The sequence below is a fragment of the Rhinichthys klamathensis genome, unplaced genomic scaffold (genome assembly GCF_029890125.1).
Source record: "Rhinichthys klamathensis goyatoka isolate OS25496 unplaced genomic scaffold, OSU_Roscu_1.1 h1tg000359l_1, whole genome shotgun sequence".
Classification (NCBI taxonomy): domain Eukaryota; kingdom Metazoa; phylum Chordata; class Actinopteri; order Cypriniformes; family Leuciscidae; genus Rhinichthys; species Rhinichthys klamathensis.
Window position 1 is genome coordinate 584261 of NW_026606868.1, and position 144179 is coordinate 728439.

General features: G+C 40.3%; 7 protein-coding genes across 14 annotated transcripts in view; 2 read left to right on the top strand and 5 right to left on the bottom strand.

Annotated features, from left to right (window-relative positions):
* The first annotated feature begins 44499 nt into the window (after positions 1-44499).
* hapln2 (hyaluronan and proteoglycan link protein 2) lies at positions 44500-51394 on the top strand. Of its 2 annotated transcripts, XM_056233100.1 has the most exons (7): positions 44500-44590; positions 44670-44767; positions 44901-45260; positions 46480-46596; positions 47207-47389; positions 47980-48253; positions 50865-51394. In XM_056233100.1, the coding sequence occupies exons 2-7, from the start codon at positions 44674-44676 to the stop codon at positions 50875-50877; spliced, it is 1041 nt and encodes a 346-aa protein (XP_056089075.1). In that variant the 5' UTR covers positions 44500-44590; positions 44670-44673; the 3' UTR covers positions 50878-51394. The 2 variants fall into 2 exon arrangements, with proteins under 2 accessions (XP_056089075.1, XP_056089076.1); XM_056233101.1 differs by lacking the exon at positions 50865-51394 and having other exon boundaries at positions 47980-48782.
* bcan (brevican) lies at positions 49607-71430 on the bottom strand. 6 transcript variants are annotated; one of them, XM_056233070.1, is made up of 15 exons: positions 71267-71430; positions 68643-68731; positions 61702-61784; positions 59527-59904; positions 58682-58856; positions 57796-57923; positions 57331-57624; positions 55369-56370; positions 53238-54227; positions 52177-52284; positions 51879-52037; positions 50884-50966; positions 50561-50705; positions 50300-50485; positions 49607-50113 (listed from the first exon to the last, which is right to left on the bottom strand). In XM_056233070.1, the coding sequence occupies exons 2-15, from the start codon at positions 68645-68647 to the stop codon at positions 49989-49991; spliced, it is 3861 nt and encodes a 1286-aa protein (XP_056089045.1). In that variant the 5' UTR covers positions 68648-68731; positions 71267-71430; the 3' UTR covers positions 49607-49988. The 6 variants fall into 6 exon arrangements, with proteins under 6 accessions (XP_056089045.1, XP_056089044.1, XP_056089046.1 ...); XM_056233069.1 differs by lacking the exon at positions 71267-71430 and having other exon boundaries at positions 68643-68968; XM_056233071.1 differs by lacking the exon at positions 71267-71430 and having other exon boundaries at positions 50300-50482; positions 68643-68967.
* A 3568-nt stretch (positions 71431-74998) lies between these two features.
* On the bottom strand, positions 74999-77883 carry isg20l2 (interferon stimulated exonuclease gene 20-like 2). Its single transcript, XM_056233106.1, has 4 exons — positions 77790-77883; positions 76376-77041; positions 75422-75622; positions 74999-75191 (listed from the first exon to the last, which is right to left on the bottom strand). The coding sequence occupies exons 2-4, from the start codon at positions 76985-76987 to the stop codon at positions 75048-75050; spliced, it is 957 nt and encodes a 318-aa protein (XP_056089081.1). The 5' UTR covers positions 76988-77041; positions 77790-77883; the 3' UTR covers positions 74999-75047.
* Positions 77884-78531: 648 nt separating this feature from the next.
* On the top strand, positions 78532-82612 carry mettl25b (methyltransferase like 25B). Its single transcript, XM_056233078.1, has 8 exons — positions 78532-78788; positions 79005-79123; positions 79900-80113; positions 80253-80315; positions 80414-80548; positions 80800-81617; positions 81835-82019; positions 82227-82612. The coding sequence occupies exons 1-8, from the start codon at positions 78687-78689 to the stop codon at positions 82328-82330; spliced, it is 1740 nt and encodes a 579-aa protein (XP_056089053.1). The 5' UTR covers positions 78532-78686; the 3' UTR covers positions 82331-82612.
* Positions 82613-83470: 858 nt separating this feature from the next.
* tlr18 (toll-like receptor 18) lies at positions 83471-92590 on the bottom strand. The gene is made up of 6 exons (XM_056233117.1): positions 92529-92590; positions 89479-90449; positions 87729-88905; positions 86538-86978; positions 83802-83951; positions 83471-83697 (listed from the first exon to the last, which is right to left on the bottom strand). Exons 2-6 carry the CDS (start codon positions 90426-90428, stop codon positions 83548-83550), a joined length of 2868 nt encoding a protein of 955 aa, XP_056089092.1. The 5' UTR covers positions 90429-90449; positions 92529-92590; the 3' UTR covers positions 83471-83547.
* Positions 92591-105869: 13279 nt separating this feature from the next.
* si:ch211-113g11.6 (uncharacterized protein LOC559008 homolog) lies at positions 105870-131032 on the bottom strand. The gene is made up of 14 exons (XM_056233075.1): positions 130801-131032; positions 128640-128779; positions 128236-128292; positions 127510-127605; positions 126312-126408; positions 125675-125782; positions 118730-118869; positions 118469-118644; positions 116746-116854; positions 116366-116567; positions 114830-114945; positions 114432-114604; positions 108985-109040; positions 105870-106741 (listed from the first exon to the last, which is right to left on the bottom strand). Exons 1-14 carry the CDS (start codon positions 130877-130879, stop codon positions 106395-106397), a joined length of 1896 nt encoding a protein of 631 aa, XP_056089050.1. The 5' UTR covers positions 130880-131032; the 3' UTR covers positions 105870-106394.
* A 4951-nt stretch (positions 131033-135983) lies between these two features.
* lingo4b (leucine rich repeat and Ig domain containing 4b) overlaps positions 135984-144179 on the bottom strand; it is a 13012-nt gene continuing 4816 nt past the window's right edge. Inside the window, exons 1-3 of one of the 2 annotated variants that reach the window (XM_056233076.1) lie at positions 141612-141821; positions 139801-139924; positions 135984-139070 (exon numbers count right to left, since the gene is read on the bottom strand). In XM_056233076.1, coding sequence (XP_056089051.1) covers positions 137244-139058 — 1815 coding nt within the window. In that variant the 5' untranslated portion in view covers positions 139059-139070; positions 139801-139924; positions 141612-141821 and the 3' untranslated portion in view covers positions 135984-137243. Of the gene's footprint in view, positions 139071-139800; positions 139925-141611; positions 141822-144179 lie in introns of those variants that run through there. The other variant, XM_056233077.1, reaches the window with a different exon arrangement.

Here is a 144179-nt window from a genome sequence, read left to right on the forward strand (position 1 = left end):
GTTCCAGGGCCGGAGCCAGTGTCTGCTGTTCCAGAGCCGGAGCCAGTGTCTGCTGTTCCAGAGCCGGGGCCAGTGTCTGCTGTTCCAGAGCCGGAGCCAGTGTCTGCTGTTCCAGAGCCGGAGCCAGTGTCTGCTGTTCCAGGGCCGGAGCCAGTGTCTGCTGTTCCAGGGCCGGAGCCAGTGTCTGCTGTTCCAGGGCCGGAGCCAGTGTCTGCTGTTCCAGGGCCGGAGCCAGTGTCTGCTGTTCCAGGGCCGGAGCCAGTGTCTGCTGTTCCAGGGCCGGAGCCAGTGTCTGGTGTTCCAAGGCCGGAGCCAGTGTCTGCTGTTCCAGGGCCGGAGCCAGTGTCTGCTGTTCCAGGGCCGGAGCCAGTGTCTGCTGTTCCAGGGCCGGAGCCAGTGTCTGGTGTTCCAAGGCCGGAGCCAGTGTCTGCTGTTCCAGGGCCGGAGCCAGTGTCTGCTGTTCCAGGGCCGGAGCCAGTGTCTGCTGTTCCAGGGCCGGAGCCAGTGTCTGCTGTTCCAGGGCCGGAGCCAGTGTCTGCTGTTCCAGGGCCGGAGCCAGTGTCTGCTGTTCCAGGGCCGGAGCCAGTGTCTGCTGTTCCAGGGCCGGAGCCAGTGTCTGCTGTTCCAGGGCCGGAGCCAGTGTCTGCTGTTCCAGGGCCGGAGCCAGTGTCTGCTGTTCCAGGGCCGGAGCCAGTGTCTGCTGTTCCAGGGCCGGAGCCAGTGTCTGCTGTTCCAGTGCCCGTTCCTGAGCCGGAGGCAGAGCCAGTGCCCGTTCCTGAGCCGGAGGCAGAGCCAGTGCCCGTTCCTGAGCCGGAGGCAGAGCCAGTGCCTGTTTCAGCACCAGAGCCAGTGTTTGTTTCTGTTTTTGTGTCTGTTCTTGTAACAGTTTCAGTTCTTGTGGCTGTACCTGAGCCGGTGTCCGCTGTTCCTGAGCCGGTGTCCGCTGTTCCTGAGCCGGTGTCCGCTGTTCCTGAGCCGGTGTCCGCTGTTCCTGAGCCGGTGTCCGCTGTTCCTGAGCCGGTGTCCGCTGTTCCTGAGCCGGTGTCACCACCATGGCCGCCCGAAGGGTTCTCACCGCCCTGGCCGCCCGAGGGGTCTTCACCGCCCTGGCCGCCCGATGAACTTTGTTTCGCCCTGGCCGCCCGATGAACTCTGTTTTTCCCTGGTCTGTCCCTCCTGTTTCCCCCTTGGTCTGTCCCTCCCGTTTCCCCCTTGGTCTGTCCCTCCCGTTTCCCCCTTGGTCTGTCCCTCCCATCCCGCCCTGATGTTTCCTTACTGTCCCGCCTTGGCCTGATGGAGCGTCTGGTAGCCGCTCCGTAGGGAGGGGGTTTTGTCACATGTCTGTCCGGTCTTGTGTTGCACATGGGTGTTGTTATGTTGAGCCATGTGCTCTCGTCATTGTTTGACCCCTCCCTCTTGTTATCTGATTATTGGTTTATTTGCTCCACCTGTCTCTCTCGTTATCCTCCTTGTTTGCCTCCCTATTTAGTCTTCCTGTGTTTGCTGTCCTGTGCTCGTTCGTTGTATTTGTTATGTTGTGTTTGTGCCGTGCTTGCCTTGCCTTGCCTTGCCTTGTTGGATGTAGTTTTTGGTTTGTTTGTTTTTATGTTTTGTCTTTATTAAACACTTTCTCACTCTGCACCTGAATCCACGGAATTATTTCCACACGCACCGTGACATTCAGAGGTGAAAAGTACTTTTTTTTTACTAAAGATTATGAAACCAAACAAATTTTGTTTCTATGAATTAACCTGCACAGATTCATTGTTCACCACAAGACTATGTAAATATGTCCAATTGTGATATTATGCAGACTTTAACATGCTGACAAAATGTTAAAACAACTTTTAGGACTAACCTTAAAGCTAAACCCACCAAGTGTCAAATTGACTAATCTGGTCAACAATGCTTGACCTTTGATCTTTTTCACCTCTGCTTTATGAGGTGCTGAAGAGTGCTGGGCTTACAAACATCTGTGCATGCGTGTACAAGTCCTTTCTCAAATCTCAATTTTTTTCTTTCAGCCTTAGGTAGTGGGTTGGATAGAAAGTATGAAAAAGGTGATGGATATATTTTTAGGACATAATACTGGGATAAGTGCGCACTCTCCTATCTAAAGTGCTTTTGAAAGAAAGTGAGAAAAATATACCATGACAATGGCAATCAAAAGAAGCAGCATAGCTCTTATGAACAGCAGTTTTAGCAAAACAACTGCTCTCTGTGTGAACCAGCACAATGTACACCAGAGGGAAATTCATGGTGCAGAAAAAATCAAGTCAAACCTGTGCTCCCACTAAAGTCTGTCACTGCTTTGAATTATTCTTGAGGGTTTCAAGGTAAACTTGATAAAAAGCCTGTAGGTAGATCTGCATGAGATAATGCTACTTCCAAGACTTCGCCATCAACAAAGCTACTGCCCAGTGGGGTCTGTTGAAAGATCTCGAGATTATAAATTCCAGAATACCTTTACATGCAGCTACAGGTCCTCGCACACACATTCATCATCTGATATTGAACAGGAGGGGAAACACTTAACTTAAACTATAAGCAGTGAACCACTAACTGTTTTTCAGGCACTGCATGCCACGTACCCTTTTATGTTACTGGCATTAAGGAATGCCAAGTCTTTTCTTTCTGACAAAGGGAACTGTAAGAAAACACAGTTTTACATTGTTTATCAAATGATGAAGAATTGCAGTAACCATTCAGAATAAAAAAGAAAGCAAACATTATAAATTATTGTGTTGTGTCATTGCAGGACAATAGTCAAAATCCTGTTAATAGTCAAATTATTTTACTGACAGAAAGATCTACCGGTATATTATATTTTTAATATATTAAATCATATATATATATAACAATATATACAATATTCTGAACCCATTATTCAGAGTGTAATAACTGTAAGTGACCTCATAAAAATATTTAGAAACATCAACAAATATCATATATTGACAGTAAACAAACAAAGGCCTAAGTGCCCCTCTTTGTGTCAGAGAGCAGCCTGAGGGTGAGGACAGGAGGACTGTTACCAGGGCATGACAAGTCATTACACCTTTTCTCTTTTAACTCAGTCTTTAATAGATCAAATGTTTGCACACTCATTTTATGCTAATGAGGTCTATAATATTTGAGATCAAGTTAAACATACAAATACATTACAGTGTCTATTGTATCTCTATTCACACAATATACTAAATGCTACAGTAAATGATGATGTAAATTACTATCTACCAGTATGAAAATCAATTTTTTACAGATGGCTATTCAGCTCATCATGTTAACAATATACCAGGCATTTATCATTCAAATAATCAATATTTAAACTTTGTGATTCTGACCAGCCATGAAAACAAAACATATGTGGAAGTTGTCTCTAATTGGTCAGGTAGGATGGGTCTGACTCTGCATAAAGATTTTCATGTTTTAAATTTTTGCTGCAAATTTTTGTGGACATTAAAATTTCAGACTGGCATTATTTAAATGCAATTTTTTTTTTTTTTTTTTTTTTTTTTTATCATAGTTTTTATCATTTACTGTTCACACCAAGGATGATATGTCACAGTGTCTGGTTGTGTTCCCTTGTTTGTCACTAGAGGTCCTCGTTATCACGGTGTCCTTCACTATTGACTTCATTTCCCAGCATTCTGTCTGTCACTGTCACTCATCAGTTCATTGCACTCAGCTGTTCCCCGTCATCATTGTTCCCAGCTGTTCATTGTTAGTCTTGTTAGATCTGTGTATATATGCCCTGTCTGTGTTAGTATGTGTACGGATTCGTTGTTATTTGTCACTACACTTCTGGTCTGTGTTCTAGCCTGTTTCTTGTTTTGTTTATTGTGTTTGGATTGCTAAAATGGACTTTGAACCCTGCCTGGATGACTATGAATTGGATTGCCCTTATAATAAATATGCTGCATTTGGATCTTCCTGTTTTCCCGTGTGTTCCCGTGACATGATAATGATAATTATAACTATAAAGGTTTTAATAATCATTGTAATTTTATTAGAATAGCAAGGTCTACACCATAAATATAACAATAACACACAGAGGAGCAATATAGTTGGAATCACTTTGAGAATTTTTTTCCAGCTGATGAAAGATAAAAGCATTTACAACCAATCAGAATACACCTGACTTTAAAGTCAGTATGAAGCGAAAGCTGCTATAGTATTGTGTTCCCTATTGTGACGTATATCCAAGTGAAACGGTGTCTTGAACAAGACAAAATGTAGGGTGGGACTTGATTTTGTCCATGGGGAATTGATTGGATTGTTGGATCATTTATTAAAGATTATGAGGGCAAATAAATAAATAAAACAATGATGTGTATGGATAAATAATTTAGAATGAATACTGCAATATTCCACAAAACAATAAGAATTGTGAATCGAATTTCATGATGATTATTAAAGAGCTTGAGCATTTAGAGCGGCAGATGACATAACAGCAGCACACGCTTGTAAAATACAGAGCGGTATTGACTGATTATGTATGTACTGTAATATAGTTATAATATAGTTATCTTCTTTCTTGGTGTGAACGGGCCTTCAGAGTGAACATAAAATGCAGTGTCACGTGATACCTGTTATGTTTCTGTGTGCTGAGAATCTCACTTTTTCTCATTAATCATTTTATAGAAATTGCTAGGCCACATAAATGATAAATTAATGAATGCACATTTTATACAAATATGTCCTTTAAGCAAGCCTAGCTTAAAATCTGCAGAAACACAATAGTAGGGTTTTGAAAGTAAAAATCCCTCACCTTTGTCTTTTTTCAGATATATATTATTCGTTTTATTCAAATAAAGTTTGTAATGTTAACTTACATCTCAGAGCGGGTTGTTGAGGTTCATAGCTTTGTAGTCTTTATTGAAGTATTTTTGGCATCCCTATGTATGGAGAAAATGAATGGAAAAAATTATTCCTGAATCAAGGCAGCTGAAAAAGTAAAAACCACCACAACGTTTCGAAAACAGAATAATTCATAGCAAACCAAGATGTTAACTGTACACATGTGTACAAAATCTGCTTAAAATAAATATATAAAAGGACTAGACTCATCCTGGTACAATAATATAGGCTACTAATTAGATTGGATAAATAAATTATCGTTACAGTGAGGGAGATTTTCAACTTTAAAACTCGGCGTTCATAAACCAGAATGCTAAATGAAATGTACGATATAAGGTTTACTTATAATTTACACACTATTATATTTATTTTATATCAGTGGGTTTACAGTTTACTTGCCTGACTGGAAAGGTAGAAATCGTTAGCTTTCTCCAGGAAGGTTCGTGTCGTGAGTACAAGAGAGTCAATGGGGGAGGGGCGCGCGCGATTGGCGCTATACCCGCGAAAGACAGTAGGCTAATCTAACGTAAATCTAATTAAAAAAAATCTAAGCATTTTCCCTCAGCATAAATGTGTTCATTTTTATTTCTCATTCTCTGATGGACACTTCTTGCTTATAGGTGCTTAAATGTGCAGTGAGTAATTGCTTTAAATTCACCATGAAATCGAAATTCTTGGTGTTTTTTTTAATGCTATATTGCAGTATTCATTTTAAATAATTTATCCGCGTACACATCATTGTTATTTTTTAATTAATCTGCCCTTGTAATCTTTAATCCATATATCGTCCTCTCCCACTGGCATGGGTGATGGAATTTTTTAGTGCAAGCTGCAAGGGTGCAGCTAGCCAACCTGTCCCTAACATGAGATCACAGAGTGCTGCCTGCAGGGAGGGCATATTTTGGCATATTCTTCTAATCTACAACATAAAATACATCAGTAATACCCCCTTGTGATTTTTTAAAACGCTTTTGCTAAGAAGTGGCTAAATGGGACAGAGGTTGTCGGGGACATTAAACGTCATCACGAACAGGTAAACTCATCTACTCACTAGTTCACTTATACTAGTCTAGCACCCTTGCAAACTCTTCACCACCACGTCGGAAGCGTGGTGGTGACATTGAAGTCGTGCGACCCTGGATTAGGTTGTTTATCCTATGTTTAGCTTTTTACTTTTAAAGGTGCAGTAAGGGATTTAAAAAAAAAACGCTGTTGAAAGTGGATCGGACTGAGCACCAAAACACACTTGTTGCCAATCAGCAGTAAGGCGTATAGCCTACACTCATGATGGGGGAGGAGAGAGATCTCAGTGCACAAGTCTGACATTACAACTATGGAAAGAGAGATGGCAGAGAAAATACAAAAGAGTAAAAGGCCATGGAAATATAACTTTAAAAAGAATGGGTTAAGATCAGGGGCCGGTTTCACAAAGATAGACTTTGACTGTGGTTTAGATATAGTAGATAGTCAGACTTCAGATAGACATGTAAATCAGACCGTTGCACAAAGCACTTAAAGATGAACTGAACTGAAAAAAATCGACGTTGATAACGTGTTGTTTATGACAATTAAAAGTAAACTACACTAAAAATTTTAATTAAAAATATCAATATAGCTTTCTTTAAGCAACACAAAAATTGCGCTTGTTACGCTGGCAGTTTCGATGACGTCACTGGCATGGTAGGACACGCAAAGGTGCATAGGCAACAGCTGCAGGTCCTAATACACAGACGAAAATTAGCACTTTTAACGGCATGGGTTACGCATTTGAACCTGTGAGGGACAGTCCAGTAGTTTCTGACTACCACCACCACATGGAGGATCAGTTTCAGGCTCCACATAGCCTACAGCACAGGATCGTTTGGGGCGAAGTGACTGGTGTGGGTGTGTGAGCTGCCGGAGCATGGACACTGCACCCGAGTCAATCTGTTGCAGAGAACAGTCTCTGTTACAAAAAATGCACTTGATTAAATACCAAAAAGGCAGTCTATCTTAAATGATTTCTTGAACGCAATGGCCACTCCGAAGCAACACATATAACTGTGATTGGCTACATCACTCAACGCGTTGTTATAGCGTTGTTATGAATAGAATGTTATGAATAGAAACTCTGGCCTGTAAATCGTTTCTATTTTGTTTTAGTTGTTCTTGATGCTTTTCTGCAACAGATGAATAAAAATCTATTAGTTTTTATGTTTTATTCATATATATTTTTAGTTCGCGGGAGTCCCGCGAATCGTTTTATTTATAACCCGCGCACACAGAGTGAGTGCATTACCGCCCGCGCCCGCGCTCGCACTCGGTGTCTCGGCCATCAGATCTAGTGCCGCGCATCACTCTATTGCGTTGGGAGTGCACGTCTCAAGGATAGTGTCGGGAAATATCGCTCGGGCAGAATAAGCTCTAGTTCACTCTTCCTACGCTAAGGAACCGAGAGTTGCCATCCAGTCTCTTTGGTAGAGAGAGAGAGACGAGGAAAACAAACACGCATGCAAATGGAAATTATCGCGGCCGGAAAAATGATCGAGCTAATTTTTTTTGTCGTGCGATTAATTTATTTATTGACTATCGCGACAGGCCTACTAAATAGTCTGTCACTAAAAAAATGCTCACTACAGACTCGAAATCCAGGGGCTGTCGGAGGGCTAGACAGTTTTAAGGCAGCTAGCCATGACTTGAGGGCTGGTTTCCTTGTTAAAGGTAACGTTAGCCTGTGAAAATGTATCGTAACCCCAGCTGCCTTAGCCCTATACAATTCATTACCCCCCTTTTTTCAAATTTCAGTTCAGTTCATCTTTAAGACTCTTAAGATCTTAAGTAGGACTACACTGCAATGCATTCTGGGTACAATAAGACCCTTTGCAAAACAAAAAACATGGCGGATCGAGTAAGCACATTCAACCGCTCAGTGCAGTTTACCCCAGCGGAAAATATGTGTTTGTTGGAGGAGTATAACATTTACAAGGACATTTTACTTGGGAAATTTAGCGGAGAATGTATTAACAAGAAGAAAGGTTTAATTTGGAAAAAGATTGCTACGACAGTTAACAGCGTTAATCCGACCGTTGAGCGGAGCGTTAAAGACGTACAGAAAAGATACAAAAACATGGTACAAGATGCCAAAAAATAAATATTCCATCCATCCATCCATCTTCTTCCGCTTATCCGGGGCCGGGTCGCGGGGGCAGCAGTCTAAGCAGAGATGCCCAGACTTCCCTTTCCCTAGACACTTCCTCCAGCTCTTCCGGGGGGACACCAAGGCGTTCCCAGGCCAGCCGGGAGACATAGTCCCTCCAGCGTGTCCTAGGTCTTCCCCGGGGTCTCCTCCCGGGAAGGCATCCAGGAGGCATCCAGAACAGATGCCCGAGCCACCTCAGCTGACCCCTCTTTATGTGGAGGAGCAGCGGCTCTACACTGAACTCCTGAGTGACCGAGCTTCTCACCCTATCTCTAAGGGATCGCCCAGCCACCCTGCGGAGAAAGCTCATTTCGGCCGCCTGTATCCGGGATCTTGTCCTTTCGGTCATGACCCAAAAAAATAAATATTTAAGAGGAAATATCCAAAAACGGGAGGAGGACCCCAAGAGAAACTTAAGGACACCACTGAAATGATGATTAATATATATGATGGACGGTCGCCTATATTCTGGGGGATAAGCGGAGGACAGGAAAGTGGATTGTGGTGTCAACATTGATGTTACCGACGGAGTTCCCTCAGCCACTGACAGCATCACTTCGCCTTGTCAAGAGGAAGAGCCAGACAGTCAAGAGGAGAATACAGGTAACAGCGGTGATTGTTTTAAAGAAATCAGTTTGTTTTTTACTTTTGCTTCATTGCCATCAATTTGATGCTAATAAAGTCAAGTTGATGTATGCTAATGTGAACCGGTAAGCTTGCTAGCCAGGAAAATAAACGTGAACAACGTAATGACTCAGCCTATAATACAAGGAACCTATGTTCTAGGTCTGCAATATAATGTAGGAATCAGATTCATGAAGCAAGTAAGGTAATGTTATGTCTGTACTTATTTTTAGTGACCCCGTCTTTGGACCGAAGCGAGGCAGTAGAGGAGGAGCCGGGTGAGAAACGGGAGGGAACGGGAGATGAAGAGTCTGAGTCAGTGTCAGGATCAGCATCAGCTACAGCCGCTAGTCCCATGGTTTGCCCATCGGTGTCGAGAGGAACAACTATGTCAATGGTGCTAGACAAACAATACAGAAATCTTGAGCTGGAAGAGAGGAAACTGCTGCTCGAGATTGAAGTTTTACAGCTTCAGAGAGATAAATTAAAATTAGAGCTGCACAAACAGTCACTGGAGTTGTGAATATCTTGAGTATACTTCCAATAAGGCAATGAGGTATTTTAGGCTAATTATTTTCTTTGTTTTTTAAAGCAGTTTCAAAAGTTAATTTGTTGAGTAGGCCTACTTCTAATATGCCTAAAATACCTCACTGCCTTATTAGTTTTACATTGGTGTACAGTTTGTATAGTAAATATGTTGTATACTTTTAATAACCTTGAGGATTTTGACATGAATGAAATGAGACTCAAGTGCTGTATAATTACTTTATTGAATGAACAGTATGTTACTTGAGAAAACTTAAAAAAATAAATTTATATATTTATTAAGTTGGTTGTTACTCATTTAAGCCTAATAGGTAAAGACAGGCAACATGGTGACCCACTTTAATGTGATTTTTGTTGTTGTTTCAGACATTGAAAATCCTATCAACATACATCTGACGCACATATCGACCGGTTCCATTCTGCTCCTCTAAATCTTCTCTGTCCTCCAGTTCATTATGATTGTCATCTCTGATATCCTCTCCTTCAGGGTCAGGTAGCCGGAGATCCCTAATGATTAAGAAGTAAACAATTTTGATTATAGTTGTAGCATGTGGTAAATAGTAATTCAATTAGGCCTATTGAAATGGCTAGCAATTTAAATTGTTTGTTTTCAGGTAGGCCTACCTCGCTATGTTATGCAGCACAACAGTCGCACAGATGATGTTACACACTCTGTCAGGTGCCATTCGCAATTCCCCATGAAGACAATGGAAACGCCTCTTCAGTACACCAAATGCCCACTCTACAGTGTTACGAGTTGAACAGTGTGCTGCGTTGTAGTTTCTCTGTGCAGGTGTAGTAGGATTCAGGAAGGGAGTAAGGAGCCAAGGTTTTAGAGAGTATAGCCAGAGTCCCCCAACAGGACCCCATCGATAATGCCTTGCTCAAATGCAAGGCAAAGTTGAGAATTTTGAAGAATTCGAGAGTCATGAATTGATCCAGGCCAGCGGGCCACACAGTTGAGGAACCGGAGATCAGAATCACAAACAGCCTGAATATTTAGGCTGTGATATCCTTTTCTATTCATTAACAAATTTTCATGAGCTGTTGGAGCCTGGATTCAGACATGTGTCCCATCAATTGCTCCAACAACATTGGGAAATCTTGCTATGCTGAAGAACCCTCTTTTGACTTTTTGAGCTTCTGTACGAAAGCCTGTCCTAGTAATCAAAGTTGTTTGCCACACGGACCGATTATAGTGGAACACACAGGAAGACTGTCTTGGGGAATGTTCACCTCTTCACGCTTATTTATGTTTGTTTAATGCGTTTATGCCTTGATGTAAGTACATCTGCATATGTATGTTTATTGAATGTATGTGTTTGATGTCCCGCGATCGTTCTACGGTCGTTTTATCGGAGCGTTTGGAGCGTATTAGCATTGGATAATAATTAGCATAATCAGTATTAGCATTGGAAGTATTCTCAACTGTGTAACCAATGTGTTTTATATTAGTAACATACCATGTGTGTAACATCATCTGCAAGTTATCCAATCGTAGTATACCTCTTCTGAGTATTGGACAAGTTAAGGTTAGACTTCGCAAAGTGAAGGCAGCAAAGGCTGCTGGTCCTGACGGCATCCCTCCTTGGATGTTAAAGACCTTTCATGAGGAGCTGGCACCGGTACTATGTGATATCTTTAACATGTGCTTGCAAAATAATATTTTTCCAAAACAATGGAAGGAGGCTATGGTCAAGGCTGTTCCCAAAAAAACAAAGCCCAGTTTTCCAACAGATTATAGGCAGATTTCACTACTCAGCTGTGTTGGAAAAGTGTATGAAGGAATCCTCAGAGATGCCATTCTGGAGGATACAGTTGCTAAAATTCAACCATCACAACATGGCTTCATGGCAAACAGATCCACTGACACTGCACTGATTCATATTCTGCAACACTGGCATGAAGCACTCAATAGCAATCCTAAATTGGACATTCATGCTGTTTTTGTTGATTTTACTCGAGCTTTTGACACAGTTGATCATTGTCAACTGCTTTATGCTTTAGCTGAGATGAATGTCAGACGTCCACTTTGGCTCAGCGTAAGGAGCTATCTGAGTAACAGAGAGCAAAAGGTGAAGTGGGGCTCCTGTGTGTCTAACTCCTACCCAATTTCAGCTGGTGTTCCCCAGGGGGGACTTCTATCCCCTCTGCTTTTTGTAATCTCCATAAACAGCTTGGATTCCCGCCTGCCTCCTTCAGTAATTCCGGTGAAATATGCCGATGATTTAACAATCACTGAATTTTTAATGGGATCCTTACCAGGGTTAACACAGAAGGCTTTGGATTCAGTGGCGGAATGGGGACATGAATTTTCATTGGCAATGAATGGAGGTAAGACAGTGGACATGGTCATTAGCGCCAGGAAAGACAAAAACATTCCCTGCCCTTCCTCTCCTGTAATATCAGGACATCTAATTAGCAGAGTTTCCACCTTTAAACTACTTGGAGTTCAAATTTCTTCTGATCTGTCGTGGGGCGCACACATTAATTACATGATTTCGAAGGTGCGTCCTAGAATCCACTATCTCTGTGTTGCTAAAAACGAGGGTCTCCCATGTGATGTTTTAATGAAAATATATTTGACATTTATACGGCCAGTTCTTGAGTACGCTAGTCCAGTATGGGGTGGACTACCAAAAGGTCTCTCTGATGAGTTAGAAAGGGTCCAAAAACGTTGCTGTCGGATAATAGGTGTTCCAACTTCTTCTCTCCCATCACTGAGTGAGAGGCGTGACGAGGCCACTATACGTAGTTTTACAAAACTACTCAAGGACAGTTCATCACCACTGCATTGTTTCCTGTCTGTGGCTCCAACACCTACTTACCTACTACGGCAGCGTAGAGAACTTATTGTGCCCAGGAGTAAATCAAAAAGACATGAACTTTTTTATTCCACGTGCTCTTAAACTGTTTTATAAATAACTTGCAGGTTCTGCTTGTATGAAGCCTGATGTATTTCAGGTTTTTGTATGCATCTGTTTTACCCCTCCTGTTTGTTTCTTCTATTTTTTTTACTTTTTAATTAGGTATATATGGTTGTCTTGAGTATGTGTTCTGTTTGATACATTCCAGGGTTTTGTCCTTCAATATCCTGCCTTGTCAAACTCTTAAATAAACTAAACAATACCATGGTACAGTGTATTTGTCACGGATTTTCAGGAACGAACCCAATTGCAGACAGTTTGCTGACACACAAGGTTTATTGATAACAAAAAGGGAAAACAAAACCCCACGAGGGGGGAAAAATAGCACAGGCAAAGCAAAAGACTAACAACAATAGACTAAGACTTAAACATAAAACTTCACAGGAACAAAATAACTATAACAAGAAAACTTCTTTGTTTAGACAGAACTCAAGACAAGGTACTCACAAGTATTACCGTGTGTGGATACACACACAATCAATCACAATGAACCAGCACAAGACGGCAAACACAAGGGGATAATATAGGGAGAACAGATAACGACAGCAGGTGACACTGATCAGGCAATGAAGACAAGATGAGGATAACAAGGGGGCGGGAAAAGAGACCGAGACAACACAAGCACACAACCCAAAATCAAGGCCATGTGCCTGCACACAAAACATGGGTCTGTCATGATCCTGCCTCAAGACTAGAGAAATGAAATGACAAGAGGGCAGAATCATGACAGAACCCCCACCTTAAGGAGCGGCTACCAGACGCTCCAAAAGAGGACATCAAACACGAGACATGACAGACTGGGAAACAGACACAAACCAACAAAACATGACAAATAAAAGCAACGGCATACAAGAATATACAATTATGGGGTTGGGATGCATCAATAAAAATAACAAACAAGGGAGGGGGGGCGGGGGAACAAGAAAGTTCATAGGTGGTTGACCAGGGAGGGTGGGAGGACTGGGGGTCTTGGGTTTACGGGTCGAGGGTTGAGGACGAGGAATCCGGGCTGACTTGGACGGGGAGACACGTGGAGAAGCCTTGGGGGAATCAGACTGGGACAGGGTGACATGTGGAGAAGTGCTAGGAGAACTAGACTGGGAAGGAGACGGTACATGACAAAAGACAGGGCGAGATGTAGGCGACTGTGGGGCGGAGATGGGCAACACTGTGGCTGGCTGAAGAGCAGGAAAGGGGTCAGTGTACTCAGTAGCAGAACCAGAAACAGCGCTCATCATATCGGATTCAAAAAAGGCGCTACTCATGTCAGACTCTGAACCTGCGATGTCTGCAGCTGACACTGGAACCGAGTTGACGGGAACAGATCCTAGAACAGTGTTGTCTGAAACCGGCTCGGGAACAGCGCTGGCAGAGACTGGCTCGGGAACCGCGCTGGCAGAAGCATTGCCCTCAGCAGCTGGTCCAGAAACCATCGCAGGCTCAGGGGAAGGAAGAGACGGGGAACGGGAAGCCCCCTTCCTCCTCCTCTTTCTCCTAGGGCGGGAAGCAGAGACCATAGCCGGATCTGTGACCGGTTGGGGAAGCGCAGCAGGAACTGTGTCGGGCGGAAGAGGAGCTTTCTCTGGGTGGGTTGACTCCGTCGCTGAGGACTCTGAAGGGGACTCCCACGAGGTCCGCCTCCCTCGTTTTCCACGAAGACCGAAGGAAGCAGATGGAATCTCAGGAGTCGTGGAGGAGCTAACCTGGTTCCCAAACGTCGCGACGCCTAACAAACGACCCTCAGGAATAACAGGCAGAAGGTGAAGACCTCGTGGAGGAGCCCTGCAGCTCCTCCTAACACAAACGGTCCACCACTTCCCAAAACGGACGGCGAATCAGCCCCTCCCGTTCAGTCAAAGGAGGAGGACCATTGAGACCTGCGATGAAGTATGAGTTGAGGAGGATCTCAGGCAAGAACCTCCTCCTCTCTTCCACGGCCTGGGCATACTCTCTCAACGACCTCTCTCCCTGGGGGGGAAAACGGTGCCTTGCCACTCTTCATGTCGGAGGTAGTCGACAGCCACCATTGTTCAAGGGGATCAGATTGTCGCTTGGCAGAAAAAGACAAACTGTCTGCTGGGTTCTTCTTTGGCTGGTTCATTCTGTCACGGATTTTCAGGAACGAACCCAATTGCAGACAGTTTGCTGACACACAAGGTTTATTGATAACAAAAAGGGAAAACAAAACCCCACGAGGGGGGAAAAACAGCACAGGCAAAGCAAAAGACTAACAACAATAGACTAAGACTTAAACATAAAACTTCACAGGAACAAAATAACTATAACAAGAAAACTTCTTTGTTTAGACAGAACTCAAGACAAGGTACTCACAAGTATTACCGTGTGTGGATACACACACAATCAATCACAATGAACCAGCACAAGACGGCAAACACAAGGGGATAATATAGGGAGAACAGATAACGACAGCAGGTGACACTGATCAGGCAATGAAGACAAGATGAGGATAACAAGGGGGCGGGGAAAGAGACCGAGACAACACAAGCACACAACCCAAAATCAAGGCCATGTGCCTGCACACAAAACATGGGTCTGTCATGATCCTGCCTCAAGACTAGAGAAATGAAATGACAAGAGGGCAGAATCATGACAGTATTATGTTTATCGTATTTATTTTATTACCATGCCAGTGTGTAAATTATTTTCAGAATACAATCTTAATTATATTTCTTTGTTGTTCCTTTAGACCATTAATACAGACATCATTGCCAATGAATAACTAATCCAGATAACCACCCAAAGACTGTACAATAAAACATCTCTGTGAAGAATCTTCTCTCCGCTCCCTGATTCTCTGACCGGAATCCAGTCCATATTTGGCCGCCTCAATCAGCGTATTATTATAGTAGTAGCACGCCTCAACTACATAAGTGGTCCTTCGAGCCGGATTGAGAGCAAACCGAACCAATATGGACAAAGCAGAAAGTGACCTATCTGAGGCAACGTCCAGACCTCGACGCAAGATTAATCTGCCTACACATCTGGATGATTATGATGTTGGATACCACCCTGCTGGGGACCTTCCTCCAAAGGCTTCCTCTCACTGTCCTACTCAGGCCCGAAGCAGCTCGAGGAAAACGTCTCGCAGTGGTGTCAGCACTCAATCCAGGACCAGTAGGCGTTCCATTACGTCCGCTGGCGTTTACGTCCCACCAGAGCTCTCTAGCGTCCAAACTGCTATGTTGGAGGAGAAGATCAAACAGAGACAGTATGACAGTCTAAAGCAGCAAGTAGTAGAGGACTCGCTGATTGATCTGGAATACCAAAGACTGCAGGTACAAGCTAAAGAAGCTCAGCGCATGCAAGAGGAAGCGCTAGCCGCAAAGGAGGCTCTGTTGAAACAACTAGAACGACAGCGCAAGCTTCAAGTGGCTTCAACTATCCAGTGGCTGCGCTCCAACGAGCTTATCGTCGTCTGAGAGATCTTCCTCTTCCCCCTGTTGACAGAGTCAAACCACTACTCTTTATTGGTTCTGACATGCCGCGCCTCTTAATGCCGATAGCCTGCATGCAGAGGACCAGACGGATGGTCACCAGGTCCAAGCAGGACAAAGACGCTCTCGCTATGCTCCAGAACGCCACAACCAGTGTGAACGTAGATGGCATTCAACGTTATGCCACACCATTGCTCCGACGCATGCCCATGACCATATTCCTACAGACAATAGTGCTGTTCTTCCTAGTCTTCGAAGTACCGAGCGCAGACTGGCACGAGATCCTGAATTAGCAAAAGCCTACTGCACTGAAATCCACAAGTTGGAATCTGCTGGATATGTAGCCAAGATAACTGCAGAAGAAGCACACAATACCTCGGAGTCCTGGTTCATTCCACACCATATCGTACAACACAATGGAAAGAACAGGATCGTCTTTAACTGTTCATTCCAACATCAGGGCCAGTCCTTGAACAGTCAGCTGCTTCCTGGTCCGATGCTGGGATCCTCTTTGTTAGGTGTGCTTCTGAGGTTCCGACAACACACAGTAGCCATGAGTGGGGACATAAAAGCTATGTTCCATCAGGTACGCTTGTTGCCCAAGGACAAGCCAGTGTTGCGGTTTCTTTGGAGGGACATGTGCAGAGACCAGGAGCCTGAGATATATGAATGGCAAGTGCTTCCGTTCGGAACTACATGCAGCCCGTGTTGCGCCATTTACGCCCTCCAGCGCAGTGCCCAAGACCACCAGAACGACCAGGTCAGTCTGGTAACATAGTTGAGAATTCCTTCTATGTTGATAACTGCTTGCACAGCACTTCGAACTCTGGTGAAGCTAAGGAGGTAGTTGATGGACTTCGTCAATTACTGTCTGAGGGAGGCTTCGACCTCAGACAGTGGGTCTGCAATGTACCCTCTGTAATCGGACATCTTCCTGCAGAAGCCCGGTCTGCTAACAGTGAACTGTGGTTGACAAAAGCCAGTACAGACCTACAAGAACCCACTCTGGGCCTACGGTGGGACTGTCTCAGTGACACCCTAGGCTATAAGTTGCGATCAACCGAGTGTAGCAATGTTCAGGGAAGAAGGAGGCGGGAACCGGCGGACAATCAAATTAAAACTTTATTTTAAATGAAATAAACACAATACCTGCCAGCAGTCCCTCACGGAACTGCTGGCTACCCAAAATAAAATATAACTACCTGCCAGCAGCCCCTCACGGACGACTGCTGGAAAATAAAATAAAACAAAACACAAACAAAAGCAGGCCTGTTCCTCTCTCGATCATCCACTCCGTCGCTCCTCCTTTATGCTTCCGCTCCTCCGTGAGAGATGCGAGACCGGTGTGCTTCCCAGGTGCTGCTCATTAGCAATCGCACCACCGGCCTCGCGACGTTCTCTCACGTCCCTCGGCCGTCCTGCTCACCACACCGAGCATCTAGAGCCTACCATGAGAAACGTGTACAAGACCTTGGCCAGTCAGTATGACCCGCTGGGGTATATCGTTCACTACCCGGGCCAAAGTTCTCATCCAAGACCTCTGGAAGCAGAATTTGGGCTGGGACGATCCAATAACACCTTTACAGCTAAGAGAGAAGTGGCTAAATTGGATGCGAGAGATTCCTAATCTCCTTCAGCTGCAATTTCCCCGACCTTATGCCCCAGCCTGTGCTGATTACCCTTGTGCCACCCGGGAACTCCACATATTCTGCGACGCATCAGAAAGAGCATACGGCTCAGTGGCCTATTTGCGTACTACTGATGATCAAGGCCACATCCATGTTGCCTTTGTTCCGGCCAGATCCAGAGTGGCTCCCAGAAAATGCCTCTCCATGCCTCGTTTGGAACTGAGTGCAGCCCTGACTGGCGCCCAGTTAGCGACAGTGATCCAGACTGAGTTGCCTCATAAATTCCAGACAGTCACCCTCTGGTCTGACTCAACAACTGTGCTGAACTGGCTAACCTTACAGACACGGCTGAATGGAGATATGTTGATTCAGCTCAAAATCCTGCTGACCACATCACAAGAGGCCTGACACTGACCCAGATAGCAGGACCTCACCCGTGGAGTTCAGGACCCGACTTCCACCTTCTACCTTCTGATCAGTGGCCATCTACACCCGTCACTAAGGTAGAATCTGAGATCAGCGAGTTGAGGAAAACTGCATTCATCGGCACTGTCAAAGTTACCAATCAGTTACTTGTAGACCCCGATCAATTTCGCACATGGCTAGAGCTTATTGAGGCCACTGTCAGGTCCCTACACGGGGCGGCTGCTGCAAACAGTGACTCTTCACTGCAAGCTGATGACCATGTTGAAGCAGAGAAGCTTATTCTGGCCCAAGCTCAACAGGACTTATTCCCACTAGAAGTTCAAGCTTTGAAGACTGGACAGCTGATTCCAGCTACCAGCCGTTTGGCATCCCTTGCACCAGAGTATGATAAAGACACAGGTCTTATCAGAGTAGGGGGACGGTTACGTAGAGCTATTGAACTTGACCTTGATGCTATTCACCCTATACTGTTAGACCCTGGTCATTCTACAACGAAGCTGTTAATTAAAGAAATGGACAGCCGACTTCTGCATCCTGGTTCTGAAAGGGTGCTAGCGGAATTGCGTCGCCAATATTGGATACTTCGGGGTCGGGAAGCCGTCCGTAAGCATCAACGCAAATGCCCAGATTGTCAGTTCTGGCGAGCCAAGCCTGAAGTTCCCCAAATGGCCGATCTTCCATCCTGCAGGCTGCAACTTCACCAACCACCATTCTATTTTACTGGAGGGGATTGTTTCGGCCCCCTTTCAGTCAAGATTGGTCGTCGCCATGAAAAAAGATGGGGTATCCTTTATAAGTGCATGACAACCCGATGTGTGCACCTAGATCTGTTGGAGCACCTTGACACTGATGCATTCCTGCTCTCTTTGCGTCGCTTTATAGGAAGACGAGGTAAGCCCATGGAATTGTTATGTGACAATGGCACCAACTTTGTAGGAGGAGACCTGCGTGACACTTTTGATGCCATGGCACCCAAGCTTCAGGAGCTGCTTGCTCCACAGAAGATCAGATTCCGCCACATTCCACCTAATGCTCCTCATTTCGGAGGAACCTGGGAGCGTGAAGTTAAATCTGTAAAGAATGCACTACGGGTTATTCTGCGAGAGCAAACGGTGCCAGAGCCAGTGCTGCGGACGTTGTTTGCGGAGGTTGAGGGTATTCTAAATGCCAAGCCTCTCGGCTATGTATCCTCCGATGTAGCAGACGTTGACCCAGTGACGCCAAACCTGCTCCTTATGGGGCGTCGTGATGCCTCCCTACCTCAAGTCTTTTTCGACTCTACCAACCTGCTTGGAAGACGCAGATGGAGACATAGCCAGGTGTTGGCGGATCGTTTCTGGACGACCTTTATCAGAGATTACCTCCCAAGTTTACAGGAGCGGCAGAAGTGGAGAAAGGATGGCAAAGAGCTAACTGTGGGCGAAGTCGTTCTCATTGTTGATCCCCAACTTCCTCGTGCCTTGTGGCCTGTGGGCACGGTGTCTGAGACATTGGCTGGACCTGATGGGAAAGTTTGCGCTGCTCGTGTCAGTATTAATGGGAAATCCTACACTCGTCCAGTTGTTAGGTTGATTCTACTTCCGCCTTTCGAGGAGGATCAATAGATACTGTAGACAGACTTTCTGTGTTTTCAATTCTCGAGTCAGATAATTGGGGGCGGCTGTGTACGAAAGCCTGTCCTAGGAATCAAAGTTGTTTGCCACACGGACCGATTATAGTGGAACACACAGGAAGACTGTCTTGGGGAATGTTCACCTCTTCACGCTTATTTATGTTTGTTTAATGCGTTTATGCCTTGATGTAAGTACATCTGCATATGTATGTTTATTGAATGTATGTGTTTGATGTCCCGCGATCGTTCTACGGTTGTTATCGGCGCGTTTGGAGCGCCGTAGCGGCCGTAATTTGCCGCGAGATTAATCCGCTAATCAGTATTAGCATTGGAAGTATTCACCTTATTCCGCCCCGCCCACTTTTAATACTTCGCGCTTCCGCATTTTGTCATCCGACTTCCGCTAAACTGGCACGGCACATCCGGTAGCTAGTTCAATCGATAGAAGATTGCTTTTTAGTTAGACAAAACTTTAGCAAAATGTCAAATAACGTTAATACCGTAAATGTTTTAAATTGGGAGCACGGAAAAAAAAAAGTAGGACGATCAGTTGGTCTCACATTGTCTCATCCATCGTCATTGTTAACGTGGCCAGTTCTAACTAGAATACTTAATTCATTTAAGTTTTAAAGGGAATCTACAGAGCTCACATAGGTTTAATAATAAATGACTGACAGGTAAAATCTGGACACATTGTAAAGGTTTATAAAAATAACTTCATAACAGGTAAAATCTGGTCACATTGTAAAGGTTTGTAAAAAATAACTTCATAACAGGTCAAATCTGGTCACATTGTAAAGGTTTATAAAAATAACTTCATAACTGGTCACATTGTAAAGGTTTGTAAAAAATAACTTCATAACAGGTCAAATCTGGTCACATTGTAAAGGTTTATTAAAATAACTTCATAACTGGGCACATTGTAAAGGTTTGTAAAAAATAACTTCATAACAGGTCAAATCTGGTCACATTGTAAAGGTTTATAAAAATAACTTCATAACTGGGCACATTGTAAAGGTTTGTAAAAGTAACTTCATAACAGGTCAAATCTGGTCACATTGTAAAGGTTTATAAAAATAACTTCATAACTGGGCACATTGTAAAGGTTTGTAAAAAATAACTTCATAACAGGTCAAATCTGGTCACATTGTAAAGGTTTATAAAAATAACTTCATAACTGGTCACATTGTAAAGGTTTGTAAAAATAACTTCATAACAGGTCAAATCTGGTCACATTGTAAAGGTTTATAAAAATAACTTCATAACTGGTCACATTGTAAAGGTTTGTAAAAAATAACTTCATAACAGGTAAAATCTGGTCACATTGTAAAGGTTTGTAAAAATAACTTCATAACAGGTCAAATCTGGTCACATTGTAAAGGTTTATAAAAATTATTCTGGCCTTGGTTATATTATAGTTTACTTTGTTTATACTGACACCTTGTGGTCACTTTAAGTAGTACGTCGCCTTTAATAATATATCAGCCATTTTGGATTCTAGAGCTCATGGTGCAGAGTGTAGAGATGCATCCACGTCCATCCTTCTTGTTTCGCTCTTGAAAAAGGCACAATCTGTAAGTTTAACCCTTTGATGCGCAAGCTATGGATACCCCCTCTAATGCACAACATGGGTCTAAAAAGACCCGTATTCATTTCCTATGTTATTTCATGCATGGCTTGGCATTTTTTTTTGTTTCACCTTTTGAAATCACTTTATTTGAGCATTTCATATTTCATGATCTATAAATTTCATGATTTATGAATATTCTAAATATATTCTTTTCAATTATCCCAAAATTATATTTTAATATTTCCTAGGTTTTGTGTTAATACATCAAGTTTACACACATGGGTCTAAAATGACCCATCTATGCAAGCGTGATAAAACAAAAGAATAAAGAAAGCTTTTTGTTAAAATAACCAATGTCACAGTTGTTTAGATCAACACATTTACTGTAACACTTGAAATATGTTTATTGGCCACTTTGTCACACATAACACACATATAACCGATAACACTGAAATTGAACTGTAGTGTAGTGCAACTGTAGGGGGTAGTGCAACAGCATCCACCCGGATGATGCGACAGCAGCCATAGTGCACCAGAATGCCCACCACACGACGGCTTATGTGACCGATAGCATTGATTTATGACCACAAATAAAAATGAATATGGAGGTACAAGGTTTCTGCCCAACAGCGACAATATATACTTGTATATATAACTTTCTATTGCAACTTTTATTTTGTTGACCTAGCTATTAGATCAAATAGAATATGTCGACCGCAAGCTAGCTAATAGTATTGGACATTTTTTTCTTTTGCACTAGTAATGGATTTCAAGGTCAAGGTAACCTTAGTCTAAACATTCAAATTTTAGGCTATTTCTAGATGTCTTTCACAAAATATCAAATATTTTCTCTGTGACAAAAAATTTATTAAATAAAACTTACATGCATGAAATATACAAAAGCAGCCCTGTTGAATTGTGAAATGTGTGGCAGATGAATAGTTTTCTGCAGTAAATATATTTATACTATTTATAAATTTCAAAGGTTCCTATATGGGTCATTTTTTACCCATGTGTGTAAAATTGATGTAGAAATACAAAAAACGTGTTTGTTTATAAAGTAAGAAAGGAAAAATAAACATAATGATTTGTGGAAATCAAAAACAAGATATTTAATGAATACCTGGATTAATAAATGATAAAATACATTTCTTTCAAATATTCAGCAAAGAAACATGAATACGGGTCTTTTTAGACCCATGTTGCGCATTAGAAGGGTAGTGATACAAAAACGATTTTTATTCGAAAAGTAAGAAAGGAAAAATTTAAATAAGGATTTGTAATGATCTAAAACAAGTTAATTGAGGAATACCTGGAATACTGAATGATGAAATGAATTTTTTGCAAAGATATAGAAAATGAAAACTCAGTCGGGTCTATTTAGACCCATGTTGTGCATCAAAGGGTTAAAGACTAATCTAAGTGGTAAAATATGATTACATGTATTCTGATAGGTTATAGACATGTTTGAGACCGATTTACATGTGATATGTTAAATGTAACCCATGGCACATAATTGTGATGCTTGATTGTTTATCCTTCTTAGTACAGCTATCTTCTAAGTTATGTAAAGGCGATTTATGTGCATCTTAAATGTTGTTTTGATCTATGTGAACTGAATGTAATATTGTAAGATATACTTTTTTGATATCATTGTTCATTTGTGTTACAGTTTCACAAATTGGGCTTCAGTAAAGAAAGTTTGACCCTGACAACTGTCTACGACTTTTACTAAGCCTTTGTTTAACTCGCTGCAAAAGCAAACACAAGCTGAGGGCAGAAGAGTGAAAAGATTGACTTCACATTGAGAGCTTAATACTGGACTACATGCGCTCTATCTGCTGAAAGAACCAGAATGTCCCACTCGTCGAAACACAGCCAAGCTTCCAAGCTTGAAACCAGGTCAGAGGCTAAATCTTCAGCCAGCAACACTTCATCCTCACGTCGCTCTCATAAATCTAATGCAAGCCAAGCTGCAGCTAAGGCAGAGGCCGCACGCACAAGAGCTGAGTTTGCTAAGCGCCAGATAGATATGGAGATCGAAAAGGCTAGGATTGAAGCAACGCTGAATGCTCTGAAAGAGGAGGGAGAAGCTGAAGCAGCCCTCGCAGCAGCAAGGGTGTTGGAATCTGCCGCAATCTGTTCAAACGACGAAACTGAAAGGGGTAGTTCTTTAGCTGCTGAACGCACAGAAGAATACATTAGGACACACTTTTCTCAGAACAAGAGTATGAAGAAAGAGGATGATCAAGCAAGTGCAGATCACAAAGACATTCCTGGAATCAGCCAGTCTACTCCTAACGTTGTAAATGCAGCAAGCAGACATGACCAAATGGGGTATCAGCATACAAGGCAGCCAAATTGCTTTCCCTCTCATGTGAGAAACACCTGCTCGCCAAGTGCTCCAGTACCTCGATCCAGCGAGGTGTCTGATCTTGCAGTGTTTCTTGCACGCCGTGATATTCTCACTTGCAGCTTCAAAGTATTTGACAACAAGCCAGAGAATTACATACCCTGGAAAACAGCGTTTCTGAATGCCATTAATGGTCTAAATCTAAAAGGCAATGAAGAGATCGATTTGCTTACTAAGTGGCTTGAAGGTGAATCCCTCCGGCATGCTCTGAGAATAAGAGCGGCCCATGCACATGATCCTGAAGCTGGCCTTAGACATTTATGGCAACGTTTAGACAGAAAATACGGTTCCCCAGAGGTAATCGAAGCATCTTTATTCAAACGTTTAGAGAGTTTCGCTAAGATTTCTCACAAAGACTTCAATCAGCTGCAAGCACTCGCAGATCTGCTCCTGGAAGTGCAAGCAGTAAAAGAGGAAGGCAATCTACCTGGTCTTGGATTCCTTGACACATCAAAGGGAATAAACTCTATCGTCGAAAAATTGCCTCACAATCTTCAGGAAGCATGGGTAGTTAAGGGAACAAAGTACAAAAAACAATATCTTCTTCATTATCCACCTTTTTCATACTTTGTTGAGTTCGTCAATGAAAATGCTGAAATGAGAACAGATCCCAGCTTCTCTTTTCAATCTTCTAACACATTGCCTCTTAAATCTGAAACAATCCAAATGAAGCAGTCAAGATTCAGACCTTCTATCTTTTCCAGTAAAACAGAGGTTGAATCAAACTTGTCTCTAAGTTCCAGCACCAGTTCAGCTGACCTGACAAGACACTGTCCCCTCCATAAAAGGAACCATTCACTATTGAAATGCAGAGGTTTCAGAATGAAGTCTTTAGCTGAAAGTAAGAGGTTTATTAAAGAGAACTCTATCTGCTACAAGTGCTGTGTTTCTTCAGACCACAGGGCCAAAGACTGCAGGGTGACTATCCATTGTTCAGAATGCAATAGCCATGACCATGTCTCTGCTCTTCATGATGGTCCAGCTCCATGGCTCCAAAAGGGACCCGCCACACCAACAGAGGCTCAAGGCGGGGAGCAAGAGGAACCAAGCTCCACAGTGACCACGTCCATCTGCACAGAAATATGTGGAGCAGGGTTACAAGGTAAGTCATGCTCAAAAATTTGCCTAGTCAATGTTTACCCTGACGGTTATTCTGAAGAAAAGAAGCGTATGTACATAATGTTGGATGATCAGAGTAACCTCTCTTTAGCGAGGCCAGCCTTCTTTCGTACATTCAATGTTCAAGGTGAAGTCTTCCCTTACACAATGAGAACATGCTCAGGCACAGTTGATACTAGTGGGAGGAGAGCAAAAGACTTTGTGGTTGAATCCTTGGATGGGAAAGTATCAACACTCAAAGAGTGTAATTCGATCCCTGATAACAGAATGGAGATTCCCACTCCTGAAGCCGCTGCTTACCATCCTCATCTTCAAGCCATTGCCGCTCAGATACCTCCACTGGATCCCGCAGCTGACATTCTCATTCTTTTAGGGAGAGATCTTATCCGTGCGCACAAGGTCCGGAAACAGCGCAATGGTCCTCACAATGCTCCATATGCCCAATTCCTCGACTTGGGATGGGTGATTGTAGGAGATGTGTGCCTCGGTGGAGCTCACAAACCCACGGTGAGCACTTTCAAAACTAGTGTGCTTGAGAACGGCAGGCCCAGCTTTCTCACACCTTGCAAAAACAGCATCTGTTCTAAAGAAAGGTTTATAGGTGAAGAACACAGACTCATAAGGAGCACAAAACGAGCTCATGACATTGGGAAGCATATCTTCAAACAGACCAAAGAAGACAACATGCTCGCACTATCTGGAGAAGATGAGGCTTTCCTGGATATTATGGACAACGAATTTACCAAAGACAAAGCAAACAGTTGGGTGGCTCCACTCCCATTCCGCTGTCCCAGAGAGCGTTTGCTTAATAACCGAGACCAGGCTGTCAGTCGTCTATTATCACTTCGTCGTTCTCTGAAAAAGAAGACGGACATGAAAGACCATTATGTGGAATTCTTGGAGACAATGTTAAAAAAAAGACATGCTGAGATTGCTCCCCCTCTTGAAGACAACAAGGAATGTTGGTATCTACCAAGTTTTGGCATTTATCACCCACAAAAGCCAGGCAAGATCAGGATAGTGTTTGATTCAAGTGCTCAATACAACAACATATCCTTAAATCAAGTTCTCCTTAAAGGCCCAGACCTGAACAACAGCCTGATAGGTGTGGTCATCCGCTTCAGATCTGACTCCTATGCTGTGATGGCAGACATCGAGCAAATGTTTCACAGCTTTCTGGTCAAAGAGGAACATCGAGATTACCTGCGCTTCTTGTGGTTTAAGGATCACAACCTTGATGGAGATATCGTGGAGTACCGCATGAGGGTCCACGTTTTTGGCAATTGCCCCTCCCCATCAGTAGCTGTATACGGGCTCAAGAGAACAGCTGTAGAGGGAGAGTTGGAGTATGGAAGTGATGCAAGGCTCTTCATCGAGCGCCATTTTTATGTGGACGATGGGCTAAAATCATTCAGTTCCGAAGCTGAGGCCATTGATGTACTGCGCAGAGCTCAACAGATGCTAGCACGATCCAACCTCCGCCTACACAAGATCTCATCCAACAGCCCCGTCATCATGAGAGCTTTCCCGAACGAGGATCTGGCAACTACGCTGCAGGGCCTCAAACTTGGTGTAAACTCACCATCCACCCAACGAAGCTTAGGATTGTGCTGGGACTTGTCAACAGATACATTTGTATTTCAAGTATCCATCAGTGACAAACCTTACACTAAGCGAGGAGTGCTTTCTACCATCAACAGCGTGTATGATCCTCTAGGATTTGTAGTACCTGTAAGCATTGAGGGTCGCTCCATCCTGAGAGACATCTCTGGAGATGCAGATGATTGGGATGTTATTCTGCCCAAAGAGAAACAAGAGCGATGGCAAAAATGGAAAGACTCCCTCAAATATCTGCAAGGACTAAAAATCTCAAGAATGTATACCTCCACCTCATTGTCTAGAGCACTCAAGAAAGAGATCATCGTGTTTTGTGATGCTTCCACTAAAGCTGTAGGTACAGTAGCTTACCTGAAAGTTACTAACCCAGATGGTCTCAGTGAAGTTGGTTTCCTCTTTGGGAGAGCAAAACTTGCTCCAAAGCCGGATGTCACAATCCCTCGACTTGAGTTATGTGCGGCAGTACTAGCAGTGGAAGTAGCAGAGATGCTTCAAGAACAGCTGGACACAACACTGGATGATGTGAGATTCTACACTGACTCTAAAGTAGTGCTAGGATACATCTTCAATGAGACCAGGCGTTTTCACGTCTATGTCCACAATCGAGTACAACGCATTAAACACTCTACGGGACCGCATCAGTGGAACTTTGTGCCCACTCATCTTAATCCAGCCGATGCTGCTAGCAGAGGATTCCCCTCAGAGCAACTGACTTCATCATATTGGCTTACGGGGCCTCCATTCCTCCTACACACAAGACAAAATGAACTTGAAAAAAGGTCCTACACCCTCGTCAGTCCTGAAACAGATGTAGAGCTTCGTCCTGAGTGCATTACCTGTGTGACTAGCCTGTCACAAAGAAACCTTGGGAGTGAAAGGTTCCAACGATTCTCCAGATGGAGCTCCCTGTTAAAGGCTATAGGACGATTGCAACACATAGCCAAGTGTGTCAAGTCTGGGTCAGGAGATGTCTGTCGCGGATGGCACATTTGTAACAAGCATAAGGAGGAAGAGCAGCTGAAGCAAGCAAAAGCTACAATTATTCAAACTGTTCAGAGAGAAGTCTACAGAGATGACTTTAAACGCCTAGAACAAGGTCAGTCTGTCCAAAAGTCAAGTCCTCTCAGCAAACTCTGTCCATTCATTGACTCAGAAGGGTTTCTCAGAGTAGGAGGTCGGTTGGGGAGAGCTCAACTACCATCTGAAGAACTGTATCCAGCTCTCATACCTGGTAAACATCATGTTACTCAGCTTTTGATTCGACACTTTCATGAGAAGGTATGTCACCAAGGCCGACATCTCACAGAAGGTGCCATCAGGGCAGGTGGTTACTGGATTGTTGGAGGTAAGAGATCAGTCAGCAGCTCCATCTACAACTGTGTCACCTGTCGCAAATTGAGAGGCAAACAAGAGGAACAGATCATGGCAGATTTACCAGCCGACAGATTACACATAGACCCGCCATTCACATTCGTGGGGCTGGATGTTTTCGGTCCATGGCCAGTCGCGGTCAGGAAAACACGAGGATGTACGGCAGAAGCCAAAAGATGGGTGGTAATATTTACTTGTATGACTACACGGGCGATTCACCTAGAAGTGATTGAGTCTATGAGTGCATCATGTTTTATCAATTCCCTGCGGCGTTTCTTTGCAATCAGAGGCCCCGCTAAGATCTTGAGGTCTGATTGTGGAACCAACTTTGTGAGAGCCTGCAAAGAGCTACAAATTGACAAGCAAGGTTGCCACAACACAAACATCCAAGCTTACCTATCTGATAATCAATGCTGCTGGCAGTTCAATCCTCCACACGCTTCACATATGGCAGGATCCTGGGAGCGTATGATTGGAGTTGCCCGACGTATCCTCGATGCCATGCTACTTCAACACAGCCCTGCAAGACTTACACATGAAGTTTTAATAACGTTCATGGCAGAAGTGAGTGCAATTGTGAATGCTCGTCCCTTAACTACAGTCTCTACTGATCCAGAACAACCAATGATACTAACACCAGCAATGCTGCTCACGCAGAAAGTAGGAGCCCCACCAGTACCACCTGGCCAATTTGAAAACCACGATTTATGCAGAGCTCAGTGGCGTCGCGTTCAGTATTTAGCCAATGTCTTCTGGGGAAGATGGAAGAATGAATACTTGAGTGGACTTCAAGGACGTCGCAAGTGGCGCACAGCTAAGCCAAACCTACAGAATGGAGATGTTGTGCTTCTAAAAGATGCCCAGGAGAAAAGAAATGACTGGCCAGTTGGGATCATAACTAAAACTTACCCAAGTGAGGATGGCAAAGTCAGAAAGATTGAAGTAAAAATCATAAAGAAAGGTGAACAAAGATTCTTCCTGAGACCAGTCACTGAGGTTGTTCTTCTGGTTTCAAAGGACACAAATTAAGGTGACTTAACGATCTGAATGTTGACGACTTTGTTACTGTTCCACAAGCCTGATGTGACATCTGTTGATGTCAGGCGGGGAGTATTCTGGCCTTGGTTATATTATAGTTTACTTTGTTTATACTGACACCTTGTGGTCACTTTAAGTAGTACGTCGCCTTTAATAATATATCAGCCATTTTGGATTCTAGAGCTCATGGTGCAGAGTGTAGAGATGCATCCACGTCCATCCTTCTTGTTTCGCTCTTGAAAAAGGCACAATCTGTAAGTTTAAAGACTAATCTAAGTGGTAAAATATGATTACATGTATTCTGATAGGTTATAGACATGTTTGAGACCGATTTACATGTGATATGTTAAATGTAACCCATGGCACATAATTGTGATGCTTGATTGTTTATCCTTCTTAGTACAGCTATCTTCTAAGTTATGTAAAGGCGATTTATGTGCATCTTAAATGTTGTTTTGATCTATGTGAACTGAATGTAATATTGTAAGATATACTTTTTTGATATCATTGTTCATTTGTGTTACAGTTTCACAAATTGGGCTTCAGTAAAGAAAGTTTGACCCTGACAACTGTCTACGACTTTTACTAAGCCTTTGTTTAACTCGCTGCAAAAGCAAACACAAGCTGAGGGCAGAAGAAACTTCATAACTGGGCACATTGTAAAGGTTTGTAAAAATAACTTCATAACAGGTCAAATCTGGTCACATTGTAAAGGTTTATAAAAATAACTTCATAACTGGTCACATTGTAAAGGTTTGTAAAAAATAACTTCATAACAGGTCAAATCTGGTCACATTGTAAAGGTTTGTAAAAATAACTTCATAACAGGTCAAATCTGGGCACATTGTACAGGTTTACAAGAAGGACAAGTTTCACCTTCCTTTCATAGAGGAGATTAGTAATGGTGAAGCCTCTGTCTGCCATTACTTCATCGCCTGGACGAAGTTATTAAGTGCACGATATTGAAGAAAAATGCGATATGTGATAACTCATTAAACAATGCGATATTCGATATGCGACACGATTATGCTTAAAATGTATAAAAGTTAACTTAAATTAGATTTACAATTATATAACCTACATACGTTCTTCACTTTATTTTTTTTGTGACAAGAAAACATCCCTACAACTTGTGAAAGTGAAGACCAGTGTTTTACTGTAGCAAAAGAAGTGTTATTTTAACATCAGTGTAAACCACGGGGTTAAGGGGTTCAGGTTATCTTACATTAGGTCTATTTAACAACAGAAACTGAATAATCAAATGTAAAAATAAAACACTGCTTAGTTTTCACTGTATGAATTAAATATATATATAGGCTATATATATATATATATATATATATATATATATATATATATATATATATATATATATATATACACACACACTGATTCTTATTAAAGCTAAAAAAGTGATGCATATTGCGATATATTCATTTGTTATATTTTGATATATTGTGCAGCCCTACATGTTGTGTTTGGAAACACTTCTCCTCCATGATGTCAAGCCAACGCGAAATCACCTTGCTTACAATGGACTGAGAAACACCAAACCTTACAGCAAGATCACCCTGCAATAAATTAAGACGCAGCTTCATCAGAGTCATTAGGAGCTGATCTCAAGTGTGTAGCTGAAAGCTGTTGGTGTATGAACTGGTAAGGTGCTCGGCAACTGAATGGAATGCATCTAATGTCGACCCGCTGACAAAGGTGGTCGTTTCTCAGCAGAGTTCTCTTACGAGAGTATCTCTCGTACTGCGTAATAGCTTACGCTAGGGGAAAAACTCTTTTCCACGAGATATTGAAGCCAAAAATTATCCTTAATATTTTTATTAATGTAAAACGCTTTGCAGCAGCAAGCAGACATAGGCGAAACAGCTCGCGCGCCTATTGGTTGCTCTGCAGCAAATGCAGCAGCCTATCGAGAGAGACTCTGCGTGACGTAATGACCAATGGGGGCAATTCGCGCCCATATCGTCACGTCCCGCCAGAAGGGGCGTGGTCTCACCCTATAAATATGCTCGTTAGGCTGGTACAAGCTGATTTTTATCTCTTCAGCGACGCACACGCATCGCTGGATCCGGAGTGAGAAGCCGCGCCGTCGAAGCAAGCCTTTCAGCGGGACGAGCTCTGGAGTCGCTGGCCTCGCCGCCTTCAACTGCCGTACCTGCTGCGCTTTCCGGCGTTCTATATCCTTTTATACTCTGTGTGTATTTACTCTGTTGAGGGTGTTTGCTCGCTTACTTGACGCGACTCACACTTCTCTCACAAAAGAGCTGCGTCTTTTTAAAGATGCCTTCCTGTGGCTCGTGCCGCGCCCCGCTCAGCGATGGAGACCGGCACGTTATCTGTGTTTCCTGCCTGGGTGAGGATCACGCAGCTCTCGCGCTCGCTGACGGCGGATGCCCTCATTGCGAGCTTTTGCCTATGGTGACTCTGAGGACTCGCCTGGCATCATTCTCCGAGCCTTCACCACAGCCCGCCGTGGTGCCGCGCCGCAAGTAGCGCCGCGCCCAGCGCGCTCCCGAGCTTTCTCCAGCCCGCCAAAGCTCGCCGGTTCGCCCGCCAGCTTCGCCGGCTTCGCTCGAGTCGCTCACTGACGGACAACGGCCGCCGCCTGCCGCCGCGTCCGTCCACGAGTTCGACGAACCCACCGAGGCGTGTTCTCTTCTGGCATCCGATAGCGAGGATTGGGCGAGCTCCGTGGACCTCCCCTCCGCTAGCGTTTCCCGCCAGACCACTGGTAAGAGAACCGGCATTGAGACTGAGCTGATGCGTCTGCTCTCTCAGGCCGTGGGAAGCATCGGCCTCGATTGGGAGGCGCCCGCGCAACCGCCGCGCAACAGGCGAGCTCTGTGGACCTCCGCCTTCTGTCCGCGAGTCGTCAAGGAAACGGGCCAGCATCAAGACCGCGAGCCCTAAAAACCGCGGCTAGCTTTCTTTACGTTATAAGAAATCTACCCCGCCCCCCATGGGCGTGCGTCACCGGCAAATGAGAAAAGAGTGTGTTTTAGTCCCCGCGAGGCCGGACTAATCTCCATTTCTCAAACATTTCTCAGCTCCTAGTTTGAGCGGCTGAAAATGTCATTATTGCAGCAATGAGCCTGTTGTATAACACGCACACCTGCATACAAACGCCGACACACACACAACTGTGATGACACTCTCTTATCTGCTTGCGCTAGTGTAGTTCTCCCTGTGGCCCAGTGGCGGAACCTGAAGCTTTCATGCGAGAGACCCGTGTTCGATCCCGGCTCTCGCAACAGATAAAGATTTAGTCTCGCCGCGGCCAGACTTCCACCGAAACTTTTCGCTCGTTCAGTTCCAGAAAATGCGACTGTTCCAGTGTATTTTGCAGTAAACAAGCTGGTACCACGGCCCGCTTGCCTGCACATAAAGGCCGTTTCCATGGCGACCCAGAAAAATCATGTAATCATTGTATTTCTGGTTTTCCGGCCACAGCCGATGGTGTTATAAGTGTAATAAAATGCTCACAGCCCAGTGTTCATTTCTACACACAAACACAGCCCGCCACGGTACAGGGCTCGCACAAATGAAATCGACGTATGTCAATTGTGCATTAAATGTAGTGAATGTGCCCACAACCCAGTGCCCACAAACACTACCACGGTTTCTGTAAAACGAAACCAACACAAGTCTTCCTAGCCTCCTAGGAAATCGACGGTGTTTCAGTCTCGCCGTGGCCAGACTTCCACAGAAATTTTTCGCTCGTTCAGTTCCAGAAAATGTGACTGTTCCAGTGTATTTTGCAGTAAGCAAGCCAGTAACATGCCCGCTTGCCTGCACACAAATGCTGTTCCCACGGCGACCCAGATAAATCACATAAATGGTGTATTTTCTGGTATTCCGGCCACAGCCGATGGTGTTATGAGTGTATTGAAAATGCCTACAACCCAGGGCTCATTTCTACACACAAACACAGCCCGCAAAAATGCAGGGCTCGCACAAACAATCCGGCCACGGCCGATGGTGTTATGAGTGTTGTAAGAATGCCCACCCAGTGCCCATTCCCACACCCAGACACAGCCCGCCACGGTGCAGGGCTAGCACAAATAAAATCGACTCAGGTCGATTGTGCAAACAATGTAGTAAACGCGCCCATGTCACCATGCCCGCTCACACTACATGCTGCGTGTCCCTTGGTTTCTGTAAAAACGAAACCAACACACATTCAGTCAGCCATGACCGACAATGTTTTCAGTGTAATAAATGTGCCCGCAGCCACGCGCCCACATTTTCTCACAGACACGCCGATTCCTACGGGATCTCCCCCGCTCGCTTTTTCTGCACAATCTGCCATAAAAAAGCTGAGCGCGGCCAGGCCGCCCGCTGTGATCAGCGCGCCCCCCGCCTCGAACGCTGTAAACACGGTGTTGTGTTCCCAGTATGCCCGGGCTCTCGAGCTGCCGTTTTGTCGCGGCCGGAGCCCGGATTTCATTCTGCCTCTAGCTATTCACGCAGATGCGTGGTCAAAGCTTCCCGGGGTATCAGAATGGGTGCTGAACACTATAAAGAGAGGCTATTCGCTACAATTCGCTCGACGCCCGCGCCGTTATACGGCGCGTGTCGAAACTACGGTGAAAAACGAAGTGTCTCATCTACTTCGTGCCGAGATAGCGAAACTACTGAGCAAAGGGGCTATAGAACCTTTATCTCAGGCTCAGAGCGAAGGGGGCCTATACAGCAGATATTTTCTGGTACCGAAAAAGGATGGGGGTCTCAGACCCATTTTAGATCTACGACAGCTGAACAGAGTGCTTGTGAAACGCCAGTTCAGAATGCTTACGACCAGGAAAATCCTCGCGCAAGTGCGCCACGGGGACTGGTTTATGTCGATAGATCTGAAAGACGCCTATTTCCAAATACAAATAGCGTCCCATCACAGGCGATTCTTGAGATTCGCCTTCGAGGGCCAGGCATATCAATACACAGTCCTGCCGTTCGGCCTGTCCCTAGCACCTCGTACATTTACGAAGTGCATGGACGCGGCGCTCGCACCCCTGAGACTTCAGGGCATGCGAGTCCTGAACTACTTGGACGATTGGCTGATTCTAGCTCGATCACGATCGGAGCTCATGGAACACAGGGCCGCATTACTCAAGCACCTCGAGGAGCTGGGCCTCACAGTCAGTTGGGCGAAGAGCTCACTGTCTCCCAGTCAGAAAATTTCCTTTCTGGGAACCGTGTTGGACTCGCTGTCCATGACAGCACGCCTGTCACCAGAGCGCGGGCTAAATATTCAGCGCGGCGCGAAATCCTTCCGCCACGGCGCGATAGTTCCGCTCAAAAGGTTTCAGAAAATGCTGGGGCTGATGGCCTCAGCAGCCTCTGTACTCCAGTTGGGCTTGCTCCGCATGCGCCCACTGCAGATGTGGCTGAAAGCGCGGGTTCTACCCAGGGCTTCGACAGCGGGTCTGTTTAGCCTCAGGGTCGACCTTCAGTGTGTTTCAGCTCTGGAACCTTGGAAAATAACCGACTGGTATCAGTCAGGTGTGAGTCTGGGGACCGCTTCGAGTGTGAAGGTGGTGTCTACGGACGCCTCCACCTCGGGGTGGGGAGCGCTGCTCGAGGGCAGACCGCTAGCTGGCCTGTGGTCAGAACGGGAAAAGCTCCTTCACATAAACTGCTTGGAGATGATAGCAGTCGACAAAGCGCTACGGCGTTTTTGTCCCCAGGTAACAGGCCACCACGTCTTGGTCCGGTCGGACAACATGTCAGTGGTGGCATACATAAATCGCCAGGGCGGCGTCAGGTCACGAAACCTTCACAGGCTGACGGAACGCCTCCTGGTCTGGGCTCAGCACAACGTGCTCTCACTGAGAGCAGCGCACGTGCCTGGTCACCTGAATGTGGGACCAGACAGACTGTCCAGGAACAATGTTCCAGCAGGGGAATGGTCGCTGCACCCGCAGACGGTCCAGCTGCTGTGGAAAATGTTCGGCAGAGCACAGGTGGGGCCTGGAGCTCTGCGTATTCTGCGCCTAGAGCTCCGTCTACCAGGCGGCTCTACTCCTCGAAATGGTCTGTTTTCTCTGCATGGTGTCAAGCCCAGAGCTTTTCACCTGTGGAATGCGGGGTTTCGGAAGTGCTTTCCTTCCTTCAAGAGCTACTGGATAAGGGCAGGACCCCATCCACGCTCAAAGTATATGTGGCGGCCATAGCAACGTTTGCAAAACCGGTGTCTGGCCAGTCGCTGGGGAAAAACGACTTAGTCGTGCGTTTCCTTAGGGGAGCTCGGAGGCTGAACCCTCCCAGGCCCCCTTCAGTCCCGACGTGGGACCTTTCCACGGTCCTGGAGGCCATGAAAGGCGCCCCGTTCGAGCCAATCCAGCTGGTGGACATGAAACACCTGTCGTTCAAAACAGTGTTTCTCATGGCTCTCGCTTCAGTGAAGCGCATAGGGGACTTACAGGCGCTTTCAGTAAGCGCGTCGTGTATGGAGTTTGGGCCTAATGACTCGAAGGTCATTCTCAAACCAAAGCACGGGTATGTCCCGAAATCCCTCAATACACCGTTCAGGGCCCAGGTAATTTCCCTGTCCGCCCTTCCGGTTCTCAGTGAGGAGGAGGATGCGAGTCTCCTTTGCCCCGTCAAGGCATTGAGAGCTTATGTGTCACGCTGGTCTGTTTTCAGACAGACGGAGCAGCTTTTTGTTTTGTTTGGCGGGCGTTCCAAGGGACTCGCCGCCTCAAAACAGAGCCTATCCAGATGGATAGTGGATGCCATTGCGCTCGCTTACTCTGTGAAGGGCCTACAGTGCCCCTTGGGTGTCAGAGCGCACTCCACGAGAGGCGTGGCCTCTTCGTGGGCGTGGTCGAGCGGGGTTTCCCTGCAAGATATCTGTACGGCCGCGGGCTGGGCCTCGCCGTCTACATTTATAAAATACTATAACCTGGAGGTACCCGCCTTACAAGCTAAGCTTTTGGCGGTCTAAAATTCAGTGCTATCTGCCCAGCTGTGCGGCCCAGATGCTGAGTTTACTGCAGCCCCATGAGTGTTGACACACGTATGGCCACCCAGATCAGGCTGAAAGCTTTCACCCTGGCTGCGCGTTTTATTGTCATATGATAGCCCCGCTGGGTGCTTTTTTATAGGGAATGACGCTTCCAGCCTCTCTTCCTCCACTCTATGTGAGTTTATGGTGATTATGCACTACATGAGCCCTGGGCTTCGGCCCCCGGGACTTTGGTGTTGGATCCCTGTACGCACGGCGTGTTGCATTGTGTTCCCCTAGCGTAAGCTATTACGCAGTACGAGAGATACTCTCGTAAGAGAACGTACTCGGTTACTAACGTAACCTCGGTTCTCTCTAGAGAGGGAACGAGTACTGCGTATCTTGCCGTGCTTGGAATACGCTCTGGTTCGCTTCAGCGATAAAAACCAGCTTGTACCAGCCTAACGAGCATATTTATAGGGTGAGACCACGCCCCTTCTGGCGGGACGTGACGATATGGGCGCGAATTGCCCCCATTGGTCATTACGTCACGCAGAGTCTCTCTCGATAGGCTGCTGCTATTGCTGCAGAGCAACCAATAGGCGCGCGAGCTGTTTCGCCTATGTCTGCTTGCTGCTGCAAAGCGTTTTACATTAATAAAAAAATTAAGGATAATTTTTGGCTTCAATATCTCGTGGAAAAGAGTTTTTCCCCTAGCGTAAGCTATTACGCAGTACTCGTTCCCTCTCTAGAGAGAACCGAGGTTACGTTAGTAACCGAGTACGTTATGTACTATAGCACTGGCTCAACGCATTGTGTTCCCATTTCAGATGTAGGTGGCTTCAGGTTGAGTTGAGATATTGAAGCGTAGTTGTGGTCAGAGACAGATGGATCCTCCCATTGTGTTTCTGCATCACAGGTCTGGGGCATGTGGCTGTGATCCTCCTCACAGTTGTCCACTGCAACACTGACGCTCATTGATGATCTAAGGAAATATTATAACCATAAACATTTTTACATTAGTAACAGTTACTTAAAATAGATAATGAGAATTAATTTATGATGGCATTCATACTTAGAACAGTGTGAAAAAGAGAGATGCATTAAAAACGAGACAGTATACACACAATCTCCTAACTCGCCGTAGGTCAATATCAATATCTGAATGAGAGATGTAGCTAGCTGGCCTCCTTACAGGAATAATGTGAGCTATAAGACTGTAATATATATATATTATATTGTAGTTTTATTATATAGTACCATAATATATTGTACTACTATCGTGAATATTCATTCATTCTTTATTTCAGACCTTTAGGTCCATAACAATCGTTGTATTTTGTTAACGGCTCGTTACTAATCTTAAATGTATTCATAGATCGGACTTCACGAATCTAAGGCTAACATAAACAAGCACATAGATAGGTAACGTTAAGTTAGGTAACAACAGTTATGCAAGTTAGCTTACCTCAATCTGACAACCTGTTCAGCACCCGGCGATGATCTTTACCAGAACATCGTAGCCGAGCCTTTACTCGGGGTAAGGGTGTTCGTCAGTCGGCTTCCCGTCCATAAAATGGTACGAACACGGGCACTTCAAGCTTATCGCCTTCCGCCATGGCCTCAGGTGCTCCTCGTCTTTAGGTGGTGTGGGTGTAAATCGTGAAGTACACCACAACATTCCGATAGCTTTACATTGTGTTTGTAACACCGTTTGTTAAATTTTTCTATCCTCTTAATTCAATTGTTAAAAAAATTACATATTTTGCCATTTCAACTATAGAATTACATCTATAAACTAGCCCAGTTCCTTTCAGCCGGAAGTTGAAGTCCCTCTCAGCCGGAAATAAGATGACAAAACGAACGTAATGGCGTCACCCTTGTTGTCGTGGAAAATAAGGTGAATTCTCAACTGTGTAAGTGTAACCAATGTGTTTTATATTAGTAACATACCATGGTACAGTGTATTATGTTTATCATATTTGTTTTATTACCATGCCAGTGTGTAAATTATTTTCAGAATACAATCTTAATTATATTTCTTTATTGTTCCTTTAGACCATTAATACAGACATCATTGCCAATGAATAACTAATCCAGATAACCACCCAAAGACTGTACAATAAAACATCTCTGTGAAGAATCTTCTCTCCGCTCCCTGATTCTCTGACCGGAATCCAGTCCATATTTGGCCGCCTCAATCAGCGTATTAGTAGTAGCACGCCTCAACGACAGCTTCCTTGGGCAAACGAAACCGTCTGATGAAGTCCTCATTATTATATATTTCCAGTAGGTTACTGCAGCCCCTAAAAACCCTTTCCCGTCTCATAGCTCTCTCCATAACGTCTTCAGCAAACCACAAATTATGAGACATTTTCCCTTTTCTTTTGGCTGTTTGTAATGTAACTGATTGTTACTGCTGGTTGCCAAGGTACCATAGAGTCTTAGACCTAAGTTAGCCTCTGTGTCTAACCTAAATTAGGTGTCTAATTTTTTTTGGTCTAAATTAAGTCAGTCTTTATTTTTGTGAAACAGTCTAACTTGCATTAGACTATGAGCAAATTTTAGACTTGTCTAACACTATAGACCGGTCTAAAATAGCTTTGTGAAACCGGCCCCAGAGGTAGGACCCATATCGGAGAAGCTTTCCAGCGCTGGAGAGACCAGCCTGAAGGCCTGAATACGGACACGGAGGTTGCTTTATTTCTTCTCGATACGTGAGTAAATTTTTTTTGTTGCGTTTCATAGAACTAAGATATGCTGTCTTTTGCTTGAATATACTCTTGTGTTATTTTTTGCTTGTTTTTTCATTTGCATTATTATTAGTAACCCTAGAACGTCTAAACATCCACCACCTGTTTCAAGCATCGGCTCCCAAAATGTGTCCGAAAAGTGAAATATCATACTCCTAATATCTGTTTTTTTCCATTTGGTTCCCCTTTTAGTGATTGCTATAACCTCTTAATCTTGTCACATTTGTAATAGACCTATATTAGTTACTTTGACTATTGTGTTGGGTAGGGAGCTGTTCATGTTTGTTTTTTGGGTTGGAAGGGATGCCTTTGTCATTTGTATTGAAGGAGTAGATAACAATTAGACATTTGACCTGAATTATCAAATTGATTTCACTTATGGATGACATCATACCCTCGGGCAGCAGGCACCTCAGATTCCGCCATAGTCGTTGCCTGTCTTGTGTCGCATACGTGGATGTGGGGGCGGAGGCATCAAGATAGGGGAGTGATCCTTTTGGGTATAGGGGCTTGTTTGTTTTGGTGATTTCAAATATCAACAGCGTTTACCAGAAATCGCTACTGCACCTTTAAATTTCATAAAAATTGTGTTGATTTGTGAAGATTATCATGATGTACAAAACATGTCAGAATTAGAATATTTTGTTAGTCACAGAGCTTATTTTCTACAATAATGTAAAAGCCAATTGAAAATCCAGTAGTTGTTTATTTTTTTTTTTTTTTTATGTCATAATAGACTATCAAAACACACTATCACTATTGAAAGACTATCAAAATTTTATTTTTGTTTCATGCCGACTTTAAAACAACTATTAAAGAAAGTGTTTAAAGTGAATATTTGAAAGAATTGAAATATCCTAAAAAAATCTGTTTTATTTTACTTGTAGCGAGTCACCTCATTGCATGAAATTTTCACTTGTGGAAAAAAATCAATCAGTTCTATAGTATTTCTATGATATTGTAACAATTTTGCATGATCTGTGATCAGTTGTGTGTCCCATGCAGGTAAATACCCTGTCATTCCAAAACCACAGTGAAGCTTTAAAACGTGATGATCACAGACTTCTTAAAATCCTGACCTCTTTACTGACTATACATATCTCACAAATTTATTTAAGTAAATTATTTCAGTTCTTTTCTCCAAATGGGAGATTTCCACTCTATAGCACAGGGATGGGCAACTTTAGTCCTGGAGGGCCATTGTCCTACAGAGTTTATCTTCAACCCTAATCAAACACACCTGAACAAGCTAATCAAGGTCTTCAGGATTACTAGAAAGTTACAGGCAGGGTTGGAGCTAAACTCTGTAGGACAGTGGCCCTCCAGGACCAACGTTGCCCATCCGTGCTATAGCACAATGAGGAATATTCAAGCATTGCATAAGACCCCCTTCCCCTGCCCTGTCCCAAAAAACAAATTCCTGCCAAAACTGCTACAAGCATGCCATGTATGCAGTATGCTGTGAAGTGTGAGTGTGTGTCACCTGATCTTTCCACTTCATCTTTGTGAGATAACAAAATCAAATGATAAGTGAGTATAGAGGGGGGGGGGGGGGGTTATCTATGGGAACATATAGGTAACAGGAACAGCTTCATGAGACGCCAGCCAAGATCCCACAAGATAAGAACATGACAAGACCTGCCTGTTACATAACAGATACATACATAGCTTCTAGTTGAAATAAACAGCGGGATATACAGCAAAAAGGGAGAAGGAGAGTTCAATTATTATATGTTAAATTATAAATAATCTAAGACTTTCCCCTCTGTTCTCTTTTTCAAAGTTGTGCAATCCTCCACTCGTCATGTGCATTCTGCTGGCACTCTGAATGAAAATTGCTTCAAGGAGCTATAAGTGAGCGTTTAAGTGAATTCCATTCATGTGTGAGCGAGAGAGAAAGAGATGTCTATCTAGATGTGTGACTGTCACATGGAAATGCACGGCCAAAAATTTTTCCGCAAAAATGTCAGCCATCAGCAAGTTTACAATCAGAGGTTTGACATCAGGACAGAGAAGATAGGCTACTAAAAGAATTTACACCATTATAACTATGATAATTGCAAAACTGGAATCATAATTAAAATGTATGAAATGATGCTACTTATTTTCATTTGTGTGGCAGAATCATTAGATGTAGATGTGGGCCAAAGCAAAGCAGGTGCTGTTTTAGTGCTGGGGAGAAACTTCAAACTGTGATATATAGTCCCAGTGCTGCCTACACTCTTTCAAAAATAAAAGTTCCAAAAGGTGGTTTTTGCAGCAATGACATAGAAGAACCAGTTGTGGTTCCCCAAAAAACCTTGTGAACAGTTCTTAAAGAACAATTTTTTTTCCTAAGTGAGAAGAACATTTTTCCATTAGAACATGCTGTGCGATGGAAATATTCCATGGATGTTAAAGGTTCCTCATAGAACCAGATGCCAATGAAGAACCCTTTATTTTTAAATAAAGTCTAAACTTTAGAGTCTAAACTTTCATGAAATGTCAACAAAACAAAGAAAAGAAAACAATAATAAAATGTTGAAAATAAAATCATCAGAATAAACTTAAAAAAAGAAAAGTAAAAATATTCAAATAAAAATACTCAAAACCATGCAACCGATTTTTAAAAAGATAATGAATGATCATCACTTACATGGATTTTATAGATTAAAGTTGAATTTAATTATATTGCAATATTTTTTTCCATGAAATTGGTTTCATTGCAATGTTTCTTTTTTACTTAATTCCAATTTTAAATGTTTTAATTTAAATATTTTTTTGACTTCATTATTTTATTATTTCTTTTTGATTTCTTTTGGTTATTATTTAATGTGCTTGTAGATGAGCACATGCAGAAAAAACTCCAATTCGTTCAGGGTGTTCAGAGCAATATAAATCAGTGATGCAGAACGTTTGGTGCTGTAAAACCTGAGCAGGTGTGTTTTTAAACTGCAGACTTTGCATGTGAGTGAATGACACAGTCACTCTCCAGAACTTTATCTGATCAGAAGTCAGTGCCAATCTGCTATGAGAATCTCAAACTAGCGGCAGACAATGAACATATGACCAAACAGAGAATGAAATGGCTATTCATAGAGGAATGTGTAAAGATAGCCAGTCTTATCAGTCAGCGCATCAGCAGGGACTGCAGACTCGATTGCAAAGAATAGAATTCCTACTGATAAAAGGGGTGTAAAACTGCCCAGAGATGCTCCTGTCAGGAGTTGTCAACGGCTGTAACTCAAACAAAGTTCTGTTATTTCTATTATTCAAGTTATTAACTATGTACACAAAACACACACATACACATGAAAAGGGAACAAAACGTGCAATGAAAAGAGAATTCTTTCTCTCTCATCAAAATTTCTGACACATTCAAAAGGTGAGTAAATACAGTAAAATAGTAGTTTACTTTAATAAAGAGGCATAAAAAAGGCCAAACTCTTGCAGAGTTCTCTGAATTTTCACATTGCTTTGGACACCTGAAAAGCTCTTCTATCATCTTATTGAATCATAGTGTTTGACTTTAGTCTGACTCCAGATAAAGTGAACCTGGTCTGCGCTGTGTCACATGTACACAATTGTCACGCTTCATGTTGGTTAAAGCTCGATTAACCTGCTACTGTCCATACAGAGAGAGTGAAGTAACGTGTTTGGTTATACACATAACTGATCTGCCTTGGTGTTGATGATAACACCTAGACGACACACCTCTCAGTCTACAATTACACTCATTCATCTATATAGAGCTGTCTAAACTTATCATCATTAGTTTGTCTAAATTTAAAAAAATTAAATCATTATTAGCCTCATGTCAATTTTTTTTCATGGAACACACAAAAACACCATAAAAGTAGTCCATACTATAACTCTACTGTTCAAAAATGTAAGGGGCGGTAAGATTTAAAAAAAAAATCTCATATGCTTTTTATTTAAAAAAAACATTTATTTAAAAAAAAATCTGGTTAAAGTAGTATCAGTGTGGAAAATTGATACACAGTATGAAATGTTTTCTATTTTAATATATTTTACAAATGTAATGTTAAAATTTAATTTATTCCTGTAATGGAAAAGCTTAATTTTCAGATGCCATTACTCTTCAGTGTCACATAATATTTCAGAAATCTTTGTGATATGTTGATTTGGTGCTGATAATAAGAAACATTTCTTATCAACGTTGAAAACAGGTGTGCTGCTTAAATTATTTGTACAGACCGTGACACGTTTTTCGTTTCAGGATTCTTTAAATGAAAGTTCAAAAGAACAGCATTAACTTGAAATAGAACGCTTTTTGTAACAATTTAAAAGTCTTAACTGTCACTTTTGATCAGTTAAATGCATCCTTGCTCAATAAAAGAATTAATTTCAAAACATCATACCAACCCCAAACTTTTGAACAGTATACACGCAACCTACTCTTTCGAATAATCAGATTTCCATGAACACAGTCATATAATGCTGCTAGAACTTGTTTGGTGGTTCAAAAGATATGGGAGCCAAAGCAAAACGATATATGAAGGGGGAAGTGGGGGTGCTGAGTCACAATATATCAAGCCTGGGCTTGACATCAGAGTTAGGCAAGACGGTTATTCTCTGGGGCGAGTCTATAATTTGTCAACCACTGTCTCTTGCAACTGAGAGCGTATGCATCATTGGAACTGCACAACCTTGACTCAAACCCTACTTTCCCAGGGGCTGGGTTAACATTAGGTTAAAGGGTGAGCCTGGGTGTCAGTTCGTGCAGTTTGGGGGTGAGAGAGGGGTGAGAATTGTTTTATCAAGACAGGTGTATATCTGCATGCATGCATGGTAGATTTAAATAAATAACAATAAATGAAATGGAAGTTGCGATAGTTTAGTCACTATTGTGACGTGCATATCCGAGTGAAACGGCTTTCTCGAACAAGACAAAATGTAGGGCTGGACTTGATTATGCCCATAAGAAATTGATGTGATTTGCCACGTGATTTCATGTAAGGGATTGGTTGCCCTGCTCTTGTGCCAGTAAACACGTCATCAGAGAAGAGAAGAGATGCCGCTGCAAGAGGAGGGGGACGTTTTTTTTGTATAAGATTACGAAGGTACATGAATATTTTTTTTAAGTAATGATGTGTACATATAAAATTGCAATGTTCCAATAAAAACAAAAATAAGAATTGTCTTGATTTCACGGTGACTTTAAGAGTGTTTGAAATTAGAACTAATTTAGAAGACTGCAGTGAGTGAATGAGATTATAGTCAGAGTGAGACAAAGGTCACCTAGACATGCTTTTGTGAACACACAGTTGTGGATGACAGAAAGCCATTGATGGAGCAGCACAATGCAAAGCACACTGACAAATGCTTGAATTCCATTATAGCGCTTCTCCTCCAACTGCTTGTTTCCTTTTCGTGTTTGCATGCTCACTGCTGCCCGTGGGTCAGTGCTGGGGGAGTTTAGTGACAAAGCTGTCATTGTGCACCCAGGTTAGAGAGAGAGAGAAAGATAGCACAAACTATGGCTCATTCCACTTCCTCTTTCTGTTCCGGCCATGCAAACTGGTCAGCTTAGTTTATAAGGCTAAAACTGACTGGTCATACCAATGCAAACATTTATGACTGACAGTACAACCTAAATAGTCTAGTCAGATTTAAATAACCATGTAGTGTAACAGGGTTATTATAATGAACTAAAACCATTTAAAAAGTACCTGAAATAAGATTAAAATATACAAAAACTTATTTTATTTCACCCATTTGCCAAATAAATATTTCACATTTTTAATTAGTTTGACTCATAACTAAAACTTAATACATATTAAAAGACAAAAAACTCAACAAAATTACTAAAACTGTTAGTAAGATTAAAAGATAAAAAATAAAGATAAAAACTAATTAAAAGCATTAATAAAAATGGTATCTTAATACTAATACATATAAATTGAGACAAAAAAGTATTTTTCAGTTTCTGGTTATCAAACATTAGTGGATCATGTTCATTGATGTAAATGTAATAAAATACACACGATGGTTGAGAAAAGAGCTCTGTCATCATACAGTATGTTTGCAGGTGCCACTTGGTTTGAAAGGCTATTTTCTATCTAGTGCAATGAAATATAAACTTTTTCGAGTCTACATATCACATCCATTGACTGGTTCCTGGGAGACATCAAATGAGCATCTTAATTCTTCTGCTTCATCAACAAAAACACACTGTGTGGGTTGGAAAATTATGTTTTTTCACCTGAAGGCCACACAAAAATGTGAAGTTGCCTCCATCATCTGAGGTTTACTGGTTTCAGGCATTCCTGGTCTGTCTTTCAGAGAAAGGAACAATGAGAGTCTGTGTGATACTCATTAACATCTGGAGCAGAGGAGAGAAAAAGCCTGCGTACACATCCAACACTTGTCAGATGACCCTGATCTGTGTGTTTCTCCACTGCAGCCAGAGCATCTGTGACTCTAGATGAGAAGAAGATTAATGTTATGGACTTTCTCTGGATGTCCTTTTTAAATTAAGTATGAAGGCTGAAGACTAAGGTGAGACTTGTCTTTTCCTCGAAAGCTTTCAGTTTGAATCAAATATCAATTCAACTTTAACCATCATTATGTTGTTTAGGGAAATGATGGAATCCACAATGAACTATTTTGCTCTGCTAGTGATTTCAGCCTGTTTCATCTTGTGTACCTCTGCAAAATACCACCATCATAATCAAGGTATTGCAGTTGATATTAGAGACTTTGTGATTACAATGTAAACATGATTTGAAAGCTATTACAAGACAAAAAAAAAAAATATATATCTTTACACATTTTAACAATATTAAATTACACAATGTTTTTTTTCTAGACAAGGGCAAAGAGCTAAAATACCTCATGGAACCTCTGGTACATGCTGAGGTCACTGCTCGTCGTGGACACACAGTTGTTTTGCCCTGCATGATGAGGATCAAACCACTGCAGTACAGAGTAAAGTGGACAAAAATCGACCCCCCTAGTCAAGGAGTGGAAAACATAGTGCTTATAACAAATGGACATGCAGATAAGCAGTATGGCTCACTGGGGCCTCGAGCGTCTCTCCTGCGTGCACATGACCGGGATGTTTCCCTCCGTTTGACCGATCTGGAGCTTGAAGATGATGGCAGCTACCGCTGTGAACTGATCAACGGCATTGAGGATGAAAGTGTTACTATTACGCTGAGGATTGAAGGTAGGACAGGGCGACAATCGGTAATAATCTTGATTTTTATAACAACAGTAAATAATAATAATAACATAAGTTATAAAAACAAGACTACTACTCCTACTACTACTACTATACTAATTTATGATTATAATTATTAGTAGTAGTAGAAGTAGTCTTGCTGTCGTTATTCCTGTTATAATTAGGCTTTTATTAGGATAATAATAATTAATAATAATAAAAAATATATTTTAGATAATTTATAATGCTTAAAGCTGCAGTCCGCAGTTTTTCCTCTTTGTCACCATCTCTGTTCGAAATCTGCAATTGCAGTTATTCGCAGAATTATCAACTTTACGTGAGTTGTACTTCGACACGGCACAGAATGAACACAATGTTTGAGGAGAGTGTGCAGCTGTCAGTCACCGTGCCGGTGTGGATACTGGCATTCAGAATCACAGATTATTCTTTTTGGAAGTATGACCAACATAATAATTTTCACCGGAAAATGTCATCTGAACAAGTAAGAAACATCCACTTTTGTTCTGGTTCTGACTTTGCAGTAAATCGCGCTGATTAAATCTAAAAATCGCTTATCATATCATGCAAAACCGTGCAAATTATACTTTGTTCTCAAATTGTTAATGTTAACAACGTCAGCATTGCGTGACTACATGTAATGTCCTTCCGATATTTATCATTGTTTTCGCATGGGCCGGTTGCTTTTTCTGTAGCCACTCCGAAGTCCGAACGAAGTCTTTTGCATTTTACAGCGGGTGAATCTCTAGTTGTCACTGGTGATTGTCGTTTGAACCTTTCTGGATCCGCCATCAAATTGATAAGTTTAATTATATCAAGTGCTGTGAGAAAAGGCTATAAATCTCCACCTCCAACATCCTCACACGCAATATAGCCTACTAGCCGAGACTCCTCCTTTATGTGTACAGATGTGACGTAATGACGCAAAGACATGCTCGAATCTCCCGCGGAAATCCACCAGTACCACTAGAAATAAAAACATTATTACAAGCTTACCGTTTTGAATCGAGCTAAGGCAAGCAGATAGTTTTGAACACGGGCTGGTTATGTATTTTCTCAAATATGTATTTTGGATAGTTTTTTAACCCAAAAAAAGCTACGGACTGCAGCTTTAACCATAAATATTTTTTTTTACATAATAATATAAATGAATATATTATAATATATATATATTATGGTGTAATTAATAATTTACCATGTATTTCAGGGGTTGTATTTCCTTATCAGAGTCACCATGGTCGGTACACATTCACTTTCTTTGAAGCTCAAAAGGCCTGTGCTGAACAGGATGCAACACTTGCCACCTACAAGCAGCTTTACCGGGGTAATAATAATATTTAGACATTTTGATTGTTTACTTTTATGTGCAATTGTACACTTTTGAGCAATATTGTCCAAAGATTCATTAAAAAGATAGTTCAGCCAAAAATTCTGTCATCATTTAATTTTTTTTTCATACTATGGAAGTCAATCGGGGACCAGCAACTGTTTGGTTGCTAACATTCTTCAAAATATCTTCTTTTGTTTTCAACAGAACAAAGAAACTCATACAAGTTTAGAACAACTTGAGGGTGAGTAAATGATGACAGAATTTTCAGTAACACTTTAGTTTAGGGTCCTATTCTCATTATTAGCTAGTTTCTTATTGGCATGCATATTACTAGGATATTGGCTATTTATTAGTATTTATAAAGCACATATTAATGCCTTATTCTGCATGACCCTATAATCCTACCCAATACCTAAACTTAACAACTACCTTACTAATTATTAACAAGCAGTAATTAGGAGATTGAGGCAAAAGCTATGGGCAAAAGTCACAGTTATAGTAAGAATTGGACCCTTAACTAAAGTGTGCCTAACTCCATTTAAGTTGACTGGTATGTGTTTGGTGCTTATACCTGTATGTATCCATGTATGATCCTACTTTTCAGCCTGGACTGAAGGGTTGGACTGGTGCAATGCTGGATGGCTGAGCGATGGAACTGTCAATTACCCAGTCCTGCACCCACGGCCGGCTTGTGGAGGGGATCTTCTATCAGGCATCCGAAGTTATGGACCTCGTCACAAAACACGGGACCACTATGATGCTTTCTGTTTCACCTCTACCACTAAGGGTCAGTGAATAGGGAATCTGCTGTAATTGGAATTAGAATGGGATTCAGATGATGAGAAAACATATTTATTACCAACCCCAAAACTTTAAACAGTAGTGTATATCAATTTTTTCCAACATCTGTGTGTCTAGATCTGTGATCCTTTCCTGAAACAATAATTGTTACAGTATTCAGGTAAATTGAATCAGCTTGAAGACGTCTTTTATGGGAGAGATCTGAAAATGTTTCTGTTTAAAATAAATGGCCATTATAAACAGTTGCCGTTTGTTTCCCCAATAGACAAGAAAAGAGACACACCCGATCAGATCTCTTGTTTTTGTCTTTAGGAAAGACTAAGAGTCTGTTACTCTGTAGAAAGACATTTGAGCTTTCACTATGTTCACATGAGACTGTTGAATATGGCACTGGAGACTTGAATGTCAATGACAGATATAGGAATTGCACCTAGAAAACAGTTCAGTTTGCTGTGCAGATCACAGTTGTTCACTAAACTTGTACATGGGGTTATTATTTCTATTTTCATCTTATAAATGTGAAAATGTAAAAATAAAAGATAAATAAAAAAAAAACTCACTTTTTTGCTTTCCCAGGCTCTGTTTTCTTCATTCCAGGGCAGTTGAATTTTGTCGAGGCTGAACATGCCTGCAGACGGGAGGGTGCCGGTCTAGCGAGGACTGGTCAGATCTTCTCATCTTGGAAGTTTCAGCAGCTGGACCGCTGTGATGGAGGCTGGCTGCAGGATGGTAGTGTACGATTCCCCATCATCAACCCGAGGGAGCGTTGTGGAGGGATTGCAGAACCAGGGGTTCGGAGCTTTGGGTATCCAAGCAAAAGTTTGCATCTTTATGGGGCTTATTGCTACAGGTAACTGCTCCAGATTTTGCTGCCAGGAAAATTTTTGCTACAGGCTGTCTGCATTTACGGCACACACTAGCCTAAATGTGAAGTCCCTAAAAGGTGCAGAACGTATCCTTCATTTGTACGTATGGGCACCACTAGAGGCTCTCTGGAGTGTAGAGCTGCAGGAAAGGAAATGTATGAGCTATTCATAGCTTAGCATACTGGGTTACAGCTAGCACTGGGTTATAGAACAGCTCATTTAATAAGCTTGTTTTAAAGCAGGAAATATTAGATCCTTCTGTGAAAACTTCACTTTCAAATTAAGAGTGGAATGACACAGAAAGTCTTTAGCCTATGCTCGAATAGCTGCTAGTTTGAAATGTTAACTCTTTAGCTCCGACTAAGGCTGTGCAGCATATTTCAGTGGCAACATGTATTAAATATATATAGCACCTAAATGTTAGATTGTGTAGCACCATATACTGGATGGAACCTGATGGTTGGATTTTCATTTATTTATTTATTTTAACAGTCAATGAGCAAAATAGTAAGATTGCAAAAAATAAAATTACCAAAAAAATATGAAATCTGTATCTGCTAGATTTGGGTTTTGTTGTAACAGTCCTAATGTGTCATTTATAAATTACATGCACATGCACAGTGTTTTATTTTCTTCACAAATTTCAACTAGTGATGCTAACCAAATATTAACCAAAGAGTTTTTAATTCTTAATCAATAATAATCAAGAAAATTCATAAACACATTTCTTATTGTAATAACTTTTTTATTGTGATTGCTCTGTTTGCTTGGAATGTAATTCATTCATTCATTCAGTTTCTAGATGAAATATGCCCTGGTATCAGGCTATCAAAAACTAAAATATGATTTTGTTAGTGATGCATCTTCTGAAACAAAACGAGTAGTCTACTAAAAATGGCCATCCTCCAGAGTAGCCTACAATACAGACCTGAATAACCGAGCACCAAGTTTAATGTTTTCCCATAATTAGACTCAACGTAGGTCTTGAGATCACAAACATTTGTGGATTGCATATCTACCCTGCTTTATAAAGCTATGCTGACCCAATGACTTTTTTTTTTTTTTTTTTTTTTTTTGTAGAAAAAGTTGACATTTTTATGTATTTCACTATTCTATATATATTCTAAAACCAACGTCACGAATCAGAATATTCCTGTTTATTAAGTTAGGTCACTGTTAGTCTGAGTTGTTCAACTCAAGTTGAATCTTGGTTGGCAAGGAAAATCGAGGGAAAACACAGGAAACTGTGAATGTTTAAGAATGGATAAGTAATGCTAAAGGGCAACAACATAAAACAAAGTAATTCAGACCAGCTGATGTTAGACAGCATGTGTTCATAGGTTTATCTTATAATTTATTAAAAAAACAAAAACAAAAAGAAATGGGAGCCTGGTCCAACAGTTACGAGCTTTGTTTGGATGTTGCTTTTTATCAAGTGTGGTTTGATCTTAGAATTACAAAATGTAATTCAGTGTCATGGTCTACACAGAAAAAAAAAGTTAATGAGTCTTAAGTCGTCGGTTACAGATGTTTGCCGTACTTAAACTGTTATCCGATTTTACCCTTAAAGAAAAAAAAGTTAAGTGGGACAGATTTCTATATATAACATTGAACTTTGTAGAGTTGATCGATGAACGCCTTAAAGGAGGATAAAAGAAGGAACAACATAATAAACAGGAGAATGAAAGAAATAATGAAATGCTATGCAGTGTGCTTGTTTCAAAAGTTCCATTTTATATCCTTATATTCAGGTGTTGTTTTTGTTGCGGTGTCTTCTACGACTATTTCCTTGTTCTGACCTGTGGGCCATGTTACCAGTTCTCCATTTAAGTATGCTGGTCCTACTGTGAACAAAAGACATGAAATTAACACGGCACGAAAAACTGTTGGGATTCAATGGCTCAATCCTTTAGTTTTGCAACACCATTGATGCTTAGGATAATATAATATAATATAATATAATATAATATAATATAATATAATATAATATAATATAATATAATATAATATAATACAATACAAATTTTCACCTGGTGTACAAGTGATCTTAGGTTCCTCCCACTGTCCGTTGCTCTGACATGTGATGACAGGATTCTGTCTCTGGAAGAAGCCGGGCTCACAGTAGTAGCGTAGCTGTGAATTCGCCCTGTACTTTAGTTGACGACGTCCAAACATTTTAGCGTGCAGCACAAGAGGGGGCTGACCACAGAACGCTGCTAAAGAGAAACAAACAATGATGATCTTTTGCTCTTTCTGGGCCAACGCGTCCCTGCAGAAGGTGATGTACTCACCAATGCCCTTCTTGCAGGTGTAGGAAAGGTGGTAGTTGCAAGGGATATCACTCCAACGGCCATCATCATACCACACCATGACAACACAATCCTCCCCTGACAGGAAGTAGCTGTCTGGTTGTCCACGATACCAGTTCTCAAACAGCTGACAGAGAGAGAAAACAGGGGAACAAAAATAAATAAATTGAATTAAATATTGGAACTTGCAGTTGCAGTCTAGAAAACCCTGCTGTAGTGCATGTAATATTCAACTAGTAAGATACACTTGGTTTTGTCTTCTTTTTTTTTCTTCTTTTTTTTACAGAAAGCCAAAGTAGGCTCACCAGAGGGCTCCCATCTGACCAACGGAAATCTCCCTCGATGGTCTTGTCATTGAGACCAGTCCACTGATATTCCCTGTATTTATCTAAGGAAAGAGAAAAGCAAAGAAATGCCAAATAACCAGCATACACTGTCAGTAAGACACAACACAGACCAGTTTAACACCCGGATGCATCATATATGACAAAGAAGCATGGGCTGTTTTAACACAACCCTCATTCACTGACATGAATAAGGTGACATGTTCAAAGCCCTTCAACGTTTTGATGATTGTATAGAAATGCAGAGGAAAATGCTGGGCCCCTCAATGTTATGTCAACAAACTTGGTCCTTTATGAATTCCTTTATGTACTGTAAGCTAAACCGCTTCAGCAGCTTGACACACCTCTTTTTGACTCTTTATTTAAGCAATATCACTCAGGCAAGAGTGCTGCTTTTCTGATTCAGTCATATGGTTGCGGAATATATTGCTTTTATGTAACAGTTCAGTAAACAAGAAGTTAGTATAGGCTAATTTACTTACATTTTAGAGGCAATATTGGCATTAGCTTAGTCCATTTTTGCTCTTTACCAATGAAAATAGCTCCAAACAAGCCAAAGCAGATTTATCCATGAAGTGCACGTATCCAAAGAAAGATACTTTTTTTTTTTTTTTTTACAAATTGGCTGAGTAAAAAATTCAATGACTTATAATAGAGACTTCGCTTTGTTTATTGCTGATTGAATCAGTGTTTTTGAACAAATTGGTCAAACGAATGATGATTCACTCATCCCTCACTATTGCGCCACCTACTGGCAGAAAGAGTTACTGAAAAATCAACACCACTTGTGAAGACTGACAACATCTACAACCTGAAAATGACACCTGCTTAAACACATTCATTGGGTTCAAATCAGGTCACATCAAGATTAAATTTTTAACATCATATGATGTTAAAGTCAAACTGATAGGATCAACAGGAAGGGGCCACCTCTACGAACAGCTGTTCAGACATACCATTGATAAACTCCTGTTCCTCAGGTGACATAACAGAGACCAGGTGACCTCCGCACATGCGACAGTGCTGCTCTGCTACCTCCCATTTCTGCCGTTTGGTGAAATGTTTGTAACAAAACCCTTGGAACTTTTCCCATCCTGGTTCACAGTGCTCTAGATCTTTTTTGGAAGAGAGAGGACAACATTAAGTGCATTAAATGGTCTAATTTAAGGCAGTTGTGGTAAAAAAAAAAAAAAATCCTACAATTGCTAAATTTTTTACAATGTAAAATTATAATGAGGCATGCAGGTAACTCACCTGTCTCACAGAAGTCTCCTCCATAAGTGGGTAGACAGAGACATCTACGACCTGCTCCACTGTCCACACAAGTCCCTCCATTTTTACATGGGTTCTCCAAACATGCATCTAAAAGGCCATTCACGTTTTTATAGCTGACTAATAAAATATTGCACATAAGTGAAGGATGTAAAATCATGTATGATTATAACCACAAGGTGGCGTTACTATGCAGTAAAAGCCATGTTGAGACCATTTATACACAACTTGTGGACCACAACTCAAAGAACATGCTAAAACTAAATTCCTGATTGGCTCTGTTAATCTCATTCTATCTAAAACATGCCATAGCAGAACCGAATCCATTGCCTTTTCTTTCTGATTGTTCTGTAACTTATCAGTTTCCAGTCATCATGGCCCCACTAAACTCCTCCTTCATGCACCACTGAAACTATTTGTTGTGATGGGGGTTACACACTTCTGATAAATTCTCTCTATCTGTCTGCACTGTAGTCTTTGATAGACGTGCTAATCAGTTGTTACAGATTAGTGCATGTCAGTTATCAAGTTTCTAGGTATTTTAAAGAGATGTACTGTATCTGCCAAGGTTTGGAAGATAAACAGCGCCACCTTTGGAGATCTTATGTGTTGCTGAAGTGATTTAAACAACCAATAAAAGGTGTAATCACTCCCAGCTGGTTTATTTGTTATTTAGTAAAAATTTAAACTATATTAAAAATTATTATTTGAATCCTTAATTGAAATAAAGCCGAAAAATGTTGCTATAACAAATTAAATAAGATGAAGTACTAAAATGATCAAATGAAATAAAATAAAACTGAATATTATTTTTTAAATAAAAATGTTACTTGCATTTTTTTTAAATGGCAAAAGCACATAACAAAATTACTAAAGCTGAAACTAAATATAAAAATAAATGATCATTCAAAATATTAATAAACACTATAATAGTATATAATGACACTGGTTTAAGGGGCCTAGTTTAATATTTTATCATTAAATAACACTAAAATACTTTTAGGCAAGTTTTTTTCTCTCTTCAAATAGACCTTGACATTTACCTGAAATGTAGCCTGTCCTATCCAACACTTTCTGTGTAGGGCTGGCAGGTAGAGTGGCAGACTCAGGTGTGGTTTTAACATGAGTCTCATCTTCCGTATTGTCTGTGTTTGCTTTAGTCATGAGATCATAATCATTATCACCATCATCATCTTCATTGTCAGTTGTCGTAGTGGATGGTTTCTGGGTTTGCTCCATGTGCTCATTGATGGGAGCATTGGTGGAGTCAGATTCACTTAAGGCTTTGATGTCTGTGGTAAGTGCAGCTTCTCCACTGAATTCAACATCTGCTCTGAACTCTCCTGGGTTTGTGGAAGAGGCCACAGATGGCCAGATAGGACTTTGGGTCCCATGAGGAAGAAATGTTACCTCCAGACTTGTTGTGGGTCCCACAGTGCTGTCCTGATTATCTTCATTATCACTATTGGTTTCATTATGCTCCTGCATATCTGTCAGGTTAGAGGGAGTGATGGTGGCCACTTTTGAGTATGGAAGCTTAGTAACTGAAGACCAGTTTCCTGGAGGTTCTCCTTCTCCAGAGGACTCATCCTCATCGCTGTCTTCAACATTGAAAGTTATAGTAGAATTATTAAGCTCAGTGGATGTGGTGATTAGGTGATTAGGTGCTCCTCCAAGCTCTTCCTGCTCCACCTTCTCAAGTTCTTCTTCCACAATTTCAAGGCCAGATGGAGTGGTGCTTTCAGGGAGGACTCCTTCCATTTCCTGTGGAGAACTGATTTCTACTTGTGCAGGCCCATGTGTGGTTGATGTGCCAAACAGATAAGGCATAGGGGTGGTCAGCAGTGTGACTGGCAGGACATCATCATGATCGCCAGAACCTTCAGACGACTCGGTTTCCTTCAGTGTTGTGCTCACAGTCGAATAATCACTGACATCATCATCATCATCTGCACCAAGAGACACAGGAACAGCTGAGGTCTCCTCAGTATTGTGATGGTCTGCAGAACTGTTTTCATGAATGGGTTTAAAAGCTGACAGTGAACAAAATCAAAGAATTTTAATGTCATTTATAACCATGATCAATACATGGAAATCAATCAATCAATCAATCATCCATCCTGTTTAACATCCTTCCCTCGAGAATAAAAAAAAAAAAAAGTATAAATTGAGTGTTCACCGGGAACGCTTATTGTCGTTGAGGGGTTGTCCAAGACCCCAGGACTATTGTCGCGCCTGAACCACGAATACAGATTTTTTTTTTAATGGATTCAAGGAGTTTTGAGGTTGAAATTTAAAAAAGTAACAAATCCTTCCCTCGCGGGTCAATTTGACCCCTATAGGAATTAATGGAATGCGAGGAATGCTTCAGTACACATAGAAAAACCTTAAAATGCTCAAAATTCAAACTAAAATTGCTACCTTGCTAAAAAATGATATTATAATGTCTACATGTGTATCTAAATGCATACTGAAGCAAAACTGACTTTAGGACCCAGCGGAACAGCTCATTTGCTCCAAATAGTGCTATAAGGCCATCTAGTGGCCAGAGTCATGAAAGATCATGTTATATTATTTTTTTTCCACAAGAGGTCGGCAAAGACAACCAATGTAAGATATTTTGAGCTGAATTAAAAGGTTTATGCATGACATTGTGAGTTATTTTGAATTTAAGTTGAAAGAATTTGATGGAATGTGCTTAAATTACTAAATTACTATTTATTTATTTTTATTGATCAAATCTAGTCATTTAAAGGTAAATAAAATAAAAAATAATATATCCCCAAAAAATTGCATTAAATAAAAAAAATATTCAAAATGAAATAAAATAAGCTTTCTGGACAAAAACAAATTAAGTATAATTTTAGGGCTTCGGGTCATTTTGACCCGCGAGGGAAGAATTTGTTACAGGATGCAAGGGAAGTTTTGTCCATAAGACCTATAAACCGTTAGAGTTTAAGGCTTTTTCCAAAAACTTTCCAAACATGATTTAAAGAATGAATGAATAAATAAATAAATAATTCAATTCATTTTAACTGAACAATTAAAAGTGAAACAATTTTAAAGGCATTTTCAATTCAGTTCTGAATGGCACACAACCCTGATTTTGGTATATTTTTGGACACAAAAATATTATTTGCTGATACACTGTGTGAATATTTAGTTTTTACTTACTTGTGCTAACAGTGTTCAGATGTGTTAATGAGAAGCTCTCTGTCTCAGTCTCAGTTGTCGATGCTCCATATGCCTCTGATATATGTGGGGTGACCAAATGTTCTACCTTTTCTGTGGATAACAAGGACAAATCCTCACCGGAACCATCCAACCAATCTTCAGTGCTGGATGTTCTTACTGAGGTGGACTGAGTTGTATGTGTAAAAAGACCTCGGTCTTCATCTGACCCTGGAGCTTCTGTGATATTTCCTGCATTTTCCTCAACTGTAGCACCTTCAGGAAGATATGTTGAGGGACCCGACTGGACTGGAGCATTGTACGTTGTGGTGTCATTGCTCGAGTCATATTTCATCGTAGTACCCTCAGTAGTCGTAGAGATCTCGCTAGTCACATGATCTTCATCCTCATTCTCTAGGCTGGTGTCAGGCATGGGCTGGAAGTGTTTGGACCCATCTATCTCCTTCGGTTGAGAGGACGGTACCTCTGTCGTCTCAGGCTGAGCCTCTGTAAGTGGGACATAGTCAATGGGCTCTCCTGGCTCAAAGTTGGTATCTGGCATTGGTTGGTAGTGTCTATGATTGCTGCTCTTAACACCATCAATTGCTGAAGCTTTTATATCTGGTTCTCCTTCTTGCATGAAATTATTGTGTTTTGGATGCATGTAAATCACTGGAACAGACTCAACTTTTTGCCAGGTGACCTCAGTGGACTCAAGATATCTGTCTGTGCTGGCTGGGGTGGCGATGTCTTTTTTGGTGCTAGCAGTGACATCTTCCTGAGAGCTTGGGGTATGGTTGGGTTTCTCAGGTTCTGAAGTAGTCTGTGTACTGTAGACGGAGAAAGACTCAACAGCCCCCTGAGCTTCATTTTCGGACTGTTGAGTGACCTGATCCATGCTGTACTCCTCTTGGGGATCTGTTAAAGTCACAATATGCTGCTCTGTGTCCTCTGGCTCTGTTGCCATATAATCTATAGGTGGGACTGTCTGAGAGTTGCTGTTAGCTGCAGAGGAAGAGTAGAAGAGATACATTTATCCAAGCATTATGATTGTATGGTGATTGATTATGATTACTAGTTTAGGTCAGGGGTTTCCAACTTTTTGATACCAAGTACCCCCAAACATTATGATATCAGTGGGAGGGGACTCCCTTCCTAAAATATAAAAGCAGTTGTATATTTTCATGTATTAAAAAAATCCATTCATACTGTGTGAGAAAAATATATTTAAGAACACACAGCATATTAGTGCTCTCATATATCACAGCTTTTGAACTGTTAAAAATGTGACAACAACATTAAATAATTGTTTATAAATGTTAAATGGCTAGCTTTTACATGGTCATTGTACTAGTAAATTGTTCAAATATTATCAAGAAAACATTTACTTTTTATTCTTTTTTTCACAAATGAAGACTTCAGATGCAAAAGCCTCTAAGTCCATTTAAAGTTTTTGTTTAATATTAACATTTTTATCAGGCTCCTATGTATAGGTTTCTACCCAAGTACCAGCATTTCGGAATGGGCTGAGGCTGGGATTTTGTGTGTTTGAAGTGAAAGTATTTGATGAGCATATACTATGTGCGGAGAGCATTCACTCAATATTATTATCTCATTTTTGACAGAGAGGTCTTCAAATAGTTTTATTTTAGAATTTTAATTTTAATGTCATACAAAAAAATGTCACAGTTACACAAATCAAACAATGATTTGTCCCAAAAGAATGATTACCGCTCAAATTAGAGTTTGTTATACGTATGGTCTCTAGACTCTAGCGTATGCCTGCATATACGGTACAAGCTGAGTTCCGTATTGCTTTCATATGTAACGCTTATTTGATGCCTTAAATACGGGATGATTCTGTATCAAACAGAACAGTGGCAGACTGGCAACCCTATGTGCAACCCTAAAAATGCATTTATTTCCCTCAAATTTTGACCCAGATTCAAAGCCATCTGTCAATACCTCTGAAGCAGTAGGCATCATGGGGAGTATGTGGTTCCGGGAATCCTGTTTGATTGCTAAATCGATAGACTGTCTTGACACCAGGTTCAGAGCCCCCACACCGTTCACGAGGGGTCACAATAGGGTAGCGAACGCTTCCATCAGCAAGCCAGCCAGGACTGCAGTGATTCAGACCATCATTCCATGCGGCATACAGCTGGCCAGTGGTGGCTAACTGAGCTCCCTGCTGTTCACAGTATGTCTTAGCTTCTGACAAGCTGAAACGCTGTGGGGTCGACCCATGAAAAACCTCCCCTAAAAACAGTTACATCAATGAATGAACAAACAATTTTTGCTTTCAAAAGTCATTGTAAACAGGGTGCATTCTTTGAATTGGGACTTCTTGCCAATATCAAGGGCTAATTTGGAGCATAGTTAGCATTATTTGTAAAAGTGAATATTAGCAATGTTTTGGGATTGGTTTACCATGAATGTTCTCCACATAGCAATACACGTCAAAGAGTTCATCATTATCCATCATGCCATAGTTTCGAACGCCTGGTAATCCATCCATGTCTCCAAAACAGCCTTCACGGGGCATTTGGATTGGGTATCTAAGAAGGCATTGCATTAAAACATTTTAATGGACTTTAAAGATACATGTATTTTTGTCATTAGTCAAAACCATCTAAGCTTAGTCTTGTTGTAAACACAGTGGCAGGACAATGTTGAACTGGTTAGTGTCTGCCCACTTTTTCAGCAGCCTTGGCTCCAGTTTTTTCCCAATAATCTTTCCTATAGGATTTAAAAAAAATTGTTTTTAAAGTCTTCATGTAAGCCATGAGGCAAAACAATCAGCTATGAGGTGAATAACAACATTACAAACTTTGATTTGAAGAAAAAAAAATTCACAGTGCTTCATGGGAGTGGGCAGACCTAAAGAATTCCCTTGCTGCGACTTGCTTGTCATGAATCATTGAGATTTCTTTGCAGAATTATTATGGGTAATATATAGTTTTTCACAAGGACTTCTGCTGTTAAACATGATTATTTAATAAATAAGTTAAAATACTATGAGTTGATTGTTTTAACAAAAGCATATACCTCTGATTAACAACAGCGTTGCTTGCAGTAGGTCTGTCTTGAAAGTTTTTTTATGTTGTTGTTTACAATCAATTTCCTTATGAAGAAAATGACTTTTGTTGCACACTATTTGTTCAGAAATCTATTCCAAATATTAAATATATATATATCTTTTTTGCTTTACGTGTGACAAATTGCTAGTCCCTGGAAACTTGTCTGCATTACATCTAGTGCAAGCATACACCTCACAGGATGGCATAATTGGTTATTTGATGTGTCTGTCACTCACCTAACAGAGCGATCTGAAACCCAACCAGCGTCACACTGCTCATAGCCACTGTGGTACGCAGCCACCAGCTGCTCTGGAGAAGCAATCTGAGCTCCAATGTCCTCACATGCATCTTTGGCCTCATCAAAAGTGAAAGCATAGCGACTCGAGGTATGGCGGTAGTGGAAAACAACACCTAAGAACACAGCATATTAGTGCTCTCATTTATCACAGCTTTTGAACTGTTATAAAGTATAGTATTAGTAGCCATTTTCTAGTGTGGAAAATATGTCTTATTAAAACACTGCATTTGAAGAAAACAGTCACCGTATTTTATTATCAGCTGTAGCAATATTGCGCAGCACAAGTGTTTTCAACATTGATAATAATAAAGATTTTTTTCTTAAGCATCAAATCAGCATATAAGAATGATTTCTGAAGGATCATGTGACACTGAAGACTGGAGTAATGGCTGCTGAAAATTCAGTTTTGCTTTCACAGGAATAAATTACATTACAAGTTATTTTAATTTGTAAAATAAAATATATATAACATTTTTTACTGTATTTTTGATAATTTTTTTATTTTAAACTATATATACGTATCTTTAAAATAAAATATACTACAGAAGTCTCTTATGTCGACCAAGGCAGCATTTATTTGATTATATATATATATATATATATATATATATATATATATACATATAATGAAATGTTTTTTTATATGTATTTGTATGTATTTTATTATTTAATGCAATTAAGCAGGAATTTCTATCACAATCTTATGAACTACTTCAAAACACTACTGATTGTCATTAAAATCTAAAGTTTTGTCACAGACAGAGACTTTAAAATAATAATCACCTTTTACTTTGACTTGGGCCTGGTCGTGGGCATCCTCCAAGCCATGCTGGACTTCACAGCGGTAGAAGCCTGTATCATTTTGCATCAGCCCATCCAGTCTGAGGGTAAGATCAGCTGAAGAGGCAGCATAATTCAGCAGTGAAGCCCTGCCTTTATACAACTCACTCACCTTTACCCGCTCACCACGGGCCACTAGGATCTCTGTCTCTCTGTTTGATGAAAGAAAGCTCCATTTGACTCGTGACTGGGTCAGTACGGCATGCCGACCCAAAGACAAGGACCGGGAGAGACTCACCAGGCAGGGCAGAGTCAGGGAGCCCCCCAAAATGGCAGAAACTGGGCTATCAGGAATGGCCACTTGTAAGAATGTGTTCTCATCTGAGGAAAAGACATGAATGATTGAGGTACTAAAGAATTGACAGTTTAAAACTGAACTGAATTGGATTTCCAGATTAAATATTTAAAGCTTAGGTCCTATTGCAAGCCGTTTTGACTTTTATTAATTCGCAGGATATGAATTGTTGATATCAACAATTCAGTTTTCACTAGTTAAAATGCTAATTCTTGATATCAATAATGACGTCATCACTCGCAGAAATACGAATTCTTGATATCAACAATTCAATTTCAGCTAGTAAAAATATAATTCTTGATATCTGTAATTGTATTTTTACTAGTTAAATGTAACCATATTCAAATTCAATAGTTGATATCAAGAAACTATTTCTTACTAGTTCAGAAATACAATTCTTACTAGTAAAAACCTAATTGTTGATATCAATAATTACTTTGTAACTAAAAATGTGAATTCCTGATATCAAAAATTAAATTGTCACTAGTTGAAATGTTAATTCTTGATATCTGTAAATGTATTTCAACATGTTACATTTGTTATTTCTGTTATCTGAATATTTATTTCTGATATCAATATAATTTCAGTTATCTAAAATGGCTTTCTTAAAAGTAACAATCACATTCATATCAGAAATTAACCATGTGTTGTCAACTAGTGACAATCGAATTACTGATGAACTAGTAGATGTTTTTACTAAATGTAATTGTTGACATCAAGAATGATGATTTTTGCTAGTAAAAATTATATTTATGATAATGTGAAATTGGAATTTCAACTAGTAAGAAATCAATTATTGATACCAACAATTGAATTTGAATGGCAGCCTATGGTGACATTGCACTGGTGAAAATATAATTACAGATATCAAGAATAAAACATTTTAATGGTTGAAATTTAATTATTGATATCAAGAATTAAGATTTTTACTAGTGGAAATGTAATTCCTGATATGAAAAATATCCATTGTTATTAGTAGAAATGTAATTCCTGATATCAAGAATTAGGATTTTAACTAGTGAAAATTGAATTGTTGATATCAAATATTCATATCCTGCGAATGAATAAAAGTCAAAACGGCTTGCCATATAGGTCCCACTTTACATTAAGTGTCTTTAACTACTATTTAAATGTATCATTTGACAATGCAACAATGCACTTATTATGTTTAGACGTTTTTACATAGTTAAATTAAAAAAAAATACCTGCATGTAATTACAGCTGTAATTCATTTAGGTAATTACAATTACCAGATCACAAAACCTGTTCCTTTAACTTTACCCATATCCCACCTCAAAAGCAGCAAAAGATTTTTGGGTTGCACTTTATTTTACAGTGTCCTTGTTACAGTGTAATTATACATTGTGTGTGTATACATACAAGTACTGAGTATTATTAAATAAACAATATGTACTCACTATAGGGTATAGGGTTAGGAATATGATTTGGTTTAGGGTTAGCTGCATGTAACTATGAATTAATTACTGTTATTACTACAGTAAATAATATGTAACATGTAACAAGGACACTGTAAAATAAAGTGTTACCAAGTTTTGCAATACAACATGAACACAATAAGTATATTGTACCAGACATTTTTTATGTAAGTACATAGTAGTTACACTAATATATATAACTAAAGCTTATAATTAAATTTTACTGTGCATTTACAGGCTTTGCATTTCTGGAAAGCAATAAAAGTGCAATAACACTCTCTATAACTGGTATCATAGTGTGAATGCTTAACTCCAAGAGCTGTCTGTGACCTGTACTGTTGTTTATCATTGATCATATCCTGTGTCTTGAACAGAGGTGAGACAAACCTGCTGCAGGACGTTGGATGGCCGAAGATGACAAGACAAAGAGGCAGATGGTACGCAGCAGTATATGCAGGAACATCGCTGATCTGAGACCGAACACAGAGAGAGAGAGAGAGAGAGAGAGAGAGAGAGAGAGAGAGAGAGAGAGAGAGAGAGAGAGAGAGAGAGAGAGAGAGAGAGAGAGAGAGAGAGAGAGAGAGAGAGAGAGAGAGAGAGAGAGAGAGAGAGAGAGAGAGAGAGAGCGCGTAAATAGAAACAAAGTCAAAGAACAGAATTATAAAAGTCAAACTGGAACTGTGACATACCACAACATAAAGTCTTTGAGTTGAAATGAAAGAAGCAAACATTTATTTCCAGTACAGCAATTTAGCTAATTTATGTCATTGAATTTAACTGCATTCTGTTCCAGTGTAAGTTCATGGATATTCATATGGGAAAATGACACACTGTCTTGTGTGAGAAAGTGAGAAAATGAGAAAGAAGGAGAGAAAGTTCTTTGTGCCTCTGCTGTTGCCAGATTGTGTGAATTAACATACTAAATATTTTAATCTTTCAAAATCAGACTGTTTGACTGCAACATTTCAATAGCCATTATAAAAGCATTAAGTGACTAATTTAAGTGATTTTTAATATGTTCAATTAAGGAAATAAAAAAGAGGTTTTCAAACTTTTTAGGACAGGGGATCACCACCTAGTCACTCAGCAAACCCAGGGACCACCAAAAACAATAATAATAAAAAATAATAATACAAAAAAATATAAATATATAATAATAAAAACTATCATCAAGACCATTAACATTATTACATTATATAATCCATAATGTAAAAAAAAAATCACATTTATATATATATTTAAGAATAATATTAATATGCTCCCTGAACTACTTACAAATTACTACCATATGTGGTATAAAAAAATAGCCACAAGATTAAAGTTCAAACTGGCGTTTTCATAAACAATAGTAAATAAACATATATTGATATTGCACAGTATTATCCACATAAAATATGAATTTTCCCATAAGAATATAAGGTAATATTATATGTAAACCAATTAACAAATACTTAACATGTTTAAAGAAAATGTTATATTTTTTAATAATCTTCTCCACAGATCCCCCTTTGATGCCCTCTGGTTTTAAAAGCATGAGCCTGAATAGAACAAAACAGAAAGGCTTGCCAACATTTTCGCTGCAGACCCACAGCATAGTCTTTAGAGGGTGTGTTTATTCTTTACACAAGGAGACGTTGCAAACTTATAATTTGTTCTGAATAACATTTTTTATTTGTTTTATTTGGCTTTACAAATTTTTTACAAGCCTTTCTGAATCAGAGGTTAGTCGAGAGCTTGCTGGACAGAGGATTTGGCAACCCTGTGCTATGTCCAGCTGGCATGATTCAGATCTGGAGTCTTTGGAAGCTCTTGTATGTGCTTTGAATTCTGACGAGTCATCGAACAGACTAACTATCCTTTTCTAGACATGAGCATCTCTTTACCAGTACATCCATCACCGCTAATGTCATCTTTATGCACCTGTCTCTGTGCAGCCCTTAAACTACACACAGAGCACAATATAGACTGTGTTTAGTTTAAACGGCCCAGTGAAAGGGAATGTTTTTAGCAGCTAGATGGTTTCTATGTGAGACAGGCCGAAATAAATAAATAAAAGACCACCTGCTAGATCCACTGAAATACTGTTTGTAAAGACTGAATGAATTGAATAGTGTCATGCCTCAAAGAGTGAGCCAGAAAAGCAAGTAGACATAACAGTGGTCCCGTTTATTCGAACAAATTTTTAAATATCTCAGTGATTTTTTTAAAAACCCAAATGCAAATATTCAAATAAGTTTTAGCAACACTTAGCAATTTTCAAGTAGGTCTCCAGGCACAGTTTAAATGAAGTGGAAGGTAATGAGTTGATTACATCAGTTTTACATGATAACATATCATTGACTTTAAGTTATTTTAACAACAGGATGTTTACGTTGATGTCTGTGCAAAATAAGAGGTCATTTAAGTATCTAATTGTTACTCTTCTCTGTTTACATGGAATCTTTTACAACCAACCAGATGTGAAATTACAGACTACATCCCTAAAGAAAGACCATCATCATCTCTGATGTGTAATGTTACCTAATAGAGCGCACGCTAGGAAATTTACAGATGCAATGTGAGTTTTAATCAATGAGACAGACATGGAAATGCAATGGAAGAGGAGTTTTTGTCTTCTGAACAATTCATCTCTGATTTACTCTGATTTTGGACAGCAAATTCAGCAAACGTTCCTTATGGACTTCTTTTTAAACAAAATATATAAAACAAACCTTTCAGCTGTGCTGCCATTCTGGATCGCAAAAAATAGGATGAAGGAGAGGTTCAACACTTACTTCAGAAAATAAAAATCAAAGAAAAATAAACAAATGTGATGTTTAAGTCAATATTGTTTATTAGTATGGTTGAATTGGATCATCAAAGGTCAGCAGCAAAGACACTGGTTAATAAAATGAGATTAAATACATTAAGTATATTTGTGATAAAAAAAGCGATAAAAAGAACTAGTTTTTTCTTTTTACAGAATCCACATTTTAACATAAAAAATAAACAGTAGGATTTGCATCTTCTTGAAAGAGCAACAATTCCACAGCACACTTCCTTGATATAACCTTTTTCTCCTGTTTTCAATTTAAAAGTTTACCAAAGATATGGCCCATTAAGCTCGCTGATCCAGAGGTTCAACAGAAGTGGTTTACTGTAAGTATAAGACAGGAACTACAAAGCCCAGAAAAAGCTGAATTCTGGGCACAAAAGCCTCAGACGCACCAGAGCAGGAAGTTCTGACGCTATGGTGCATTTTTTTGAGATGTAGAGTAATGGGTACATGGAAACGGTACGCCTGAGAGGAAAAGAGAGAGAGAGAGATGGATGGAAACTGGCATGAACTGGTTGACCAGTAGTTGGATACACGAATGTGTGTCACCGCCATAGAGGAGGAGTGTTTTTGCAAATTCACTGTACCTTCTCTAAAAGGAAAGGAAACGCCAAGGACTGAACAAAGCTGCATTGCTGTTTGAGCAAGTATCTGCAAGTATTTGATCTGTGTCTCTGCTTATCTTGTAACCTGTTGTTCTTGAGAACATTATCAACAGACGCAGCAACATTTCCATAGGCCAAAAGTAAATCCAGATGGCTGCAAGGGCAAACATGGAGGACAGGGCCCAGCAACCTCAAGAGTGCTTAGGCAAGCATCTGCTGTCTGGAATACAGAATGACTTCATTTATTTCTCTGATTGTACAGAACGTATAAGAAGCTCACAATTCCCTGCTGAATACTTGGTTTTAGTCTTGGACTAGTTTGCCATATTATGCCCATGCTGGATCTTTTGGATCAACTCTCAGACAAGGGATGGTAAAACAAAGCAGACATACTTTCCCTCACACATCGTTCTCTGTGGAATGCTGCTTTTTTTTTTTTTGCTTTTTACCAATCTTTTCCTTTACTTTTCCATGTGTTGTCTGTCAGCTTGGTCATGGGCACTATAGCCTTGCTCTTTCTTCTCTCTCAGTGACACACCCACCCTCAAACTCAAGCCATTTCTAACCTCGCATGACTCTCTGTGACTTCGTCCATCACCCGGGGCAACAGCACTGTCCCCAGAAACACAGACCGACCGGAACTCACACAGAGAGAGACAGAGAGAATAATTCTCCCAGGCTGCAGAGGTCTGAGGTGTTTTTAGCCAAGCAGGCAGTGGTAGATCTGGCTAGCCAAGCATACAGCCATTCTCTGAGCTCTGCAAGAATCTACAAGAACGGATCTGAATAGTGGACTGAGCCTCACAACTAAACCAGAAAAAAACAACATAAAAATAAAGAATACAAAACGTATTCATCACCTTATGTAGCAAGGCGGAAGCAAGCCATTTTTTCTGTGATTGTGTGCTGATTCATTAGCCACTATATATAACTGGAAGAATAATAAAATAATAAAATACAAAATACAAAAATACAGTAATATTGTGAATTATTATTACAATTAAAAATAACTGCATTCATGTGATGGCAAAGCTGAACTTTCAGCAGCTATTACTCCAGTGTCACTTAATCATTCAGAAATTGATCTAATATGATTTGGTGCTAAAAGGATTCTTTGATGAAAAGAACAGTCTTTATTTTAAATCCTTTGTAACACTATAACATACTGTCACTTTTGATTAATTTAATGCATCCTTCCTGAAGAAGGATAAGTAAAGATAAGGATTGCTGAATAAGGAAGTTTTCATTTCTTTAAAAAAGGCTTTTGAACAGTACTGTATTGCCATTAACCTCCTAAATTAATAAATGTGTTACTTTTTAAAAGAAACTATAATATAATATAACATAATATAATACAATACAATACAATATATAAAATAATAGTTAAATAAATGCTAATACTTAAATAAATACTAATAAATAAAACTTAATAATGGATAAACTAAACCTTATTGCAAAGAGTAACTATTTATAGAAAGACAGGCCGATTTTATTTTTACCAGCTGCAAAAGCTAAATTTGCTTTACATTAAGATGCATGTTTAAAATAATTTAAATAATCTACTCAGATCTGAACATAGTAACATAATATTTATATAAAAAAATATATTTAAGGGGAAACCGTGACATTAATGTATGAATCAAATGAGGAATCTGCTGCTTTACTTTCTCAGTGGTTTATCACAAGTGACCCTTTACTCTTCACATTGGGGTGATCAGGACGGGACATGAGTGCTGTACAGTTAAATTAGGTCAGATGTGTCCTGCAGGGGTTCAGGCGAGTATTTTGGCTATGGTGACTGAAAGAGAGAACACCTAAATAATTTGAGAGGAAATGTTATTTTTATTCCAAAAGAGATACTAAATATAAGTGAAGGCATAAATGTATATATTTGTTCACAACGTCTTTAAAGAAAAGCAGCATTGGATAAGAAGATGCCTGATGCCTCACAGCAGGACTCAAACAGTTTAACAATCTGACAGATGGTATTCATCCGTTTGAAAAACACTCACACATCGACTGACTTGAGCGCTGTTACACCTATTTGAGCGATGGGTTAAGAAACAAGCCGAGCCACTGTGTGAAGATTAAAGGCTGAATATAGTGCTGTAATTTTACATCTGAAAACACACTGCAGACATTCCCACTCACTGTCTCAATAGAATAAAGTTCAATCGTGTAAGCACTGGAATAACTGCAAATGTAGACCAAACAGTTATTCATGAATCATGTCTCTCATGCTACATTTGGCACCTGGATTTCTGCTTAGTTTGCTCCACAAAGCAAAATCATCCAGCAGGTGTGCTGCAGATATCTCTTCCCCACTTGTACAACCACCTCTAATATTTGTGTTTACAAAGCCTTTAGTCTCAAGCACAATATTAAGATCTACTTAAATTTGCTAGTCACTAAAATCAGCACAATGTTAAAATGGCATTTGACAAGACTCAATTCAACCTTATATCCACATCCAATAATATAATAGTGCTGGGTAGATTACTTACAAATTATAGTTCTTTACTGAATCGTACGTACTCGTTCAAATTAATAAAAAAATTTAGTTAGTAGGCCTAATGTAATCCATTACATTGCACATTTTAGGTAATATAATCTGACTACGTTTTGATTACTTTTGATTTAACTTGTTTATGACATTGAATAGAATAGGATAAGTGTTGTACCCTTTTGATATAAAAACACAGAGTAATTTTACCATGTAATTATAACCACCTAGTGTCTGGTTTTTGTACTTTGTAAATGTACATAAGCAATATGTTTTTTTCAGAAAGGAAGATTTAAAACATGAAAAAGAAGAATTAGGGAGAATCTATATATTATGAATTATTTACTGCCATTGTGTAATTTTTGGAATCTGAGTAATCCAGATTACATGTAATCTGTTACTATCCAGCACTGTTTATATAGATTTAGATGTATATATTTATGTCCCAACATAACATTTAATATGTGATCTGATACACAAGAACAAATTTTGTTCATGATTACATTAGCAGTTCTTCTCAAAAATATTATCTGCAGAGTTAAATAACTGACTATTTTTGTGCAGTAATTGTATAGTTAGGTAATGGATTTTTTTTTTTTTTTACAGGTTGATCGTTTACTACGGTTGCTGCAAATTCATTTATCACGACTGCAGGCTCGGTTTCTGCTTGACACTCATTCACTTAGAAATGTCAAGAGCAGGTGTCGTCTCTTTGAAGGCTCAGTCTGTGAAGAACACTTATGCACCTTCCAACACTGACAAGCTTTCAAACACATTCTAAAATTAATTCTCACTACAAGCACTCCAGGAATAGATACATGCTCAAAATTACGGATCCAAATAAAAAGGGCTTTACAGCCTGATGCCATTTAAGAGCCTTTTTAGTTTCCCTCAACACACACACAAAACTGTACTCTATGGTGCTTTAAAAATCCAGATGCAAATAAACTGATCTCAATAACCTATAATGAAACATCAAGAACTTTAAATCTCAAAGACCCATTTGCAGCCAAAAAAATATTCATAAAAAGAAAAAAAAGTTCTTATGAAGAACAAGAAAGTATTCTAAGACACATTTTATCAATTAACACCTATTTAACAAAGTTAGTCTATATTATAACAATATTCTGAATAGATACCGCTCTGCATAATAGTCTGTACCAGACTAATGTCTAATTCACATGGGATGATGCAACATGCATATTCAGCAAAGTAATGTCCACCATAGAATCTTCTGCTGTGTGCTCAAACTTGAAAACATGCAGGGCAGAAAATATTCTGCATAAGCAGAATTCACTTACTAATCCTAAAAATGATCCTCAAAAGTCAAAATCCAATAGCCATGAATCCAGTTTTCTAAATTGCAACTGATTACAGAATCATAGTCAATTTAAAAGCCACATACCTCATTCCAAAGGATTCCTCTTGAAAAGCCCCCGTTTAGATGGAGGATTGTATAGTCTCATAGAGTGCAGAGACTGGAGATGATGGATGCTGTGAGCTCGACCAGAAGAGGAGAAGAAAGACAGAGAGAGAGAGAGGATGTCAGAGAGAGGAGGAATAAAGGCGCAGGGGGATCTCCGATCAACCCACTCTCTTTAAGCAACAGGGTTCATTTTCCCATTTGTCTCTTGGCCCGATGAAGAAAGTGGGAAGGGACGGAGAAAAAAGTTAAAATGTCCTACATTAGAATGAGCTACGAGAGAGAGAGAGAGAGAGAGAGAGAGAGAGAGAGAGAGAGAGAGAGAGAGAGAGAGAGAGAGAGAGAGAGAGAGAGAGAGAGAGAGAGCGAGCTCGTCTCCTAGAGAAAATTAGAAGAGATGCGTGCCATTGTTTAACGCACAAAAACGAAAGAAAAGAAAAGAAAAGAAAAGGATTCTTTCTGTTGGTTTAGAGTTTAGCTCCAGGTGTCAGTTGTTGAGTTCATAATTGTGAAACTGTTCTCTTGGCCGACATTTAGCCTGATTCTGTCAAAGCACAGCCTAAAGCAAAATTAAAACCTGTCGAGGTGAAGACAACTTCAATTTCTCAATGGTAAAACAAAGCCAATTTTTGTTTCAGTATCTAATTAATTATATAAGTGATTAAATATATTTGAAAGTGTAAAAGACTAGGCTATATAGCCCTATGAATCATAAACATAATTATGTGAGATAACACGTTCACGCCATGTTGTAATTACCGTATAAGAGACGACAACACGTGAAGCTGTAGCAAGGGAGCTTTTCACGTCCTCGGATTAGGATTTATACGTTTCTCTTCCATTATTAAATCCAAAATAAATCCGCAGTAGTCGCGTGGTACACAAGCTCTCAGAAAATGACGAGTCTAATTTGTAATTACGAGTTTTACGATCACGTGCGTTTTACAAATCAGAATATTTTACAGTAATTATGAGATGGCGTGAACGCACCTTAAGATTGAGTGGTGTTAGTTTCGTCTAAAATAAACATTTTCATAATCAATATTTAAGCAGCAGGGGAGCGCGGGGCACAACGTAACGCGGGGCTAGTAACACACTTGTTTAAAATACTTCCACACATGCCAGCATGACGAAACTTGGTGTATTTACTAGTTGCCATTTCAACATATAGAGAAAAAATTGCGCAAAAATCCAGAAATCTTTGTAAGATACCATTGAACATTTATTTAACCATAGCAAAAGTACATTACTTAAGTTAATTTTTCATCTCTATTTTTTTGTGTTTATTTAAAATTAGACAAATCTGATATTATTTTAATCTCCAATCTGTTGTTTAACAGTTGATATAGTTCTTTAATGCTTCGCTAACTAGCAGAAGACAGCAGGGTTTAAACCCCTGTTGTGCAGTTGGGGCATGTTGCAACTGCGTTACAATGTGCCCCTATTAGAAATATGCTATTATATTCCATACTTTTATGAATTCTATTGAGAAAACATGAGAAACATGTAAATAAAGACTGAGAGTCAATGTTCATAAATTATTAATTATTATTTTGTTTTGAACTGTATAGCTGTGTTTTCCGGTGTGTTTGTTGTCAAACTAAAAAAATAGTTTATTTTAATTATTAAAAAATGCCATTATTTTATATGAAAAAGTTAATAATTGTATTTTATTAAGAAAATATTTTGGTTTGACTTGTATATTTTTTTGATTAGATCAGATAGCATTTTAAGCTGTCATATGGTGATGTTACAATGTGCCCCTCACATGTTACAATGTACCCCACCTATGGGGCATGTTGTCACATTTCACTTCTTCTTTTGGGGTAAATCAAGAAAAAAGTAAACACTGTATTAATAAAACAAAACCACATAATTGTACTAGACATGTGGGAAATTAATGTGGGAAAAAAATAAATACTCTAAACCCTAAGTAGATTTACACAAACTGAGAAAGTCAAAAAGCGTTACGTTGTGCCCCGCTCTCCTCCACTGTGGGTCTGTCGCACAATTTCATAATTCATAAATTAGGGATAATTATAATTCAGTCATGAATTAGCCTATAATGTATCTGTTTTTATCTAAAAACTTCAGCTTTCATTTTTGTGTTGTCTTAATATTTGTTCAAGAGATATTCAACACAGAATGAAAGCTGTGGCATTAGCAGCTAATTAGTAGGCTAATCATTTTGTTACATGGAGGATAGGCCTACATTCACTCTCACTGAATCTACCCATTGTTTAAAAGAAGTAGCCTATTCCTATTTAAAGGGATGATCAACTTTGTATTGAGCATAGTCCAAGGGGTGAGTGCAACAATGAATGGTTAGGTTCACTCATTTGCTGGACCACAACAACCCACTAAATGAAAATTAGATGGTTCTGTAAGCATTCAGATCTGCACACGTCCTGGCTAAATAAACATTGTCATGGCCAAATATAAGCTGCACGATTCTGGACCAGTGCAATATCTTAGCATGCACGTACACCTTCCGTGACTCGCTCAGCTGACTCTCTAAGCGAAGGGAAATTTGTGTCAAGATTGGTGAGCTCTAATAACCAGATCCCCCAGTAATGATGAGACAACTGCTTATTCAGAGAAATTACCAGTCTGAAATGGTTTAGAGGCATGAGTCACTGCTGATTCACATCTGTAAGTTTGAATCCGATCCATTTGTGAGTCATGTCTGTGAAGGTAACCGCATTTGCAACAGAACACAGTGTCTAGCCTGTTAAAATGGTAACTTTCAGAGATGAGAGGTTGGATGATAGGTGGTAATTTTTTTCTGCACAGAGAGAAGAGGGTGAATATGGCTTTGTATCACATATTCTTTAATACTGTCATAAAAAAGAGGAATTTAACATCAACACAGCTGACTGTCTCATACTAACTCTGTGCAGAAGATGAAAAGTCAGGTACTATCATTCTGAACATATACTGGAAATTACTATATGAAAAAAAAAAAAAAAAAAGTTTACATAAAACTACAGTACATTATTTATTGGCTCTTGCATTATGGTAATCCTTTAGTAATGAGCAAGGGTACTTATTTCTGTACCACAAGATTACCTCAGCCTGCCAACCATTGAGGATTTTAAAACTTGATCCGTTTTACAGACATTACTACCATCAACATCCAAGCCACAAGTGGGAAAGTATGAAGTCACTGGTCGCCATCTCTCTACAGCACACCATTAACCCCGATTTCATCAATGACACTTTACAATGGTAAATGGACTGCATTTATATAGCGCTTTCACAGACCCAATGGCCACCAAAGCGCTTCACATTTTGCCTCACATTCACCCATTCATACACTCATTCATACACCGACGGCGGTGTCAGCCATACAAGGCGCCATCCAGCTCGTCAGGAGCAGCTGGGGTTAGGTGTCTTGCTCATGGACACCTCGACACTTGGTCAGTATATAATGTTTATTGAACAACCAGGTGAAAGTTCGGCAGTGCAGGTGAAGGAATGTGGGTGAGAAGAGATCCAGACGATCAACCTCGGATAACACAGTTCGAATACTTGCAGTTGGTGATGATGAAGCCAAACTGGAATTTGCGAAGGCTCAGGAGAATGAACTGGTGATTAGGATCAATATTGTTGACTCGGAGAAATCACACGGAGACTGGATAGCAGATATTGGAGTCCAGGAGGTAAGCACAGCCTTAGCGTCTTGATGCGAACGATACCGGACAAAGAATGAGAGTGTGGTTTATAAGCAGGAGGTGATTGCAGTACTGATGATGTGCAGGTGTGTGATGTGCAGGTGTGTGATCAGTACTCAGGAGAGGGAGTGCGCTGTGATTGTGGGAGGGTGGAGCCTGGCGTGGTTGTGACATTACCCCCCCCCCCCCCTTCACGGGCCGCTCCTGAGGGCCGTGGACCCCGACGTCGTGGTGGTCGGCCTCTGTATGCTGTACCAGGCACTGTGGAAACAGAGGGATGATAAGGCTTCAGCAAGGAGACGTGGAAGGTAGAATGAATCTTGTATTGTGGTGGTAATTGGAGTTGGTAAGAGACAGGGTTGATCTGCTTCTTGATGTTGAAGGGGCCAATGAACCTGGGTCTCAGCTTTCGGCAAGGCAAACGTAGCTTGAGGTCTCTGGTGGACAGCCAGACCTTCTGACCTGGCTGATACGTTGGAGTGTCGGAGCTGCGAAGGTCGGCTGTCATTCTACGTCTGCGCAGTGCCCGTTGCAGCTGGTGGTGAACAGAGTCCCAGACCCTCTCGCTCTCTCGGAACCAGTAGTCGACAGCAGGAACATCCGATGGTTCCCCAGAGCAGGGGAATAGTGGGGGTTGGTAACCGAGCAAGCACTGGAAGGGAGTGAGTCCAGTGGTGGGTTGCCGTAGGGAGTTCTGTGCGTACTCGGCCCAACCCAGGAACTGGTTCCAAGAATCCTGATGGCCATGACAAAAGGTACGGTGGAAACGTCCAATCTCCTGTATCTTCCGTTCCGTCTGCCCATTCGACTGCGGATGGTAACCAGAGGAGAGGCTGACGGTCACACCTAGGAGCGAGAAGAAAGCCTTCCATACCTTGGAGATGAATTGTGGTCCTCTATCCGACACAATGTCCTCGGGAATTCCATAAACTCTGAAAATACGGTTGAACATCAGCTCGGCAGTTTGCATGGCGGTGGGAAGTCCTTTCAGGGGAATTAGACGACATGACTTGGAGAATATGTGTCCTATGTGTGACCAGGGTCTGTTGGGAACGAGCAGAGGATGAAGCTTACCGGAGGGAAGATGACGCGGACCCTTTGAGATGGCACATTCCTTGCAACCTCTCACGTACCTTCTGACGTCCGCTGCCATGTTAGGCCACCAAGAAGCGTTCTCTTAGCAGCGAGAGGGTCTCATTGACCCCTGGGTGGCCAGTGCCCAGCGATGTGTGGGAAGTGTGGATGAGAGGAGTGCGCCGAGTCCGGGTGATGTAGAGTAAACCTGGTGGGCAACCTGGAAACTTCTCTGAAATGAGGGAAAAAACTGGAGAGAGATTGGATTATAGAACTCTTCTGGGACCAGAGTAATTCGGCCCAGCGTAGTGCTCAGAGTTGGGTTTCCACAGAGTTGTACCTTCATCGGTTGCAGAGGTCTTTTGAGGAAATCACATCCTCATTTTTTGTACATATTTTAGTTTTCACATGATTTTAAGAATACTTATTCTTAAAGGTTGTATCAGTGATTTCATGGCCAAACATAAATGATCACATTCATCTAACCTTTCCTAACGATCCGCTAGCTGCCCGCCCCATAAGCAGGCTGTCAAAAAAATGTGTCTCTGTAGGCAGCCTAGGCTCTGAGATCTGCACACAAAAACAAATGGGTACAACCACCACTCAAAACCAAAATAAACAGTGTTCCAACCAATCAGCGACAGGGGTGGGTTTTGTTTGTTTTTGCGCTCGTGCACGGATAATAATATTAAGCTGTTATAATGAACAAGAAATGCGCTAACTTGGTTTGTTTGGGATCTCGCTTCAAACACAAACAGATGTGACGTCACCCACAATCGCTGATACAACCTTTAATCATGCAAAAAAAAAAAAAAAAAAAAAAGATGCAAAAATTGAGGTTAGTGCATGTATTTTAAGTATTGTTCTTAAGTATTAAGCATTTTAGTTAGAACATTTATGGTTGTGTCACACCTTGACAAAGGCTTGTTGCCAAAACGTTGGTGAAATAAAGTATTTGCAAGTGAGGGTGCGATCAAATCTCCTTTATATTATACAAATTTGTTTTCTTTGACCTGCACCATGGATGGTGTGCGTGAGCTTTAGTGTTTTATTAAGGAACTGTGCAAAAGAGAATCCCATATAAGGCTGAAAATCACAAGCTTGTCAGTCGCTGGGAAACTGGTGGGCAAGGAAGATCTGACTGCTTCCCAAACATCACCAAAGTGGTGCGACCAGATCCTTAAACACAGACTGACTGATGATTGAGTGGGTTTGGAGGGAAAAGAGCTTTGACTAATCTCAAGGATGGCAGATGAGGCCCTGTACATTTGGACAGTTAAATACAGGAGGAGCAGTAATTCATGTGGTGGTGTTGAATTCAGTAGAAGCAGAATGCTGACTCGTTCTGTTCGTAAAGGCTTCAGAAAGACAAACAGGCAGAGAGAGGAACTGTGAGAGCAGTTTTTCTTTTTACTTACTGTAAAGATTCTAAACAGAACACAAAAATGTATGTGTACAGTTGGCATAATATCCAAACTCGTTTGCAACTTAACACTTTCTTTAAAGCAACTGAACCAATAGAGTTAACTTAAAATACCTTTTTTATACACGGAAACTATAGAGCCCCCTAGTGGTATTTCAACTGTTTAGCTGATATAAAAGGTGTCAAGTTAAAAACGTATCTTTTAAAAAAATCAAATCATTTTTGATTCAGAGCTAGATCCATTGCTTTAGCTGAAAGGCTGAGAGCTGAGAGTTTTTGCTCCCATGCATTCTCCACTACTTTGTACAGTTCCATGGTGGCTTTGGCATCTTCTACTGACGAGTGGCCTCTCTTCCCTGTCTGAAAATGTAAGAAGAGTTTCTCAGTGGAAAAAACTGAAAGCCTGTTCTTATTTTCATATATAAAAATAGTCTGACTCTCAATCCTAGGATTCAAGAGCTGCTTTTGAACTGACTCCAGATTTACTGTCTGAAATGTCTGACAGCTGAACTCAAAGAACTCTTTGTGGCACAGGTGAAAATGACATCCACTGTGCCACATTACAACGTTCTGTGCTGAGTTAAACCCACCTGTATGTCCTTGTTGAGGATAGCTTTAGTGAGCCTTTTCAGAGACACAGTTTGATGCTCGGGCAGTCCAGCTTTCTGGTTTAGCAGTGGAATCCGCGCTGTGTCTCGTGTTTGGCAAGCAGGATGGAAATATTTTAAGGCCTTGAAGTCGTTATGGATGGCATGGCCCACAACCATTTTCCCAGTTAATATCTTCAAGATCTGTGTGCAAAACATATATAAGACTAATCAGAATATTACTGGTTTGTCAATACTCAATTAGTTTATTTTAAGCACACTGAATTAATGAAATGTAACACAATTAGTTAAGCATTTGAATTAGGCATTAAGTGATATGAAAATTTGGGCCGATAATGAGAAGCTGATAATTATTTTCATATTATAGTCGGTAACCAAAACAAGAATAGTTTGACTAAATAAATACAAATAGATAAATAAAAAAACACTAAACTAAAATCAATAATTTTAAATGCTACAGATGAATTTGGGCATAGCAAAATAATAATGTACAGTATGAAAATTGGATAGTAATTTTGAGATTTGCTAAATATTACATTAAACAGTGTTTAATGTATCAGATGATGACAAAGGTGATCTAAATGTAAAAATAGGGGAAATGTACATGAACAATTAACTAGACAACACCAATCAATTAAAAAATATCTGATATTGGCTGATAACTGATAATGTGCATGCATAATTTTAAATCAGAAAACTATTTTAACCTTTCGATACGTTTTTATGGAGATAATTTTACTGATCCACTAGGAATGTAATATGTCCACAAACAAATACAATTCTGTGATTTAAAAAAAGCTTTATATAAAAGCTTTCATAACATATAATTGGTGAGCTGCAATGTTCATGTAGCTCAAAAATGGATAAAAAAAGTTGTCTACTACATAAATAAATGCACTGTAACATGATCATTTGAGGAAAGATGTTATTTCATACCTCTTTTTGTGCCTGATGGAAGGGTGTGGCATTGAATAAATCCTGTCTCCTGACCCCACTATAGCGAGTGCGGAAATCTGTCACAGGATTGGGGGGTTTGATAAATTTATCAAAAATAACATCACCGTCGTAGGAAACAATACTGCAGCGTGCGAGTTCACCGTTACAACCCTTCGGTCCTGTTCCCACCATCTCACAGTCCAATGCCACGTATTTTAATGGTCCGAGAGTGCGGGGTGCCGCTTGGTGTGTCGGGTCCCTCTTAGATGTGCTGGCAGTGGATGGAAATGGAAATGTGGACTGCTGGGTTAATGTATTTGCAGAACTAGGCAGCTCATTGGTCTTATTAGGCAGACAAGAGGTAAATTTAGGAAAAATAGCATCTGGGGTTGATCTATCTCCTCCGTTGAGCTGTGCATTTTTTGACTTTTTTTTCTTTTGCTGCTGGATCTTTTTGTTTCGCTTTTTATTTTGTTTCTCTTTTAACAAACCCTTGTGCTCCAGGTAATGTCTCCTTCCAAGGAAACGATCATGTTTGGAATTTCCTCTGTATTTACCTGATTTGCCTCCAGGACCAGGCTCACAAACCAGGTTCAACATAATTCCTGACATTCTTATTCACTCTTAAAGGTTGATTATAACAGGTGTCTTCTTGAAGTTGTCACTCTTAAATAGAGAGAAAATAACAATGACTGTTAAGACAAGAACTAACAATGTTGTAATGGGATCACACAAAATGATTTTGATACCATAATTTGTCTGTTTAAGATTTTAAACCATGGGTTTTTAAACTAGGGTCTGGGGACCCCCAACGGGTGTCTGTAGAACGGTTCAGAGGAAAAACAGTATTAAAAAAAAAACATTTAACATAAATAATAAACATAAGATATAAATAACTAAATAAAAAATATTATAATAAATACATTAATAATAACAAATATTTAAATAAATAACAACATTACAGCGCTGAAGCACAGTACTAAATATTTTCCAAAAATATTTTACACGATCATATTTATAATATTACATTTTCACATTATAAATTGGATCATTAACGTTACACATTAAAATATATAGCTGGATTTTAGATTTTAGGATTGGAGTCTTCTGTGGTATCTAAAAGATTGAAAACCCCTGTTATAAACAATGGTTTTAAAGTAACTAGCATCTAAACGGGGAGATATGATATTTTAATAACCAGGTAGATAGACGTGACATTTTCACTTTTGTTTCAACTAATTTTAGTCCGTGTAACTTAATCAAGGTCCACGAGTCTTGCAAATTGAGGGGGGGGGGGGAAAGGTTCGTAAAATCTTAAACACATTTCCATGATCGAGTTTAAGTTAATTATCACACTGTGTACACCGAAATAAATTGTGCGACTCTATTATGGATAGAATTGCCGGATACATACCATCATTTCATTTGCACCAAAAAGGCGATCTTTGATATTTTTTCCTATTTCTGTGTTCAAGCCAAGCACACCGCATGAATACATGTGCACTTCCGGGTCGGAGGGTTATGGGAAGTTCGAATCTTACGAACAACTATGCGAACAACTCACTTTGAAGAACCGGCTCAAACCTGATTAGGCGATTCAATTTAAGTGACGAAGTAACGTTACTATCAGGGGGTTACTATTAAAGAAAGTTCCGGAAAAAACAAGGGGAAAAAAGCCACGTGTAATGGTAAGCACATATTGGTCTGTTTATTACGTTTTTATTAATAAGGGTGTGACCCAGTTCAGTTTGTTGCAGGATTTAACAATAAGCCTAAATATAACTCCCATTTACATTTGATGGTTTTTGCTAAATCCATAAAAAAACATGTTCGTTACCTGAAATAAAATAAACGTTAAATGAAATCAAATACATTTAAAAATAACATTTAATTTCAGCTAGTGGCCAAGGAAACATTTATTCATTTTCATTAATTTAACTTAATTTACTAAAATAGCTTAAACTTAAAACAAACATAAACTATATGCAATTTTTTTAATTATAAAAGAACGAAAAACAACACAATTTTCGCAAAAGTTTTCGTAATCAAGAAGATCAAGTACGATTCAACTCTGATTCGCGAACGAATTGGTCAGGCCTGTTTTTTGAATCAGTTCAACCGATTCATTGATTTGTTCACGAATCGGACATCACTGGTAGGCGGCGCTCTTCGCGAACACATGTCGTCGGTTTGCTACATGTAAACAGAAAACTAATATTATATTCCAATTTAGTTTCTCAATTCAATGACTATTCGTAGTATTGAAGGGCACCCAGTTTAATCTGCATGGTGTTTTCTAATGTTATAAAAAATGTTTGTGGCGACGTTTTCAGTGCAGGAGCAGAGAGAACTAGCCGAGAAGCTGACATCGCTCCTGTCAACCTACAGACGGATATCAGACTCCTATATAATAGTAATGAATCAACAATTTATTGTATTTTTTCAGTGTTTGGGCTTTATGAACTTCTATTTTTAACGTTTGTCCAGATTCCAAGTGTGAGTGACTAAGTGTAACAGTAAACGAATAATCCCGCACATTTAAGCCGTGGGTTTTCTGTCAGCTGAGCATGCGCGGGTATACTGAAATATACATGTGAAAGTGTATCGGTGTTTCTCTCTGTCCACACAGGAGTTCTTCAGTGAGAGTTTGTGGGATACTCTGCCTGTGAGCTGGCAGGAAGCCCTCGGTGATCTTACACCCCCACAGATCGCTGATCTGCTGCTGGATAAAGAGATTAAGGACAGGCGGTAAAATGAGTTATTCTGTGTATCTGTCTCTAGTGCCTTAAATTAAGATAACGTTACAAATTCAGAACATTGCTTTGCAATATATCAAGAGCATTTTCATTTAGAAAATGCTTTGAGATTTACAAATGAACACAACAACTATTAAAGATTATTTTGAACATATGACTATTTACACATCAGTAAGTCATCAAAATAATAATAATAAATGTAGTTAATGTAATAAATGTAGTGACTAAGTTGAAAAGGAAAGTCTCATATTTCAGTGTTCTCAAACAAGAAAATGCCTTTAGCAACCCCAAGGTCATGGTTTTGATTATCATGGAATGCATGAAGTGATAAAATGTATCTCGAATGCAATGAAAAGTCACTCTGGATGAAAGCATCTGCCAAAATTGGTTTTGGTTTTTGTTTCCCATATTTCCCATAGTGTTATTTAGTATCATTGATGTACTGTTATATACTCATTTTAATTCAAATTCAAGTTTTTAACATGTCTGTATAGTTTTTATTAATTTTTATTTCAGTTTTAGTTATTATTTTATTACATCGTTTATTTTTTTTAGATAACTATGATAACCCTGTATTGTACAAATGTAAACTCCTTAAAACAAACATTAAAATGAATTAATATTACAGTGAACTGCATGAGTAAAATTAATAAGTTACTTCTTTTGAAAAGTTCAACATATTAACTTTTATCAATTTTTTTAATAAAATTATTTTATAGAGTAAACCCATGAATGGAAGTAATTTCAAAAGGGTATTTTGTCTTGTAGGTACCCATCTGTGTGGCCTCTGTCTTTACTGGCACTGCGGACAGCAGCACATGTGCTGTCGTTTCCACGTAAAGCACCAGGTGGGCACAGTCAGGACGCAGGTGCAGCAGTGCCAGAGTTTCAGTCCAACCAGAGTCAGAGCTCTTTGTTAGGACACATTTTCCGTAAACACGTCAAGCCCAAGAAGCAGCACGAAATCCTCCGCCTAGGCACGGTATGGGTACAATATAATACATGTAATGGCAATGTGGAAAGATTCTGTATGTCATTATGAAAGAAACAACACTCCAATAAGCTTATTTGATACACTAAAGACTATTTAAAAATGTTTCTTCTGTTGTACTCTCTCCTAGCTGGTTAAGAAGTTGTGTGATCAGGCTAACTGTTACTGTGTGGTTGATGTTGGGTCTGGACAGGTACAGTAACGTCTTGCTTCATTTTGTTATTTTAAATATGCCAATCTTTATATTTTGAATATGCAAATGACCTACTTTAATTAGATCCATCCCTCCAGGGCCATTTGACACGGTTTCTGTCTTTTGGACTCGGCCTAGATGTTACTGGAATTGAGGCTGATCCCAACCTTGTTTCTATGGCTAACAAATTTGATAGACAGCTCCTATTGGCACTCACCAAAGAGAACCAAAGGGTATGACCCTCATAAATATTGTATTATTAAATATTATATTTTACATTATATTTTAAAAATATCCTTAAAAATGATATACATTGTTCCTTTAACCTCTTTAGATATTGATATTACTTCATATTGATATTACTTTTCAGCTTGTATTATCACTCAGACCATGTTTTATTTGATTTTTTATGTCTTATTGTGACCCACAGTTTGTTTGTTTTTTGGATGTGCTGTGATATTTCGAATCTGTGTTTCTGTTGTAGTCAGGAAAAGCTCAAGGTCTGCATTCTGAACCTGGTCCTTCTCCTCATCATGTGGTGGGCTGGGTCAACCCACTGGCTTCATGGCATGTCTTCATTCAGCAACTTGTGACAGCAAGTGAAAGTGATAGTAGTATTGGACCAACCACTGGGCCATATGAAAAGAAACAGAGGGTGGAAGATCTGCATCTGAAGCCGCATTCATGCCAAACCAAAGCAGAGTTACAAAATACTCTTCAGGCACAAAAGACTCACATAAATATTTCAGACTCTGTAGCCCAAGTAAACATTGGGGCTTTTCCATCAGGAATGGCAACCGGAATTCTTACCTGTGAAAGCATCCCAGTTACTGACTGTGGTGCCAAAGAACTGGGTAGTTTTGTCCTTACAGGTCTTCACGCCTGTGGAGACCTCAGCTCCACACTTCTGCGCCATTTCACCAACTGCCCTCCGGTTCAGGTCATCACGTCTGTGGCTTGCTGTTACATGAAAATCTCAACCCAGGAGAACCCAAACCCTCCTGGGGTATTCCAGCCCTCGTTTTCTTCAGACATCCCTGTGGCGGATTCCTGTTCAGAATATGGTTATCCAATGAGCGACTGGGTACGCGGATTACCAGGGCACCAATTGTCCTACAAGGCACGAGAGGGAGCGTGTCATGCAATAGAGGACTATCTCCAGCGGTTGAGAGAGGAGAGCGGGTTACTGCGGACACACTGCTATAGAGCCATCTTAGAAAGCATCATCAGAGCGGAGAGGCCTGATATGCGCAGACCTGGAGTTCAGACCATTAAGAAAGCCCACGCACTGTCATTTTCTGAGTTAGGTTTTCTTTATCACGACATTTGATAATATTAATATTTTTACAGAACTGGCAAATCTGTGACTCACTCCTGCACTTCAGTTCCTGGAACAGGAAAAAATAAATAGTTAAATTAAAGAGTCAACATCTCAATCAAACTTTAAACTGTCTTATTTGAAAATACATCGGAGGTACTAGACTGTTGCATTATACTATTGTTTTGTGTTTTATCATAGGTATGCTCGTTTGGCATTGCCACGAGTGGGCCTACCCGCTGATCTCCCATATGACTCTGTCTGTGTGGATACAATGCTAGCGCACCAGGGTAAAGTGGTGGTGTATTTCAGCCTGGTTCTTCTCCTGGCACCTGTGGTGGAGACTCTAGTGTTACTGGACAGAATGATTTTCCTGCAGGAGAGAGGTATGTGTCGCAGAGCCAGTCATTCATATGAGAAAATGGTCTAATGACCAAACTAGCTTTATTTTATTTTGACACCATTGTATTATTTTTTTTTTTTTTACATTTTTGGTTACATAATTAAAAATTTAATATTGGATTATATTACTTATATTCTTTACATAGTATTTTTTTACAGAGCGGGTAAAACCTTTGTATTTTCACATTTAGGTTTTATGAGTGAACTCATCCCACTCTTTGATGCTGCTTTTTCCCCACGAAACCTGGTACTGGTGGCCGTCAAGCCAAAAGAAGCTCGAAGCCGAGTGAAATAACACACCAAGATATTCAAACCCACGTTCTGCATCAACCACATAATTAGATTTACAGTAATGAATGAAATGGCCATAAATGAACTGCCACACAAACCATCAGACATTTGGGAACTGAAATTATAGGTCTGATTTTCCGTTTTCCAGAGAGACCCAATGGGCCATTGTTCAGTAATTTTTTCCCCTTCCATACTTTTGACTCATAAGAAAAAGTTGTCATTTTAAATTAATTTGTCTGAATTACTGAGAGAAATTCTTTCAAATTCTAATCTTTTAATATGTGATTTTGTTATATATATATATATAAATAAAAAAGACATGACACTCAAACTGAGATTCTTTTTTTCTTAGTTATCAAATAGATGTGCTGTACAAGGTTGTTTCTCTATTTATTTTAAGGCATAGGATTTTCACACTGGGAAAAGCTGGTATCATCTGGTGTCTTCACCTCTATTACAAAAGACATTTAAGAATCATTCAGACAAGTGTATTATATCTATATAAAACACGGTTCAATGAAAAGGCTGACATTGCTTTTTATAGCCTACAGATGGCACTCTTTAGACAAAATTCAGGACAATATTTCTGGTACTCCTGCTGTAATAAAGATGCTCATTTTCAAACTTTTTTTTAATAGAAACTAGGAGTGGCAATGTATTAAAAGTTATAGTTGCAAATAATAATTATATAATTTAATCCCATAATTCCAAAAGTTTCAATAACTGAATGTTCTTCTGGGTTTATGCTTTTACACGACCTTCCTAGCAATTTGCGATTGCAGGGTTTAAAATGATTTTCTCTCATTTCTACCAAAATATTGAGAACTTCAAATAATGTGTATTAAATTTGCTAGACCTTTTAGAATTTTATTTCCATTACTTTTCCAGGTCTAGAAATCACTTTCAAAATTCCCTCGTATATCAAGGTTTTCCTGGGAATCCTGCTGGTAAGAGTGACATTTGTAAAAGGTCAATGTCAGTATATATTTTGATATTTTCGCGTTTTAGCTTATATTAAATGGTCATTTCGTATTATTGTAAATTATTTTAAGTCATCTTATGCCCCCCCTAGTTGAGAAACACTGCTCTGAACAAATATTGCATCTTGTACACTCTTGATAGTTTGCTTCCATACACATATTAGTCTGCATGTCACCAATATTTATTTTTTTGATAAATGAAACATACAAAATGCAGCTGAAGGGAGACATAGAAGAACATTTAATTCTTCATGCTCTCTACAAAGAATTCATTACATGCCACTGTGAGAGCAGCCACCAGCACAACAAACTCCTGAAAGTCCACTTCTCCATCTCGGTTCTCATCCAAATCAGACATGATCTTCTCCACAACCATGGGGTCTTTACTCGCCTACAACAGGACAGAAACAGACACAGACACAGTCATTCACAAAGTTCCTTCAATTATGCACGTCAGCCATAAATATTACTGCTCTTAATGTGGCTAGAACTTACTGCTAAAAAGTCACCGAGTTCTCCATGAAGCAAGCTCTTGAGCTCGGCTTTGCTTAGCTTGTACTTGTCTCCTTCTTTGGAAGAGTATGTGTGGAAGACTTTAATGAGGCCCTCCATTGCAGTTTCCAGTTTCGAAACCATGTTGTTGTTGTTTCACAAAGTATACTCTGCAAAAATACACATTAGAAAAAAAAAATTATGCACAAATGTACACCTTGTAAAGCATCTAACATTTCACTTTTAAACATCTGAAGATCTACGCAGGTGTGTTAGTGGACTATAAGTTAATTTTAAGTGCATTGTCTCCATTCATCCAACAAATATGCAAATACATTACGGTTTTGTGAGATTGCATAGCCCTTTTTGATTCTTAAATGCATTTGCACAGCAACTGCTGACCCCAGGAGCCCCTTCACCCCCCCCACGGGACCCCAAAGACTGGAGTTACACAGCACTGAGGGATCTAATATCTGTGAACAAACAGGCCTTTTGGCACTGGCAGGCTGATGACTATCATTAGAGAGAGGGAAGACAGGTATGCATCAATTATTCAATTAGCTTTTTGTATGAACTAAAGGCTCTGAGACTGTTAATCCACCATTAAGCCATGAAGACCTTATTTTTTTGGAATTAGACAGCTATTAAATCTTGCATACAATCTGTCAATATTGCGGACATTAACACTAACATGAGAAGTTAACATCAGATCACGGTCTAAAACAATGCAACTGTAATTTTAAATGCAACTTTAAAATGAACTAACTTTCCATCCACAAAAAACACCTATATTGGTCACAGTAAATGTAAAAAAAAAGACAAAAACTACCTTATCCGTAAAACATTGAGAGTTATTTATGTTAAGTAATCAATCTTAAATAAAAATACTCTCATCACATACATTAACATTTGACATCATTAAATAATTATCTTAAGGATTTTAACCTTAAACGTCTCATTTTCAACAACGGCGTATATAAACAATATTTTCAGAAAGCTATTGTAATCAGCATAACATTTGAAGTCTAAAAAAACAGTTAACGTTATTAACTTACCTAAACAATAAGAGGTGGTACCTAGCGCTTGAAAAGATGTGCTCATTAAATAGCGTCCATTCACCTGTGCGGGGGAATAAGTAAAGGCGGAGGCGGAGCCTCTTCCAACCGCAGCCCGCACGTCTAATGATGTCACCACGCACGCTCATGCAATCGAAGGTCTTCTCATGAGGATCTGCTCAAAAAAAATCATGTGATATCTCACGTTTATTTAATTAAAGTAAGCTATAACTATGCAAAAATATGATCTTTTTTGTTTATTTTATATATTTCAGGTTGATTGGGACACTTTCCCCCAGTCATCTCAATGGCAAAAACTGTCCCGATCAACCTGAATTTTATATATATATATATATATATATGTTTGTATTGTTTGACAAAATGCTTTTGACTGGTATCACTAATCAAGAAAAATATCAATTTCATTCACATCGATTTGGATGATTCCTGACTTGTCAAGGAAGGTATGTGCTGAAACTTGAAACCTGGCTCTCTTGAGGCCAACTATAGGTGAATTCTTGGCATCATTCTATCTTAGATCTCACTAGCATACAAATAACTTGCGTTCATTACAGTCTAGGTTTAATCCATGTAAAATATCTCTGTCAGACTAAAGGAATCTGATGTTGTATGTTATGAGGTGGAGTGGAGTAAGGTATATGTTTGTGGCAGCACACAAGTTGGTATTTCATTATCAATTAAATGTGACTAGAATTAATCTATTAATGATATCTTAAATTGTATTCAGTTCCAATTTTTTTCTGGAAAAAAAAAAAATCAGTAAGGTCTGCAGAGAAAAAAAAGGATGATAAATGCAATAACAACCACAACAACACACACAAAGTAGTGATGACTAAACATCCGGCACATTTTTTATTGCTCTAAAGGTTTCCACTCAATAAAATGTAAAAAATCTAAAAATCACTTGAGAAGCTAGAAATGGCGTGCGAGGCTGCAAAGAGGATAAGCTGGATGTGTCATAGCTTCTTGTTTATTTGCAAGCATCCATCTGTTCAGTGTTATAGATTTTATGACTAATGCTTTACAACTAGATAGAACAGACATAAAATCATTATGTAGTGAAATACATTTATGTGAAAATGTGTAAGAAAATAAATACATTTAAGTGTCTGGCAAAGAAGGGATGAAAATAGAGGAATTAAAACTGAATATAGTCTGTATTTACAAATTAATTTAAATATTTTAATCTTAAAACATGATTTAATTAAATAATTATATACTGATACAATTGTATACTTTCTGAGCCAAGAGTAACACAATTTTATTGAAATAATGACTTGTTTCAGTAGACATTATTGCAGTTTACTACCTTAATTAAGATAAGTATACTTGCATACTAAAGTAAATAGAACTGTATTGATTATCAGAGTGAGCTTGTGTGTTGTCGTGTATGCCATGGTCAACTAGGTCAGTAAATCACTGTCTAGGATCTATCTGGTTGTTTGTTTTGCTCACTGACTGAATCTATGAGTCAGAATGAACCTTTTCCAGTCCTTCTGCCACCAATGAGTCAGACAAACCGGTTTAGACAAACCTTAGCTGAACATCATTGCAGCAGTCATTGTTATTATAATGCATGTCATATTCTGAATATATAGGGAAAATAAAAACATTTTTCTATCTGGTCATCTTAGGCCACAGATAACCTTATTTGTGTCTTTCAAGCAAGTTCTCTCAAAGTTTGTTGACATCTATTAAAGGGCTGATCGCTGGCCTGGTGGCCATCTTCATGTGTGCCATTCTTATCTGCAGAATTCTGGTTCTGCTGCATCTCTATCAGAGAAACAGACCTCACTGAAGACAGACGGCTATGCTGACTGGTTGTGCGCCGTCTTATTACGTTTGGTTTCCCCAAAACAGTCCTCAGCTGGACCCAGAAAAAGCTCTGTTCTGTGGGTTGCTGGGGCCACTCCAGGTAGGTTTTGGTACTGAGCATCTTTTTGAGCTTGCAGAATTTACTGGGAAGAGAAGTGGGATCAATGGGCTCCTTCACGATCAGGATCACATCACTGAACGTCTTTCCAATGGCCCGTTGTTGGGCGAAGTAGAGCTCGTAGTTGCACCACACGCTGTTCACAAAGCTCCGCGATAACACGAAGATTACCTTGATAATGAGAAAACAAGTTAGGATGCTGTCTGTGTTGGTCTAACATATTTGACAGTTTTGGGAACTTATAAAAGGCTTCAGCACTTCAGATTTGTCTTTTTGATTTAATAAAAAAAAATGTTTATTGTATATGGAAGCCCATTTCCACATCAGAATAAAATAAATAAAAATAAGGTAATTTGTTAGAAAGTTACAATAAGAAATAAATTCACTTTGTAGAATATGAAGCCAAGAATATAAACAAAGCTGCAATTGCAAGATAAAGTTACACTGCAAAGTAATATTGCGAAATATAAAATATATTTGAATATAGTGTGAAAAACAACAGTTCAAACGTTTGGAGTTTATTTTAAAGAAATGTATTTTTATTTTATACAGTATAAAGACTTTTACATTTCTTTACAAAAGATTGTAAAAAAAGAATGTTCTTTTTAACTCATTAACTTATTCCTGAAGGATCATGTGACATTGAAGACTGGAGTAATGGCTGCTGAAAAATATTTGAAAATATGTTAAAATAGAAAACAGTTCTTTTAAATGATTATATTTCACAATATTTACTGCATTTTTAAACAAACAAATGCAGCCTTATGGTGCAGCCTCTTCTATAAGAAATTCTGGCTAATCCTTGATATCCAACTGGGCTTGTATTACATTTATTTCAGTTTCATGACACTGTATGTATCTTTTGTAAAAAGGCATCTTCGAAGAACATAAATTTGTGAGTGTGTGTGTGTGTGGACGTACCTTGCGACTACTTTCAATGTTCTCGATGATGTTGTCAATGATCCACTTCCCTGGAATGAAGTCTCTTTCATGGATGCAGAGGCGGTAAGGAGGCTTAGCATTCTCTAGACAAGGGAGCAGCTGGTCTCGGACCCACTCTGCGTCCGAGTGGCTGTAAGAAATGAAAGCATGAAAAGTGTAGTCCACAGTCTGACCCGAACCTTCTTTATGGGCCCTGTACTTGGCTCTGATGATCTGGTATGTGGCTTTAATGTACCATGGACCATTGGAAATGTAGCACAGAAGCATGATAGCTAGGACAACAACTGCCGTTGTTGACACGGAGATGATAATAACGAGTGTAATATTACAGGTTAAATGACCAGGGAAGTATTGGGATACCCTTGTGTTGAGAAGACGCTCGGGGTGGTAACACTTGTAGTTATCCGGCCAGTCTGTGATGGTCACCTTCCCCTTGCTTGTGGTTTCCTGTATGAAGGTGTAGAGATCACAGATACAGTGGTAAGGGTTGTTGCCTGCAGTCAGGACACGTAGACTAGGCATGTCCTTAAAAGACGTCATGCTAACAAGTCCAAATGAGTTTCCATCTAAAGCGAGTGTCCTCAAATATGGATTCCTCCAGCCGGATGGGATGAACTTGATCTTGTTGCCGCTGAGAAGAAGCTCTGTTAGGTTGGATGCCTTATTGAAATAGCCCATGTCCAGCTGGTCTAGACTGCTGTATGAAAGATCGAGGAAGATCGCAGAAGTGGGGAGGCACTTAAAACAGTCGCTTGTCAGACTATTATGATGAGCGATTACTTTGGTAATGGTCTGTCTCCAATAACAGATACGGTTCCCCATATATTGCAGCTGGTTGTGGCTTATGTCAATTGTTGTCAGCTTGACAAAGTCCTCTGTCAGAGATGCCAAGTCACTTAGGCTGGTAAGTTGATTACGGCTGACGTTAAAAGTTTTGAGCTTGTGCAAAGTGTTTTTAGTGTCGCATAGTGGGTTATAAAGATAACTGTCTCTCAGCTGGTTGTTAGAGATGTCCAGAAGCTCAATATTTTTCATCTCCGGCCACGAGTCGCACGGCACACTGTTGAAGTTTACATTCCATACAATGAATTGGCGTACATGATTAAGCCAGGTAAAGCTCCAGTCGAAGCGCATTATATCTGGATTACTGATGTCCCTGTAGAATAAAACAGCAAGAACATAACAATTATAGATGAGATGATATTTTTTTATACATACAGATTTATAAGTAGGAATGAGAATCGCAAACAATTTAGTGACTCCTGTTCCAATTTCTAAATGATTCTGATTTCTTAACAGGATGCCCCTAGGTTTTTTTTTTTAAATATATTTTATATTACATTTTTATATAATTTTTGAGAGCCTGATTACAAAAACAAAAGTCTCACCATTAAAATCCATGTCCCAAGCACACAATTATAATGCTCTCATTATAATTTTATGTAGCTTATATGACAAACTTTATTATATACAAACCATTATTTATCGGCCGGATTTTCTTATTGGGCCGATAATGACAACATTAAAAATGAACATATATTGGCCGATACCGATATATCGTGCATCCCTAAAAGGTCCATTAACAATTTTCATTGTACTTTTTAAGGTATAAATATTTGGAACAAAGAAATGCAATACCGTTGCCAAAAGATGAGAATTTCAATAACATTAGAATAATTATTTGAGTTTTTTTTTTTTTTTTAAATCAACAGGAGTTAGTATAACTTACGAGAGAACCAGCTGTTCCAAGGTCAAGTTTGTCACACTGGATCCCTGCGTTTTATTCTGTGAACGAGCAAAATCGATGAGCAGCAGTTCCAGGGCTTTGATTGGACTGATTTGCATATTTACCAGAGCCATTCTCATAACTTCCTCATTGAATTTACCTCGATAGAATGTTAGGCGTTGAGTCTTTACATACTGCAGGCCATAAAAAATATCCTGTTTATCAGTATAGTACTGAAATTCAAAAAGGTTTCGAAAACGTAGCACATCAAAAGTCTTGTTTGCTATATCTTTCAATATCTTTGGAAGCACATCTGGGTTTTTGTCGATAGCTATATCGAGCCACAAGTTCTTTGTGTTAAGGTTGCTGAAATACCCAGGTTCATAACTTTTAAAACCAGTACCAGTTTTAATAGCAAATTTGTCCAATGAGATATTTTCCAGCGCGAAAATATCTCGGCTTCCTAATCTACTGACCAGAGATCCACCAATGGACAGCACTTTTAACTGGGTGAAATTCAAAAAAGCAACACCCAGAGATGCTTGTGTGTACAAGTTATTGGACATTTCTAAAATCTTCAAATTTGTGAGCAACTCAAGAGCTTTAAAGGGAATTTCTCTCATAGAGTTATTAAATAAGCTTAGCTCCTCCAGCAGAGGGTTTCCCTGAAAGGCATCATCCATAATCAGAGAGATGTTGTTGAAATTAATCTTGAGGACTCGCAGATGACTAAGTTTGGAAAAATCTTCTTTGCGGATGACCTGTATGGTATTGAAAGACAAGTCAAGCTCTTCCAGTGAGTCAGGCAGTGTTATAGGCACATTATCTAGCCGTAAACCTTTACAGTCAGCTACACTGTCTTTAGATGCTATTGTACAGGAATGCTTGGCTTTAGTTGGCTTAATTTGCAGAACTGCCTGGAAGCTGAGAAGTAGAGCCAGTGAAAAAAGCATTCTTACAGTCTTTTCTTAGATCTGCAACAGAGGATAGAGACAAAAAAAAAAAATGTTATTGGGATCCTAATCACGGTTTCATCTTTTCAACTTTTGTAAGAATAGAAGGATGCTTCGCTTAATGACATGGACAAGGTTCAGCAAGCAAATCAAGATCAGAATTTATTTATTTAAATGTAGCGTTTACATAAAATAATAATAATATTTTTTGGTTCAATGTTGTTTTGCTGTTTGTTTTCTTGTTGTAATAGTTTTAAAAAAAGAAGAAAATTGTTTGTAATAATAAATAAATACATTTTACTTGAAAGGACTACAATAACTACAATCATATATGTGATATGTAAGCATGGTTGACAAAGAGGAAATGGGAAAAGAGTTGTTGGCAGAACATTACAAATTCTATCGTAGTGTCAGTTTTTTAGGTTCTTGGAAAAATGAAATGATCTTATTTCAGCGCATTTCGACATACTTTTTTTTCTTCTAAATGTGATCTTCAAAAATCCATCCTGATTATGCTATGTAAACAATATGAAAATGTCAAATATCCTGTTTAATACCATTTTACTTTATTTACATTATTTCTTTTTGCTATAAAAATCTTATTGCGTACCACAAATTAATTAACTTAATTAAGAAGTACACATCTTACCTTTTACTTGAGAACTTGCAGTTTTTCAAAGTCTGTGTTTGTGGCAGATGCAGGAATCCACAATAAGTGCAATGCTCATGCAATAAATATACATCTTTTTGCCATGTGATTTAATGCTCAAATGAATATTTCTGCCAAAGTCAGAAAGAGGAAATGATTAACTTAATGTCATGCCTCCCTGAAGAACAGACCCTTCATTGTTGTCTCATTGCTTGTTGAGTTCCATTAAATGATTCAATGTTTCACCGGCATAGCAGGATTTTCCTATTTTTTCCTTCAAAAGTTTACCATTGGAGTTTTCCTGTCCATAAACACTAGGTTCAACAATGTTTTGAGTACTGAATATATATTCTAAAAGATTAAAAATATATATTTTATGGCATTTTCTTACCAGCGCTCGGTTCTGAAATAATGTAAATAGATTAAACACTTGACACATATTTATTAAATCATATATTCCTAAAACATGTTCCTCAAACTAAGGCTATATTGAATAAATACCAAAAATGAGTAACAGAAAGAGGTGTAATAGAAATGACCTTTCTAAGAATAAACATACACTTTCACATAAATAATTTTTTTGAATAGGCCTATACATAAATGCATTTTCTAACTCTGGTCCAGCATTTTTTTTTTTTTTTTCATTTGTGAAAGAGTGCAAACCCACTGCGTGCAAAATAAGTGAATAAGTGAAAGTTCCAGACGTTTACTTTATCTTAATCCCAGGTTCAATAGTATCTCAGAATGCCAAACCAAACTAAATACTTCAAGAATTTCAGGGTAAGCATGTCTCAATTTACACAGTTTGATATAAAAGTAATAATTAAACATTGGTCTAACTTTAAAGATTTGTGAATACATGTCATTTGTTTAGTAAAGCAGTCGCTAACAGTTATACGACACCTATAAAACATCTAAAGCTTTAAAACATGTTGAAATTCTTGAAATTCCTTTTAGCCTACTACTCGGAGGTAGGCTACTCAAGCAAACACAAATAAAGTTTGGAAAAAAGTACACCTGGGCTTTATCCTTAAGCAGTCAACAAGTAGTCTATTTTGGAGATATTTTGAGATGCCAAGCGTGCAAAAAAAAAAAATCGCTATTCGCCGCGGTGTAATATATCTCACTGATAAATATTGTGGCAATAAAAACGAGCAGGAGTGACGAGGAGTTACAAAACGATGTTTATAAAGTTACTTCCGTTAGTAAACGAGTCATAAGATTTGATTAATTTGATAAACGTTTTAAGACAAACATACGCACACAGGCTACTACAAACACAGGTGGTGTGTCCGCCTACAGACTAAAGGTTTTAAAATCGGTTGCTAATTTTGCAATAGGCAGATAGGCTATATCATTTTCATCGTTCTGATTTCATGCTTTATGAATAATCCTTGTGGGGGAAAAACCATGTACAGCTCTTATCAAATTAAAGAAAAATAGCGGCTTACCTCAGAAGTTCCCGCAGTTGACACGGAAGATCAGTGTCTTCAGAGGAAGTTCAAGCACATCCTATCAACTTTCACTGAGTTCTTCGCTTCAAGCTATGGCTCTGTGCCTGGTTGTACAACCCAGTACAAGTTGTACTGCGGCGATGAACCGCCCAGTTAATGGTTCAATTATTTAGCTGTGCAGTGTTGTTGGAAAGCTATAATTATAGGGGCCATCATTTCACCCTCAAGTCATTGTGTTTGGCGGAAGATATTGACAAGATATTTTGAAGAATGTTTTGGATACCATTGACTTACATTGACATTGTACAAAAACACACCAATACATTTCTCAGAATATCTTATTGTTCCACAGAAAGTCTGACGAGGGCGATTTTCATGTAATTTTTTTTAAGGTGAACTATTTAAGCCTTAAAGTTCTGAAATCAAAATAAATATTTATTGTTTTTTTGTGGAATATTTTTTTATGGAATAAATATAATTTATTTATAATAAATGATCCGTGCTCATCATTGATTGTTTTTATTCATGAGCCCATGTAATCTTTAAAGGGGTGGTATAATGCCCCTTTTTACAAAATGTAAAATAAACGTTGTCCCCAGAGTGTGTATGTGAAGTTTTAGCTCAAAATACCTCACAGATATTTTTTACAGCATGTTAAAATTGTCCCTTTTTGAGGGTCAGTAAAAACACGTAGTTTAGTGTGTGTCTCTTTAAATGCAAATTAGCTGCTGCTCCCGGCACAGAGGGCGGAGCTTCAACAGCTCGTGTGTGTGTGTGTGTGTGTGTGTGTGTGTGTGTGTGTGTGTGTGTGTGTGTGTGTGTGTGTGTGTGTGTGTGTGTGTGTGTGTGTGTGTGTTAGCAAGCAGCTCTGATTACCTCACGCAGAAACTATTCTGCCTTTTATGTTTAAACTGGAGTCAGACAATGACGGCGAGACTCAAGAAGAAGTGACAACATGTAGAATGCAACAGGACGTTTCTGAATGGTTAGTTGATGAATTTATGTTGCTGATGTGGAGTTAACTATCTTCAAGTCTTTGATTAGCATATCCTGTCATGATAATTTATAAAATCGCTGTGTGGGAACTGTTAAGATGCATACAGAGTGACATGCTATTGTGTTTGTGTTACATACTGTACTGTATTGTATGTGAAAAGACGGATGTGACAGCTTGAGTAGACTCACAAATGTGCTCTACTACAACAACTCTTCCTCTTCTCAACATGGACTGCGTGTTCCCGGGGGCGGGGTTTATGTAAATTTTGGGTTGGTGATGTCACTAAACTGGGAGGAAGCTCGTGTAGTCCCAGCCGTTTGTTCTTAAAAAACGATTTCTTTAAAAGCAAATATCTTCCTTTGCCTGTAACTTTGTAAGTTTGCTGATGTTGTTTATGCTCAAACAACAACATTACACACTAACTAAAGTTAGAAAAGTGAAATCATAATCAACCACCCCTTTAATCAAAAACACTGAACAAAATTATAAACGCAACACTTTTGTTTTTGCCCCCATTTTTCATGAGCTGAAATCAAAGATCTAAGACTTTTTCTATGGCCTATTTCTCTCAAATATTGTACACAAATCTGTCTAAATCTGTGTTAGTGAGCACTTCTCCTTTGCCGAGATAATCCATCCACCTCACAGGTGTGGCATATCAAGATGCTGATTAGACAGCATGATTATTGCACAGGTGTGCCTTAGGCTGGCCACAATAAAAGTGTAAACGCCCACTGCCGTGATTGGCTGACAGCTGTGCATATGAAATAGCTAGCATTACATGTGGAACTCTCTCTAAAACTTTTACTATGTTTTAACTATTACAGCTATCGAGATTAAGGACTCGTGAAAAGTATTGATCATCATGATCTATTCCCATCACATGGAAGGTAGCAGTGATGAGCATTGAGCAGATGACAGACAGTCTGTTGATCGAGTATGAAAGTGAACGATATTTTGAGAGATAATCTGTCTTAACTTGAATTATTACATCAGAAATCACTGATCACAGACAGATCAGGCATTAGAATAAACATGACTACTTACATGTTTGTTGTGTTGCTGGGAGATCCATATCGTAACGACACCCCCTCCCCTCCCCCCCCCATCCTAGGATTTGGATCGTTTGGAAGGTAATGGTATTGATCCTGTATCGATCTTTTCTCGTTCTCATGTCACTGTTCACTAACGCTCCAGTGGGGCGGGGCCAAAGCTGAAGTTTGACGTCACATGTCTCCACTTTTTAGATCCTGTGCAGGCCTTGGTTTCAATAAAAGCAGTTTATGGAATAACAAGAAAGTTTTGAGTTCTCTTATGAGAGGTTCTCTCGTATTGCATAAGTTTAGCTTACGCTACGGGAAAGATTCATCTTCTCGAGATATTGAAGCCAAAAAATTATCCTTTAATTTTGTATTCATTGTCAACGCAGTGCAGCAGCTAGCAGACCTATAGCAGGCAGTCTTGCGTGCTCATTGGCTGCCCTGCGGGCATCTGCTGCAGCCTACCAGTGAGCCCCGCGTGACGTCACGCCCAATGAAGGGCGCCCGCGCCTTCATAGCGTCATAGCCCGCCAGAATGGGGGTGGCTTAGCGTATAAAGGGGCTGTAGGCTGTAGGCTGAATTCCCTGATTTTCGTCTCTTCAGCGAGCTCTTCGCATCGCTGGATCTGAGAGAAGCCACCGCCGCCGTCGAACAGCGAACAGCGAACAGCCAGCTTAGGACAGCGCTGAGGAAGCCGGCCGTCTTCGCCACCTTCAGCCATCCGTGCGAGCTACGCTATCCAGCGACGTATCCTTTTTACCTTGCAAAACCTATTCCTAAAAGAGCGCGAGTGTCTTTTTAAAGATGCCTCGCACTTCCTGCGGCTCGTGCAGGGCCCCGCTCAGCGTCGGAGACCGCCATGTGATCTGTGCTCTCTGCCTGGGCCTGGAACATGCAGAGCTCGCCCTCGCGTCCGGGGGCTGCGAGCTCTGTGAAGCGATTCCGCTGTCGACCCTGCGGGCTCGACTCGAAGCCTTCAATCCCGAAGCAGTCACTCCGCCCTCTGTGGGACCGTGCAGGAAGAAGCGCCGTTCCCTGAGACAGCCGGAACCCGTGGCCACAGCGACGCGCTCGCCGGAGAACCTCCCTCGAGCCTCGTTTTCACTTTCCCCGCCTCCCCTCACCGACGCGCAGCTGCCGCTCACGAGCCTCACTGCCGTCGCATCTGAGGTTTAGGCCGAGGGACACGCCACGAGAGACTGCTGCTCCATCCTGGCATCAGACCGCGGCTAGCTCTCTTTACGTTACAAGAGAGCTACCCGGCCCTCGCGTCGCCGTTCGCGCGTCATGCAGAGCCCTCTCGAGCTCTCTGCATGACCCGGAAGGGCATCGACATACGCGATGTACTGGATGCGTGGTAAGAGCAGAAATTTTTATACAGTTCTGCTCGACCAACGAGCACGCGGCTAGCTCTCTTTACGTTACAAGAAAGCTACCCCGCCCTCGTGTCCCCGTTCGCGCGTCATGCAGAGCCCTCTCGAGAGAGCCCTCTCGAGCTCTCTGCATGACCCGGACGGGCATCAACATACGCGACGTACTGGATGCGTGGTAAAAGCAGAAATGTTTATACGGTTCTGCTCGTCCAACGAGCACGCGGCTAGCTCTCTTTACGTTACAAGAGAGCTACCCCGCCCTCGCGGTCATGCAGAGAGCTCGAGAGGGCTCTGCATGACCCGGACGGGCTTGCGCGCCGCCGTCGAAATGTCTCGCCCTGTCAGTCCCCTTACATAAGGCTACTGCAGCGGTGTATTTGGCAGCCAACGCGATACCCCCCGTGTCTCCGGCAGAGCCCACTCTCTTAAAGCCGGCAAATGCCGCTCGAGTGCTAGATGTAGGAAACGTGCCCACAACTCTGTCTATTTTTCTGCCCACTCTGTCACACGGCCAGAACAGCCTCATACATGTCAGGTTAAGAATGTAAGTTACGTGCCCGCTCACGAGCGCTCACGCTTACTAACAGACACATCGCCTCAAAAAAAAAAAAAAAAAAAAAAAAAACGCGTGTGTCCCGCTGCGGCCGGACCGCCGTCAAAGTTTATTTCCCTGTCTGTCCCCTTCAAACAGGCTACTGCAGTGGTTCATTTAGCAGCCAACGAGCCGGTTTGTTCACCCTCTCGCCTGCACACAAACGCCGTTTTCACGGCGACCCAGAGAAATCTCAAAAAGAGTATAATGTCTGGTCCGGCTCACGCCGTTGGTGTTTTAAGTGTAGTGAAAGTGCCCACGCCCCAGTGTTCACCCCTACACACAAGCACATCAAATCTCGTGTCACTCACAGAGCACACTCGCATAAAGCGCAGAAAAGCCGCTCGAGTGTTGAATATAAGAAATGTGTCCACAGGTCTGTGCCCACTATCTGCCCGCTCTGTTACACGGTCAATAAAACAGGTTATGAATGTAAGTCTCGTGCCCGCCGAAGAGCGTTCACGCTTACTAACACACTTCCCCCCGGGCGCCGCCCGCGCGTTTAAATGTTATCACAAAACGCAGAGCATTGATAAGACGCTCCCCAACCGTTATGATCGGGGCGTCGAATACACTTGCAAGTCTCGTGCCCGCGCACACGCGCTCACGCTTACAGAAAGCTTTTCCGCCCAAAGCGCTGCTCGCGCGTCAAAAAGTGAGAATAAAATGCTCCCCATCCCTTATGATTGGGACACCTCACATAAATCAGACGGTCTCGGTTTTCAGCGAGCAGCCATTGCCCAGAACCGAGAGCGCGCGCGCCGCGCTTTCGGCTCCGGCTCAGCTTCACAAGCCCGCAAATGGCGGCGATCTGAACCCGGAGGCCATTCGCCCCCTAGCGGCTCACATAGCTGCGTGGGAAACTATCCCAGGGATTTCAGAATGGGTTCTGAGCACAATAAAGCAGGGCTATACACTTCAATTCATTCGCCGTCCCCGCGCTTTCGAGCCCGGACCGCGACGATAGTGAATGCGGAAGTAGCACACCTACTTCACGCAGAAATAGCAAAACTGCTGTGCAAAGGGGCTATAGAAAAAGTACCGCCTTCTCTGAGCGAGTCAGGCTTTTACAGCCGATATTTTCTCGTACCCAAGAAGGACGGAGCTTTCAGACCTATCCTAGATCTGAGACATTTGAACAAGGCGCTTGCAAAAAGACCGTTCAAAATGCTTACGACCAGAAAAATCCTCGCGCACGTTCGCCCGAGGGACTGGTTTATTTCTCTAGATCTGAAGGATGCCTATTTTCAGATTCAGATATTACCCCGTCACAGGCAATTTTTGAGATTCGCCTTCGACGGGCAGGTATATCAATACACCGTCCTGCCGTTCGGCCTGTCTCTAGCACCCCGTACATTTACGAAGTGCATGGACGCGGCGCTCGCCCCCCTGAGAACTCAGGGGCTGCGAATAATGAACTATCTGGACGATTGGCTGATATTGGCACAGTCAGAGACGGAACTGTTATCTCACAAAACAGTGCTTCTCAGTCACCTGGAAAGCTTGGGTCTCACGGTCAACTGGACCAAGAGCTCATTAATGCCCAGTCAGTCAATTTCCTTTTTAGGAATAGATCTGAATTCTGTGGCCATGACGGCTCGTTTGTTCGCCGCCTAGCCGCGTCTTTCCAGAAGGGCAGCTTTCTCCCTTTGAAAACGTTTCAAAGGATGCTGGGCTGTATGGCTTCAGCGGCAGCGGTGCTCCAGCTGGGCCTACTGCCCATGCGCCCGCTCCAACGCTGGTTGAATGCTCGCGCGTCTCGCCGAGCCTGGGTTTCTCAGAATCAGAGTGACTCAGACCTGCATAGCGGCTCTGCAGCCCTGGTTAGTAGCCGACTGGTACCAGCAGGGAGTGATGATGGGAACCATCTCTTATCGGAAAGTCATTTCGACAGACGCGTCCAACTCGGGTTGGGGCGCGCTGTTCGAAGGCAGATCGGCCTTTGGCCAGTGGTCAGACCAAGAGAAGTGTTTTCACATAAACTGTCTGGAAATGATAGCGGTCGAGAACGCGCTGAAGCGCTTCCTCCCGTTCATACAGGACCAACATGTTCTCGTCCGCTCGGACAACATGTCTGTGGTTTCCTATGTAAACCGTCCGGGCGGTGTCAGATCCAGAAACCTCTGCAATCTGACGGAACGCATCCTTATTTGGTCCCAGATGCACCTGCGCTCGCTGAGGGCGGCGCATGTGCCTGGCCATTTGAACGACGGCCCAGACAAACTGTCCGGGGACAATGTTCCCCCAGGGGAATGGTCCCTGCACCCCCAAACAGTCCAGAAACTGTGGCTATTCGGCAGAGCGGAAGTCGACCTATTTGCGTCAAAAATACAACGCTCATTGCCCGATGTTCTTTTCGAAGAACGAGGACGCGCTGGCCCAGGTCTGGCCCAGCCTCCCACTGTATGCTTTCCCTCCAGTCTCCCTGTTACCACAGGTGATCAAGAGAATCAGGGAAACGCGCCACTCGGTGCTCCTCATAGCTCCGCACTGGGAGAATCAGAATTGGTTCCCGGAACTAGCACGGCTGTCACATGCAGCTCCGTGGCCTATTCCGGTGAGGACAGATCTCCTCTCTCAGGCTCGCGGCTCGATCTGGCATCCCCATCCAGAGCGCTGGTCTCTGCACGCATGGTTGATCAACGGATACTCGTTGCCCTGCCAGAAAGAGTGATGAACATGATCACGCAGTCTAGAGCTCCTTCCACGAGAAGGCTCTATGCGTCTAAATGGTCGGTGTTCTCCAAGTGGTGCACCGACAGAGTTCTGGACCCGCGGACGTGCGAGGTTGCGCATCTGCTCACTTTCCTACAAGAGCTGATGGATAAAGGGAGGTCCCCATCCACGCTCAAAGTTTATGTGGCGGCCGTGGCGGCGTTCGCAGAATCGATGCACGGCCAGTCACTGGGAAGACATGAGCTGGTCATCCGCTTCCTTAGGGGAGCTAGAAGGATGAATCCGCCGCGCCCCCCGTCGGTTCCTATGTGGGATCTTTCCTTGGTCCTCGAGGCCCTGAAAGCCTTCCCATTTGAGCCACTAGACTCCGTGGAGTTAAAATACCTATCACTAAACACCGTTTTTCTGACCGCGCTGTCATCAGTCAAACGTGTGGGGGACCTGCACGCGCTGTCAATCAGTGCGACGTGTCTTGAGTTCGGGCCGAATGACTCTAAAGTCATCCTCAAAGCTAGACATGGTTATGTTCCAAAAGTGATGGGCACTCCTTTTCAGAGCGCAAGTCATTTCACTGTCGGCTCTGCCAGCGTCAGACAGTGAGACAGAAGTGAATCTCCTTTGCCCGGACAGGGCGCTGAGGTTTTACACTACGCGCTCCGCCTCTTTCAGGCGCACGGAGCAGCTGTTTGTTTCGTTTGGTGGGCGCGCCAAAGGTCTCGCTGCCTCGAAACAGACTCTGTCCAGATGGATAGTGGACGCTATAGCGGCCGCTTACGCGTCAGAAGGTCTGCAATGCCCTCTGGGCATCAGGGCTCATTCCACTAGAGGCATGGCCTCATCGTGGGCGTGGTCCAGCGGGATTTCTATCCACGATAGAAATATTGTGGGATTTCTATCCACGATAGATCCAGCGGCGGGCTGGAGCTCCCCGTCTACCTTTGTCAGGTTCTATAACCTAGAAGTTCCCGCCCTGCAGGCTAAACTTCTGTCAGTCTAAGCGAGTTGTGCGTTCTGCCCAGATATATCATGCTCAGACCACTCTCACGTGACTCAGCTCTCCTGGTTGAGCTGCACTAGTAGGGATGTGCTATATGCTTATACAGACCAGTGCTCTGCTCTGTATTCCCTATGTGTGCTTATGTACGAGTGATGGCCCGCGTGGCTGGCCACCTTATTTTTCCACTTATTGGGTTCCCCGAGAAACCTCGGCGACTCATGGGTGGTTGCTTGGCGCGCACGGCGTTGACAAAAAGTTCCCGTAGCGTAAGCTAAACTTACGCAATACGAGAGAACCTCTCGTAAGAGAACGTACTCGGTTACTAACGTAACCTCGGTTCTCTCTAGAGAGGGAACGAGTATTGCGTAACCGGCCGTGCTCGCGCCACGAGCGACTTCGCTTCAGTCGACGAAAACCAGGGAATTCAGCCTACAGCCCCTTCTTTTATACGCTAAGCCACGCCCATTCTGGCGGGCTATGATGCTATGAAGGCGCGGGCGCCCTTCATTGGGCGTGACGTCACGCGGGGCTCACTGGTAGGCTGCAGCAGATGCCCGCAGGGCAGCCAATGAGCACGCAAGACTGCCTGCTCTAGGTCTGCTAGCTGCTGCACTGCGTTGACAATGAATACAAAATTAAGGATAATTTTTTGGCTTCAATATCTCGAGAAGATGAATCTTTCCCGTAGCGTAAGCTAAACTTACGCAATACTCGTTCCCTCTCTAGACAGAACCGAGGTTACGTTAGTAACCGAGTACGTTTTTAAACTTACAGGGTATTTTTATTGCGAACTCTTAACTGTCAAAGGATCAAGGAACATTTTAATTCTCATTCTATGACCCCTTTGAATCGAGATCTCCGTGACCCGTTTCGTGACCGAATCTTTTGAACCAATTCTTTTAAATAAACTGGTTCACAATAAATAACATACATTTGTGAATTCGACTGATCTAAAAGATTAAACTTGCAATAGCCTAGCTAACAACTCAGTGATTCAATAATGCAGACATACAGTAGCGAGTTGAGTTAACAAAAAAAACAAAAAAAACTGAATTTGACACAGATTCTCAGATTTAGGGCCCTATCATACACCCGGCGCAATGCAAGCAACGCAAGTGTTTTTTGCTAGTTTCAGCCTGACGCAGTTATCATTTTCACGTCCTGCGCCCCATTGTTTAAATAGCGAATGCATTTGCGCCCATGGGCGTGCTGTAGAGATGCGCGGATGGGCTATTATTTCATCCGCAACCGCATCACAAAACTTATCATCCGTCCGCCATCCATCCGCACCAACGTTTTTGACCAATTTTCAAAACCGCACCCGCCCGCCATCCGCTGATACAAGGCGCTGCTGATGACAGCCGCGAGACTACAAACCGCCCGCCACCCGAATTTAATGAAAATATTTTTTTTCGTCACGTCATCCGCCCGATCCGCGGTTTATCCGCGGAGTCCTCGGCTATAACCGCCAATCGCGCATCTCTAGCGTGCTGGTCTGAAAAGAGGTTGAGGCGCATTGTTGGCGCGTTGCTATTTTGAGGCAACTGAAATAGACTGTGCCATTGACCAACTGATACCTGGTCAAGTCAATTGCGCAATATTATTTTTCGTTATTTAAAGAGCGCGTTCGTAATGTGCGCTTATAGGCGGGTCCACAACGCGCGTACAATTACTACTCACACAGGTCAGTTTATTAGACGAATGAAACTTGTGAGGTAACGCAGCGCTGTTTCACTTGGTCTACACTATCACACAACTGCATTTGAGTGTGTTGAAAGTTATAATGTTATTCTATGTGTTAGTTTGTCTGTATGGGACTTGCAGTAAGCTAGATCAACATTAGAATAACATACTGATCATATTCTAACATTTCATCATGTTGAGCTATATAACATTGATTAGTTTTATGTACATTTGCTCACGGCGTCTCTGTCAAGTCAAAGTTTGTCACGAACGTGGAGCTCTTGGCATCTCGAAAACTCCACGCTGATATTGATTCTCGTTTTAGTTCTCCTTTTGTCCCAAAGTCTGCTTGCCATGGTCCATAATGTTTGAACGAAACAACAACAGTGTGAGCGTACCGCTAGAGACGTAACGCAGTTGTCCACGTCTGTCGCCATGGTTACTATGGCAGTATGAGCAGAAACCAGGGTTAACGCGGATATTACGTCATTGACAGGCGACAAGTGAACAGGGACGAGTCATTATTTAAAATTGGAATTTCTCTGAAACTAAAAATCTTTGGGAACTTTTGGGATATTGTAAGTACACAACTTCAGGAAATATATCACACTGTGCAAGTGATTTTTGGATATTTTATTACAAAAATCGTACATATTGTAGCTTTAAGCTCTATCTTATTTATGTGGCATTAGACACCTCTCTTTTAGTTTTGTAACTTGATTGATTACATTCGCTCATCTATCCATGCACTTCTCTGACCTACACCAACTACTAACACTATTTTCTACCATGTATTCCTATTGAAGTCGGATGAGCCAATCAGAGTAAATGCTGGCTGCAGCCAGGTGTACTTGGTTTTAATTCCTAAGCCCTACACAGCCTCAGGGGCCTCCGAAGATGTCACTGCAATTAGTGCACTGTCTGCCTTTGCCAAAGACATCTGCTAAATTAACAAGTTGACACATGATGAGTGCTTCTTGCCAAGGTAACTCCCAAATTGATATGCCTAGTTGCAAAGTTAACAGCGTTTTTAATAGTTTGAATATACTGTTTCATAAAGCAGTGGTGTATTTTTAGTCTTTAGTCGAACTGCTTTAGTAATCATTTCAAAATAATTAAAATCTTTTTTAATTAATGCATTTTTTTTCCCCTGTTTGAACATTTTCTACTGACTTAGTTTGGTTCTCAAAACCAATTTCTTTTTTTTTTACTACACTCAATGTGTTTAATAAAGAAATACTTAACCTTATATAAATTTTCTTTTCACAATCGAAAACATCTTGCCATGTTTACCATTTAAAAAAAAAAAATAATAATTCTGTTGTGTTTTGGTGATCAAACCAATATTTACATTAGACTACATTTCACAATTTTGAAGGAATGGTTTGGTGAAAAGCAACATTTACAACCACAATAGCACAAACTGCACAATAGCAAGTTTGTTCCATGTACTGTACATGTTAAAATAGTAAATACATATATCTTTACAAAAAAAAACATTGATGAACAATCAAAAACATAAATACAGTAGATATTTTTGTTATTTATTTTAATGCACATTTTCAGGGAAACATTTAATGTATAATTAAATTTTACAATGTCTTCAACCCCTTTAGAAAAAAAAATTGCTGACTTTTGGTAACCAGTTATAAATATGAATTATTAAGTGCAAGCTTACACAACTGCAAGATGCTTTGAGCAGTAAACCGTGCTGAGCGTCCCTACATGAGAAAACACTCCCTGCCACAAGTCTCGGGCAAAAAACACAATGCATAGCAAATAACAGACAATAAAAACACAGTGGCCTCGCAACACTTACAGAGTAAAAAACGAATAAAAATAAATAAACATGTAACAGTTGTTTACAGTATTGATTTTGTGTGATCTAAATGGAAAGACCCTGTGTCATTTACACTGCCGAAAGTGATTTTGTGTGTGTGTGTGTGTGTGTGTGTGTGTGAATCTAGATTCTGCTATTTGTGTCTCAGAAAGGTAGACGTTTGGCTTTGAAGCACAGTGGAAAAGTTAGAAAAGCTCTCTGATGAAAATGACACAACATTGGTTTGGCACTACAACGTTCCTGCATTTAGTGCAGTGTAGCACATTAGGCCAAGAGACAGAGGTACGAGTACACAGAGAGGGCAACAGTGCTGTGGCATTCAGCATGCAAACAGAAGGTTAGCACACGCTAGCATAAATAATGTGTAAAGCAACACTGCAGTCAGTCCCTGGACTATTTACATGGCTTATATGAAACTTTAAATATCTCGTGATGCCCAAACATCAACTCAGAGATCCATATGGAAGTACAAAACAAACTTTTGATTAAATTGGCAGATTATGTCACCAGTAGAGCAAGAAACAGAATGGCACAAGACGTAACTACAAATAAAAAAAAATAGTCCATCTTCTGAAAACACAATGCACTTCTGGTTAATTACTAATCAATTCATTCATAACACCATTGTTACACCCCTGCTCCCAAAATACAGTGTGGAAAGAACAAGGTTAAAGACGAATTTGGCATTTGGGGTCAGTTGCTCTGAGAGAGAGAGAGAGAGAGAGAGAGAGAGAGAGAGAGAGAGAGAGAGAGAGAGAGAGAGAGAGAGAGAGAGAGAGAGAGAGAACAAAAATAGTGGTGAGGTGTATGTGTGTGTGTTAGAGGTGCAGATGACGATTAGAGACGATTATGTGCTAGTTAGAAAGTTCTTGTATGAGTATCTTATTTTTCCCTTTTTGTAATGTGTATAAAATAAAGTTTTATCGCTGAAGTGATGATCAAATAAAATGATATGACGTAATATGGTGACAGATTTACACTCAGAACACCTTAGTGCAGAATGACTGTTTAGATCCATCAGGAATGCTTTCTATTCCCATAGGCAGCAATGGTGAAAAACAGCATATGCAGAGCATTACAATTAAAACAACATTATAATTAAGCCTCTTTACACTGCAACTACAAAATGCAACTCCATATCACATGTACTGAAGCTTATTTGAACGCAAAATGTAAAAATGACATGAGCATGAAAATTACAGGCGTCAAGGATGCAAGAGAGTTCATTGCATCAGTGACACACAGTGACATACCGAGATAAACTATCTGGTTTTATGGATTCTGGTTATTCTTCCTGTTCACACTTACCAAAAAACAGTTGAATCTGTATTGGTTTTGTATCGTTTTTGCAGTTCACATTTCTAGTAGTGACTGATAAGTTATTTCAGACTTCTTAAACAGGCACAAACAAATCAGCTGTATGTACTCCTGAAATCATGCTGAAATAACATTCTGTGTAAGGTGGAAAGACAAAGCCAGCAGATTCTGCAGGTTCTGCTCAGTTTGCAGGTTGTGCTTAGAATGTGACCCTTACAGCTTAAAGGGACTCATCCTTGTTTTAAGGCTTCAGAACTGTTCTAATGGCACACAATGGAAAAAAATAAAAAGATTTATAACAGCAAATTCATGTTTCAGCATGTATACTCGCTTTTTTTAACCCAGTAATTCTACATACCAACGAAAAAGTAACACTTTAAAATAAGGTTCAATTTGGTTAAATCATTAGGTAACGTGAATTAACAATGATCAGTACACATAATTAATTGAATGTTCATTTCTTACATACACATATATTTTTAGCATTTTAAGCTGTATAAATGAACAGTAGTTTATGTATTATGAACAAACATGTATTCACAAGTAACATGTGTGTTAAATGTTTAACAGCAGTAAATTAACATTAACCTAGTTAACAAAATACTGTAAAAAAAAATAGTTAATTATTAGCCAATGATAACCAATGCATCAACTAAAGGTGATGATACACAGGGCAACTTTTTGAGCAATGTTGCTGGGTAATGTTGCCGTCAACGGGCAACCAGATGAGACACAGGGCCCACGACCGATCTAAATTATCCAGATAGAAATGTATTGCCCATTTTCAATGGGAAAGTGCCCAAGCAACAATCGCTCAGCAAGATTGCCCAGCAACATTGCTCAAAAAGTTGCCCTGTGTATCATCACCTTAAAGTGATTGAACCTTTCTATAAAGTGTTAACGAGAAAACTAACCAAGTTAAATAACTGATCTGGATTCCATGTCTAAGTGTAGTTAGCAAAGCAGTCTTCTGAAACATCTGAAAGATGGCACTAACATTTTGCAAGCAATGTACACATCGCATGTATTAGATATTTGAATATACAGTATATAAGTCTAAATGCTTGCTTTTAGGCTGATGGGCATGAAACAGTACACTTACAGTACATAAGTTCATGTAATACATAACACTGGTGTTTGGTATGATAAAGCATTTTGCAAAATGAGACAATTTCAGGCATTTTCTCGGCCCTTCAAAGAAAAGAATTGCTCCGAATAAGAAACAAGAAACACAGTTTATATAGAGACCAGCTGCTCCCCTGCAGTTTAGTTGGACTTGGTACTCATGCTCTGCTGACCTTAGCATAAAACTGGTTTTTCCTTCCGACCCCTCAGGATTCACTGGATCTACAGGAGCCAGTGTGCCGCGGCAGCCAGCAGCAGAGCCGACCCCAGGGTGGAGGCTAGCGAGGTGGAGAGGGGTCCACCGTTGAACACTAGCTTGTAGGACACCACCTCCTGTTGCAGACCGTTCTCCTCTGCCAGACAGCGGAACACACCCTCCTTCAGAGGCAGGTCAGGGGTGGGTGCCAGCACACAGGAGGAGCCAGAGATGGTGCAAGGATATTCCTTGATGCAGTTGTCTTTCTCCCAGCGGTAAGTGGCATGGTAGGATCGCACTGGGCACGGTAGCAGGACCGGTCCATCCTTATCCACTAAAACTTGCTTGGGGATGGTGCTACGTGCCTTATGAGCTGTATTCCACAATTATAGGAAACATTTTAGAATATTTGAAACCATTTTTAATAAAAATACTTTTATTTTATATATACACTACTGTTTAAAAGTTTGGGGTCAGTAAGATTTGTAATGTTTTTATGTCTCTTATGCTTGCCAAGGCTGCATTTATTTGATCAAAAAAGATACAGTAATATTGTGAAATATTTTTACAATTCCGAGTAACTGTGTTCTATTTTAATAGATTTTAAAATGTAATTTATTCCTACGCTGGCAAAGCTGAATTTTCATCAGTTCTTACTCCAGTCTTCAGTGTCACATGATCCTTCAGAAATCATTCTAATATGCTGATTTGGTGCTCAAGAAACATTTCTTATTATTATCAATGTCAAAAACTGCTGTGCTGATTAATATTTATGTGGAAACGGAAATAAATATTTTGTATTCATTGATGAGCAGAAAGTTATATTATGAATGAATATTTATGTGGTGAAGTGCCGTTTATGGATAGCTCCGCCGCATGATTATTAACCGGGCAGTATATAAAGGGCATCCCCAGATTAGCGGGATATTGCGTCATTTGGGCGTTATGGTTGCAGGTGTTTTCGACCCCCTGCCAAATTATTACCCCTCGTTGAAGTCAGTACCTGATTCCCTAAACTAAGCCTAACCACACCCCTAATCCTAACCCCTCCCCCACAACTAATCCTAAACCTACCAATACTAGGGGGGTAATAATTTGGCACAACACCTGTTCTCCACTGCTCTGTGTTTGAGGTATAGGTTTTTGTTTGGCATGGCTACGGTTGGGCGACTATATTGTTTGTTTACTAACCTTTCTGCTCAGCTGGTGTCTGTTCGTGGGTACTTATTGTACTGCTTGAGAGGTTGGTTCTCCTGCGTTACTGCTATAGTTCCAGTTTGGAAAGAAAATCGATTGCATACAGCGCGAACTTCGCGGAGTGCTGTGAGTGACTGCTGCTCTTCGGCTCGGTATGTTCATTGTTTTGTTCATGTGCTTGCACTGGACTATTGAGTTTATTTGGTGTATGTATGACGCGTTCTTTCTCTGTTCAGTGAATTGTATGAGGGATTGGTTTGCCGGATGTCTGACGGGAAGTCCTGCTTGTCGGCCTGTAAATTGGGCGTTTGATCGCAACATGGCTTAGTCTCGAGTCTCGACGCTGCGGTTTTGTTTTGCTTTAATTTTGTTTGCTTTTGGTGATCTTTGTTTTCTTGTTGTTTTGGTGTTCGTCAGCTCATATTATGAGGTTTATGATTTATTTATTTTAATTCGTTATTCTTTTCAGACTTCTTTGAGTTATTAATATTTTTGTAATTGTCTCCTTTGGCTTATTGTTTATTGTGATTGAGTTTTTTTTGGTTTGGCTAACATTTAGATTCGGAGCCTTAGATTAATTTATTTGTTTTGTGCTTTTGCCTTTATTGTCGGTAAGCGACCTATAATTTATTCAAAAAAAGTTTGTTTATTTTTGTGTTAATTGATTATTGCTGTGAGCAATTAATGCTGTTGTTTCATGCACATTTATATTTTGTTATTAATTGCTTTTCTTTTTTTTTTAGGAGCAGGGGTGACCCAGAGTGGGCAGGTTGGCTATCCTTGGAGGGTGCATGGAAACTCTCCTTTTCCAAGAGTGTGCAGTGTAGGTTTTCTTGCAGTGGATTTCACTGGAGTGTGTGTGTTTTGATTTGGTGCACGGGTTACCCACTGCTTAGCCTGCCCAACTACTGGTGCACCACAGTTCAGTGACGAGAGCCTGTTTTTTTTTCTGTTTCCTTTGACCAATTTGCTCATAAATTAGTGGCCTTGTTTGCCACCACTAATGTTTTACTGTACCAGTGGTCTCTTAAATTATTTATGATCACCTAATAAAGATCTACTTTTGTACGCATCCACGCCTCAGTGTTCCGTGATTGTGGGAAGGAGATCGAACTTGTGTGCCCTTAATTGGTGTTTCCCCAGCTAGTTCAATGCTGGGGTGGCGTAGTCATTACTTGCTGTAGCTCTGTATATGAGAGCGCGCATATCCCCCCCCCCCCCCATTATATTTTATAATATAAAAATATTATATGGCAAGTGATATGAATAAAAAAAACTATATTTAGAAATAATGCAAAAATGGGTTTCATTGGGAAGAAGCTGAAACTGTTTTGAAAACTTTCCAAGGGTTCAGGCCATAAAGGCTTCAGAGATACGACAAGAAAAATGGCACCTTTAAAAGTCTCAAAGACAATTTACCTGGAGCATCGCCGCAGACCGAGGCACTGGAGTGGTCAAGGGTCTGAATAAGGGTCCTGATTTCAAAATAGAGAAAAAATAATTAAACTTAGGTTACTTCTTCAGGAAAAACGTCTCAGGTTACTACTGTAACCATAGTTCCCTGAGAAAGGGAACGAGACGATGCGTCATCGACGCTTTGGGAACGCCCCCAGCGTGAATGCGTCTGAGCATCAATGTCAACTAGTCCAATGGAAAGAATGAGCGTCACGGGCGGGTGACGTCATGACCAGGAAGGCATAAGAGCACATCCGGTGAAACGCGGCATTAGCTTCAAAAAGTCGAAGCAAGCCGATCACAGGGATGCAGGAAGTATGGCAGGGTGACGCATCGTCTCGTTCCCTTTCTCAGGGAACTATGGTTACAGTAGTAACCTGAGACGTTCCCTTTCGAGGGAACTCGCGATGCGTCATCGACGCTTTGGGAACGAGAATACCCAAAACGCCAGAATTCCAAGTACCTGAGTGTCAGTCTGTTGGAACTAAGCACTAAGCACCTGAGAACCTGGGGCAGCATCCAGGTCCAAACTGTAAAACCTGACGAATGTGAGCGGTGAGGAACAGCCTGCCGCATCACAAACGTCTTGAAGAGAAACTCCAAATAGTAAGGCTTTAGAGGCCGCCATACCCCTCGTAGAGTGAGCTCTGACCGCCAAAGGACACGGCTGGTCAGAGTACTCGTATGCAAGTGAAATAGCCTCAACTATCCACTTACTAACCGTCTGTTTAAAAGCAGGAAGACCCTTCTTAGGTGATCCAAAGCAAATAAATAACTGGTCGGACTTCCTCATTGAAGATGTCCGATGAACATAAGGCGTTTAGCCTTTCCTGGTCCGCAGATGTAAAAGGAGGACAGAAACCTGCAGCACAATAGGCCTCGGAATAATGGTAGGCACCTTTGGAACATATCCATGTTTCGGGTAAGATTGCCTTGGCCATCCCCGGTGCACTCAAGGCAGGTGGGGACCGAAAGGGCCTGAAGGTCTGACTCTAATAGGGACGAAATAGCTAGCAGAAAATAGTCTTAAAAGAAAGGAACTTCTCTGAGACCAAATCTAAGGGCTCGAAGGGAGCCCCAGATAGGCCTTCTAGAACTATTGCAAGGTCCCAAGCCAGCACCCTAGTGCAAGTTGCAGGCCTCAGCCTCAAAGTGCCACGAAGGAAACGAGTGATCAGGGGGTCTCGACCCAAAAATGTACTACCCACCAGGGCGTGGAAAGCCGCAATGGCCGCCATGTATACCTTAAGCGTGGAAGGACATAGACCTGATACAAAGCGTTCTTGCAGAAACTCGAATACTGTGTTTACTGAACAGTTAACCGGATCCCACTGACGCTGGTAACACCAAGAAGTGAAAAACTCTCGAAATAGTGAATATAGTTTCCTCGTAGCGGGAGCTCTAGAGATTAGAATGGTCTCAACAAACTCGGTTGAGAGACCACTCTCTATGAGTTGGGCCCCCTCAGAGGCCAAACCCACAGTTTCCAAATCCCCTGCCGGGGGTGCAATATTGCATCCCCTGCCTGAGACAGAAGGTCTCTCCTGATCGGGACCTCCAAGGGAGGTCCGTCGAGGAGAAAAATTAGGTCCGCAAACCAAATTCAGCTCGGCCAGGGTGGTGCTACTAAATAGGCTTATTCCATCCTGGCGGAATCACTCCAGAACTCCTGGGAGCAGAGCAACAGGGGGAAATGCGTACAGACGTAGCCTCAGCCACGTCTGCACCATAGCAACCAGCCCCGAGGGGACTGGTTGAGTGAGGGATAACCAGAGTGGACAGTGCGTCGTATGCTGAGACGAGAACAAATCCACTTCTGCCTGGCCATAAAACTCCCATATTTGCTCCACCGCCTCGGGGTGGAGTCCCCTGGCCTCAGCCCCTGCCTCGACAGGGTGTCTGCTCCAATATTCTGGCCCCCCTGGAATATACACTGCCCTCAGACAGCGTAATTTCCTGAGGGACCAAAATAATAGGCCACCAACGTGTTGTCTGTGGGTCAAGAACCAGAGTTTCCTCCATATAACCAAGGCGCGGGGATACTGCCGCGTGATCTTGATCGTACGGAGTGGGTTTCCCCTCAGGGAGAACCCTCTGGTCCTGAGCCACCACTGTAAAGGTCTCACGTACAGCAGGTCAAAGGGTATCACATTGAACGCTGCTGCCCTGAGGCCTAACAGTCACTGTTTCAGAACAACACATAATGGCCCCTCAGGTCTGGGAGGAGATGTCTCAACGCATTGAAGACGACCATCATCTCTAGGCAATTCATGTGCCAAGCGAGATGATGATTCCTCCCAAGCCCTGAGCTGAGCGGCCTTCCAATACCGCTCCCCAGCCGGTGAGGGAAGCATCTGTCGAGATAGCAACTCGATGGCAAAGAGCACCCAACACCGGACCCTGGGTTAAGAACCAGTGTTTCCTCCATATAACCAAGGCACGAAGGCACCGCCGCGTGATCTTGATCATACGAAGTGGGTTTCCCCTCGGGGAGAACCCTCTGGTCCTGAGCCACCACTGCAAAGGTCTAATGTACAGCAGGCCAAAAGGTATCCCGTTGGACGCTACTGCCACAAGACCCAACAGTCTCTCGAACTGTTTTACAGTGCGTGACTGGCCTAGCCTCAGCTCTTTTGTGGCTGTTAGGATAGCAGCTACACGAACGGGCGACAGAGTGGCCCGCATCGTCACTGAATCCCATACCACACCAAGGAAAGTGGTTCTCTGTACTGGAGAAAGCACACTCTTCTTGGCATTGAGCCTCAACCCCAACATCTGCATATGAGCGAGAACGACACCTCGGTGCCGAACCGCTAACTGTTCTGATTCCGCTAGAATCAGCCAGTCATCTATGCAATTCAGAATGCGTATACACTGCAGCCTGGCAGGGCCAGAGCTGCGGCTACACACTTCGTGAATGTGCGGGGTGATAGAGCTAGACCGAAAGGAAGTGCCTGATACTGGTGTTCTTTGCCCCAAAGAAAACCTCAGGAACCTCTTGTGCTGAGGGAGGATGGAGATATGGAAGTATACATCTTTTAGATCTATCGTGACAAACCAGTCCTCGGATCTGATTTGAGTCACGATCTGTTTGAGTGTCAGCATCTTGGACTTGAGTTCCAGCACCAAACACTCCAACAGACGAAGATCTAGTAAGTGACGCAGCTCTCCATCCTTTTTTGGAGAAATGAGATAACGACTGTAAAGACCCGACGCAATGTCGGGTGAGTACACCTGCTCTATAGCTTTTTTTGCTAACAGGGCCTTTACCTCTTGCTCCATTACCAGAGCCTGCTCGGAATGCACTAACGTGAGCAACACCCCGTTGTAGCCTGGAGGACGAGAACCAAATCTGCCTCTTACTACTAACTGCAGTAGCTAATGCGCTGCCAGAAAATCTACCAAGGGAACCAGCCCCTCGAGGCTGGCCTCTGATGTAATAAAGACAGCCAGCTCGGGGACCTGAAGCATACTGGCAGGAACCACCCGAACTGACTGATTTCGAACCCCCCTCAGAGGGCGCGAGTCCGACGCAACGTCGAGTTGACGCTGCGCCAGAAGCTCGCTTGGAGACCGCTGCGCCCCGAGCACCAAGGGTGGTGGGTTGGCAGAACGATCCCCTGAGGGCACCGAGATGGAAAGGGCACCGTATAATGAGGTGTACACCATTCCACTCCGTTCCATTGGGGCTGCCCTCAACGGTCTGACGCCGGTGGCGCCAGACCTTTTCCTTCGAGCCGAAGCTTTCTCAGCATGAAGAACGGTCCTCGGATCCGGCTTCTGCTTTGAAGGCTTTGGCTGCTGTGTTGTGTATGAGAAACTAGACGGCTGGAGCTGCTCACGCCCAGCAGCCCCAGGGGGTTGGACATAGCGAGGGAGAGATTATATTGTATCTTTCTCCATGATTCCCATCAAATTGAGCCAGAGGTGTCTCTCAGTGACCACAAGGGCTGCCATCCCTGAGAGATAAATCTGTGGCCCGACGAAGTTCTCAAACCCCATCGGGCCAAACTCCCTCACTTCTGTCCAAATACCACAGCAGGTCAGCCTGATATGCTTGTAGCACTGCTATAGTGTGCAAGCAGGCTCCTGCTAGACCCACTGCCGTAAATGCTTTTCCCACTAGATTAAAAATAGTTTTCTTTAATGGTTTAGTGAGAGAAGCCGACGCCTTCAGGGTCGATACTGAACCGGGAGACAGATAGCTCGCAAGCGTCTGTTCTAACCGGGGTATTGCCCCATAGCCATACTCTCTTAACCCCCTAATATCTGAATATACATGAATGTGGGGGCTAAAAAACAAGAAGAGTAAGGCTTTTTCCATGATCTAGACAGCTCGCTGTGCAGATCGGGAAAAATGGAAGGCCCCGTGATGGAGGTGAACAAATAGAGGGAAGGAAACTCGTTTTATTTTTTAGAACGAGTGCCCCCTTATTTCTGCTGGCCATTAAATATTTAATTTATCTACAGCCTTACTAAACACCTCCACCAGCTTATTTTTATATATATATTTTTTATATATAATATATAAACTATCATATATATATATATATATATATATATATATATATATATATATATATATATATATATATATAAGGCTTATATATTTCTCATACGCTGGGGAAAGAGATGGCAAATCCACTTCCCCCATGATTGTGTACACTTTCAATGCCCAGCACATCTACCTCCTCGGAGGTAGAGCACTGAAGCATTGATTTCTCTCCCCGGGCGGAAGAGACCGCAGCGCGGGCTTCCGAGACCGGAGAGAGAGCACTGGATCCCTCGTGGAAAGGGAGGAGATAAGATCCGCGGACCCGTCTCCAACCCCGTAAAGAGATCCTATTCGCGATCCACAGGAATGCATTCTCCGCGCTGCCTCGGCAGACGCGGGTCCTGCACCCTGAGGATCGCGAGCCTGGCCACTTTCCTCGAAAAGTGACAGGCGGGAGTGGAGCATGCGAAGCGAAAGCTTCTCACAATGTTGCAATCAGCCCCCTCGGAGGCTGATACCGCATGCTCCACTCCCAAACAAACTACACAAAGCTCGTGTGTGTCCCCACCCGTTAAATAATGCGGGCAGGGAGAAGCACAGAGTTTGTAAAGTTGTTTCGCCATAACTCTTCCCAATAATATCGAACAGACAACAATAAATAGACAGAGACAGAGTAACACAGATCGCTTGCTGAGACACAGAAGCTAATGCCGCGTTTCACCGGATGTGCTCTTATGCCTTCCTGGTCATGACGTCACCCGCCCGTGACGCTCATTCTTTCCATTGGACTAGTTGACATTGATGCTCAGACGCATTCACGCTGGGGGCGTTCCCAAAGCGTCGATGACGCATCGCGAGTTCCCTCGAAAGGGAACAGTAATGCATCATTGTGTGATATTTCTGAGTGCATATGTACCCAGTGCTAATGTTGTAGCCTGCTGGGATTGCAGTACACTTCCTCTTGGACTTGTCCCAGGCACAATATGGATCTCGTGAAAGGATGCATTCCCGGCAGCCTACTCCGTATCGACCACAGTCAGCCAGGGGGATGCGCTGCACTTCAAGCTCTGTCCCAATATAGAGATGACCCTGGCAAAAAGCAGAATTCAGAGGTGAAAGGTGCCATCTGGATCCTATCAAACTCTATTTTAAATATCTATGTGAACAGCCTTTGAATTACTTTCTCACTGTATTGTGCAAATAGTAATTCAAAGCTATATATAATTATAATTCAGTGGAATAATATGTCCTACCACTGCAGGCTAAAATTGGCCTGTTTTAGTGAGTTCACATCATTAAAATGTGGGTCTGTACCTTTTTAGAGTCAATTGCCATGTTAATGACGGGACTATCATCGTGGAATAAAGAATACTGTGCTATGATAAAGGCTCCTTCTATGGCATGGAGCACCTTCAGGACTTTACCCTTTTCTGTACAGGAGACACAGGAAAAATAGCATTAGAAAAGATAGAAAAACAATAATAGAATGAGAATAAATTATATGGGGTGCAAGATGTTGGTGCAAAATTAAATATTTGTCAATATCAGAGATTTGTTTTAGTTTCCCGGTATCACTCAATATTGGATATTTAATTGTTGCTGATTTCTGCTACTTCTACATTTTCAGCCATCTAACACATATGGCCCTATTTTAACGATCTGAAACGCAAGTATCAAGCGCGAAGCGCAAGTAACTTTGTGGGCGGGTCTTGGGCGCTGTTGCTATTTTACCGGCGGGATAAATGACTCTTGCGCCCGACGCAAGTTTAAAAGGGGTTGGTCTGAAATAGCTTCATTATTCATAGGTGTGGTTTGGGCGTAACGTGAAATATACCAATCAGAGCGTCATCCAACATACCCTTTAAGAGCAGGTGCGCATGTTGCAAGGCGGATTGTTATTATTATGGCGGATTTACCAGGCGCGCGCCAGGAGCGGTTCACAGCCGAGGAGACCGATGTTCTTGTCAGGGCAGTGAAAGACAGAGAAGTGACGTTGTATGGGGATGGGAGTTTTTTTTTTCCTGGTTCTTGACGGACAAACTAATTTGTCAGATGTCCTTATATACATATGTGTCTTGCCACTATTGGGCAAACAGGTTTGATCTGTCATTACTACAATTAGCCTGAAAAATTTGGGTAAATGTGTAAGCTAGATTTAGGCCTACATTTTTTTACATCTTCATGGACACCACAATGATTACCCTCATGTGTTAATATTTTTCCTTGTTATGATGTATGATTTGCAAAAATAAAAACTGCTGCATCTGTGTTGATGAGAGAATCAAAGTGTATGCGCGTAGTGCACCCGCTACATTATGGCCAAGCATGCGCGCTTAAAATAGCATTATGAACAACGCGCAACTGACTTTAGACTAGGTTTTTTCTGGTCAGTGGCGGAATTGTTTTCTGGAACTGCAAAATAGCACTAGGGAATGTTTGCGCCAAAACACGCCTCCTTTTTGCGCCGACCCGCCCAGGGAGCACAAGTTCATTTCCTAGTTTACCGACGTGCGTCTGTGGAGGGAAAAGCCCGCTTTGTGCGGGTGCAAAATAGGAATGATACATGCGTCAGTGTACAAAGTCATTTGCGCCGGGTGCAAGATAGGGCCCTTAATCTTCAAAAACACTAATAAATGAATATCACTGTTAAATATTATCTTTAGCAATTTCCATTTTCATACTATATTATAAGGTTGTGATGCCTAATTTCACTTGTACCATTTAAAAAGTTTTATTCTTTCTTCATTTAGGCGAAATAGTATAGAGTATTAAAATCGGCTATTTATAAGTATCAGCCGATATTACAATATCAGTGCACCCCCCACCCCCCACCCCCATGATTCAGAATACCTGTGCCCAGATAAATGACGCTGTAGTGTTCATCATTGACAGCCAAGACTGTGTCTGCCACAAGATGTGTGAAGTGGTCATGAACTGGCAGTTCCAGAGGAGTTTCGTCAACCGGCTTGATCATATCCTCAATCTCAGGGTGATCCCTTATCACAGTCAGGATCTTCTGGTTATGAGCCTGAGTATTGTTCCTGAAAGCACACTGGATAAAGGCGAACCACACAAATGAAAAATCAGTTTGTGCCTTTGTGTTATGAAATTGTAGGATAGTATTTTATCGATACATTCAAAGTTCATTTAATAAATGTTTAGAATGTAATATGTATAACAAAATGAATCTGTTGGCACATAATTCTGCCTTTGGTTGATGTGTGCTGTACCGTTCCAGGACGAGGGGCCGCTAAAGGTGAGTTGTAGCCCTTCAGTTTGGATGTAGAAAAGGCACTGTCAATGTCTTCAATGGAGTACGCACACACTACAGTGGTGTTCCTGTAGGAAGACATAAACATGGAAAACAGATTTTAATCAAGTATGGATATTCATTCTGAGATCTGTTAAAGATTACATTCATCAGTAAAGAAATAATGAATGTTTTAAAAGATTAGCTTTCAGTAAATGTTAATGTAAAAATAGGAGAAATCAGCATGCACAATTAAATATCCAACTGATAAATTGAAAAAGAGAAAAAATAAATGTAACATTGATCAATATAGTACCAATACGGTACCAATATGGTTTATATAAAAGAAAGCTTGAAGTAAGCACAACTGACAATGTTTTTATCAGTGTTTTGAGTAAAAAAATCGGTAACACTTTACTTGAAGGGGTGTGCATAAGACTAACATGACACCTTCATAATCATGACATGACACATGTTATGAATATGAAAGAAGTTGTACAGCATGTTTATGACAACTGTCATTAAGTGTCATTCGCTCAGTTATGACATTTTTAATGCAAATATGACATTGTTTGAAATGTCTTTGTTATGACACCTTGACATAAACAAATACATCATAACCTGTCAGTGTCTTTGTCATGACAACTTGACATTACTAAGACAACACAACCTGTCATAAACATGACCTAGCAGATTAATTATCAAACTTAAGAAACCACTTAGCTTTATTGGTTAAAATTACATTAAACTGTCAGGTGGTTGGTGTTGACATTGGCTGTCATGAAGCCATTATAACTTTTTAATGACAAATTGAATGTGTACCACTGTAGTTGAGGTCACGGAAAATATTCATGACACAGTTATAATGGCCTCATGACAGCCAGTGTCAAAACCAACCACATGACAGTTTAATTTAATTTAATGTCAAGTTGTCATGACAAAGACACTGACAGGTTATGATGTTATGGTTTATGTCAAGATGTCATAACAAAGACATCTTAAACAATGTCATATTTTCATTCAAAATGTCATTATTGAGCGAATGACACTTAATGACAGTTGTCATAAACATGCATAAACCCTACTTCATATTCATGACATATGTCATGTCATGGTTATGAAGGTGTCATGTCAGTCTTATGCACACCCCTTCAAGTAAAGTGTTACCAAAAAATCTATAGAGATGTATTTTGTGGTGAATAATGAAGTCTTGCCAAAGGCATTATCCAACTGCATGATGTCAAATGTCTTCCTACTCACTTTTAGACTTCATATGTGACCCTGGACCACAAAACCAGTCACAAGGGGCAATTTTTGGGTCAAATTGAGATGTATACATCGCATGAAAGCTGAATAAATAAGATTTCCATTGATGTATGGTTTGATAGGATAGGACAATATTTGGCCGAGATACAACTATCTGAATATCTGGAATCTGAGGGTGCAAAAAAATCGAAACATTGAGAAAATGGCCTTTAAAGTTGTCAATTCATGTTAACGATTGTGCTGCATTCACTCACAAAAATAAATGTTTTATATATTTACGGTAGGAAATTTACAAAATATCTTCATGGAACATGATCTTTACTTAATATCCTAATGATTTTTGGCATAAAAGAAAAGTCGATAATTTTGACTCATGCAATGTATTGTTGGCTATTGCCACAAATATACCCGTGTACTTGTGTCACATATCTGCTTACCAGGCATTGGAGAAGAGGCCATATATCAACCCAGTGCGGAGATGAGAGGTCAGAACGAAGGCCTGTTTGAAGTTGTTGTACTGCACAGGAGTTCCAGCTTTCCCACACATCACACGTGCCTTCAGGAATGTGGTCCAGGAGTTTGGCAGCACATTCTGAAGCCCTCCGTCATCAACCTGAGCCACAGATGCAAAGGTTATCAGAAACCTAGAGCCCTCACAGCAGGGTATCTGAAGCAGGAATGGATTAAGAGCGTGTTACCATGCAGACTCGTCCTATCCGAGCCCTGTAAGGCTCTTCATCTAGATTGGCTGTACTGTTGACCTCACTGAAGAAGAAATATATCTCATCTTTGAGTTTCTCTTTGTGTGGTATCACAGCGGCTCCTGCAAACTGGGGATCTGAGAGACAGGGTGAGTGCAGATTTATTATTTTCATAGACTCTTTCTGTTGTATATAAAGAATTAGTTTTTGAACCTTTATCTTTGTTGAAATACAATTTTTTGATGTTTAAAATGCTTTCTCCTATTCTAGCTTAAAGGGGTCATATAATGGTACATGCACTTTTTCAAGTTGATTGTACTGAAATGTGTGTTGGCAGTGCCTGTACACAACCATCATATAATGATAAAAATCCATCCAGTGTTTTTGTTTTAATCTCCTTATATGTTTTCCCCTGCCTCAAATCGAGCCGTTCGACCGTGTGACGTCACACGCTCGCACGCCCCTCCCGCGATTGTTGATTGACAGCCGGGTTTCAACACAGACCCGCCCTCGCTCGTGAGCCAGCTGTCAATCATAGTCTGCGCGGACCGGCGCGGTCATTGTTGATATGCTGGAGCACTGTCTATGAGCAGAATGGCGTCTAAGCGATTGTGGTGTTCTGTTCTTGGGTGTAATAACGAACACAGCAGTAATTTTGATGTTCCTAAATCCGAACCGCTGAAGACGCAGTGGCTGAGTTTTGTTTTCGAAGGGAATATTCCCCACGAGCAACGTCAATGCGTTCATGTTTGCGCGAATCATTTCTCAGCAGACTGCTTTATAAACGAGGGTCAGTATAAAGCTGGTTTTGCTAAGAAGCTGCTCCTGAATAAAGGATCGGTACCAGATATTCGTGTTCCTGGTGAACCTCTGGAACAACTGAAGTGAGTGTAACGTTTTATTAACCTTTATATTAATATTTATATCTTTGCAAATCGCTTGCACGCTTCACGATGAATGAGTCTAAGGTTTACACTCAGGGTACATTACGGCATGTTTTCTATGTACGACGTTCTCAATATAATTCATAATCCCACGTTTATAATGAACAACGCGTTATGGTTATTGTGTTACAAACGTGTACGCACAGAACAGAGAGGCGGGGTGAGCAAAGCTCATGATCATTTAAAGGCATATGCACTGAAACGGCGTGCTGAAAACAGAGCTGTTTTTGACCAGATAAAATAACTGTTTTCTTACAATACTAATGAGAATTTTTAATTAAAGTATATTACAAACTTTTAATTTAGACCCTAAAGAATCATATTAGCTTGTACAAAAATGGCATTATATGACCCCTTTAATATGTAGAGATTTAAGTAAACCATTCATTAGATGATATATATGATATATATAGTGTTTATTAATAATTAATAATTTGCATGAATGTCATACACTGTAAATGATTTCTGTTGTTTTCACAGGATTATACTGTTTTTCTCAACAGTTTCTTACTGTATAACCTATGTACAGTAAGTTACAGTAGATTTAGATGTTGTCACAGTATTATGTTGTATTTTCAACAGTTATGTACTGTGCACACAGTTGACAGTATGTTACTGTTGATTTTCAATGCATTCTGGGAAATGATCAGTTACTGTAAATCTAAATACAGCAGTGCAAATTGACCGCGAAAAAAACCACACACAATTCCGCAGGAAAAATTGGTATAGCAACGTTATTTTTAGGCTACATAAAACATTTTCAGGATGGGGTGACCATGACAGTATTAATTTCTGTCAGTGGGGGGTGCATGAGAGCGCATTTGAGTTTGAACGAGTTTTTCTTCTGTGACTGTCATGTCAGTGCATCGATCGTGTCTGTTTCTGCCGACCTGGGGAACTTCGTCATCATCTGGTAAGTAATAAATCTTATTATTTGTATGCATACATGGATTCTAGCTAATTATTAACTTTACAGTTATTAGCTGACCACGTATACGGTCAGAATGATCTAAACATTTTGTTATTTACCATTTTAAGTCGGTGGAAGCGCCTGCGGGTAACGTAGCCTACATTTTCATAGGGTTGGGAATTGAAAATCGAGAAATGTATCCTGAAATCGGATACCCAAGGTTAGGATTCGGATTATTGTTATAAAAATTAACATTACGATTCCTCTTATCGATTTATTCGCGCTTATTTTCGTGTAAATCACTATTTTCTTTTACTCGTCTGTGACGATCAGCCAGTAAACCTTGTGCAGTTGCGCGCTCATATTTACCTCAGTCTATCTGATGGAAGCGTTAAAAAGTGTGCATTTTTGTCCAAAAGACAAAGCTAGGTATGTCATTTACAGTATTGTCAGCTATAATATCGTAATTGTTGTTTTAACTATGTGCAAACTGACTACTCATTTGAAGAAAAAAAAAACGACGCCTTGAGAGTCAAGCTTGATAGTTCACTTCAAAATGAAAATTCTGTCATCATATACTCACCCTCAAGTTGTTTCAAACCTGTATACATTTCTTTCTTCTGCTGAACACAAAGGGAGATATTTTCATAACCAAACAGTTAACTGGATCCATTGACTTCCATAGCTATGGAATAGCTATCCATAGCTATCCTAGGATACCAGTAGGATAAAGAAAATACTTAGTCAATGGGCCCAGTTAACTGTTTGGTTACTGACATTCTTAAAAATATCTTCCTTTGTGTTCAGCAGAAGAAAGAAATGTATACAGGTTTGAAACAACTGGAGGGTGAGTATATGATGACAGAATTTTCATTTTGAAGTGAACTATCCATTTAAACTGCGCGATGAAGCCTATTAGAATGCAGTTAGAATGACTATAATTAAAGAAATGGTCCGTAAGAGTTGTTGTTTTTTATTCAGTTGGAAAATATTTTTTGATTTATTTACAGGTTTCAGGATAAATCCTGAAAATTCAAAATGCACATCACAGTTCCAGGGGAGCAGAAAGAGTGGGAAGGTTGTTCGGAGGAAGAACATGTCTTTGAATTCACACATCTTTCATCAGGGACTTTGCGGAATATGACTGGCAAAATCATTAAGGTAAGATATATTAGGGATGTGCAGCGGAGCCCATATCGGTAGAAATTATTTGTGTCTGAATCTGTATTTAGAAAAATCCAAAAAGGGCGGAAATGACTTAAACCATACATTTTCTATTCGATTCAAATAGATTCTTGGGGTCACGATTTGATTCAAAAATCAATTCTCTTTTGAATCAAATTAAAATTTGATATATGCATAGATTTACATTTGATCATAGATTTTAAATATATTCTATGCATATATCAAATTTAAATTTGATTCAAAATCGAACAGCATAGAAATAAACAGCAGCTACTGTTATTTCCAATCGAGTGGGAGTTATTTAGTTTAAATTATACACACCTCATATCTGCGTTAATTTAATCTAGCCCGCTGCCGCTCAGCGTTCATACACGCATCTTTTTCATCATTCAAATTAGTGAGCATCAAGTCAACAGACATATCTATGAAAGGAACTGACTATCATCAGGATCTGGGTTGCGTTTACCAAAAGCATCGTAAGCCTAAATTGATTGTAGACCATTGGTGGTAATTGTTCTATAATTAATTTAAGGTTACAATGCTTTGGGGAAACGCAGCCCTCATCAGTGGCCGATTGTTTGGAGTCAGAGATAGGGCTGTCACTTTTTATTCGATATTCGAATATGCATTTGAACATGACGTGAAATATCCGTAATCGAACTATAAATAAACTAACCGGTTTTTAAAGTGCCATGTTTAGCGCATTTCTTACAGTCTATGATTAGACCGTTTGTTTTTTATTTTATTGTTTGCCATCTCATCCAGTAGCGGGCACTCTAAACGTATTGTAGCGTAAGCTCATGATCAAATCAAGCGAATAATAGCCAATAGCCACCCTGTTTTGAAAATGGAAGATAACGCACAGAACGGCCAGCCTGAGCGGGCAATTTCAAACCCAACTCATCTAAAAAGTAGTGTCTGGAAATGGACAATTCGATTGATGAATCCGAACACGGTGTTTACATGAACGATACATAAAGTAATGTGTGCGTAATATGTCACAAGATTCAAATCGAATTGATTTTTTGACATGCGCACACTGCACGAATATGCCGCTGTTCGCGCATAACTATTCTCCTCTATTGGTTCTTTATTTGTTTTAAACAGCAGACTTAATATTTATCCGTCTCTGGTCATGATTTGGAGACGATGAGCATGATTTGCCGTGCTGCTTATATTGATCACGGAGTAAAACCCTGCGCCCAAAACCAGTCGTCTGTGGATGAGAATCTGAAACAAGTACTGGTGAGACGTTGTTCTGCTCCACTTCACAGAAGCTGAGTGAAATGAGATTTTTTCAATAACGGAAAACTCATTTATATGACACTTTATTCAACAGGAAGAACAGCTCGCTCCGTGCATAATACGTCATTGCACATGCGCAGTCCTTTTAGTTTCGGTTTTCAATCCGATCAAGTGTTTACATGTTCTCTCGATCGGATTACAAAAGGAGTAAACCATCGGATCGATTAAGGTGTTTACATGAAGGTTTTTTAGTCCGATTGAGCCGTCAATCCGATTATAAAGGGTCCATGTAAAGACGCGCAAATACCTGTGTGTGCCAGGCACGTGTGCGCGCTCCGAGCGCGTGTTCTCCACCACGGGGAACATCAAGAGAGCCGCATCCAGATCAAGTTGATAAATTGGTGTTTCTAGCAAACAATATTAAGAAATGAATTAGGCTAGGCTATATAGGCCTTACTCCTGCTGCTGTTTAAGTTGTCACGTTATTGTTTGTGCCGTGCTGTTCCGCTTTTTTTTTTTTTTTGGTGGGGGTGGGGTTTTGGTAGCGCTCGTAGATATTCGAATATATTCGAATACATTGCTTGATATTCGATATCCGTTCGAATTAGATTTTTCTCAAAAGTGACAGCCCTAGTCAGAGATATAGAATAAGGGCCATTGCATTCTCAATATTTATTACTTTAGCCTCTGATACAGGACATGTTCATGCTCTTTTATAGGCGGTATTTGTTCGTTACCACAGAAAACCGTTTGCGTGTCCATGTTGAACGTGTTTCTTGTATGTAAAAACTAAAGTAGCCTACCTGTACATGGAAAGATCGCAAGAAAAGCCTGAAGTGTGCTCGACTAACTAAACATTATTTAAGACTATTTTCTATTTGTTAAGATATTGATATGAACTTCTGTAGTCAAGTATAAGCTTCATTCATAATGCTTTCTCTGTTTCAAGCTTGTGCACTCTCTAAACTGTCCTTCTTTGAAACAACATCATCACATTATTAAACATTTAGATCGATTTTTGAAATGTGTGAATTGGTTTGAATCCGCAGAAGATGGAATCGTAATTCATATGTGAATCGATTTTTTTTCCCCACCCCTAATATAGTCGATATATGTATATCCATGTATGCCACACAACATGCAAGCAGTATATCCACCTTATTTTTCAACTTCAAAAGTGAAGTAAGCTATTTTCTGTGAATGTGCGAGACTTCCGGTTCATTAGCCGCTATAAGGAAATAAGAGATGAATAACAAATGCTGTAAATGATAAAAATATTTGTGCCTCAAACTAGTGTTTACAATTATGACAAATTCAATACATTGAAATAATAGGGTAAGGAATACCAGTTTGCAATATCAAGAAGCATAACAAGCTTTTGTGTACAGTTAGAAATAACTGTAAGCGTATGAAACCGGCCCACTCTTCTGTGTGAATCCCCTTAAAAGGTGTTGATAATGTGATTTAGTTTTTTTTTTTTATTAGTTGAATGTTTAGCCTCTGATTGATTTGTGCTTATCATTTCTTGCAGGATTATCAGAAGTGCTGTCGCTGCTCTTCCACTTTTTTCCTCACCTGGCCTTCATCCTCGCCTGTTCTGCTTTCAAGTTTCTATTTTACCTCTTCAGGATAATTTTTGCATGAATTGAAATACATGAATTGTTCACTGATTTTAATTATTAATGATAAATTGTTCATTAGTCTTTTTTTAAAACAGATTTTTATTGTTGTATTACATTACATTATTATTACTAATGTATTGTTTGAAAATACACAATAAACCTGGTTGTGCAGTTAAATCTTCAATTGTTCTTTTTTCTATTTCCCAGTAACAGTTAAAATAATATTTCTACAGATTTTCTACATATTCTACAGGTTACACAGTAGCACTATAAAAGAAATAAAATAACATTTCATAACTGTATAATACTATACAGTATTATTAAAAATTAACGGTGTAATACTGTAGTTCAACATGATGATAAAACTACAGTAAAATAATGTATTTAATTTTACAGTATGCTTAACACTACTGTAGTTAGTGTTACAGTAATTTTACTGTTGAATGAAATACAGCAACTACTGGATAATTGTTGCCAGTAAGTTACTGTTAATTTGACAAGAAATTTTTTACAGTGAGATTCAGTTTAAAAGTTAAGATTTCTACATTATCACAAAAAGTATATATATTTCAAACAAATGTTGTTCTTTTAAAAGTTTCCACAAAAATATTAAGCATTAGAACCATTTTCAACATCGATAATAATAAGAAATCAGCAGCTGATTTCAGCATATTTTCAGCATAAAGCAGCAAATCAGCATATTAGACTGATTTCTGAGGGATCATGTGACACTAAAGACTGGAGTAATGGCTAATGAAAATTCAGCTTTACCATCACAGTCAGGAATACATTATATATTAAAACAAAAACAACGTTATTTTACATTGTAATAATATTCCACCATATTACTGTTTACATAAGGGACTTGTTTTGAAAACATTTTAAAAAATCTTTTTTTCTTTTCTTTTTTTTTACTTTTGGTCAGGTTTTTAAACAAACTCTGTTTTAAGCTGACATACTGTAGGATCCATTAGCTCAGTCCATCAAGACAATCTCCAAACTGCTAATGCAGTATATATAACAACAGTCAACTCACTCAGTAGCCATTTATTCTCTGACTTCAGCTGTTTTTTGGAGCCATATGTGCGACGGATAGAGCCAGGCTGTCCTGCAACCGCTGACAGAGCAGAGTACAGATTCCCATCTAAATAAGGAGAAAGATAAGTATATCCATGAGTCAAACCTCTCAAAGATTTGAAACTTTCTGAAACTTTGATTTAAATTTAGCAATGTTTGCAATACTTTGATACTCAAAGTAAAAAAGAGGGCTGCAACGCACTGCGAACTACTTCCTTCTGACTGACAGATGGAGACATTGTTGAGACATACAATTTCTTTCAGAATCAATGTTGACCTTTCAGCTCTGCTAACTTACATGGCATATGTAATACTCAACTTTGTATCTGACATTTAAAACACTAAAGAAAAGGGCAAGATCTCTTTTTGTCATATACTACAGGGAGTGTTGATCTTTTTGGAATTTGTTCTTTTACATTTCCTCTGATACACTGTATTTTCTAAAGAGATCTGACAAGATTTGAAGCTTTGAGCATGTCACATTACAGTCTGCTCTACTTCAGAAACAAATACCTATTCAACTGAAATAACTAAATAAAAAACATGAACAAAACATTCTCTCCCGCATTATCTCCTTCCCTTTCCCTCTCCTTTACCTGCTGACAGACTGATGGAGCGCTGAGAAGGGAAAGGTGCCAAGATGTTAGACGCTGCTGTTTCCGCCGGCATTTCCCTCAGTACACTGTCATTTACCTGGATGAGAGAGATGATGTGATTATTCAGTAATTCTCGGGCTTTTGTGAAGGAAACAGCAGTGGCACTGTAGCACTTTGAGAAATCATACCACTTTTTTTAGCAGAACACTTTTTTTTTTACATAATATTATTCATCCACTAAATGTGTGTCCCACATTTCAGGATGTCAAACTCACATTTTATTGTACTACTTTCAGTTCTGTCATTTTAATCTAAGCACCGTTGGAACTGTTAAATGATTCGGTTATAAACCCACAGCAGAGACACACAAAGGTTATAAATATATTCACAATAATACAGAAGTGGTTAAGTTAACAGCCTGAATTTTGTCAACGCAGCTGAGCTCAGAAGGAAAACTGATCTTATTTCCTTCGCTTTCTCATGTAATCACAGAAAATGCTAAAGCATATGAAATAGATTATGAGTAATATTGGATGAGTGTCTTCGCAACATCATTTATTATTTGAAATAAACCCGACATGTCTGCATTTAGCAGGTGTGGTGTGCACATCTATTTTTTGTTTGTTTCTGCAATTTTAGGCCCTTTTTTTTCCAAATGGCATACTTCATGTGCACTTTCAGTCTTGTGGACCTACAATGTCTGCCACGTGCGCATGTCCATTAAGTTCATGAGACCGCATGGTGTCCCATTTGTCATTTTAGGTTTCAGCATGGTGCTCACGAGCGCCCCCTTTGCAGTCAATATGCGCCCTCGATGCCGAGCCCACACTGAAGCGAGCGAGTGTTTAGGGTGCCATTTGGAACAGGACCTTAGACCAGAGGTCTTCAACCCTACTCCTGGAGGCCCACTGCCCTGCAGAGTTTATATCAAACCTGCTTCAGTCTGTGATGTTCAAGCGATCCTGAAGATCTTGACTAGCTGGTTCAGGTGTGTTTGATTAGCGTTGGAGTAAAACTCTGCAGGACAGTGGGCCTCCAGGAGCAGGGTTGAAGACCTATGCCTTAGACTGTATCTTGAAGACTAACAAAGAGGAACATGTCCAAATCTTAAACACTTTTGTGGTTTGCTTACAGATGGAGTTTAAACTGCTTCTGGATTGTGAGAGTTGCATATACAATTGCGGGTAAGGCATCTTACCAGGAGATAACATTTAGGAGAACCCGCTGTTGTCCCACACACCACGAATGAATCACCGACTTTCTCAATTACTGAGATGAAATTATCACACTCTTGCTATAGAAAGATGAAAAAACACGATCAATGCAAAACATACAGACATCATATATTATAAATTATAGAAAGAATATAGTTGCTAAATACAGTATGCCATCTAATTGTGGGCTTGGAGAGGCTCTTTCCTTTTCCTTTTTCTATGCTAACTGTATTTGCAACTTCAGCATAAACACCCCAACAACCATCTTTATTTCGATTTTAAAGGAGCCCATCACTCATGTGTTGGCTTTCTGTCTGTGCCATTACCCTTAAAAATAGCCTCATTCAGTCAACTCTGAGTGATGACCTGCTCATCATGGATGACTATTTCTGTAGATGTTGAACCAGGGCAGTGAATCCAGCCAGGCTGAAGAGCGTCTGGGAAATACGTTCATAAATGTTCTGATTAAAGTCCTTTTCAGAATTCACTATTTATTATAATCCAGCTTATCCTGATGTGTGTAATTCACACAGTGGATTTATGAGAAATGGATAACTGGACACATTGTGCTAGTCACTTCTTGTGCACAGTAAGATATGTGAGTGAATTGAATCGCTCGGTTTAAATGAGTTAAGATAATCCTTTTCTTTGCTTGAGATGCCAAGCTTGAGGTCTGAACTGACTGAATATTGTGGGATTGTCTCTCTTACCTTCCATGCTGATGAGACACACTTCGCTTTTGCATTCTCATCCATTACCACAGGGATCTGTGAGCACATCAACAACATTACTAATCATGCAGCCTTGCATACATAATAATGTGGGGATGAATTGTTCTCATCATTTTAGAGCTACTGGATATTCTATAATTACAATGAGAAAACAGAACATAAAATGTTATGGCTATAGTAAAATGATAAGAAGCTATAACTATCCATCATTGCAAAGAAAAGCTTGCTTTTATGCAAGCAGTATTACCTCCACTATAAGACATTGTTCTGCTCCATAAATAATACCACAGTTTTGCTACTTGCCGAGTACCAGCTATCTAGGTCAGGATTTAGAGCAGTGATAGATCTACTTTAGCTCCAGGTTATGGTGTCATCCCCCCTACCTGCTTGTCATGCACTCCTTTATCACTGAAGCTGAGCTTATAGATGACTCCTTGGCCCCCCACATACAGGACATCAGTTTCCTGTTGGTGGTAAACCGTGGTGTAGTTCTCCGGTTTCATGAAGCGAAACCGAGGGGATTCTGAAATGCAGAAATGCAGTGTATAAACAGGGTTTTGGACATTTGTATGTTGTATATGTTCACATATTGCACAAATGAATAATGTACGTCTACTAAATCAGTGGTTCTCAGCTGGTTGGTTGCAATTCAAAAATGGGCCACAGGGAAAAAACAATACAAATAACATTAAGTAGCCATAAAAATGTGTATATTTAGGATATAGCGAACGCAAAATAATAAAAAAATAAACGATTCTTATTGCATCCAAACTCTATAGTGTTTTGGTCCAAATCATCACTTGGTTTTATAGTAATAGTTAAGTATAACATAGTCCAGTCAGTGTTGGTCATCCCATTTTTGCTGTTGTGTGCATTAACAAAACTGTCAATTTTCCTTTTAGACTGTTCTATATAAATCATTTTGCATATTGTTGGACCTGTGCTTTTGTTAAATGTTATGTTAAATATTATGTCATATTATTTAAATGCTATCATTTAATTTTCACTGTAAAATCTGGGGTTTAGAGCAAAACCAGTTGAGAACTACAGATCTTAAATGATTAGCTCAAATGCCTTAGCCACTAATGTGGGCGTTTTTCATTTGACCTGAATGGAGAATATACTGTCAAATTTGGTTGTCAGGTAACCGTAAAATTAAAATTGTTTTGATACAGCATCATATAGAGAGGAGCTTCGCGATTATTTCATAAAACTAACACGTTGCAACAGGTGTTTGTCTCGGTCTGCGCTGGTAGATTTCAGCACAATCAATAACTGGCTATTCGAAGGGGGGGCTGAAGAGGTCGAAAAAGCCTGCAGACCAGTCTGAGCCGGTTTCTATTTGCATATACAGCTCTCGTTTTCCATAACACTTTATTTCATCAGAGAATTTGTCTCCCGATCGCATCCTTGGTGATTCAAGAAGACGTGAGCTGAATTGAAGAGATCGCTGTCCGTGGTGCTGAAGTGCGCGGTCAAGCAACAAGCTCAATGGTGTCTTATATTGGGCTCTCACGGTTTCTCATATGTGTATTTGTGAGAGGTTTTAGTATCCCGTAACACTGAGGGGATGGCCGTGAGACATGCTGATGATATAGTATAGAAGTCTGTGAACGTGCTTGGAATAAATAATAAAGGTGGGTTTCGTGGAATTTTCCATGGGCTATTCTACAAATGCGAGTGTGTTTTTCTCTGGATCGCATGTTGTACCCTGTGTTTTGGAAATGCTTCAGTTGCTGCAGTGCCATCATTCCCGTTAGCTCACGCACCTGCATTGCAGCTCTGTAGATTGCGTCCTGCTTTTCTTAAAACAAACCCACTTGCTGCGTATTCTACAGGAAAATTGCTTCAAAACAGCAATGTCATTCGATGCATTTACAAGTTTAGATAGAAAACGAAAGGTCGTTTTAGAAAATTACTTATTCAGTAGCCTCCAGGAAGATTCAGGAGTGTGTTTACTAAAGACCACTCGCTCTTGACCAACCCATACACCACTAACATATCTTCGGGAGATGTTACTATGACTACACAGGCAAAAATCTTTCAGCATCATTGTATGAACCATCAGTTATACTTAATAGGCTGGATGGGCTATATGTTGGCATTGGCGCTATACGCTTCATTTTAATACAACGTCAGTATTAACGCGATGCATTTACTGTATTTTTTCATTGTAGTCTAGGCTTGTGTACTCTTAACCATGATTAATATCTCACATACGTCATGATGTGAAGTCATGACGTGCATGTGAGCCTCAATTGTTTTTTGTTTTCAAAACAGCAATGTAAAGCAGTCAGTGCCTCATCTTAGCTTGCCTCAATTTACTAACATTGCGATTGGACTTTTTTTCTGTTTTTTTTTTTTTTTTTACTTCCTACTTCCAGACTTAATACGCAGCATTTTTTTCTTGAGGGGAAAATCAGATTTGCAATTTCTGCTTCAGTAAGGATAAACATGACAGAACCTGAGAACGAGAAAATTCCAGACCTCTCCACCGAATCCGTAGCAGAATTAAAAATATCATTGAAGAAAATAAAGCCTTACCCATCACGGTAAATTTCAGCCGGGGTGATTTTTCGGCCAAAACCACAGAGAACAGAGTCGCCAGTATGAGTAGATTCATGTTGCTGAGTGATGCTTTAATTAGAGTGACGACACGTTAATATAAGCCTTGTCTCAGATAAGAATGGTGTTGTTTTGCAGCGGGTGCTGCCTTGTCCCTCAGACCTCTGTGAGAAGAATCTGAGCGGTAATTGCCTTCCCCGCGTCACACCTTCTGAAAGAAAGAGAAAAGGGCGAACAGACATGCGCTCACGCGGATTGACAACATTTTATTTATTAGTTTAAAGCATTTTAATTCATGCATTGACATTACAATTTAATACACTTCAGTTTGTAGATCTCATATATATATATATATATTATAATTTACATTTAGACAGTGGTGTTGCTAACATTATAATATTTGAACATTTAGAAATGATTATAGGGCCAATGTCCCCCCATTTCTGGGGAGATGTTAAATAGCCAGTGTAGCCAAATAGCCAATAACCTTCACAAAAAAATACCCTGCATATAGAAGTTAATGGCAATTTATAGAATATAATGATATATCTGAGAAAGAGAGAGAGAGAGAGAGAGAGAGAGAGAGAGAGAGAGAGAGAGAGAGAGAGAGAGAGAGAGAGAGAGAGAGAGAGAGAGAGAGAGAGAGAGAGAGAGATGTGTGTGCTGCGTCTGTCTGTGCAGTAGTGTGTGTGTGTGTGTGTGTGAGTGTGTGCTTCAGTGAAAGCAGCGCATTAATATAGAATGGTGGTTTGACTGACTGGAACTCCTTGTGCATTACACACCATTTGAACGCACACCTTCCAGCCAATCACAATCGAGTATTCTGACAGACAATGGTGTGTATACATATTATATAATAGGCTATGTGTAATAATAATCATTATCTTGCAATAATTGCCATTAAATTTGTCAAACTTGGATATTGTGGTGAGATCTGGTATTTAACTCATTGCCTGAATAACCCCTATTTAGGTGGCCTTTTCCGATCAGGTTTACTACACTTGGCTAGTTTTTTTTTATACAAGTTAAATCTAAGGTATGTCCCTTAACACCATACAACAATAACAATCATTGACTCAAAAGATCTTTCATGCTTACCATCTGGTGAAAGCTTCCTGGATTCCTTATTGTCTTGGTCAGTGAAGATGTAACAATGCCTACACTGAAAAAAAAATTTCATTGGATTTACTCAATTGAATTATGGACACTGGTTCCACATAATTTGTTTGGGTTCACAGTATCCTACACATTCACATCGTTTCTGTACAATAGTTTTGTGTTAATCACATGTATTTTATTTAAGTAATGTGTACATGCTCTGTTTAAGTTAACCTAACATAATTCAGTCATGTTAGCTGAATATTATTCTTTTACTTTAGATACATGCCTGGATCATGTTAATTCTACACAATCTAATCAAGTTATCTTTACATAATTTAAAAATAAATAAAAACCTCAAAAAAGGCAGACCAAAAAAAAAAATGTGCGGGCATTTTTTTCTTCTTCCTTAGTTCAATAAAAGCCAAATTGACTTTGTGTGCAGCATTTCAACATAAGTCTAAAAATATGTTTTTTCCCAGCATTGACATGACACTACCCAGAAACCCGCATTTGCTAAATATTCAGATTGAGAACACATGGACGCCAAAACGTCTTGTTTTTATCATATAAAAATTATAAAATAAAATGGAATAAGCTGAAACAAACATGTACCTCTCTTGTTTAATGTAGTTTCAGAAATACACTGATGCAATATTTACATGTTGCAACAACTGAATTAGGTTAATTATACATGATGAAATTAAGTGCCAAAATACAACACAATTGTGTTGTATTAGCTCATTTTAATTAAGTAAATGGAACAGCAGTAAAATCATTTTGAGTGAACACCATCTGTTTGATGGTAAATTGAGCCTGAATTGATTTGAACATTTTATTGCAACATGATCATATCACTTTTTGATGACTGTGCTGAATTTCATTTGGAGTTTATGCAATGTAATTATGTTTGCATCTCAAACATAAATGTATTAAGTAGATTGTAAGTGTATTATTTTAGTATTCTCAATAAAGCTGCTTTCCTTTTTTTTCAGTGTATCTTATTGCTATTGAACTTTCTTTGTACAGCTGAAGTAAAACGAAAAATACTTTTCTTTATAAAATAAAAGTTTATTTATACAAAAGAGAAATATACTTGGTTACTTTAGCAAAATAATAAAAGGTTACAGGTTATGATTCTTCAGCTAATCCCTTCCCAGGGCGGTCCTGGAGAATGGATGAACAAAGAGTAACTTACTTCTAAGCAGTTCAATCAAGCAACTTGTTAAAAAATAACAAAAAATGAACACACTTTAACACACTTTTCCTTGAGCTATATATACCCAAAAACCACAGACATTGTTCCTGTTTCGGCTGCTTTGGTTTTTTTTTTTTTTTTTTCTCAGAGGAACTGTTAAAACGCAGTCTTGCTACATTAGTGTTTGTCTTGCAGTTTGCAATCTGGCATAGATGTAGATAAGCACTTCCTGTGTCACTCTGGCATGTGCTTCCTTTGTGCAGGAGGGCTTCTATGTGTGTGTGTGTGTGTGTGTGTGTCTGCAGTGGATTTGGAGGTACATTTAATTCTATATTAAAATATTCCATTACAATATATGTGTAAGAATCTCAGAATCCTGTAAATATATATATATATATATATATATAAAATAATAAGATTTGTAGCAAAGTAGGCCTAGTCATATTCATTAGCAATACCATGGCTCTTCCATATTTCTAAGTGTGGGAACTGTTGTTACAGATGCTTTCAAGATACATATATAACTGTCCGAGTAATCTATTATCTGTTTTTTTCAGTGAACTGTTAAGTTTGCTTTGTCAGTTCTTGACAGAATCAGCGATAAGAATCTGCTCACTCTGCATCTTGCCCATGTTATTGTCCTATTCATCAGGTTCATCAATACTCTTGGAGCTCAGATAAGCCAATGCTCACTGCATCAGTGGCAGAGTGGGCACACAGAAAACACATTTCCATTCTTCCATCCATTGTAGATTATTTGGCACCATGAAATCTGTTACATTTATCACAAGATCAAATTAAGTCTGTGTAAACTGACATCAATTTTAAAGTTCTTGTGCAGTTTTGTATAGTACAGGCTATTGTCTCTTTTATATGTATTTCTTTGGCTCCAGCTAGTGGCCAAAAGGCATAAGCGACATATTTTGGTCAAAACGGTGGCACAAATAAGTCCTCACATCTGTGGGTACAGAACAGGAAGATCTGAACATACTGCTATAGCTCCACATTTATGACTACACACACACACACTTTTATATTTGTGCAGTATGTGTATTATTTTTTATTGTGTATAACAAAAACATGACAAAATTCTTATCTTAATGAAATGATTATTTAACTGTTAGTTTAATTGTAGTTTAATTGCAACACATTTTTGGAGAATAAAAAGCATTTTTATTTGATCAGTACGCCGTAGCCAGACAGACCTATACAACAGATTGAGACAACTAGAGGTAATCCTAAAGGGTTTAAACCACTGGTCATACACGTGATTATCATCTTTTTTTTCTGGGTTATTCTGGGCAACAGCAGAAATTATTTACTCTCACTCTCTCGTTCTCTTTCTCTCTCTCTCAGCAGAATCCAGTTAAAGCTTGAGAACTGTCTGTCCAACAAAACGACAGCCTGACTGAAACACCACCGCGAGTTCCCCGTCTCTTCCTGTACTCTCAGACAATAATCCGTCATCAGTGTAATAAAACATACCTATCACGTATCAATTTTACTTTGTTATTAGACTGAATGAATGGCATAAATTCTGTAAAATCAAACATTAATCGTAGGTAATCAGATGAGAGGCAGCAGGAGACAATTATTTATCCGTTTAACAAACAAGACAGTGACTGATGCAGATAATTATGCAGATTCTTCTCTCTTACATCTCATGTCATTTATCCTCCACAATCAGATGAGCTAAAGAAAAACTGCAGCCACTCAAGGTTATAGGTGCGCCTTGATGAAACAGATGGAGCTTACATCTGGACAATTTTATACTGCATGCACCAGAGTAACAAAGGGATATGATCACAGTATCTAAATTGTTCAGACTTTCAGGACTCAGAAATTAATTTTTACCTAGAAATGTACATGAATTTTTAATGAGGAGGTTTAAAATGGAACCCCGTGGAGTAAAAATAGTGAGACAAAATGGTTTTCTGAACAGGCAGACTTGCATAGTCTTTAATGATCCAATGCAAAATATTATAACTTACAAATGCATTAGCAAAAACATCAAAATGTGGAAATATAACTTATATACATTACATAAATTGCAAAGCATCTTAGGTAAATAACCATGTGTGTGTGCAATCATGACATAGCCATTTGTGCATAGCCATAAGACTCACTGGCATGGCATAACATCACTTGATGATGTTTTTAAAAAAATGAAGAAGCATAAAAGACATTTCTGAATAACCTTGCAAAGTTTTTGTAATCTTACTGCAACCTATAAATATAACATCTGTAATGTACAATATCACACACAATATATAATACAGCAATCCATTTCAATAACTTATCGTCCATTTAAAATTCTTAACTTTTTAAAAATTATTATTAGTTAAATTCATTTATTTCCTGTTGCAATGTTTTAATTTCTACAAACTACAATAGATGTTAATAGGCTGTTAAGACATATATAGATCTATGGGGTTTTTCAGTCTTTTGCATATACTTTTGTGCAACAATATTACAATATCTAAAACTGCATTGTTGTCAAATGCATCATCGCACGGCGTGTTCTGGTTTAATTTGGCAGTGAAATGAATATCTCTAAAGGCTAACTGTGCCTGAGCCCTTACAAAGGAAGAGATTTTATCCATTATACTAAGAGCTGTGAGCCTAAAAAAATGACAAACCAAATCGAGGGCACACCACAATAATATCCAACAGTTGCTTAATTATTTATTAGTCACTATACTATGTGTGTATTTATATATATTCGTAAATAAATGTAGTTATATTTTGTATACTATTTTAAATACAATTTACTATTAATAATAATTAATAGTAAATAAAAGTTATATATATTTTGTATTTATTAAATATTTTATTAATTATTATTATTATTAATAATATTTTATAAAAATGAATTATTACTATCGAACAGTAAGAAAATGTGTTTGTTGTTTATCTTCAGACTTTGGAATTGCTCAAGCCACTATACTACCTTACTTATATTAAATTTGATATAATCTAACTTCTCAGCTAAAATACTATTATAAAGAGAAGTTAAAGCTGCAGTCCGTAGTTTTTCCTCTTTGTCGCCATCTCAGTTCGAAATCTGCAATTGCAGTTATTAGCGGAATTATCAACTTTACGTGGGTTGTGCCTCGGCATGGCACAGCGCGGATGAATCCAATGTTTTGAGGAGAATGTGCAGCTGTCAGTCCCCGCGCCGATTTGGATACTGGCATTCAGAATCACAGATTCTACTTTTTGGAAGTATGACCAACATAAGAATTTTCATCGGAAAATGTCATCTGAACAAGTAAGAAACATCCACTTTTGTTCTGACCAACTAAGGGGAAAAAAGCTTTGCAGTAATTTGCGCTGATTAAATCTAACGATCGCTTATCATATCACGTCAAACCGTGCAAATTATACTTTGTTCTCAAATTGTTAATGTTAACAACGTCAGCATTGCGTGACTACATTTAAAGCCCTTCCGATATGTATCCTTGTTTTCGCATGGGGGCGGTTGCAGTCTCTTTTTTTCTGTAGCCACTCCGAAGTCTTTTGCATTTTACAACGGGTGAATCTCTAGTTGTCACTGGTGATTGTCGTTTGAATCTTTCTGGATCCGCCATCAAATTAATACGTTTAATTATACCAAGTGCAGTGAGAAAAGGCTATAAATCTCCACCTCCAACATCCTCACACGCAATATAGCCTACTAGCCGAGACTCCTTCTTTATGTGTACAGATGTGACGTAATGACGCAAAGACATGCTCGAATCTCCCGCGGAAATCCACCAGTACCACTGGAATTAAAAACATTATTACAAGCTTACCGTTTTGAATCGAGCAAAGGCAAGCAGATAGTTTTGAACACTGGCTGGTTATGTACTTGCTCAAAAATTTATTTTGGATAATTTTTAACCCAAAAAATTACGGACTGGAGCTTTAAACCTACTTACATTAATGTCAATCAGACTTGCACAATATGAATGAAATTATTATAAAGATAAGTTGTTATACCTATTTACATAGTCAATCAGGCTTGCAAAATATGTTATCATAAGGCTTTGTACCTTGCTGTGATGGCAAGTTGCAACTTTAAGAGTTACTACAGTTTTAAAGGCTCAACTAATTGTAACCATGACCAATTATTCTCTATTCCAGCTCAAATAAGCTTCATTGTGAATCTCCCAGTGTCCCCACCATCTCCACCTCCACCCATGGATGATCGTGGCACGAAGTCTATAGTGGCAGTGTGTTTTATCTGTCCTTTGCTCTGACTCCAGAAGAACATAAACACGAAACAGATCGCCACAGAGCTGAGGAAAGAGAGAAATCCCATGGTGGTAGCAATGATGAGGGTTTTAGCATCAAACGGGTAAGGACTTGACACCCGTGTGGAGGAGTTGGTAGAAGGAGGCAATGAAGTTTCCATCCATCCCTCGTCTGAGAAATACGATGCGGTGCGGTTTTGTGGGAGCCCCTCCACTTGCAGACTCATGGAGATGCTGTCGTTCCCCGCTGCATTAGCTGCAGTGCACAGATACGTTCCACTGTCTTGTACTTGGGCATAACGCACTTCTAAACTCCCATTAGCAAGCACTCGTACTCTCCCGACAGAGCTAAGTGCAGTCTGCTGGGCTGACAGCCAGGCAATAGAAGGCGACGGATAGCCCTCGGCTCTGCAGTCAAACCGTATGCTCATGCCTTCCACCACACTCGCATCCTGCAGCTGGCGGTTCACAATCTGCGCCCGTCTGCACGTAAATATAACCGGAAGATCAGCCTCCGAAAAGTCACGAAATGCCTTCTTGTGCTGATTCTGAGCCGAACAGGTGGGTTGGCGGCCATCGAAATCCAGTCTCCGACGTCGTCGCACAACCCAGAGTAGCCTGCAGTCACAAGCCAACGGGTTTCTGTCCAGCCGCAGTGTCTGCAAGTTCCCTACCGAGTGGAAGACACTTTCTTCCAATGTCGTCAGGCGATTCGAGGACACATTGAGCAGACGAAAGTGGACCAGACCCCTGAAGGCAGCTGGCTCAATACGTAACAGGCTCCCACCTACCAGGTGCAACTCTTGCAGCCGCAGAAGCTCCCCCAGCAAGTTGCCTTGTATGGAGGTGATGGGGTTGTAGGACAGGTCGAGGTACCGCAGGTAAGCGAGATGGCGCAGTGGAGCGTAAGGTACAGAGCTAAGGTTACAGTTGCTTAAAACTAAAGTGGTAAGGTTGAGACCAACCAGGCTGTTGCTATTTAACGTCTCGAGAGAAGGCCAGTGGAGGATCTGCAATGTGCGCAGCTGGTGCAGTTGGCGAAAGGCATTGTTGGGCAACACGCTTATGGTCAGCTTGCGCAGGCGCAGCTTGGTCAAGCTCTGAAGTTGCGACAGAGCCTCAGTGGGGATGGAGGTCAGATTGCTGCGGTCCACGTTCAGCTCCTTCAGCGCCTGCAGCCCAACAAAAGCCCGTTGCGAGATAAACACCAGGTCGTTTTCTCCTGCATCGAGCTGCTGTAAGTTAGTCATGTCCTGGAATGTGTAATCCAGGAAAACCAGGATCTCATTCTCACTGATGTCCAGACGTTGAAGGTTGGTGAGGCCGGAGAAGACCCCGACCGGGAGGATCTTCAGGCGGTTGTTCTTTATCCTCAAGTATCGCAGGTTCTTCAGCCCCTGAAATGTTTCCACCTCAATCATGGAGATGATGTTCTCACTCAGGTCTAGGTCCTCAAGCTTTGACAGGCCGGAGAACTGACGCCTAGCCAGCGTTTTCAGTTGGTTTCTTGAAAGGTCTAAGCGTTTGGCATTGCTGAGTAACACCTCAGGCACACCCGTCAGGTGTCTTGAGGAGCAGTTGACCTCCAACGTGTCACGGTAACAAGTGCATTTCTGCGGGCAGGTGAGGTCAGCAGCTGATAGGTTTAGGCACCACAACAGCAGGACTGTCCATGCGCCCCGCTGGCCACACAGATCCATGAACATCTTACCTCCTTCCTGCAAAAAAGAAAATGTACATATAAGTGTGTCCACAATAAGGAAAAATCTTTTTAAAATCATAATGTCAAGTTCTTAGAAATGTAATCGGTGTATTCTTCTTGGTTTCATGGGGTTTTGAAAAGGAAAGGAATACTAGATGGTTACACCAGTCATTAAATTGAAAAAAAAAAAGTAATCATTGATTTGATGTAATCAATTGCTATTTTCAAAAATGTTTTTAAATATATGAATCAAAGTTAAAAACTATCTTCTTAACTGTTAATAAGTATTGAATCAGTTTTGTTAAAATATTTTTTTCTAAGAATGAATAGGAATATATTATTACAAACTATACCAAGGTTTTCTTTGCAAGAATTTCATTCTTTTAATTAGGCTTTTTTTCATTATGACATTATTTTCATCAAGTTTTATTACCCTGACATATCTGACTTTATCTCTCCCCAAAATATCAGGGTTAATTTTAATTCAGGAATTAAAAATATGCTCATCATAGAAGAGAAGTAATTGTATGAATGAGATGCATTTGCATAGTTTATTTTTGAATTTTTTAATAATGTCTTTTATTGACCCAAATGCGTCTTGATCAATCACAACGGAACAGTACTATTGTAAGTACTACTAAGTATTATTCTGCATCTAAAATAAGCATTTTCAAGAGCTGAATTAGAAGACAAACGTTGCTGTTTTACCCATTACTCGTATTTTTTATTTGTCTAGTTATACTTACCAAGGGACTTTTGTAGTGCCAGTTCTCATAACCAGATATTTTCAGGATGGTATCTATGTTGGGCTCAGTGTTCGTTGGAGATGCATTTAGTCACATTTAGACGTTCCGTCACACTTCCAAAAGCCTAAAGCAGAGAGAAGAGAAAAAACAGCAAAATTTATTGAGACTGATTTATGATTATTTGTGCTAACAATCTCTTTAGTCCTCTGCTTTTAGACAGACCGACTGATCCAGACACAAATGAAGTTGTAGAACAGCTTTTCATCCATTTCTGATGAAGGACAACAGTGGAACATTCTAGACATGTTTGGGTACGAGACAGCAAAATGTATGCGTGTCATTTAAATGCACACTCATTAGGTAAATGTAACGATTAGGTGTGGCTTAACACGCACGGCACAATGAGATTCAAGGATATAGTATTTAATAAACTCAACAATCACTACAGGAAAGCCACAGGCGATATAACAAGTCTAACCACACTTAAACATAAACGTAAACGAGACCGAACACTGAACAGAAAGAACTGTGCATAGAAACTAATAAGAAAACTAACTAGGGAACACAGGCAAAACGGTAACAAATAACTGACTGAACATGAAACTAAACAGAACTAAACATAAAAATAAAAATGATGAGACAGGTGACAGCTGCACGGTAACATGCTTATTTCGCTCCAGCCCTCTGCATTTACATCTCTAGATGGTCTGATGTGAGAGGACAGGTGTGTGCAGGGCACTTTCACTATTGTCAAGCTTCATGTCACAGGGTGCAGGTGCAGAGACCTAGACACAAATTAGGAATTACCCACTCAGCATGGACAGACGTTGACTCTGCTTCAGTTTAATGGACAGAGCTGAGCCAAACGACATCAGAGGCCAGAGAAAAACACTGGACTGCACAATAATATATGAATTCAACATGCAGTCTAAATCAAGAGTAATTCATAATCTGAACATACATACACTGAATTAAGGTAAAACTGCACTGTAAAAAATTAAAAGGAAACAAAATATTATAGCAATGTGGTTTTTGAGAGAACCTTACACACCTAGGATGTTTAGCTTTGTACTGAAAAAGGAAATCAAGGCAATGTGATGGATTGAGATGTCTGAGAATGAGATTTGTTCTTTCAATAAGTGTAATTATCCTCAGTAATTTAGCCTATTTGGATTTTTCTGTTCACTGAACGTTAAATGTCTCCTGTCAAATGTCAATAAGCAGCACAAGAATTTTTTATTTATCTTTATCATGCACAGTTTTTATTTATGAATCACCTCTAAAGGGAAAGATAGCTTGCGAGTCTTTGCCTCAGAAAACATTTTGCATCATAAATTTATCATATACAACCTCAATACTTCACACATAAACCTCAGTAAAGGTGACAATTAACAAACAACTTAAAGGGATAGTTCACCCAAAAATGAAAATGTTGTCATCATTTACTCTCCCTCAAGTTGTTCTAAAACCTGTATGAGCTTCTTTCTTCTGTTGAACACAAAAGAAAATGTGGGTAACCAAACAGCTGCTGGTTCCCATTGACTTCCATAGTATGAAAAAAAATATATACTATGGAAGTCAATGGGGACCAGAAACTGCTTGGTTCTTCAAAATATATTCTTTTGTGTTTAACAGAAGAAAGAAACTCTTTAGCAGACCTGTTTTTAAATACATAAAAAGTCTATAAAAAATAAACTAAATTGGAATTAAAATGCTTAATATATCATAGTTCTACACAGTATTTGCACAAATTTCTGGTACAGTAGTACTTTGCATACGAAGAACTGAATGAAATGGGTACAAACTCCTACCTTGTCGTGACAAAGTCCTACCAGCCTTGCATTACACCTCTCCCACTGCTTGCTTGCTTAATATAGCCTACTCACATGGGTCTGGACTTCTCTTGTTCTCCTGTTTACACACAAAGCTTCTATTTTGAACCTGGTCCTGCTAAAAACCACTGAAAATGAGGTTGACTTGTTTCCCTGAGTACTCCAGTTCAGTGTCGTCCCCAGTCTCCACACAAAGGCCTTATACTGGCCAACTAAGCTGACTCATAATGCCGTATCTAGCCAAAGGAGGGAGAGAGAATCACTATTGGCTTGGCAGTTTTGACACCATATTGGTTTTCCACACAGCAGAGAGCCTGGCTTACACAAATTAAGGGTGTGAATCCCTCTCTGTCGTCTTGTGAAAGACACAGTGCAGCAGGTGTACGAGATCTGAACATGGAGGTGACAAAACTCTTGCTCTGTGTCTTGCTGCTTGCCTATATGAAATTTTCACACTGTCTGACAACTAAGCTCATCTTGATTGCTAATAAGAGCAAGAAAACTTAGAATAAGTGATTTTGATCTCATGATTTTAATGCTGAAACATCTCGATAGCTGGCTTTGAGATTGCGTAAAATATCCATATTTTAATATATATATATATATATATATATATATATTGTGTGTTTATTTTGCTTTATTCTTACTGTATATTAATATATAAAATAAATTAATATACATTTATAGAAAATATAAATATTTTATATTCTTATTTATTTCAAACCATGGACACAAAATATGTTTATATTCTTTTCATTAACGTTGTTAAAAATTAAAACTGCCAAATTTGTGGCCCAAACCCATTAAGATGCCTCATAGGAAAACTTTTGCATAATCACCTACAGGACCGTCTACATTCCAGCTTTGGCAATGCTCTTATCTAACAATCAACACTCTGCCAAACATCGAGTGTGCCCTTGTCGATCTGATGCAATGTCATCACAGTTAGCCAGCCCTCACTAAGCTGAACACATAATGTGTTGTTTTTCTCATTTCAGGCCTGACTTTCATACTTTCACATCAACAATCAAAACTCATCAGGGTCAGACAGGCTTCATTAGGTTTCAATAACTGACATGGACGTCTGCCAGATACTAAAAAGGGGGGGCAAAAGCTTTCCACTGCTGCTGTAGCTGTTCCCCTGACTCCATTAGTAAACACAACACTTAAAGCCTCTGCAGGCGGACTCCAATTTGCACTTCACTGGCTCTAGGCATGCAGAAGGGCTTATAACAGTAAGAAAATAAGTATTATTGAGCTTTAACTGTGTATTTTACTGTGAGAGGTCAAGGGAGGGACGCACAGAGCAAAAGGATGAGGGAATCCAGGCATTTTGAAATGAAAATTAACTTTTAACATTACAGGATATTCACAAAATGTCAGCCAAAACCACGAGATATTTGATATAAAACCATCCTTTATTTTACCTTACAACGGTGTCTAAAATTTCAGGACCTCTTCAGTGACAATATCAGAGGTCTCCAACCTGCATTTTGGGCATGACCTCCATAACCTCCGAGTGCAGCCAGGGAATGTGGTTCACCTGCCTCTTGGAGCCCGTGCTATTCTCGTCCCAGCCGGGGGGAAACTACCCGGAGCCACTCTCCAATCTCCAATTAGAATTCCTCACATAAATTCTTCACAGCAACAATTGCAACAAAGTGAGAAAGAGGCTGTTTATGGCCCCTGGCCTTCCACCCCCGCCACAGAATAAAGCCATGGGAATGAACGCAAGTATTCAAAGCTTTCAGAAACAGGTGTTGTTTAGCTATGGGATATGATGACAGATCTTCAGGACATGGAGGATCTGTTCCCTTTCGAGCTTGCCCGGGGAATGGAAAAATAAATATTACAGAGAAGGTGAGGTTCACACTTGGATGCACAAACCACAGATGCTTCCTCAAAGTGTTTGCATTTCAAGCCCACAGTGAATTTACAAGATGCTTCTGCTCATCCTTCTGTAATCCACCTTTCCTGAAAGCCATAAGGACAGAGTTTAAAAAACATATCCGTTGTGTGTTTGCATGTATAGCATATAAAACAAGCATTTATAGTCTCAGCCTCTGTTGAAGTGTGACTGGTTTTGCTGCTTTATTGGTGGTTGTTTGCCAATGTCTTGTGTTTGTGTACAACGGCATTAACACCTTATCAGATTATAGTTTCCCTGGGAACAGCAAACCACCATGCACACTACTAATTTAATTATTAAACTATTGATTGAATTATGGTTAATGACTTTTATAGATAATGTGCCTGCTCATTTCCCCTATTTTTACATTTAGATTGCCTTTGCCATCATCTAATGCTCACTTAAAGTTCAACTTTAAAAACATCTAATAACACTGTTTAATACATTAAATAACACTGTTTGAAATTAAAAAGTGAAAAGTAAAATGAAAATATCAGATTTTCATATGTACACATTATAATTTTGTGATGCCTAAATTCACTTGTAGCATTTAAAATGTTTAGTATTAAATATCAAATTGTGTTTTGATATTGTAACATTTATCTTTTATCAGCCATAACATGAAAATGATTATCTCA

Excerpts from the sequence above, each read along its gene's own strand:
- si:ch211-113g11.6 (XM_056233075.1), bottom strand. The coding sequence starts at position 130,879 with ATGAATCTACTCATACTGGCGACTCTGTTCTCTGTGGTTTTGGCCGAA. Across the intron at positions 116,568-116,745 it reads CGGCCCCTCGTCCTGGAACG|TGTGCTTTCAGGAACAATAC; the intron begins GTACAGCACACA and ends GCCTTTATCCAG. Across the intron at positions 109,041-114,431 it reads GGCTACAACATTAGCACTGG|GACCCTTATTCAGACCCTTG; the intron begins GTACATATGCAC and ends TTTTGAAATCAG.
- tlr18 (XM_056233117.1), bottom strand. The coding sequence starts at position 90,428 with ATGCTTTTTTCACTGGCTCTACTTCTCAGCTTCCAGGCAGTTCTGCAA. Across the intron at positions 88,906-89,478 it reads TTGGAACAGCTGGTTCTCTC|GGACATCAGTAATCCAGATA; the intron begins GTAAGTTATACT and ends TTTATTCTACAG. Across the intron at positions 83,952-86,537 it reads AAACTTTGAGAGAACTTGCT|AACAACAACATGGTTTCGAA; the intron begins TGAAAGACACAA and ends ACTTTGTGAAAC.
- hapln2 (XM_056233100.1), top strand. The coding sequence starts at position 44,674 with ATGATGGAATCCACAATGAACTATTTTGCTCTGCTAGTGATTTCAGCC. Across the intron at positions 44,768-44,900 it reads ATACCACCATCATAATCAAG|ACAAGGGCAAAGAGCTAAAA; the intron begins GTATTGCAGTTG and ends TTTTTTTTCTAG. Across the intron at positions 47,390-47,979 it reads TTTCACCTCTACCACTAAGG|GCTCTGTTTTCTTCATTCCA; the intron begins GTCAGTGAATAG and ends TTGCTTTCCCAG.
- isg20l2 (XM_056233106.1), bottom strand. The coding sequence starts at position 76,987 with ATGTCAGGAATTATGTTGAACCTGGTTTGTGAGCCTGGTCCTGGAGGC. Across the intron at positions 75,623-76,375 it reads TCCATCAGGCACAAAAAGAG|ATCTTGAAGATATTAACTGG; the intron begins GTATGAAATAAC and ends TTTTGCACACAG. Across the intron at positions 75,192-75,421 it reads TCCTCAACAAGGACATACAG|ACAGGGAAGAGAGGCCACTC; the intron begins GTGGGTTTAACT and ends TTACATTTTCAG.
- mettl25b (XM_056233078.1), top strand. The coding sequence starts at position 78,687 with ATGTTTGTGGCGACGTTTTCAGTGCAGGAGCAGAGAGAACTAGCCGAG. Across the intron at positions 79,124-79,899 it reads AAAGAGATTAAGGACAGGCG|GTACCCATCTGTGTGGCCTC; the intron begins GTAAAATGAGTT and ends TTTGTCTTGTAG. Across the intron at positions 81,618-81,834 it reads CACGCACTGTCATTTTCTGA|GTATGCTCGTTTGGCATTGC; the intron begins GTTAGGTTTTCT and ends GTTTTATCATAG.
- bcan (XM_056233070.1), bottom strand. Across the intron at positions 56,371-57,330 it reads TGATGCCTACTGCTTCAGAG|CTAACAGCAACTCTCAGACA; the intron begins GTATTGACAGAT and ends CTTCCTCTGCAG. Across the intron at positions 50,114-50,299 it reads TAAGATCACTTGTACACCAG|TAGGACCAGCATACTTAAAT; the intron begins GTGAAAATTTGT and ends TTTTGTTCACAG.